Consider the following 119,661-nt stretch of genomic DNA (forward strand, 5'->3'; position numbering starts at 1 on the left):
CAAAAAGCGGCTCAAAACCCAACTCACTCACTCACCTACTCACTATTGCCGGATTATACGAATCTTGAATGTGTTTCTTCCTCGTCACCTCATGCACAAATGTATCGCATCATGATGACGATTCTATCGGATTGGTTTATCGAACCAGCAATCGATACCAACAGGTAATAATCATTGTAATACCATTTTCCTAACAGCTGTGGTCACTTCCATGTTTACAAAGCATACACAAGTTATTTGTTCAGAATTTTCTGGAACATTAGGATAGCGATGTGCTTCGTGGGCTAGATTTCACTATTTCTGATCATCTGTTTGAATATCTGACGGATATACAACATAAGTTTCTCCATATGTGTTATATGTAATGGCCGCAATTGTCCTTCGTCTGGAGCTGGGTTCGAGGTGTATTTACATGTGACATTATCCCAATCCCCACTGAGTCCCTGGGACAACAGTCTTAGTTGGTCGTGCCAGATTACAATCAGGAGGAGACATTTAGCCATCAACAACATATTAGGTAGGTCCTAATGGAGATGGTCCTACTGACCTTTAGTGTTGGAAACAGCAGGTGGCAGAGCAGACGAAAATAGTAGTCTCAGGAACAGGATCAATGCGGAGAACCCACATACACACATACAAAACACACTCATTATTGGAAATAATCAATCAGTGCGTTAATGTATTAACTGACACACTGACTGATTTTCCACCCGGTCTAACAACAATTAATCCACTGAAGTGACATATGATTCGCAGAGCCAATCCTGACTGAAGTAGACTATCTGAAATTGAACGGTTTCGTCCATCCTGTATGCAAGTTAGTCTTCACGTATGATGACTAGTTCCAAAAGATTTCGTTGGCAGAGCATGCAAGTCTTTTAACAAGTTCACTTATTCATTAATCCACCTCAGTAGTCAAGTTTATCTGGTTTGTTTATTAGCTGATCGATCCATCTAGTCCGTCTACGGTTTGTGTAATCACCTGATCAATCTACAGAAAACTGGGTGCTGCGTAAAACTATACTCACTCACTACGTGTTGGCTGACACCCCACGGCTATCAACAAGGTAGCTGTCTACATTTAAGCTGGTTGATTCACAAGTGTCCTTATTGACCTTGGCTACCCACAAGTAATTTTATGGTCCCCGAATTCACCTAGTCTCTCTACAAGATGGCTGTGTCTCTTAGTCTATCTACACGACGGCTGACTGATCTGATCTATCTTCATGTTAACACCTAATCAATCTACAGTTGAAAGTTACATCTATTACTTTTAAATTAAATGTGTATAAAACACCGCTGCTACAGGTCTGAACACATGCAAATGAAAAAAACAAAAGGCATGTGCGTGATTGTGGCATAAGAACCAATGTTGGATAGAGCAAGCATGAAGTAAGCTAAAACCCATGAATGTGTCAAGGCGCACGCAAGCGTAACAAAGCAGGGCGATCGGCATGGATAATATGGGGGTTTGCAACGTCAACTTGCAAAGACTTTCAACTCTTCAACTCCATCCAGGCCACCGTCAGCAAGTTAATAAACCGCTACTAACAAACAGACCAGACACATGGCCAAGACCACACAAGATCGGGAAGACCAGCAACACCCACAAAAGATCCACATCTGGAACTCGTGACGGTGACGTCTACAGTGGCGACAGCGCTAGCATAGCATCAGCAGACCAACATTCCTTCGACGATGGAACTCTTATGTCGGGTATATGATCCTACGGTCACTTCTTTGGAATGGCCTCGACCCATCTACACGAACTGTAGGTCGGTAACATCTGGGACGTAACTGAGAAAGAGTCCTCTTTACAGATGTCGGTTCAGTCTGTTGGAGTTGGAGTTTTTCAACGTAGAAGGGAATGACTGCGGTAATATGTGGCCAGGCAACAACAAATTTGAATGCTCAGTCATACAGGCAGCCAAGAAAAGTCACTTTACTGCACGAAAACGCAAGTTAGGCCTCACACCGCCAGAATTGTATGGGGACACCTACACAAAGTCAAAGTCAACGTAACCATCGCGTTGTCCACACAAGAAAATCTCTGGGATCATCTGGATGGTGACCTTAGATAGCATGTACCACCTTCAGCGAACCGACAGGAACCTGAACAGACACTCTTGGACCTACTGAACAGGATTCATGTTGAGGTTATCCGCCGACTGATGACGTCAACGGGGAGACGTCTGTTGGTGTGTACTGGTGCCACCGTTGCTATTGATGACGTGTCCTCTGACTCCTGTCTTATCTTCTGACATTTTATGCACTTACTGAATGAACTCTGATCTGTGTAATTTTCAATTTTGACGCCTTGACACTTTTTAACGACTTTCCACAATACAAGACCAGCATTACAATGGATTGATTTTCAGTCAAATCACTGGATTTTATTGATATTTTTTATTCATGAAATAATTCACTAAAGCTATGTACAAGCTGGTTCATTGACCTGGTCTATCTAAATGCTGTTGCACAAGCTGGTTCACTGACCTGGTCTATCTAATCTATCTACAAGTTGGCTGATTCATCTCGTCTATCTACAAGTTGGCTGATTCACTTTGTCTATTTATAAACTGATTTGTCAGGCCTGTCTACAAGTTGGCTGGTTCACATAGTCGGTCTATATGCTGACTAATCCCCTTATCTTATCAACCAGTTGGTTCATTCACCTGGTCTCTCTAGGAGTTGACCGAGTCTCATAGTGTAACTAGACGCAGCCTCGCAAACATAGTCTACCTACATGTTCACTGATACGTCTATTCTGGCAACAGTTTGGCTCACATTTACCTATTCTGCCTATAGGTTGGTCGATCATTTATATCATACAACTCTGTTGATTCACATAGTCTGTCTACAAGTTAACTGATACATTTAATCTGTCAACAATTTGCTTCTTTCACCTCTATAGGTTGTCTCATTGTCTCCCTATATGTTGGCTGGTACACTTAGAGTACTAGTATCTAGAAATTGGCTGATTAATCATATTCACATAGTCTGTCTACAGAATGGTTTATGTAGGTAGTCTGGCATAGGAAAGCTCTAATCTGTGGACTATCACAGTTTCTCACAGACCGCCTTCAGAGATTACAAAAATGTGTAGCGCGACTCATCACCGCACATGGAAACGCGACCATATCACGCCGTTCAGTTCACCTCTGGCAAGTGCACGGCCTTGATTAACACTGCCCCAACATATCTCAAGGCGTTTGTCATTCCTGTGAGCCACTCGATCGTTTTGTGACAATCGACATCTCTTAGACTATCTACTAACTGATTGTTTCGCCCTATCAGTTGAACAATGAGGTGCCACGTGTATTTACAAACTGACTTATACACCCAGTCCATTTACAAATTGATTCACCCGTTCAGTTTGGAAACTGACCGAACTGAAACTGAATCAGTCGACCTGCAGGATGACCTGGCCGCTGTGCCAGTCTTCATACAGAACGGGTAATTGTCATGTCTATCTAAGCGTTCGCAACATTGTATCATGGTACACATAATGATAACGAAAATGTGTCGGAAAAGACATGCCAATGTATTTTTATCATCTGCACACATGTGAAACATTGATATCATTTTGATAAACGTGCAACATGTCACTATTGACGGCTAGATATTACAAGATAACTGTATGTCCTGCAAGACAAGGTAACAAGTACTGTGTCACTGTGTCATGTCGCTAATGCTGTCTGTGTTCTTCCAGACAGTCACAAGTACTGTGTCGTGTTATTGATATCCCCCGGGTAGTTACTACATGAACGTTATATATTTGTTTCCAGACTGTCACAAGCACGGAGTTATGTTACTGACATCCCTTGAGTAGTTACTACAACATCGTTGTATATTTTCCCAGACGGTCATAAGTACTGCATCATGTCACTGATACCCCCTGGGTAGGTACTGCAAGAACGTTGTATATTTCCCAGACGGTAACAAGTACTGTGTACGTATGTCATTGATTCTTCTTGAGTAGTTACTAAGAACGTTCTATATTTTTTCCAGACTACCATGCGTACGATGTTATGTCATTGATATCCCTTGGATAGGTACTACAAGAACGCTGCACGTTCTTCTAGACGGTCACAAGTACTGCATCATGTCATTGATATCCCCTGGGTAGTTACCATAAGAACGCTGCATGTTCTTCCAAATGGTCACACGCACTGTCTCATGTCATTGATTCTCCTTGGATAGATACTACAAGGACGCTGCATATTTTCTCAACGGTCACATGTACTGTGTCCGATTACGTGAACTTTGACTTTCTCGACAACACTGAAGTGAATGAGGGATTCTCCCAATATTGTAGGTTATAAATGAACAGAATTAAATAGAAACACCGATGTAAGACTAGTTGGAAAAATTGTAGTAGGGATGGTTATTTTAAAATGAAACGGTTGCCTTGTTCATGGGTATACCTTGAATATTTAACACGAAAATTATGGCTTGGACATTTCGAGTTGTATTAAGTGTGATTCAGTTTACACAATCCACAAGTTTGCCTCAAGGAATGCTTGTACGATGATCACATAAAATCATGGAATTGAGCGTGCGTTTATGAATTACTATCAAATAGTGATGATGTCCGGTGTTCGCGAAAGGATGAGCGTATCCTGCCCCACGGGTGGTCTGTAATACACGCAAAGACAAGTCAATTGTTTCAGTGAAAAGACACAGAAACATATGGAAACAAAGTTAGATTTGGCCTGATGTTTTGTGTGTTTATGAATTACTACTAAACAGTAATAATGCCAGGTGCTCATGAAAGGATAAGCGTGTCCTGCCCACGGTTGGTCTCTAATATATGCAAAGACAAGTCAGTTGTTTCAGTGAAAAGTCACAGAAACACAGGGAAACAAAGTTAGATCGGGCGTGATGCATCAAATGTGGAAGAGTCCTCTGAATGTTTTCCATAAAACAGTGTGAAAGATTTATTAAAACCTTTCAACCACAATCAAACAGCGTTAGAGCAGAAATCGCACGAATCGTTGATCAAAGGTACCTTTAATGTAACATGAGTAGGGGTAAGCGTCGATTAGAACGTGGGACATTGCGGTTCATTTTACGTACGCTCTCTGTTGTTGCTCTATCGTCATTTATCCCTTATAGATGGCCACGGGGCCAACAGCACATGTGTAACGTATGAGTGAACATACATACTACGCCACAAACAAAATTCATTAGAGTGTTACGTATCACTCTGCTGGATACAGGCCGTTCTTCTGAGAAGTGTTGCTACGTCAATGATGTTAGCAACGTTTAAGTGGGATTTCCGGCGCGTTAGGGATGCACTGGTGTCAGTGAGCTTTACACGTGTTACATATCAGCTTTACTGGTTTCTCGGAAATCAACAAAAGCGGACGTTTTCCAGTAATCAACAGGATTACTATAGCTGAGTGATATAGATGTAACCTGTAAATAAAATTTAAGATAGCATTAAAGCTTATTGTTTCTATTGTGCCCGAAATGAGCTTAATGTCATGATTAGTAACTGGTGGTTATTTTAAAGCAGAATGACGATTATATGACGTAGGTGTCAAATTATATGACGTTTATACAGTTCCAAGTGATGATAAACTATTTAAACGAGTGTGATAAACTTGACCACACGTCAGCAGCTGACGTCTGTTGGATGATTCTGAATACATAGCTTGTGCATGTGTTTGAGAAACACAGATGAGAGACAATAAATTTCATGGGAACTTTAATGTGTGAAATTTCTTAATTTTACTTATTCATAAATTATGCGTTTCACTCGATGGTGACCAACCACTAGCTTGATGCAAGTGTCATTTACATGCGTGTAAATTGTAATGACGTTTTCCCGGTTCTGTTTATTGAGGAAGTGTATATGAATTTAACCGAGTGTCGTGAACAAAATCACACTTATCTCCATTAAACAGACAGTCGACGTGACAAACGAACACGTCCGCCACAACTTTCCACGAACTCAGTGTCTCTTGTGTGACATGACGTGCATCATTGGGGAGAAAATAAAGATGGGAACGACAGGATGACAAAAAGTAGCAACCAAATAGGGAAAGGAAGAGAGATGGGGAAGTAATATAGAGAAAGTTAATAGAAGAGAGAGAGTGAAAAAGAGCGATATGTACATGATTACACAATGTCATTTAGAAAGTGGTCAAATGCAACATATGTCATATTTGGGAATTCGCTTTCTTAGTAAAGTACAAATTTTAGTACTTTTTTGGGGTTGAGTCCCATCCGGGATTCGAACCCGCACCCTCAGTGACTTTGTGTGCTGGCTATTAGGTGACTGACACTGAGGGTGCGGGTTCGAATCCCGGATGGGACTCAACCCCATAAAAGTACTAAAATTTATACTTTACTAAGAAAGCGAATTCCCAAATATGACATATGTTGCAGAGATATGTACAGTTGTTGTTGTTTGTTTAACTGAGTACTTATTATAGCTTTATGGTGGCTACATGTAGACTCGTTAATGATGAGTGATTGAGTTGGGTTTTCACACCCCTGTCAGCAATACTCCAGCAATATCATGGCGGCGGACACCAGAAATGGGCTTCACACATTGTATCAATGTAGGGAATCGAACCCAACTCAACGCTTTAACAACTAGGCTACCCCTTTTCCCGACCTCCAATCCCCTCAAACGCGTCAATAAGAATGGAAAAATATGATTCCCTCATGTTGTTGGCTGGCTGGCATTGTCGGGACCCGAAGATCCAGTGATCAACAGCATGACCATCGATATACGAAATTGGGATAGGATGATGTGTGTCAACAAAGTTTGCGAGCCTGACCTCCCGATCCCGTTAGTCGCCTCTTACGACAAGCATAGTCGCTTTTTATGGCAAGCATGGGTTGCTGAAGGCCTATTCTACCCCGGGACCTTCACGGGTCCTCTTACAACATACAAGGGTTGCTGAAGATCCTTTCTAGCCTGGATCTTCATGGGTGGGAGAGATATAGGGAAGTGTGAGAGGAGGAATAGGACTGGTGGAAGGGGAGAGGGTATCACCATAGTAGGTGCTTCCAGATGTGTACATTACGGATCATTTATTCCTTGTGTGATGTCCATTCGGATAAGTAGTCCCTTCGAGTTCACACATATCACACGTAACACTCATGTCACGTGACACCATCTTGAACTCACACATACGTAAATACAAGCAGCAAAACCACAATCGTATAATTTCAGATATATCATAAAAATATGTTTTAACGAGGTCAACCATCACTACCATATATAGGTGAAAGGTGGTCGCGGTCAGCTGACCGCATCCTGCCCTATGCACAACGCCACCACAGAAGCACAAATAACATCAAAAAATATCTCGCTTAAAAATATATCTCCTATTACTTTAATCCATTTCTGTAAAACAAACAGCAACGAAAGCTTCTGAAATGCTTCTAATCATAATGGCCCTAAATGTACAAATCACGCGTCCATGTAATATGTTACTAGCAAAGAGAACACCATCCTCAAGGGTTTCCATGAAATCTAATTCCTCAGGAGATATTCCGTCTACCTCACAATTACTCTCAGTATTGTAGGAGTCCAATATAGATCCAGTTCTCCTTGACACTGTCTAAAACAGGAAGGCTTGCAGGAATACACAGGAAACAGATGTATACAATGTTTATATAATAACACGTATTAAAGGCCAAATATCGATATAATTTGCTTCGTGTTTAATACAATCAGAGATAAATATATTGATTTGTACAATTCTAATTGAATGGAAGTATAACCTCAAACCTTTTTGCATGTCTATATCAAATCTCTGCTAAACACAGTGCAGTATTCCATCTATACCATGTGTATATGTTTATAAATTAATTACTCTAAAAAACGATTATAAAAATGGTAAGCGCATCTGCTTTCTTTTGCAGGTAACCTCGCTCAGCCACTTTGACGCGTGTGGTGCCTGTCCTGTGTGTATCCATAACACGTTGCCGATATTGCAGCAATAAGCACTTTGGACCACCTCTTCCCGACCCAGATAGTGCTTGAGGGAGTCAATCTCAATGTGATATCATTAGTAGGGATAAGTGTCGATTCGAATGTGGGACACTGCGGGTCATTTTACGTACGCTCTATGGTGTTGCTCTATTAGTTACAATTACACGATGCTACATAGAAAGTGGTTAAATGCAACATATGTCATATTTGGGATTTCACTTTCTTAGTCAAGTACAAATTCTAGTACTTTTTTTGGTTGAGTGGAAGTAGAAGTCGCGGTGGCTGAGCGGGTTAGGCGAGCTGGCTTTGTGTGATGGTGCCTGACTCTGAGGGGGCGGGTTCGAATCCCGGATGGGACTCAACCAAAAAAGTACTAGAATTTGTACTTTACTTAGAAAGTGAAATCCCAAATATGACATACGTTGTTCTGTTAGTTACAGTTCGTTCTTGTGAGGTCCCGTGGTTGACATTTATGCTTTGTCATCGATTTATGCAAGGTGTGAAGAGGGATTTCCGTCACGTTAGGGATGTAATGGTGTTAGCGGGCTTTACACATGATACGTAGCGCCAACTTGACTGGTTCTCGTCGAAATCAACGCAAAATTACATTTGCTTATAATCCACAGCTGGGTCGATGCATGGTGAGATGTAACCTGTAAAATCAATGTCAGATAACGATAAAGCCATTTTTCTATTGTGTCCGAAATGCCTTGAATATCATGATTGCTATTGGGGGGTTAATTACACCAGAATGATTCATATATGTGAAAGTGTCAACAGCTATGACGTTCATACAGTTATGTTTGACGTTGAAGAATGCAGCCGAGTGTGATACACATGACTACACCTTAGTGGTTGACGTAAGGAAATCGGAAAACGTGTTGTATGACCTGATATAGGTATATAGATTTTTGTGATCAGAGCCCATCCTGTAGGACACGAGTGAATGAGTGAGTCTAGTTGAAAGCCGCTTTTAGCAATATACCAGCAATATCACGGCGGGGGGCACCAAACGCACGCACGCACGCACACGCAATCACAGACACACATCCATGCAGCCATGTAAACATACACACACACACACATACACACACACACATACATACATACATACATACATACATACATACATACATACATACATACATACATACATACATACATACATACATACATACATACATACATACATGCATACATACATACATACATGCATACACCCATGCATCCATCCATGTAAACATACATACACACACAACACAGAGAGAGAGACAGAGAGAGACAGAGAGAGAGAGAAAGTGCGTTTGTATATGTGTTTCTCTATGTGTGTAAATGTGTGTAACTCGCGCATGTGCGTGCATTTCTGTGAGAATCTCTAATAATATTTGTTAATAGATGTTAATATGAGAGCGTGGAGGAGTGGGGGGAGGATAGATGTAGGGGAATGGGGGACTGTGTCTCTGAGTGCTTGAGGGTGTACATGTATTTGAAATTGTGCTGGTGTGTGTTTCGTTTTGTGTGAACGAGTGAGTACGGAGTTTTTAGAAAACAATTGCTTTAACCCATCGGTGTAACGAACTGACGCAGTCACCACAAGGATGTGCATGTTCATCAAAAGCACACACAGGGAAGTATTTGGATTAAAGAGTTTGTAAATTAATAAATAATTCTCTCATTCTCTTCTGTATTCATCTTTGAAATATGGTAGTTTACATATAGTACATAATCTGTCATTTCTAGTGTTTCCATTAAACCTGCCGTCTAGTTTTCGTTGGAAGAATACATCACAGAGAGACGAATGTGATAGACAGAAAGGGAATGTCCGAACACTGATCACGTTGAGCCCGACGTCAAAATGTAAATACGAAATGAAAACTAATAGATTACAAGGTATATATATAGCAAAACTTGTTAATCATAAACATGACGAGTTTTTATTTTTTTCACGGATTATTGGAAGAATAAATGTCGCAACGTGACATATGTGATAGACTGAAGGGGATTGTCCGAACACAGATCACGTTGAACCCGACTACAAACACTGTCGTCCTGTTGCTACAGATCAGCTGTGTGAAAAACATAAAGGGAAGACTTCTCAGTTATCATTTGCACAGGACGCTTGGGATCGGCACGGTACAAGCCTCCACAACTATTTTACGACAATATGTAATGTTGTCAACTTGGACAAAAAAGTTATTTCATCATATTCAGATCGTTACAAACATATCCCTATCTCCACGTGTATTCCTTGCTTGTGAACTTTGACCATAGGTCAGCCACAAAAATGTTACAACTGTAATCCTACATTTTAATATCGTTGCCATGGTAATACCGTCCTGGGACATCCCGTGTTTTCTTAGAGTAACGACTATCAGCTGGCATCACGTGATTGCTAATCTGGGTTGTCACGTGGTAGCGGGGGAAAAGTGGGATTACATTGTTTTAAAATCTTGGACATCAACTGACTGGGAGAGCGGGACTAATTTGAGGGAAGGATGGATGCTAAAATGAGTATGGTCATTTTTCTCGTGCTCCTTGTGCAGACATGTAAGTATTAAACCCACATTGTGAGGGATCAATACCATCACCTTAATTGACGCTACGTTTTACGCTAGTCTACTGTTGGATCCATTCGAAGGGTGTGATCGATCATTGAACTCGTAATTTCTGTACTGATGAATATTGCGTGAAATGTTTTGTAATGGAAGGTGTATTTCGGTGGGTGTCTATTGTGGGGTTATGAAAGACGTTCTAGTTCCAGAAAAACATAATTGGTGTTTCTAATGGCTGAATCTTTCAACAATGATTTCATAGACAACGAATTCTATTTGGTGGATCTGAGACCATATATCGGTATATGGTCTCTGGTTGGATGGAACGGGTGGTTGGATAGTCTAGTGTTAGATCTAAATACCGGAAGAAGTACCCTTCAGTATTGAAACCCTCCTTTAAAAGGCTGGAATTCTGAAAGCAACGTGATGGTCATACTTGATGTATTCCACTCCCCACATGGGCACATTACGTGGAGCTCATTTCTGGTTACCCCCCTCCGTGAAATTGCTGGAATGTTGCTAAAAGCACAGTGGTCTTCATGTTTGTCGTTTTCCACTACTCACGTGAGCACACTGTGTGAAGCACATTTCTGGTATCAGTGCTGCAGGAATATTGCTAAAAGCGGTGTAAAACCACACTCACTTACTCACCTTTCCTTGACCATGTTCTAGACTGCTTCAATGTGAGATGTCCGAACGGGTTTATCGCCAATGGCAACACCTGTTACAAGTTCGTCAATTGGCAAGCTTCGTGGCCAGAAGCAAAGGTAACGTAAAACAAATACACAAGATACCAGTGTTACGTTGAACATCTATCCGTGAAGATCCGGGTTAGAATTTGTCTTCAGGTACCCATGATTGTCGAAAGATGTCATGATGTCATTTACTGGATTGTCTAGTCCAGACTCCATTATGTACTGACCGACGCCGTAGAGCCGTAATATTGTTGAGTGTGTCATTAAGTGTCTGGAGTACATTATGAACGGTTGCTGAAGGAATGTCAGCATTTGATACAACAAAACTGAGTGTTAATCAAAGATATCTAAATTAGCTAATGTTTATTGAAAACAAGCGGTATAGTTTGCTGCCATTATTTGTCCATTATCGTTTTAGACCTTTCTGTGTAATGTATAGAATGCATGATTTGTCGCAGTAATCTGACAACATTTAAACCTTTCGACGATGTAGCCACCGTAGAGTGGACAATATAGTGTAAGTCATATTGCAATCAACACTGGAGAACGACGCCTTAACCCCGTGATGTTATCCTAAGATCAAGTGCTATGTGTGTCTCTCTGCGTCTATGTGTGTCTTCGCCTGTGTGCGTGTCTTTGCATGTATGTGTCTGTATGCGTGTGTCTGTATGCGTGCCTGTGCATGTATGCATGTGTGTTTGTGTCTGTGCATGTGAGTCTGAATGCGCGTGCATTTGCGTCTGTGTATCTGTGTTTGTGCATGCGTGTCTGTATGCATGTGTCTGTGCATTTTTGTCTGTGTCTGTATGCATGTGTCTGTGTATATATGCATGTGCCTGTGCATGTGTGTCTGTCTGGAAGCGCGTGTCTGTGCATGTGTGTCTCTATGTCTGTGTGCGTGTCTGTGCATGTGTGTATATCAGTGTCTGTGAGTACCTGTGTCCGTGTGTATGTCACACACTCACAGCTATTACTGCTACACACAGACATTGCATTGAACTGTTCGTGATGAACTCACACATTGGACACACAACGTCATGAAAAACAATACAATAGGAGTTTGTGGTCTTGGTTTAAGCGTTTAATACATGCAGCAAAGCAACCTCTTTGTAGAGTTTTTTAGTCGACAAGAAACTTCAAGAGGACATTGTGTTTTAAATACCTATAATAACGAATTATCACGTTGTGTATCCCACTCCGAATAAACCATTGTTGTGGGTTTTATGATTACGCAATAGAATAACAATCACTGAAGTGATAAACAATCTCTCCCGAAGCAAATTAGTAATTCCTTAAATATTATGATGAAAATGTTTCAAGTAGCTTCTGAATTGTGTCGTTATATTTCCCAGCCTCCGAATATCCTCCTACAGTTTTTCTGCTTTATTATTGGCGCGTTGCAGTTGTAAAATGTTTGCCGTTTGCCTTGTGAATGTTGGCGACTGGATTAGTCTGAGCCTAAAGCAAAACTACATATAACACTCTTGTCAACACAGCTGATGCCCTGTCCTCTTTCTTTAGGAGATGAATATTGACTGTTTTGTTTTTAAAGAAATCTCTTAAATTTGCTGAAAGAACGGAGATGGCTTGCATAAGAAAATTATTGGATTTGAATCATACCTTGTTTGATGCCATCGGAGAACCATCCGCATGATGGCATCAGTACTAATGTTTTTAGTTTGATCTTGCTCTTTCGGAATCGGAAAAACAAATTCCTATCTTTGATCATTTGAATTTACATTATGATCGTTATCTACACAGAGGATGCTACTGCTAGACAACCTTCCGTGTAGAACCATTTGTATTAAACGACTTAACAATTTGGTATCAAACGAGAGAAAGCGAGTTTGATATTAAATCTTTCACGAGTTTTATAAACACGTTATTTTAAGGAAGCGAGTTTAGTATTCTGTTCATTACTCTCCAACATTGCAGATTTATTAAACAACGATATCTTCAATGGGTGAATAATGAATGTTTGAAATATGCATTATTGCCATTATAAGTATGGCAATATTTTACCGAGAAACAAAATATATACATGAACTCAATATTATTTGCTGAAATTGCTATGAAAACATGACATCTGAGCCTGACACTGTAGGGAAGCTTTTCGTTTGAGGTACAAGCGAGCAGTGCCTCTGACGACTGCTGACATCCTGACAAGCAAAAGTCAGCTTGAAAATGAGTGGCAAAGTAATGCCTCACACTCTGGAACTGGAACAGGTAACAGGCAGACAGCAGATACCCCCAGTCCGAAACCTATTAAATTAATCAAGTTTTGTACCCTTTCAAACTACTCATATCAGCATATGTACTTGACAACTGTGTCTTATAATATGTTGTCACCTTGTTGTCACCCTGCTTGTTGCTACAGGTGATGTGTGACGTCATGGATGCGCACCTGCTGGAAATAGACTCGCCCTGGGAAGAACAGTTCATTCTAGAGAGCCTCGACTATCTTGAAAGTGCGTTGGATTTTAGATTTTGTTCTGTTTGTATCGGGTGTCCGTTGTTTCACATTGTTATACAGAATTACCAACAACTATATGATTATGTATATTAGACTTTATCAGGGAATTAAACAAAACATAACTCTATGAAATCTAATGTTTCAAGGCTCAGCATAGCACAAAGGAATTTGTAGAATTTGTGCAGCAATAGTCTAGCAATAACACGCCAAGGGACGAAAGAAATGGGCTTCACACATTGTACCCATGTGGGGAATCGAACCTGGGTCTTCGGCATGACCATTAGGTAACCCCACGTCCCTTTAATTTAAAGACGAAACTGTATTTCATCTTTGTTGAATAATGTGGAATACGCCCTTATGCTACCGATTGCTCTGGTTGCAACCGAGTCGGGAATTCAGATATATCATCCGGATAGTCTCGGGGGAAAAACAATAACAAATGCAACAACCAGTCCCAGGGAATTGCTCTAGATCCGAGATCTTTCAGTGATCGCGGGGCATTTAAGAAAGAAAAGTGTCATGAATTTCTTCCGCTTATCGACAATGACAGAACTAGTTGATTGTCTGCCACAGTGCCACAATAGTATGCGCAGAATCCTTCACCTTATGCGAAAAATGGTTAGTTTCGCCTCCTGCTCGTTACCGGTCAGTAATGTTCTCAACACCATTCAAAAGTTCAAAATAAGTGTCAGTTTCTCTTTTATCGAACTACAGAATAACTAGATGGACACTTTTCATACTCCCCAGTCATTCACTTGTAGCATATTGTTTCACAGTGAGTGAGTGAGTGAGTGAGCATAATTTTACGCCGCAATCAGCAATTTTCCAGCTATATGGTGGCTGTCTGTAAATAATCGAGTCTGGACCACACAGTCCAGTGACCAAAAGCATAAACATCGATCTGCGTAATTGGGAACCGATGACATGAGTCAACCAAGTCAGCGAGTCTGACCACCCTATCCCGTTAGTCACCTCTTACGACAAGCACAGTCGCCTTGTATGGCAAGCATGGGTTGCTGAAGGCCTACTGTACCCTGAAACTTCACGGGTTTTGTTTCACAGAACAATATTTGAAGCACAGTTGAAGCCCATAAGAGCAATGTATTCAGATTTCATCATAAACAAATTTGTTTCTGTCTGGTCACGTGAGATGTAAACCAGTCGTAGTAGGGTTGAAATGCTGAAACATATCTGATCATCGAATCTTTTTGGCGGAAAAAAAGTTTTGTCAGCGAAATGTTATGTAATGTCTTGTGGTTTCAGATGAAATTTCCGGAGGCTCCTTGTGGATCGGAGCCACAGACATCGTCAATGAGAATCAATGGGTTTGGATGACGAGCGGTAGGCGGGTTAGCTACCAGAACTGGAAGAGGGAAGAACCGGAAGCCATGATGAAAGTTCATGGTCATTGCCTCGCTGTCACTCCCAAACCGATGTTCACTTGGGAAGAGATACCCTGCAGACGGGAACTGGACTTTATTTGTGAAATGAAGTAGGTTTAATTTATTATTCAATCACGAATCAATAAAATAGCAGATCCTGATTGGTTTTCCAGAAAAATCTAAAATCCGTCAATTTAGTAAACACGTCTCTGATTTTCAAACCACTAGGTTACGTAGGTACATTTCCTAGATGAATTATTGTTTTGTGTGATAAAACAAAACGTGAATCTCACTGAACCGAACCCTTCAAGATCGATTTTAGAAAATATATTCACCAACTCACACTTGTCGTAAAAGACGACCAAGGGATCGTCGGGAGTGGCATACCAGTGGCATAGATCAGGTGAACGCAATCACCGGATAGACTGGTCTGACTCGATTATTTGAGGACTCACGTCACATTTCTAAATTACTGCTGAGTGTGGTGTCACAAAACAAACAAACTTGTAATTGTACTTTAGTTAGCAGTTTAATTCATGTAGTTCGCTCCATTAGTCCACATTCTGGTAAAGGTGTAAACATATTCAGCTAATGTCTTGGAGAATATCTTAAAGCAAACTAAATAAGAAAGATATTGTCTCAGAATTGAATTGAATCCATGCATGATGCCCAATGCTTTTTGTCTTTCAGTATGGACTAAGATACGACACGTCGTCTTGGCTCAACCATATCAGTTAATATACGGGTCGTGCCACATCTGCTGCGGTTTTATTAGAAGGATTTGATCATTTTTGTTTTCATGTCCAGTAGTTTTCCCACAACCAAATTTCTGTACTTGAAAGTTTGAAAGTTCCAAGAATGAAACAAATGTGATTAAACACAAATCAACCATTTCATTTTCGGGTACTTCTTGTCCCTGATGATAGAGAGTGTGTTTGGTTTGTCGTCGCTTGAGACAGAGTATTGTACTTCTAGATTTTTGGACAGGTAAGCTTAAACTCTTTCCCTTTCTCTCTGTACTTCATGCCCTAGATGAGCGATGGGGTAGCCTCGTGGTTAGAGCGTTGACTCGTCACTCTGAAGATCCGGGCTCGATTCCCCACATGGGTACAACGTGAGAAGCCTATTTCTGGTGTCCCCGCTGGAATATTGCTAAAGACGGCTTTACACCAAACTCACTCTTTCATGTCTTACAGGATGGGTTCTGATCACACAAAAAACTATATCAGGGCATACTACACGTTTTCCGATTTCCTTACGTCAGCCACTAAGGTGTAGTCATGTTTATCACATTCGGTTGCATTCTTCAACGTCAAACAGAACTGAACGTCATAGCTCTTGATACTTTCGTCACATATGTGAATCATTCTGCTTTAAATAACCCCTAAATTGGTAAAATAGACACTGAACGTATCTCGGGTATATAAGAAACAACAAGCTGTGTTGTTATCTGAAATTAAATGTACAGGTTACATCTCACGAACTATCCTAGTTCCAACTTCTGGATTATAGGAAAATGTCCGTTTTCGTTCATATAGACGAGAACCAGTTGAACTTGGTATGGTAAATATCCCAGAATTCTTCACAGGCCCTCGTGTCATTGCAAGGATTGAAGATTTTTTTTTTTTTTTTTAAATTTGAGATGACCTCCGACTTGAAACGCTACACAATATAATATATCTTTATATATTTTTAGTTTGTATATATATTTACTCCTTGCAATGACTCGGGGGCCTGTGAGTTTCTTCTGTGGATTGCTAGAAATTGTACGTTCTCGCTGATTTCTATGAGAACCAGTCAAGGTGGTATGATCCCGTATCCCAGTTTTCTACTGTGGATTATTGGAAAATGTACATCCTCGTTGATTTCCACAAGAACCAATCAAGCTGCAGCTATATATATCACGTGTAAAGCCAAATGAGACCAGTACATCCCTACCCCGACGGAATCCCCCTCAGAACGTTGTTTATAGCGATGACATGATATAACCTTCCTCTGCGGGACCTCGAAAGAACATGTGGCAAACTGAGCTTCATTTAGCACAGAGGCTACACAACATGACCCATCGTGCCCAACGTTCGAATCGACACCTACCCCAGCTCATGTTACATAGAGAGGGATTACCCTAACCCTTGACTTTATTGCGAAAAGGGTTGGGCGGAAAAGAATGCTTTGGTTCAGGACGATGGGTAACTGTGAGAAAGGATAAAACTCGAGTAGCATGAAAAGAAAGAAATTACTTCTCATATAATTTCCCTCTAGAAATGTACGTTCCAGTAATGTTACTGCCAAACGATTTCAGCAGCCGCTGAATCAGTTGCAAGAGGGGAGTCATAGAATTAGTTCACATGCTATTCACACGAGATGGATTTGGGTTTGACAAGCGAAAACTGACAATCCTAGGCCATTCCACCTCCTCTCAAAACACATCTTCGGCGTGACGAGCGAACGCTTAACCACAAGGCTAACCCACCGCCCTGATTTTCCGGAAAGGTCGAAATGAATATATAGTAATGGTATATACTGTCCGTGGTGAAATAGCATTAGTACCCGAGAATACCTTGATACTAGTGTTAACACACTGGTCGGTGGTCATTTGTCATTAAAGACCACGGTGACCAATATCCAAACTATTTGACGCTGCAGATAACTGAGTTTGAGCAAAGGAGCCACTGATTGTATGAGCACACAACGTCTGGGCACGATTATACATGTAAACCTCTTACCATTGCCTACAGTAGGTACCTAGGTTGGTACCTAAGTTGGTACCTAAGTTGGTACCTAAGTTGGTACCTGGTGGGATCTTTGACATCAAATTACTAGACCTGGTGAGTTTCCTGTCATTCTAAACGAACGTTCCTCTTCGCGGCAATTTGCAGCACCTTGGCTACCTACTTCAGACAACAACAGGAGAGGGTAGATCTGTTTGAAGGTATTACTATTTCATATAACTACGCACACTTTTCCATACCTGAACGATCTGCAAGTCGAATAGTCCACAGCCTTGTTTTTCCGTTATCTCACCCACACTTTCAGTCTTCTAAAGAAACTGAGGGCAGTGTTTTTTTTCTCACAGAACGTATTTCCGTTACAGCTATTCCAGTGTTCTGTGATGAATGTCACTAAAATTCTTGAGACCTGCATCAAAAACGCGTCAAATGCAGGGGTTTAAAAATCCCATCGCCCGACGCACGGGACAAGTCAGTTTTCATTTCGGGCAAGCAAATAATAGTATCCAACTTGTCCATGGACTACTAGATAATTTCCACTTATGGTTTCAAACTGCAAATAATCTTGGATTTCATTTCATATATGCTCATAATGTAGCTATTAGATTTCGCAATAATAATTTAGTACAGCGAGTAGATAGTGAAATTATCACGCTTCGACAAATAGCCAAACATCAAGCATTGTGACATAAAATCAGGGCAAGAGGAAAATTAGTCAGGACAAGTTACTTTGATGACATATTTTCAACATATTTTTGAACCCTGACATGGTCAACGGTTTATTTGGTTACTTTTTCAAATGTCAGTTCCAGATCGAACCTTTGAAAGGAATACGTTCTTTATTAACTTCAAAAAGAACAAATCTCATTCATCTTGTGTTCTTGAGACAAGTGGCTTCAGACTGAATGCTAAGCTATTCCCAAAATTTCAGATACGTGCTTCTGATCTGAAGTTCAACTAACAGACTTTTTTCATTTTTCTTTGCTTGTCTCTGGGAGTATACAACATTGTTATGTTCAACGATCAAAACAAGTATACGTGTCCTCTTAATATAGAAACCTTAATGGAAACAATTATGTGAATTCTGACTGAGAACTTCCAACCCAGTGAGGATAAAAGGCTTGGGATGCTGGGGTCAAACGGCAGCAAATTCACCACTCGGTCCTGAAGCCTATGTGTAATTGCATACTGCAGTCTCAGAGAAGTCAGTGAAAACGATGTATTTAGACCTTTTTGTTTGATTTTAACTTTCATATTTTTACCAACTCAGTTTTTAATCACCTTTGTCATGAGATCGTGACAGGAGTTATAAAGTGAGTGAGTGAGTTTGGTTTTACAACGCTTTTAAAAATATTACCTGGCGGGTGACACCAGAAATATGCTTCACACATTGTACCTATGTGGGGAATCGAAAATCGGGTTTTCGGAGTGACTAGCGAACGCTTTAACCACCAGGCTACCCCACAGCCCTAGGAGTAATAGATGCGCGAGTCTCACGCCAATGGCGTGAGATTTGGCAGGTATGCATATTTAAAGTTTCGCGATATTCCAGGTTTGCCTGAACAGTTACGACAGCTTGAATTTCAGTGAAGCTCTATGGCTGCCGGAATGATATGAGAGGAGTACACAAATGAAGCCATAGTCCGCCAAGGACTCAGTCACGCGAGGCTTCTGTTGTGATATGAGCATTAACCAGTTCATTAAACGACTTCTTCAGAAATAAGATATTATTTTGGGACGAGGTCGTCCATACTTCCGATTCGCTGAGGACATGGAACGGTATGGACGTGCATGTGTTGACAAGCATGTACACTTACATTTCACTGATATATGTGATCATATCTAGAATTATCTGATTCACGAGAAGCAAGTTGGCAACAGAAACAACACGGTTGTCACTACTGTCAGTAATGGGATTGAGTTATTCGACTTTAGGACAGCACGTGGGTTGGATTGGACAGGGGTGTAAGGTGTCAATAAACCTGGGCCTATATTTTCGCAGCTCTCTTAGCGCTAAGATAGTTGTAAGGGCCATGTATTAGCATTAAGTTACGACTTTCTCAGAGCTAAGAGAGCTTTGAAAATCTACAGACCTTTGCCATGTATATTCGGACACTTGACTATTTCCATAGACTTACATGTTAATTTAGTGTAGCATACATAATTTTCATTAATGTGATTTTCACAAGATCCAAGTCAGATTTTGCTCGTTTGTGAGGAATTATCTTACCCACAATCATATAATTCTAATTTAATTTTCTGTCATTTATTTATCGAATGGCACCAAGTTGATCAACATATGCACAGTTCCGATTACGATTGTGCATTGTGGAAGCAAACGTTAGTTGATAGATGTGATGTCATTAGTTAAATAGTGGTCGGTAAACTGAACTGAAATTATGTGTACAAAGCAGAGATGATTTCACATTTGTTTGTCATATTTTACAAAGATCCATCTTGAACTCGCTTCATTAAAATTAGTTATTCTACACAGAAATAACATGTAAGTCAATGGAAATTACGTCGGAATATAGCTGGTACGGCCTGTAGTCCTTGATACATATGCGATCATATGGATCTTGACTTAGTTTCACGCTGCACAAAACAATATTCTAGCTATATGGCGTCAGTGAGTAAACTATCGAGTCTGGACCACACAATCCAGTGATCGCCAGCATAAGTATCAATCTACGCATTTGGGAACCGATGACATGTGTCAACCAAATCAGCGAGTCTGACCAGGCGATCCCGTTATAGTAACCACTTGGTGAAGATGAATGTCAGTAATCCTGGTACAAGTCTACACCACATGTGATGGTAGTTGTGCAAGCGTAGCATTCTTAAAGACATCTTTAATACGCTACAATCGCAAAACAATTGGGCAAAAAATATGTCAAAATGCTCTCATTATGTAAATGTCTCACGAGTTAGTTAAAGCAGACTGGTCATCTTTAGAAAAAAATCAACACTTGATCAGTTAATAGACACACGACTGTTTTGATTAAATTAGGGGAGTGAATGGAAATTGATGGGCAAATAAGTTTGCTGACAAAGTGTTTTACACACTGCTGTAAATCTTACTGGGTCCTCAGTTGCCTATTCGGATTGTTGCAATAGGATGTGGAAAATCCATAAAAGATTCAACATTTTGCAGGGCGAATAAAAATCCTACTTTGATTTCCATTCCCCAGTAATGATCTGTAAACTTCAAACTATTTGACACTGTAAGTGATCAGGTTTGAGCAAAGGAGCCACTGGTTTATCAGCAAAACCATGTCTAGCTAAAAACAACCACAATAAGTTGTTGTTTCCTAAAAGTTTATTGAAATATAAAAATATAGTCAGTTATAATGGTTTTCATGAAATGACATGAAAGAATATTGTAAAATCATAAGTTTTGCATCCTGTGAATATCAACCATCATTGTGAGCACTGTTGACTTGAACTTGGTGTCATGATCACATAGCCATGCTTCAGTCTGCAAGTATGTTCACAATGTAGCAGCTACAGTTTACAATACAGTCAGTCACTGAGTGAGTTTAGTTCCACGCTGCTTTTATCAGTGTATGAACTATGCCAAAACCCCTGCCAGACATCTGGGTAGGTAATTTCAAAATATTCAAATACACATCCAGCCCCACTAGACACATAAGCATACAGCGGAATCTCTCTGTTACGGACATGCTTGGGACCCAGTCATTTGTCTGGGTTACAAAGCTGACATCTTTCGTCTGTTAACATGTTCACTGCCATGATGAGTTACCTCCCTTTGTTAATGACACCTAACAACTTGAATTGTTCTTTTTGTTTGTTATCTATATTCAGTATATTATTTATACTTTCACTGAAAATAAAGACATTTACGAACTTATATTTTACAGTGTTGTCCAGATTATGGAGGGTAGTGCAGATTTAACAGATTACATTGTATTTATTACATGTAGCAGTGATACCACTGTGATGGTTGAAGTTCCCATGGTTACTGTAATCGGAATGCCCTGATTTGTGACACTTTTGTGTAACTGATAACAGTGCATTTTTCTAAATACTAGTGATGCCATGATACATCAATACATTGATGCATCGACACTTTTTCTATGACGATACAATTATCGACACATTAAAAACTCTATCAATATTTACTTTCTAACATATTGGTTGATATATGTTTATGTATTTACATTTTGCAATTGTATCATGTTTTTTGGTGTTAAGAGTATTACCAATGAATATCTTTCATGCACAAAGATGGGAAATTAGAACTTTATAATCTTGGAGAACAAAACTGTAGATCGTTTCATGGACAATTACAAAACATGACATATTAATGTTCAAAATCTAACTAAATTTATGCAATAATGCCATGAAAATATATGTATCGTGATACTTATCAAATCATGTAAGTTATGTGTCCTGACGTCCATACGCCAGGGGTTGAAAAATCCCATCGCCCAAGGTCTGGGACAAGTCAGTTTTCATTTTGGGCAATCAAATAATAGCATGGAAAATTAGTCAGAACAAGTTACTTTCTTGAAGTCACTTGCTCTGTGCCTTTTAAAAACTAATTGAACCCAGTAATAAAAAGTGTTAAAATGAAAACAAGAAATGCTGTATAGTCCCTGATTCAAGTATGTATTAAAATGAGAGAAGACTATGTGCACTTTCTCCACACCTTGTTATACAATGCCCATTACAATACATTGGGAAGGGTAAACTGATTTTCATATTTTATGATCTTTTTGAAAAGACATATTCCATCACCATGATGACTACAGCCAGTATATATAAGACAGAACAAAAAGATATGGGCCATGGTGTTACCACTTTGTGAAGTACAAGCAGATCTTTGTAGCAGCTAAGGGACACAGCTGTCTACACAGTTTCTGTCCCTTTACTCCCTTGAGGCCACCCTTGGCCTAAAAGCAAATTTGTTGTCATAACTACACACTGGCAAATAAAAACACTATGAAACCTTGTCATTGAAAAGAAGAATTCAAACTAACAACCAGCAGATCCAGGTAGAGGCTAAGAGAGACAATTTTCCTTGTTCCATCCTTTCAGTCAATGAGGACATCCCAAAAAATACAGGATTGGTGTTGAGGTTTACAAGACATTCACAACGTGAAAAATGATTGTGTTGCATAAGTTTTTACCATCAGTATACCTAAGATAAAAACACCACACACCACACACCACACACCACACACCACACACCATACACAATCAACACATATGATAAAAAAATGTCAAAAGTCATTGCTCCTTGATTGTAAACTGAACAAGTACATATAAAATATCACTTCATCCAAAGACATACACACCCAATCTAAGTAAACTTATCCTCAGTACTTTTCACTACACTCCACTACTGAGTCTAACAAAACCTTATGGGAGGTCCCGTCAGGTAACCTTTGAGAACACAGCTTACCAAATCGTGAAAGTGCACATTCACACATACCTTTTGAACTTTTTATCCCGAAAAGGTTCGTACCCGAACGATTCCAAATGCTATTTAACTTATGCTCATTTCCGGGTGATGCACAAGGCATATGTCCAACAATGACAACAGTGAGTAAACAGTCGCTGAAAATAGTGTTTTTGGCAATATTCAAGGATGTTATCTTTCTGAAATATTAGCTAATGGTAACCATGTCAACAGAAACCCAAAATCGTATATACTGTAGGTCAAATAACTGTGTTATATGCGGATTTTTGTTTGTGGAGAGATCAGTGTCAGTGACCGGAATATTTTGAAAGTACCTCCGATCCCTAAATAGTAGCTGTTGTCTGGTTGGTTAAATCTATTTAACCGTCTCGTGTTTGATTGGACAGTCATTGGTCGCTCAAAAGTTACCTGACGTGACCTTCTACTAGGTTTTGTTAGACTCAGTGGTGGAGTGTAACGAAATACACTGAGACTAAGTTTACATAGACTGATACACACCATGACATTTTAAAAGAAGGGTATTTTCTGAGTACCGGATTCTTCATAGAATGACCATCACCTCATCATTCTACAATCATGACTGATCAAGAATTTGTCGAACAGACAAAGTCCATTAGGGCGAATTTTACTCATTAGTCATTTGCTTGGCATGGAAAATAACCGTTGAGGAACCAATATCAATTAAGGGCCACAGCCCAAACTGGGTTTGGTAAAAATGGGTATAATCCCAACTGACCGACTCTACAGACTGACAACACTGACTTCTCAAGATTTGTCCCTGACAACACTGGCTCCACAAGAAAATCTTAGGACAATGACTTCTGTTGACAGAGCTATTTCACAAATACTCTCAGAGCTCATGTTATCATAATAACCTTAATCTAAAACATATATAGTAGTAGCTTTATGACTACACTTGGATGGAACCCTGGGCAGTCCCACATATGATTTTTACTCGAAGATTATCGTAAGTCCCATACTATACCATATGACTGTATAGTTAGTAGCGCTAATACGACCTGGTGCAACAGGGGCCTGTCTGATTTTTTACCTTACCATCAAAGTTATCCTACCATCTATACTTATCTTTGCAAGCATAATTTAACACACAACAGTGTATGAAATAATGCCTGCCCGGCTGCCCGCTGCCTGCGAGTTACATGGCGGGATTGCAGTTTTATTTTACAGTCAGCCCTGTGCGCCAATACATTTTCCAAGGGTATATATTTGATCATGTCATTTACTACGGAAAGTATTCTGAAAGTAATTTACAATTGTGGTAGCTAGATGATGTCTGTATAGTTCATGATCAGTCAAACCATTACTTCCACAGATCAACCTACCCCTTTACCTAACACTAAATGTGACTGGTCTAGAGAATGCTTTCAGCCAATGAATGTCATTCTTTTCTGCGGTTCTGATTCAGATGGCAGCGACACTAAATCAATCAACAGTGGCCACCAAGTTAAGGTTTTATTAAATTCGCATTTGCCCATGTTTAAGATTACCTGACTACAAGTAATTCATTAATTACTTTATTTTAACACCAATTTTATTTCTTGTTTTACAGATTTTTGTCCTCATAAAACCTAAAGCAGGAGGGAATAAAAGGATTTTAAAAACAAGTCAAAGTTACATTCCTTTTAAATTCTAAAAGCATTTAACTTCTGGCAATTCATGAATTCATGGGATAAAATACAATCTAAAAACATATTTTTGCTCAATAAAAACATTAGGATATCATTTTTCTTGTTCTAGAAAAAACAGAACTGGCAGTATTTCTAAGTATATTTAGTATACTTAGTATTTTTATCTTTGCGTGCAGCAAAGACTCAGGCAACATGGCCATAGCAGTACTTTCTTCCCAATAGCAGCAGGTAAATATGTCCAATAAATTACCTAGCAAACCAAAACCAATCACAATCTCATCTTGCCCTGAAATATTTTGAGTTGTATCCCATGTTAGGAAGAAATAGAGAGGTTGATGTCGGTTGGGATGGTTACGTCCAGGGCTGGTTTGAGCCGGGGATAGACAGCCAGTGTTCGCTTGAAGTTGGATACATTCTCAACAGCAATAGGCTAGAACAAGAGAAGAATTGGCAAAGTCAAGAAATGAATGCCGTTGCATACCATTCATTAACTAACAACTATACGTTAGAACAATTTCAAACATTTCGTCTGTCAATGTTGTTTTTACTAAGATAATAAACATTTTATTATGTACTGAATGTTTGCAAAAGTTAAAACTTTCAAAACTTTGTTTTTTTACATTTTTAACAATTAGTATAACATACATTAAGAAAACAGCATCAGGTCCACCTGTACCCATCCTTCTGTTATATTTTGCAGCATCTTCACATAGTGACCAAGAATATTCGACAAAATGAAAACACAGGAATCTAGGGACGCAACATAGATGAGCATAACGCAAGGTGATGCGATACAGGACATAGATTGTAATAATGCATCACTTGTGTTTACCTGTGGGCTCGGAGTGCTGCCCTCTAGCTCCATATCCTGGACACTGTCTGTAGAGTCCTGTTCTGCTGTGGATATCACGTGTACAGACAACTTCCTCCTGAGTGGGGCACCATGGGCTATATGTTCCTGTAACACCAGTGCACAACTCAGGGTGAGGGCAGAACTGTGCAGGATGATCATAATAAAAATAATAACAATAATTAGCCATTTATTTAGCACTGAATTCCACGCATGGTCTAAGCACATACAAAATGCAGCGTTCTAAATACACGCCAACCCAGCACCTGTTGTTACTGTATCAGGCGAGCAGTTTCAAATATGTGCAGACTCTTGTGGCCTTCAGTAAATTATCTGTCGATTATTTTCCAACCGGAATTTTTCCCCATTTCTCCTTCATTAACGCTCAAGAATCATCCACGATCCATCATGTTACGATAACTTAGTTTCACTTCCTGGTATGTCAATGCTATGGCATGGGAATGTCAACACCAGTCTAACAAATATTAACTCCTCTGCGTGCCATAGGCTTTACTTGATTTTGTAGAAACAGCATGAAACTGTGTAGTCTGTTTTGTTTTTATTGGTTTGACTTTAATGAAATGGGCCTGCAGATCTCATTCAGGTCCTGTAGATTTTGAAGCCTGCATGTAGCAGCAGGCCCTGATGGACAGTTGGTAAACATGACATTATTACCAAGAACATCAGCCCATCAGGCTGCAACCATTCTCATGCTGCAGTGAGTGAGTGAGTGAGTGAGTGAGTGAGTGAGTGAGTGAGTGAGTGAGTGAGTGAGTGAGTGAGTGAGTGAGTGAGTGAGTGAGTGAGTGAGTGAGTGAGTGAGTGAGTGAGTGAGTGAGTGAGTGAGTGAGTGAGTGAGTGAGTGAGTGAGTGAGTGAGTGAGTGAGTGAGTGAGTGAGTGAGTGAGTGAGTGAGTGAGTGAGTGAGTGAGTGAGTGAGTGAGTGAGTGAGTGAGTGAGTGAGTGAGTGAGTGAGTGAGTGAGTGAGTGAGTGAGTGAGTGAGTGAGTGAGTGAGTGAGTGAGTGAGTGAGTTTACTTTTAATTTGCTTTTACATCACTTTTACTGTAGCAGCATTCCAGCAATACCACTGAGACCCCAGAAATGGGTTTAACACATTTGAACCAGGGTCTTCGTCATGTGATGTGAATGATTTTTTTGGCTCCTGGGCCAAATGACCAACTCACCTTGAAGAATGTATAAAGGTCACTCCTCGTTAAGGTTTTCAGATAATTCACCTCAATATTATCTGAAACAAAACAAAATGAATCATGACTGAAACAAGGTGACAGATGTTTGATTTCATCAGAACTAGGTTAAAGGATCAGTAAAGTCAAGACAAAAACACCTTTGTCTCAGTAGCCTGCAAATTATCAAACTTGCACCACACAAACCTGTGGTCAAGAGCATGAACAACAATACACATCATCAGGGCACACTGATAAGAGTCATCTCTCATAACAAGTGTGGCTGGTTGATAGGTTGGTTTTGTTTTTCAACACCATACTCAGCAACATTCCAGCTATATGGTATCTAGCTATATGACAGTATGTAAATAATCGAGTCTGGACGAAACAATCCAGTGATTAACAGCATGAACACAGTCTACGCAATTGGGATACGATGAAATGTGTCAACCAAGTCAGCGAGTCAGACCACCCAACAGAATCAACCTGTTGAAAGAGACAGATGGTACTTGCAATCACCCTGACCTAGAATCACTATGGACAAAACAAAATAGTAATTAAGCTTGAGTGTGCAGTATGCGTTGCGATATGTACTGCAATATGTTGCAAGAAGCTGTTTTTAACATATAACTACTTATAATAGCTTATGCTTTATTTAGCAAAACCACAACAAAATCACAAGAAAAGTCCTTAGATTCTAGTCAGCAACTTGACCTGGTCAGAATATATCAGATATCACTTGTGATTAAAAAGTTAATATTTATAAACAAATATATCATCATCATCATCATCATCATCACACCACACCAACGTTTTCTGAGTGCATGTCAATATACAAGTTTTTGATCAGCCTACATGTATATACATATCGCCTTCATGTCTGAACCGGCAAATGTTGTTAAAGTGGTTATATTGCATAGCCCTAATAAAAAAATAATAATAATAATATACTCTTCAAAAAAAGTAGGGGATCCTTAATTGAAGTCTGGTAGAAAGAAAACCCAGTAAGGAACGTTACAATGATATTCATCTTGTGTATGCAGCATCATTTCATGTTAGCAACACATGCACACAATGCATGGGAAGCACATGCACAACGTGGGAGCCTCCTACACGTGCATGGGGTGTCATTAAGAATGTTGACGTTTTTCAGGCAGGTCGATAAATCACTGTAGACCATTTTTCCCGATAATTTTCTTGCATCTGTGCATGGTCAGGGTTTTCAAGGTCAAATCACACACTACTGACTGAAAATTGTAAACCTGAAATTTTCATGTCATACTCCAGACACCCATCAAGGGGGATAACTGAATGAACAGCTTTGCTTTGAATGAAATTCATGTGGTGATGCATTCTCAAAACATCCATTACTATTGTATCAACATTAATTCAATCCCATATATCTCCCCATTTCGACAATCGCACATTGAAAGTACAGTTCCCCTACTTTTTTTTAAGAGTATAATAGTCCATTTGTGCACAATGTTCCATGCACAAGCACCCAAACAATCTGTGTATTACTATTAACCCAGATAACCCAAGCTTGAAGTTACAGTGACATGACTTTATTCCACAGGGTACCTATTTTCTGCTAGGTAAACAAAGGCAATTTTGGACAAAATCACTTGCCCATAAGGTGAGACCACATGTATGACATACGCTTCATTGTGGGGCAGGCCTGAACTCTCAGGAGTCAAGTTGACAAACACATACAAGGACTCTATACACCCAGCAGTGCTTAACTTCAGCTGATTTGTGACCTGAGCCTTATGCACAGTTTCCTTAGAGAATTATGTTACCTTATACGTTCACACAACAGTGAGTGAGTGACTTTAGTTTTATGTCGCACTCAGCAATATTCCAACTATGTGGCAGCGGTCTGTAAATAATAGAGTCTGGACCAGACAATCCAGTGATCAACAACATGAGCATCGGTCTGAGCAACTGGGAACTGATGACATGTGTCAACCAAGTCAGCAAGTCTGACCACCCGATTGCATTACTTGCCTTTCATGGCAAACATGGGTTGCTGAAGGCCAATCTACCCCAGGACCATCACAACAGTACTAGAGGACATAATGATAATAAGAACTTTGTAATGCACTGAATTCCAAATCAAGGATGGGCAAGCTCAAAGTGCTAACATACAATCTGACCATGAGGCAATTTCGAACAAACCCAGCCTTCCTCAAGTGAGACCACCTGTATCACATGTGCTTCACTGTGTGATATATGCCACATCACTTCAGGTAATTAACACATACAATCATGTCAAACACAATAGCTGACTCATTTTGGCTGCTTAGCAACAGATTCATCTTCAGAATGTATTAGGTTAAATAAAAAAAGTGAAATGTTTCTCAGGCATCAGCGCTTCACTTATATTTTTGTGTGTAACAATTTTTTACTGCCATTTTACAAAATATTTGACTTTTGCGTCCCGATCATCCATTGGTCTACTTTAAGAGTGAGTGTCTGTAAGAACGACTGTGACTGAATCTACAACTCATTAACAACACATGCTAAACTTTCCAAACTGTATTTCTGAGAGAAAAAAAATAAAAACGTGTTCCTCCCTTGTCACTTTTTTTCTATCAAAAACGAAAAAATCAAAGTCTTACTGCCCTCGTCACTTTTGAAAAAAATGTGCCCCAGAAACATTTAATTATTTTTATAATAAGAAAAGAGGCCTTTCAAGAGGAAAAGAAAACAAGTGAAAACATATTTGATCATGTGTATGTTCTTGAAAAAAATATTGTTTTTTTTATTTTCATAGTTTCTCATAAACTGCCTGCAACATAAACTTCATCCACCATTTTCTTACTCACAAACGCCATTACTTGTTGCACATGCCATTTACAGCGTGTCACATTCTGTGGGGAATCCAACTTGATAACCATGGTAACATGGTAACCATTGCCTTATTCAGTTTCTCTGACATGGGTACAATGTGTGAAGTCCATTTCTGGTGTCCCCACAGTGGTGTAGTGGGAATATTACTAAAAACGACATAAAAGCTCCTGCACCCCTCCCTCCTTCCCTCCCTCCCTCACTCACTCAGTAGGTCTCTTCACATAGCATTGGATTACATTTACAGGATAGGTACACCCGAACATCAACCACTGCACTAACTCGGCTGTCATTTCCATTCTTGTGCTGTCAGGTAATGAGTGAGTTTAGTTTTACGCCACACTCAGCAATATTCCAGCTGTATGGCATTGGTCTGTAACTAATGGAGACCAGACAATCCAGTGATCATCAGCATGAGCACTGACCTATGCAGTTGGGATCTGATGACATGTGTCAACCATGTCAGCGAGACTGTAACTACTTCAGGGTGTTACTGTTTCATGTAAACTAAACATTCATTTGGGAAATGATTTGAAATGTGACAATTTAAGGAGAGAGAAACCCACTGCAATAGTACTACAATAGTACTGCAATAGTACTGCAATAGTTGTTGGGACTATCGCTATTGCAATAGTTGTTTCCTCCTAAACAGACAGCCCTAATACTTATTTAGACTATGAGGAAATCAGTAATATTTACGGCATGCTTTCTTCAATAAATGTAATATGATGTATATAATCAAAATAGATAATTACATCAACAAATACATATGTTGGAACAAACATTAGTATACATGCAATGTAAATGATCTGATGCTGGATACATTATATTGCTACCATCTGTGGCCATTTACACTTAATGGGGCATAACTCTCTCTTAGAGACATTTCCAATGTGTGATCTTTTGAAGATTTCTCTATTGTTAGATGTTGGAACAGGGAGCATTTGGGTTAGAAGTGGTCTTAGGCAACCCATGGTTGTCATAAGAGACTTTTAAATCTCTTAAAGATCTAACAAATCCTAATGCAACAATCTAATTATGGAACAGAGGAACATATATGATTTACAGCGGTGTGTCAGCAGATTTTCTGCATCAAGCATCAATTTCCATTCACTCACCTAATTTAATCAAAACAGTCGTGTGTCTATTAACTGATCAAGTATTGATTTTTTTCTAAAGATGACCAGTCTGCTTTAAGTGACTCGTCAGACATTTACATAATGAGAGCATTTTGACATATTTTTTGCCCAAATGATTTGCAATTATAGCATACTGGTATTTGTTAAGATGTCTTTAAGAATGCTACACCATCATCACATATGGTGTAGACTTGTACCAGGTTTATTGACATTCACTTTTAGTAATAGCAACTAACAGGATCAAGTGGTCAGACTTGCTGACTGGATTGACACACATCATCGTATGCTCATTGCATTGCTCACTGGATTGTCTGATCTAAACTCAATTGTTTACTGACCACTGCCATATAGCTGGTACATTGCTGTGTGGTGTTAAACAACAACAAATCAAGTAACGTAATGTTGATTTTTTAAATAAAAAGCAGGACCCAACTTTTATAATAGTTCTTTGTGAAACATTAATGACATTTCACAGACAGGCTGACTCCATGAATCCATAATTCAGTGTTTCAGTTTATAATTTCATACAGTTTAATCACAAGTTACATGACATCATCAAGAATTATCAGGGAAGAAAGACTTGTAATATGTGTGGAGATTTGAACATGTCTCCTTCACATATGGTACTTTGACATTTGTCTTCACACATAGCATTTTGACATTTGTCTTCACACATAGTATTTTGACATTTGTCTTCACACATAGTATTTTGACATTTGTCTTCACACATAGTATTTTGACATTTGTCTTCACACATAGTATTTTGACATTTGTCTTCACACACAGTATTTTGACATTTGTCTTCACACATAGTATTTTGACATTTGTCTTCACACATAGTATTTTGACATTTGTCTTCACACATAGTATTTTGACATTTGTCTTCACACATAGTATTTTGACATTTGTCTTCACACATAGTATTTTGACATTTGTCTTCACACATAGTATCTTGACATTTGCCTTTCATATAGTATTGAACATCTGTCTTCACACATGGTACTTAAACATTTGTCTTCACAGTTAGTATTTTGACATTTGTCTTCACACAGAGTATCTTGACATTTGCCGTTCATACAGTATTTAACATCTGTCTTCATACATGGTATTTTGACATTTGTCTTCACATATAGTATTTTTCACATTTGTCTTCACATAGTAGTTTGACAATTGTCTTCACACATAGCAGTTTGACATTTGTAAGATAAGGTCACAATTCATGTCTTACCTCTGTCAAAGCTGTATACTTGATCTTCAATTTCAATGACGTAGTCAGAGTTTTGGGATCTCATTGTTTTCGGTTTCTCCAACCTCCGAGTTGAAAGAGCTGTTACATGATTCTTGAAGTCCTCCTCACTCATGTCTTGAATGTAATTCTGAAACAATCTGTGTGCGTGCAATTCAAAGCATATCGTATATTGAAGAGATGAAAAAAGGGTCATTGCAACAGATCTTACACCCTTTCATGATTGAAGAATCTTCAAACCATATCTTATATTGATGAGATGAACAAAGGATCTTTATAGCATATCCATGGAATGAATAAAGGATCTTCAAAGCATGTCGTATATTGATGAGATGAATAAAGGATCTCCAGAGAATATCTTATATTGATGAAATGACCAAAGGATCTTCAGAGCACATCTTACATCCATGGAATGTAGGAAGGCTTCAATCCTACTTTCAACGAACTGGGTAGACTTGTCAGACTGCACCAGGACCCTTAGTCCCTGAGCTCCATAGCAACGCCGGACCCGGGTCCATACTATGTACCCTGCAAGTGAGTGAGTGAATGATCAACAGTACTCATGAAATAACTGAAATCTGACGTGAAAACAGATTGGAATGTTGTTTCTTTATACACCAAGGGGATATTAAAGTGTCTTAACTCTGTTGTCAGTGAGTTGGGTTCAATGCAGTGTTAAGCAATATTCCACCAATATCATGGCAGGAGACACTAGAAATGGGCTTCACACATTGTATCCATTTTGGGAATTGAACTCAGACCTTCAGTGAGACAAGCAACCACTTTAACTACTATGCTACCCCCTGCTGTTATGAAGGAATATGACATGCTGTTGAGACATTCTGTCACAATGATAAAATATGCTCAGTAACTGATTCACGAACAGCTTTACCAAATTACATATCAAATAAAGGTCACTTTGTAGGTCATCAGAGGAGAATAAAGATGTTAAGAGACAGTTATGTGCATAGTCTGCTGTGATCAGTCATTGTGCATAAGCTCTACCTAACTGTTCCTTGGTACGGAGCGTGTCAAATGCTGGTTCCCCGATGACTTGTTTCAGTAGTTCCAGCAGGATGTTAGACCGTGTGCCCTGCATCCCGACCTGGTAGTATACACACACACAGCAGCTCTTGTGGACAGAGTTGGTCATCTGGTACAGGTGATAGGAATCTGAAGTAAACGAGACATATAGAGCTGCAATGATTTGGTTTGATTCATCGAATATCAAATCTGACACCTTAGTTTCGATTTTCTATAACCATTACCACTATTTCATTTTGACATTTGAACACCTATTTAAATTATTTCCACGTATCCAGAATGTAATCGTGACTCTAACTTGAGCAGTTTCTAATACTGAAATAAGGTGAAACGTGACTGGTTGACGTCAGGCTAATTATCCAATGAGAATTATTGTTATTAGTCATCACTAAGTTGACAATGGATTTCATGCTAAAATAGCCAACTCTGAGAGTATAATGAAATCTTATGCTTTTACTCGTATATTGAATCCGATTGAAACTGATCGAGGGTCCAATATCGAAAATCCAATCAAATCAAGGTCTGGGTGAATCGTTGCAGCCCTTGATTGAAACTACAGGAATGACTGGGATGGTGTTGTCCATGGCTTCATGCAACATTTCTCTGTTGTGAATCAAGTCTAGTGTCCAAGTTAAAAATTCACAGAGCAAAAGTGGCCAAGGGTCACAGCCACCAAAATACAAAGAGTCACATCGTAACCGACAGGGCAAAGGAGTAAACGGGTCAGTGGGTCAAAGAGCCATATAGTCACCAACTTTCAAACAATGAGTCAAAGTCACAAAGGGTCACAGGTCAAGTGTCAAGAGGTCAAATTAAAGATAAGTTGCAGTCATAGAGCCAAAGAGTCATGAATTACAGAGTGACATTTAGAATCAAAGTGTTACATAGTCCTAATCACAAAGCTCCAATCAAAGACTCAGACAACCAAAGAATCACAGAAATACAAAGAGTTGCAGTCACAGACAAAGAGTATTAAAGCTTGTTCAGCTTTATCTGATCAAGTGAATACTAATGCATTGCGTGACAAATGGTTGGGTCTATCATTGTGATGGTATGCACCCTTGTCAGTTGATTGTATACATGTTCGAATAGCTGAGATAAGGCTGCTGTTTAACATTCTCTGCACCCCTATTTAATAAAGGTAATGTTATATGCCGTTTGTGCCATTTGACCTCCCCGGTCATGCATATGTAGTGTAGCTCAGGTCGAGATAAATAAGTTGTAGTTCTAAAGAGTCAGACTCCCAGAGTTGAAGAGTTACTGAGTCACATAGTTACAGCTCCAGAATCACAGAGTTAAAGCGTCTGCTCCACACACACTGACCTGAAGGTAGCTGCATCTCCCTGAAGTATACATGTTGACTCGGAAGCAGCGGCTGTGTGCTTGCCTTCTCCTTCAGCAGTCTCTCCACCACTGCCACTGTCTCCAGGGCGCCCTGTATGTACAAGTCTTTAACCATATTCTATGTCAGAAGTGACTTCACTTTTGGAAGTTGGAACATTAATATGTGATGACTTATGTGTCTCATTAAGAAAAGCTAAATGCCAACTTAAGTTCTGGCCAGATGCACTAATCCAGCTTTGTGAAAAAACAAACACTTTCTTATCAATCAATTCATTTTGGTTTTCCTGAACTATTTACCCACCTGTTTAGTGACATTTCCATAGACTAGACCTTCTATGTAGAGGCGGGATAACAACTGACGGATGTAGGCCTCCAACGTCACTGTGGACACGTCTGAAAGAGATCCATGTTGGAAATGAACTTTAGCAACCAATGCTTGTCGTAAGAGTTGACTAAGGCTATTGGGAGGTCAGACTCACTGGCTTGGCTGACATACGTCATCGTATCCCAGTTGCATATATCAAAGCTCATGCTGTAATCACTGGATTTTCTGGTTCAGACTCAATTATTTACAACAAACAAACACACCTCACATGACACCAGCATCACAACTGTCATCAACACTCACTATTCATTCACTCACCTTGTAAGAACAGGAGCGACTCCTCCTTTGTCCAGAACACACTTGCCGTTAGCTGTGACACTGTGTAGGTGGCATGCTGGTTGGGCTGGTCTGCCATGAAATTTCGGTATGACCTCTCCAGCTGAAAACAGTTTAGTTCTGTAGGGTTTGGGTATGTAAATTCAGCTGACAGTGGTCTATTGTGTTAGCGAGGGAACCTATAAATATCTTCCTACCAGTCTTACCAGAAAGGTAGCTGACAGATTTGGGGTTGCGGATTAGCCTAGTGATTAAAGCCTTCTCTCATTAAGTCACAAGGACCAAGTCATTTCAGTTGTCCCTACCATGATATGACTCAAATATTGCAAAAAGTGGTGTTAAACCATATTCAGTCACTAATTCTTACAAATTTGCACACCCATTAAGAACTGGAATAGAACTGAGCTTCAGTCACCCATTCTTGTCGCAAAAGTTGGCCGATAGATCGGGTAGTCCAGCTCACTGACTGGGTTGGCACACGTCATCAGTTCCCAGTTGAATAGATTGATGCTCATGCTGTTGATCACTGGATTTTCTGGTCAGACTTGATTATTTACAGATTGCCGCCATACAGCTGGAATTTTGCTGGGTGCAGCATAAAGCTAAACTCACTCACTCACTAATAATTTGCAAGATGGTCTTGCTACAGTGAGCTACATACTGTAACAAAACTTCTGGGTATGTATACACACTGTATCCAGGACTCAACAATACACTGGGCCAGTGTGTAGTGATGATGTATATATATATTTTTTGCAGAAAAATGGAATATACAAATCTGTGAATTAGTAATGATGCCAGTAAAATAAATGGTAAGAAATTGTCAAGATTTCCCACTCAACATTACAGGATATTACAGGAATATCATAAACATACACAGAAGACTCAGAGTGTCTGTTCCTTTTCAAGTTTTCAATGTATACCCGTAATTTCTCTTCCATCAATCAGTGCATATCAGAAGTCACTTCTAAAGGGCGTGAGTGAGTTGAATTTTATGCTACCTCCAGCAATATTCCAGCAATATCACAGCAGGGGACACCAGAAATGAGCATCACACATTGTAACCACGTGGGGAATCGAACCCACATCTTCAGCATAATGAGCAAAAGCATTAACAACTAGGCTATACTACCGACCTTATTCTACAGGGAAGTACTACAAGTATCTGCATCAAGGACAAGTCAGACTTTTGACCTACTTTTTCCTTCTGGATGTTGAACCTGACAGGGTCGATTTTAAAGTTGGTCATCTTCTCTACGATCTTCTGCAGGAGGATGTCCTGCTTGTCACTGTAGCCACTGATGGATATCTGGAGGAGAGAGAGGGAGGCCCTGGTTTATACTCCAGTTAGCGTAGTCATAACCAAACCGATATGATGAAAGATTATCTCCCCTGACTGAAGTCGATACAGGTATATATACAGCAGGTACTCATGACGAACAGAGATGCAGGGTCTAAGTCTTTATATTACTTAGTACCATTTGAGGAAAATCCTGGAAAAAGTCAACTGTCACAGAAGCCCTTTCCTGAGGACATCCCCTAAATAAGGTGTCACAATGTTATAATAAACAACAGAAGACATCACACTGATATTGTCTCATTGATAAAGTAACATCGGTTGATATTTGACTTATCAGATGTGAAAATTGCTGTAGTACACATTCAAATATGATGTAATTTTAATCTGAAGCATTGGAAGCCTGAGAAGGTATATAAACAGTGTATGAAATATGGAACGTCCGACCGCCCTTGACGGGCTAGAATTCTGACAGATGGTCTAAATTCCAGCTAGCCAGCCTGATGATCTGGTTTCAAATATACCATGCATCAGAGTAAGTTCACCATAACTTGCTTCAATCTATTTTGGGCTGATAACATTTTGAAGTTATCAGTCCTGATGTGTGCTAGGGTTTTTGGTTTATTTCATACACAGATATAAACTACAGTTACCATGGTGACAGTACTTACATGAAAGCCATTCCTGGAGCTACTGAAGGAGTAAGAGAGTCCAGCCAGCTCGGCGGAGTAGGTGTACTCAGTCAGGGCATCATTCATTAGGGACACGAAAAGAGACAGCATACACACACATCCAGGATCTGAGTAGGCCACTGGACTGGGACAAAAACATGACAGCTGAAGGCAATGTCATAGAGGTCTTCACTGACAGTCACCAAAAAGTTTCCTGGCTTAAAGTATAATGTGTCACAAACATGGAAATGTCTTGCACATAATTAATTACTTCCATTAGAGAGTGTAGTGATTTCTGTCTAATGCTGTTTTGAACAGAAATTCTGTAATATAATACTAGAGGAATAACTAATTGGCACTGATCTAAACAATGAAAATATCATGACATGAATGAACCAAGTCACATTCCTGTTTCTCCCCTCATACAACAATCGTGTGTTCCAGAAGACCAATTCCAACCTTGACCTACCTATAAAACTGCAGAGAAATGTAGGACTTTGGAAGCAGGAACTTGTCATCTTGTTTAAACCACAGTCTTGTCAGGCTGTCATTCTGAAAGTGGCAAAATATATCCCTTGAAATTACCAGGCTGAACACAGACTTTATAGAAAACATTTAACTTGAACATGTGTTTACCCCTTTTCGGGTCTTCAACATCAATGCACAATGACATTAATCATTTTATTAGAATCAGAATATTTTCTACAGTTGCTACAAAAGAAGCTTCATGTTTTTCAAGTACTATTGCCAATTTATTGTTTGTTCACTGCGCTTCTGGATATATTTTTGTTAAAACAATTTAAACAATTTAAAAGTATAAATTTTTATTCAAGAACAGATTTCAAAAACTTCTCGAACTAATCTGGAGCACAAAACTCAAAGCCTTTCATCATCATATCTGATTATAAATGGGTCTTTCAACAACGTTTTCATGCAGTAAATATGTAATGCAGAGGAATCACACAACTGCACAAATTATTCATCTTAACTGTCACTTCAAAATTAAGCTTTTCATTTTCAATCACATATTCAAATTCCAGTTTAGGCCAATCCAATTTTATTTCTTGTTTTACAGATCCGCCTGCTGGATTAAGCAGAATAAGCAGAATAAGAAAAATATTAAAAATTAATTTTCCCTGCTCAAAAAATAAAATCTCAATGTTTTGTATTAGCCAAATATCTAGACTCATAAGAAAATACATTTAGGGTTGGGGTTTTTTTTACCAATATTAACTTCATAAATTGTCAAAAGTAAAATACTTTGAGTATTTAGAAGGAATGTAACTTTGATTGGAAATGATATTTTTATTATTGTCCCCTACCTGCCTTTAGGTTTTTAGAGGACAAAGATCCGTAAAACAAGAAACAGATATGGCCTTACAAGGAAAATGCATGCCACTCACCTTTATAATAACAGGAAACTGAGTCACCTGCAGCAAGAACAATAATCATAACAATCATACTAATCATTACTAGACTAACAAAGCTCAGAGGTAATGGTAAAGACGGCATTAATTGTGGGTGTTATTATATGCCACACACAGCAATATTCCAGCTAAATGACAGTGCGATGTAAGCCTGGACTTGACAACCCAGTGATTGATAGAGCAACAAACAATGCAAATGTGGTATGGGACTCACTATTGGGCAAATCTCCAGCCTGACCACAGTCCATTTGACAGTCCAGCTTTCCATAGAACCTAATCAGACCTGGAATCCTTCCCCACCCCCCATCCCACCCACGTCTTTATTCAGACACTGTCCATGTCACTCCGAGTGTATTTCCTCTTTGTTTATACAGAAACCCTGAGTTTTCAGTGACCTGAAATTTCTTTATACCCTATTTTTCAAAATTCAAAACTCTGCTGCTCACAGTTATTGTAATCATACAACATTTATAGTCAATATTAAAGATGTTCAATATGTATTAAGTGAATCATAAATATAGTTTCTTCAAGTCAGAAAATTAAGTCAAACATACCTCCTGCCTTGGAACCAAATCAAGATTTTCTGGAATAAACTCATTAACGTCTGGTAAATGCAGGTTGTCATGGAGACCAGGATCATTCCAGTGCTGAAATAAAACATTTGTCAGCAACTATATATTATTGCTGAAATAATGTAGCTCTTCTGAGGATAAGAATTGATTGATTGACTGATTGATTCAGTCTGCACCAAACAATCCAGTCATCAACAGCATGCACATATATCTAGACAAATAGGATATGTTGCCATGTGTCAACCAAGGAAGCGAACATGACCATCTGATGATGCTTGTCGCCTTTTATGACAGGCATATGTTGCTGAAAATCAATTCTAACCCTGATCTTCAAGTGGCCAAATCATGAAGACTTACAACATTAGTGAAATCTACACAAAAGCATACAGTGCTAACCAAATCAGAGTGTGAAATTGAAGTACTCAAGTCTAAGACTAATAAAATACTGGATGGCCTTGTGACAAGCATTGTGGGTTACATATTTAATATTACGTAGATTGCAACACTGAATCACAAAATTTTTGCAGGCTAGTAAAACTAAAAATAGACTCATAATAAAAAGAAATCTGGAATTATTAACAATTTTCAGCACAAATAAATACCATAGACAGTTTCCAATGTTTACCTTCAGCTGGGTTTGAGAGTAGGGCTCCACCTTGTACTGAGTTCCATACCACTTCTCAGACAGATTCATGACCCCCTCATACTTCTTGGCCACTACCATCACACTGAAGTCATATCAAGAGAGTAAAATAGGTTAAACACTGTAGGACACTGTACAGTCACAGTCCACATACTGGGAAATTCCCTACAGAAAAGAACCTTTATGGAGGACCATTTTGGTTTCCATTTGACCAGAAGTCTTTCTGCAAAAGTGACAGACCGAGTGAGCATGGTATTACATTATTTTAGTAATATTAGAGGATTATCATGGCAAAAGACAACAGAAGTGTGTTTCATACACTGTACCTGTATGAAGAACTAAACCAAACTTTCAAGAGACATTTCAAGATGGACAGCAGATTAGCAGAAGCGTTTGACTTTACTAATAATGAGAAAGACTCACATAGATATCATATATCTTTACAACTTTGATGACCTTAAAAAGCAGTCAGTGGAACAGGGACGGCTTATCTATGGGTTACACTTGCTCAAACGTTTTTCAGGGAGTAAGAAATAGACATTGTATCACTTCATGTGAACAAACAATAAAGATGTCAAACAATAAACATGACTTTCAGCAAAACAAAATTTTCTTTCAAGTACACTTCATTTTGAGAGGTGAGTAAATGCAATATGATAGTGATTGCGGTAAATTGTGGAAGGAATTTCACTCACTAAATATAAACATTCTTTTTTAACATTATGCGTAAAATTACCAAGATATTAGGATATCTTAAAGAAAACAAACACAGGTTCCCATGTTAGGGGTCAGTAACACCTTTATTTAATACTATTCTCATCAAACATACTTACATTTAACATCCAAGAAGGTAACTGCCACTTGTCTCATGGTCTTGAGTTGGACCCATTGTGGGTCAAGTTATGTACAAAACATACCATTTTGATACCATTTAAGTTTCAAGTTTGGGGGTCAGCTTATTAATTGGTTTATCTTCGGTAATATGTTAATACTATGACACAGCTGGTGTGAAGGAGTATTCCGTCTATAAGATGATGTGTCAGCTGGCTGTGTGAGGGAAGTCCCTCCCAGTGATGGATGCCCTACTTTGGTGGAACCCCTACCTCATGTTCTCTGGAGTCAGTTTGTTCAGGAGCATCTGAATGAGATCAGGCCGGAACTCTGACAGGAGGTAAGGTCCAGACAAGGCCTCTTCGATTGTATATATCTGTGGAGGTTGATAGTCAAGCTTCATCACATCCGACCAGTAATACCGTCAGAACGTTCATTAAATTCATACTCACAGATTTGTATACACCATATTTCTCCATCCATATATCCACACACACAGACCCCTCCATGTATGCACTCATCCAACCATCATCCAGCCATCCACTCATCAAACATCAACCATCCATCCATTCATCAACCATCATCCATCCCCTCATCACCGTCATCCATCCATCCACTTATCACCATCATCCATCCATCCATCCCCTTGTCACCATCATCCATCCATCCACTTATCACCATCATCCATCCATCCACTTATCACCATCATCCATCCATCCACTTATCACCATTATCCATCCATCCACTTATAAACCATCATCCATCCATCCATCCCCTCATCACCATCATCCATCCACTCATCCATTCACTCATCAACCATCATCCATCCAACCTGTCATTTATCAATCCACTCATCCATCCATCCATCCACTCATCCATCCATCCACACAATAACACACATCCATCCTTCCAACCATTCCACCATCCATAGATTCATATTAAACTGCTCTCATTAAGGAACATTAAACATTTATAAATAACTGTTCACCCCATGAAACAAACAATCTTTTCGTTTCACAGCTATATTTTACAAACAAGTCTTGACTTATTCTCTTACTTCAAGGAGAATTTTAAAAGTTCTACACCACATAATTTTTGCATACACTCAACAGTGATGAAGGAAAGTGGTGTAATAAAAGTAATTAACTTTCTGTCAGTCAAGAAAATGATGGAAAACAACTTGTGATTTTGAAAATATACCCCTAAGAAGCAACATTTTTATTCATGGTCTATGAGTTACAGCTTAAACTCACATGGTTGTCTCGAGCCAGAGATGTCACATAGCTGTTTGGCGTCTCCTTGTCCTTGAACTGGAACCTTAGGGTCTTCAGTTTCTGTATTCATGTCAACACAGGAAAAACAAATATATGTGAAGAGAAAGTTTGTAAGAAACTAATTTATGCATTTATCAGTTACTGAATGACAGAGTACCTTTGACATACACAACTCCTAACCCTTGGTAGAGACCCCGATACTGTCATAATATCCTTCTTGGATAAAAGATGGTTTGTTTCTCGTATGAACATTCATACTGTCTGGGTGAAACACCACTTCATGGCAATGTCTGTATATTTACTTTCATCCAAAGGGACATTAAATCTTTGTAAAGAAACCTGGAAAACAATAAAGGGACACTTAAATGTTTCTAGAGCTCACCATCTTTCCGTCCAAGCAGTTAACATGCTAGACAGCCTTCAAATATAGAAAATTGTTTCCATGTTTGGAATCAAACCAAGACCTTTTCTGTAACAAGCCAACACACAACCCAGTGAGCTACAAAAATTCTGATTGCACAAGGGTTTACACAAAGCATATCAACTTGAACTGGGTATAAGATGAAAGCTGGATTATGATCCAACACTATCAGCAAGTTCACAATGTTCATGCAGCTACGTGTGTTCCTTCAACTTGTTCCCAGATCTCTGGGCCTATTGTTGGTACTACCAATATACCCAACTGACCTTGCACTCATCGTGTATCCACTGGTGTACTCCCTCTTTCTGCAGTAGGTGGATGTACTGATACACCAGGGTCACTAAGTCCTCTGTGTGCTCTGTGGAGAAAACAGGATACATCTCTCAGAATCACCTTCAGTCAATCCCTTAGTCTCAACCCAACCCCATCATTTATCACTAGCTTCATCCCTCAATCCCCTTATTGTCTTTAATCATTCTTCATTCCATCCTTTACTCCTCCATCAATTCCTACATCCTTCATTAATCCTTTACTCAACACATCCTATCCATCCTCGCTTCTCTCCTTCCTTCCATCTCTTCAACCTTCATCCCTCAGTTCTTCATTCCTTTCTCCATCACCTTAACTCATCTCTCACTTCCTTCCTCCTTTCCTTCCTCTTTTAGTTCAGTGAACATTTCCTTCCAAAATGCACACACAGGATATACATAGTAAGCATACCTAGGCCATCTTCTGTGAGATCAACTTTGACATAGAAGAATGCAAATCCTCTGGCGCCATTCTTCCTGCCAGCTGTCAAAGAATTACTCCAACCTAGAAACAATGTCAAACCAATGGCAGCTTCAGTAACTTATGTAATTTACAGTGAATAGCATATTTCAATAGTTGCAACTCTGTGATGAGCAAAAACAAGCTCACTATGTCTCCACTATATTCCAGCTATATGGCAGCGGTCTGTAAATAATTAAGTCTGGACCAGATAATCCAGTTATCAATAACATAAGCACTGATCTGCACAATTAAGAACTGATGACATGTGTCAACGAAGTCAGCAGGCCTGATCAGTTGCCTCCTACGACAAGAATAGCCACCTATTATGGCAAGCATTCATTCAGTATGAGATTGTTGCGTTTAGTAACATGACTGTCATGGATGGTCACATGATTTTCAATTTGTGCTGTGTCACATGACTGTCATGATATGGCACAAACATGATAGTCAGTGGAAACCCCAGACAGATTGTCCAAGTTAAAACCATGGCCACTAAATTATTTTTAAGGATCATCCTTACCTTTCAACTTGAGCTGTGACAGGAGACTGCCTGGCCCCTCATGTCCTAGCAGGTGACTCAGGTAGCTGGCTGGCTGGAACAAATTCATTACAAGAGTTTTATAGCAGTGTTGTTTAGTACTCAGCAAAACAGGTATTGAGTCAAACTTGAAAGAGAATGATTGAAAGAATGAGTGAGTGAGTGAGTGAGTGAGTGAGTGAGTGAGTGAGTGAGTGAGTGAGTGAGTGAGTGAGTGAGTGAGTGAGTGAGTGAGTGAGTGAGTGAGTGAGTGAGTGAGTGAGTGAGTGAGTGAGTGAGTGAGCAAGCAAGCGAGCGAGTGGCAGGTTGGGTGGGTGAGTGAGGTTTTGCAACCCTTCTAGCAATATTAAGGTAAATATCATGGTGAGAGACACCAAAAATGGGTTTCACACATAGTACCCATGTGAAGAATCGAACTAGGGTTTTAAGAGTGATGAGCAGACACTTTAGCCATATGGCCACCATACCACACCCATTAGCACCTAACAAGTGAGTGGTTGATAACTGAGCCCTCACTATTAAGATTCAAAGATGTGCAAAAGGTAACTGAACAAAACTGTTATATACTGGTCAGAAAAACACCAGTGTAACTGAAAAGTATTAAGCACACTTGCATGAAACAATAGTTTCAGAGGCAGCTGTCATGGGAGCAGAGAAACAAGTCATTCTCCCATGACATCGTCAAGTTCAAAACAAAACATCCAAATGCACTAGTATGACATTATATATTTGCTATTCACCTGAAGAAGAGACTAGAATCTGTCTCGAAATGTTGTGACCTTGTATAATAAAGAAGTTGAACCATAAAGCACTTTTAGTTTGATTCCTCCAACTTCTAAATGCCTTTGAAAGAACTGATATACCCTCTTTTCTTGTTTTAGTCTGTTTTAATGAGCTTTGGAGACAATACGGTATCTGGGGTACAACACGGAATTTGACTACATCATCCTTATTGCACCCTGTATTACTATCCCAGATTCATATGGGTACATAATAACAGTTCATATTGAACCTCAAAGACGAAAAGCTTTGGATTTACCTTTGAGTGGTAGTACTTGGAGACATCTGGTATCGGCCATGTGACGGTCAGTGAGCGGACATCCTTCACAGGCACCACACAGATCTTCTTCTGTGGACAGCAGAGGATGACATTAACACTAATATCTCAGTGTAGAAGTTTACTGTACCACACAAAGCTGTCTTTTTCCTGTGTCTGTTTGCCAAACCACAAATGCAAGAAAAGTTTAAGAAAAATATAGAAGAAACTATAGATGACTGTACATATCACATCAAGATCAGTCAGTAATGGACAGCCTTTTTTATGACATGCATCAACTATGACAGCCTTGTTTGCTTGCTTACATCATGACATCATGAGCATCGATATGTGGAACTGGTCGCAAATAGGTAGCAAAAGCTTACAAGCTTAGAACCAGGAATTTGCCATTAATGTGACATCCTGTTAGTTTTCTGACACAAAATTGCTCTGTGTGATCACAGGGCCTGCTGCCTACAGACTTTAAAATCTACAGGCCCTGAATGAAATCTGCAGGCCTCAAACTAATAAAAAGAAAATAGACTACACTGGTCACAGTTTCAGACTATTTCTACAAAATCAATCAGCGAACCCTAAAAGACATTTTTAGTTGCTAAAGACTGATGTTGACATCCCTGTGCACAAAGTACTGAAATACCACGAAGAGAAACAAAGTTATCGTAACATGACGGATCAGGGATGATTCCCGATTAGTGATAATCGAAAAAACAAGGTCAAGAATCCAGTTGTTCAAAAAGTATGATAATCTACTGAAGGCTACAAGGGCCAGCAGATATTTGAAACTGCTGGCCCAACGCAAAAACAACTGGTGCTGGGCCTCCAGACTGGCTATTATTTCGAACACTGGATACATGTGTCCCAGTAATTATGGGATTTGGATGTTCTTCTTCTTCTCACTACAGTACAGCCTAAAACTATCTACATACAGACGCAGGAGACATTATACCTGAAGTTGGTCTGCCTGATACGGGTGTTCCAGCCACTCTGGGATTTGGACGTTCTTGTTCTTCTCACTACAGTACAGCCTAAAACTATCTACATACACACGCAGGAGACATTATACCTGAAGTTGGTTTGCCTGATACGGGTGTTCCAGCCACTCTGGGATTTGGACGTTCTTGTTCTTCTCACTACAGTACAGCCTAAAACTATCTACATACACACGCAGGAGACATTATACCTGAAGTTGGTCTGCCTGATACGGGTGTTCCAGCCACTCTGGGATTTGGACGTTCTTGTTCTTCTCACTACAGTACAGCCTAAAACTATCTACATACACACGCAGGAGACATTATACCTGAAGTTGGTTTGCCTGATACGGGTGTTCCAGCCACTCTGGGATTTGGACGTTCTTGTTCTTCTCACTACAGTACAGCCTAAAACTATCTACATACACACGCAGGAGACATTATACCTGAAGTTGGTTTGCCTGATACGGGTGTTCCAGCCACTCTGGGATTTGGACGTTCTTGTTCTTCTCACTACAGTACAGCCTAAAACTATCTACATACACACGCAGGAGACATTATACCTGAAGTTGGTCTGCCTGATACGGATGTTCCAGCCACTCTGGGATTTGGATGTTCTTGTTCTTCTCACTACAGTACAGCCTAAAACTATCTACATACAGACGCAGGAGACATTATACCTGAAGTTGGTCTGCCTGATACGGATGTTCCAGCCACTCAGGGATTTGGACGTTCTTGTTCTTCTCACTACAGTACAGCCTAAAACTATCTACATACAGACGCAGGAGACATTATACCTGAAGTTGGTCTGCCTGATACGGGTGTTCCAGCCACTCTGGGATTTGGACGTTCTTGTTCTTCTCACTACAGTACAGCCTAAAACTATCTACATACACACGCAGGAGACATTATACCTGAAGTTGGTCTGCCTGATACGGATGTTCCAGCCACTCAGGGATTTGGACGTTCTTGTTCTTCTCACTACAGTACAGCCTAAAACTATCTACATACACACGCAGGAGACATTATACCTGAAGTTGGTCTGCCTGATACGGGTGTTCCAGCCACTCTGGGATTTGGACGTTCTTGTTCTTCTCACTACAGTACAGCCTAAAACTATCTACATACAGACGCAGGAGACATTATACCTGAAGTTGGTCTGCCTGATACGGATGTTCCAGCCACTCAGGGATTTGGACGTTCTTGTTCTTCTCACTACAGTACAGCCTAAAACTATCTACATACAGACGCAGGAGACATTATACCTGAAGTTGATCTGCCTGATACGGGTGTTCCAGCCACTCTGGGATTTGGACGTTCTTGTTCTCGACACCAGAAAACAGTGTGACAGTCATCTCACTCAGTTCATCCAAGGACTCTGCCAGAACAACACAGAATGCTCAATGACTATGACAACACAATAAATTTCTTCAAATAAACAATCTAATATGTATTTCAAAAGCAAACAATCCCTTCCTCACAACAATCCAACCCTACTTCACAACCAAACAACCCTATCCCACACCACAACCCTACATCACAACCAGACAACCATACTTCCAACATAACCCTACCCTACAACCACCCTACCCTACTCCGCAACCACCCTTTCCAACCAGAGAACCACCCTTCCCAACCAGACAACCACCCTAGCCATGCATTGCTAGCCACCAGCAAGCAGAACAGTGGCTGTTTCACACACAACCAGCGACCCTACAACCATCCATCCCTACTCCACAATCCAACTCTACCCCACAACCACATCAGCCTATCCAACAACCAGACAACACTAATCCACAACACAACCCTACCTCACGACCAGACAACCCGAATCCATAACACAACCCTACCTCACAACAAACCCCTCCTGAACTATACTAATCTCATCAGACAGTTGTATTGGTTACATAGGTACGTCAACCCAGTCTTCCATAATATTAAAACTTCTACACTAAGGTATCAGCACCAGTGTATATGGCAATCTACCTACTCCCTCCACCCTGCTAAAACAGAAGCAGTCACCTTGTCCCACCACACACAGCTGCATTATGTTGGAGGAGTAGAACCTGCTGTGGAACTTGAGCAGCTCTGCCCGGACATCCACACCATTCTGCTTCGGGATCACATCCAGGGTGTCTTTATTCCCTGAGCAGAAAACAAATATTTTCTTGCCCAAAATCTAAAAAATGTCTGATCAGAAGCAAGCAAAAGCAAATTTGAATAAAGGTGCATTATTTCCTTCCAGAAAGATAATTCGTGCTTTCTTAACAAATCAGGATGAAAATTTTAAGGCTCACTTTGATTGCGTGACACCTTGCTTGCTGTCAAAATGCATGATCATGAAATACCTTTCAAAGAAAAAGAATCATAATGATGCTCATCAAAACGCCCATCTCCCGACCTGTGCCAAACCTTCCATAGGGGTGTTGTGAGTCAGACAGCATCCTGCCTAACTGGTACAGTCTCCGAGCATCATTCTTAACGTTCTTGTCATTCTCGGAATTCACAGCATTCACTTCCCTCTCTGTCGCCGACTCCGTGAAAAGTGGACACAGGAAGAACTGAGCAAATCTGAATGAATTAAATTGTGTGCTGTTTGTTCATTGTTTATGCCACACTCCAGAGACCTATTCCAACCTGGAATCCCAAAAGGACCTAAATAATATTTGACAATCAATTTAAAGTATACATTCTATGGAACACACTTGGGTACAATGTGGTAAGCTTTTTGTCTCCCATTCTAGAATATTACCATAATATTGCTAAAAACAAGAAAAAAACCCTTCACTTTCCATTCTTCATATCTCATAAATCTTAAATGATTATTTGTTATTAATGTCAGGATGTGTTACTTTCCGTCTGTTGTCAAATTTCAATAAAGCCAAGCAAATGGGATGCTCTATCATTATCAGCTATTAAGGCCTAAGTATAAGTATGACTGAAACATACATAAGTTAAAAGGACAGTCAGGCAGCCTCAAGCATTCTCTTGTCAAACCGAATTTCACAAATACAATGTATGAAGTCATCTGCTTGTGTTCCCTTTCAAAATTTTGATAGGATATTGCTATAGCAGCATAAAACCATACTCACTCACTCACTCACTCACTCAACCACTCACTCACTCAAACACTCACTCAACCACTCAACCACCACCAACTCACTCACTCACTCCAAGTAAGGCAATGTAGCATGTCACCTGTCCAGTGCTCCAGATAGATGTTCTGGTCCAACACTGAAGTAATAAGTGGTGTGTTCTGTAGAGGTACTGGCATTGCTCCCTCCCCCATGTTCATTTAGGAACTTAAGCAAAAGCACACATTTATAAATAGTATAGAATAAGTGTATATGGATGACTTCTTTAATACTAGAACATGACGTTTCGATACAAGTTCTTGTATTGTTTTAAGTGTAAATTATACTGGGAGGGAACATGCGATATATATACAACGGAAAACTAATTAACAAGTGATGATAACGACAAAGGGGGTAACAATGGATAAAAGGATAAACATAGAAGCTAGTGGTACACAGAGCCTAGCATGAATACAAGTAAACAATGTGATGATAACTAAGTAAGCCAGTGAGGTACACAGAGTGGATGTTGTACAGGAGGCTACAGTGGTTTGATGAGCTAATCGTAAGCCATGGGGATGGGGTAACCTTGGTCTCTGTTAATCAGGGGTTGGTTGGTATCGTTTGATGTTGATGGCTTCAGTTATTTTGTTTTGGTAAAGTCTGATTGGTTCTTTTAGAGGATGGTGTAGTCAGTCCAGTTGATTTGGTGATAGGGATGGGTCGCTATATGATCTGAAATGGCTGTTATCTGGTCCGATTTGATCGTTGAAGTCTGATGTTCCTTGATTCTATTGCCTGTTCTCTCCCTGTATCATTTACACTTGAAAACGATACAAGAAACAAAACGTCGAAACGTCGTGTTCCAGTATTAAAGAAGTCATCCATATACACTTATACTATTTAACTTTGAACTTCTAAAATATGCCACTCAAACAAGTCATTTATAAATAGTGCTACTCAAAATTTAATTAAAGCCATATGCAAATGAAATACTGTTTGAATGATTTTGAATGATAATATATATCTCTGTGTTACAGAGTTTCACATGCTTAAGAACATCCATTGTTTTTTCAGTTATCTCATGTCTAAATTTAGTGTTCCCTTACAGTGGAAGCTGTCAAAACTGGCATCTGTCCAATCTGGCAAGTTGTCAAGAACAGAGTAAAATCTCAGTCCCGTCTGCAGCTTGTACACTTATCATCAGCTCTACAATCTGGCACATTGTCTAAACTGGACCATTTCTTCAGTCCCTATGAGTGCCATTTTAGACAGCTACTACGGGATTTATACTTAGGAGGTTGTTTTGTAGCATTGGGGCTTTTCAAATCTGTGTAATACACCAATGAATGACATGACATGGCAACAGTCACTGCTCATATCAAATGTTGCAATACTTACTTTCCCATACTCATTTTCATTTGGGAACTGGAAAACAACAAAAACATACTTTGACTATGAAAGACAAAATACTGTTAATGCATGTTATTGAAATTACAATATTTTCTCTTGGAAGGAAAGAGTTATTCAGTAAGTATAGAAACAAACAACTCAACAATTATCACCGTAGACCAGCCATTTTGTACTAAAGTCATTTTCATCAAGAAGGAAGATCAAATGTAATCTTATCATAATTGCCCACATGTGTTTTTGTTCTTTGTGCAAATATTTGGTATCATCATCATCATCATCATCATCATCATCATCATCATCGATTAAACATCAAATTCAATCTCCTGTTACATCTGAAGTTGTTTTGTGAAATATTTATCCTTTATGTCAATAGGAATGTAGCAGCATGCAAATCTGTAAAGTGTGAGTCACCTTTTCAGTGCCCAGAAACAACATGTGTTCACAGAAGTGAGCCAAACCGGGCAGCTCTTCAGGGTCACTCATATTGCCTAGTAACAACCAACAACATTAGCAGTGATTAGTCACAGGCAAAACCTTACATTTCAAATGCTGCCCAGATTTTGAACTTAATGCTATCAGATTTCTATATATTTACATGATGTTCTGAAAGAAAATACATGGGAAAATAAAATAACGTCTTTGTAATGTATATACAGACAACAAATATGGATAGAAAATCTTGGAAGAGAGTCAGCTAAACACAATATTGGCATTTGGGTTATTAACTGAAATATATTTCAGTTTTATTTCAGTCTTACATAGTATCGTTTTGCGGATTTATCAGTTAGATTTTAAAAACGATTACACAAAATGTCCTCTACCACAGGATCTCCGTGATCAGTAGCACTTGCATGTTCACTCGCTTCTCATTGACTCTAATATTATTTTCATAATATCTTTTCATAAATCGATAGTACATGTAAAGACGCATGGTCAGTGTTTTTTCGTCATTTATGTTAGAGGAACTTAAATTTATATGTCCTTGTATGTACTTGTCGGGGCCGGTTTAGGTCAAATATCCGAGGCCGGTTCGGGGGTAATTCTATTTATATATTTCAGTGTATCCTGTCAGCTCAGAAGGATATCAGGTGTTACAGCATACACGGATCCGTATGTTGTCACTGTTTATACTTGCCAACATGGACATCAAGGGCAGCAGCTGATCGGTCAGTGTTTGGGTCACTGACTAAGAATACAGTCATCCCATTCGTAAGTTCCAAACATCGATAATTGCGATCATCTGCTGGTGACCTGGTGATGTCAGAATTCTCATAAACCCTCTTCACAAACTCCCGGTAGCCTGTCATTGTTCCTCTACGCTGCACAATACTGAAATTGATGAAAGGATTTCTTATTAAGTCTAGCTAGACATTGTTTTTGTTCTTCTTTTCAGGTATGTCGTGCTCATATTAATTGTGCATTCCAGGGGAAAATAACAGTTACCGTAAGTTAACTCAGGCACATTAACAAGAGTTTCGGTCACCACTCCAGTCACTTTTAGAATGCATTCACACGGAATGTCAGCTGTCAGTTCGTTGCCGTTTCATAACCCATGGGCGCTGACATTTTCAAAGGGGCATAACTCTAAATCGTCATTTCGTAAGAAAGCCGCTAAACATAAGGTTACCTGTTTCCCTTCGAGGTTATCTTGACTCAGTCCTCCATTGTGGTCCTTTGAAGAAAGGAAATGTCATGTCGTCAATAACTGATGTCGAGTACAGGGAATACGCAGTTATATGATAAATAACAAATTTCATTCATGGCGACTCACAGACACATCTGCCACTTTAGCAAAAGAGTCTTATTCATCACAACAGAGACCATAAATATTACATGGTCTCTCATCAGAAGTACAAGGCAGACTTAAATTTAAGTTTATAAACTAACGAACGAACGAAAAAGGTTAACGTCACTCTTTGCAATACTCAAGCGCTTTCACAACAGAGGACACCAGAAATAGGCTTCACACATTGTGCCAATGGGAAAAATGCATCCAGGTCTTTAAAATTAGCATGAGGAGCTAAGATACTAGGGGATGTCAATAAGTTTTGAGCCTTGCATAGAAAAACACAAAATATTGGTATGAACCACATTTATTTTTCAACATAGTCCCCTTGTGAGTCAAGACACTTGTTCCATCTTTTCTGCCAGGCGCTGATGCCATCTCTGTAGAAGGCGCGATTGTGGTCCTCAAACCAAGCCTCAGTAGCAGCAATAAGCTCATTATCATCCTGAAATCTACGACCACGCAAGTGTTTCTTGAGATTTGGGAACAGATGGTAATCACTTGGTGCCAGGTCTGGAGAGTAGACGGGATGCGGCAAGATTTCGTTCCCCGCATTCCTGGACAGCAGCGGCTGCAACGTGAGAGGTGTGTACTGGAGCATTGTCTTGATGTAGAAGAATACCACGTCTGATCTTGCCCCGGCGCCTCTCCTTGATTGACTGTCGCACTTGCCTCAACAAGTTAGCGTAATATTCCCTATTCATTGTTCTTCCTTTTGGTAAGTAATCTATGTGGGTGGCGCCTTTGCTATCCCAGAAGACTGTCGCCATTACCTTCTGCACTGATCTGGAGGCTTTGAACTTCTTGGTCCTGGGAGAAGTGATATGTTTCCAATCCATGGATTCTTGTTTGCTCTCAGGATCATAGTGGTGGATCCAGGTTTCGTCACAGGTTACTAGTGAAAATCTTCTGGATTCTTGTTGTATTTGGTTAGCTTGGAGTTGCTCATGGTGACCCTTGTTTGCTTCATTTCATCTGTAAGCATTCTTGGCACCCATCTTGCGCACACCTTAGACATGATGAGATGTTCATGAAGAATTGTCTCGATGGATCCGTGTGAAATGCCTGTGGTTTCCTCTTACTCGTGGAGTGCGATTCGACGATTTTCCAGCACAAGTCTATGCACTCTGTCAATGTTTTCCTGACTAGTGCTTGTTGTTGGGCGACCTGGACGGGGGTCATCTTCAAGACTCTCTCTACCATGCTTAAATTCATTGACCCATCGTTTGATGGTAGCAGATGAAGGGGAAGACTTCCCATAAACTGCTGAAAGCCTTTCTTCAATGTCCTTCGCCGAGTTTCCTTCAAGAACTAAAAACTTATTTACTGCTCTATCTCAATTTATTCATTTTCACTGCCGTGAGGGGGTCTCTTTCTGTCAATGTGAGCTGTTCAATAACTTCTGAGAGTAGGATACCAAAACTTATATATCACATCAGCTACACCCCAAGGTTCAATGTCGTACCATAGGCTGTGACACCTGAGTATGAAAAATGCTGAAGGGTCAAAACGTATTGACATCCCCTCGTACATAGCGTTCACTAACATAAGTGATCGCTATGTATCTCAGCTAATTAACCACTAGGTAATCCTGCGGCTCTCTTTAGCTCGTAATAAGGAACGAAACTGCTGGCTGACTCTTCCCGTGTTTTGACAAAACTAACGAATGATGTGAAATTTACAATGACAGCAATAATCACCTTACTGTTTAGATGTTTGTATTATGTTCCCGGATGTGTGTGATTTTACGCCGCTATTAGCAACATTCCAGCAATATTACGGCGGAGGGCACAAAAACGGTCTTCCCAACTACCCCGTCCCGGATGAGTCGCTCGATATTCGTTCATTTTAATCCGTTACAAAAATGTAAACGTATTGTTAATTAATATACATTTTAGAATATTAGGGAAACAATTTACAACAGTATTTACGCAACCTGAAGTTGGGATGTGAACATTCATTCTCCAGAACAGAGCGATTAAGAATGTTAAACTCATATTCCCTTTGTAGCCTTCCAGATATGATCGAATAGGTTACTCTAGATAGGGACGCTACTTGATGCGAGTGTACTTAAAGAGCTTTTACAAAGGGGGTAGTTGACCCGCATGAGAAATACGTATCATGGTCGTCGTCGCCGCCTTCATCATCATCATCATCATCATCATCATCATCTAGTAGCTGAATCTCTCCTGCGGTGTCGCTGGAAGACCTCAGTTTGTGTCTTCTTTTCCCTTTCTGATTTAATGTCAACATACATCAAGCATAAAACATTACGATCATGTTCTGTTCCATGAGTGATAGTCTTGCTGCAAGACGGGATTTTGTCATAGTAACGGATACCAGGGGCATAACTACCACAAAAAAAAGCCTGGATATGGCTAATGAAATAAATAAATCATCAATAATGTGATTGTTGAGAACATATCATGGAAAATGGTCAGCAAATGAGGATCCACGTTTTGGGAAAGAAACGCTTCTTAAACATTCTGCAACTCGCGCTCAGTAGTGAACGTTTCGTTGTAAATATACCACAATTTGCTGTAACATGAAAGCAAATGTCTGGAGTTAACGTGAAGAGCTGAAGAGCCACATTCATCCCATCTGTCTCGAATGTTGGGATAGGTCATTAGGACAAGAAGGTTTTGACGTGGACGCCAAGTGTGTTCTCCTTTCTACTGATCATGGATACAATTATTCATATGATGTTATAGCAAAGAATAATGATCAGCTAGTTTCATCAAGTGGCATCGGAATGTCGCATTCACTGCAAGAAAGGAGTTGTATATCCATCAAAGGTGTTCCTCTTCAATGATAAAACTAGCTAATAACCTTGAACTGGTTTACTCACCTGCACGTGAAATAAACGAGACCACTGACGAGTACCAACTATTTAACTATTTCTTATTCTGACACTGATTGCAATTCACAATAACTATTAGCAAGACTGTATAACGTGAGAGTTGACTGCAACTTCCAAACAGCCTCCTACCCAGGGCCAGATTTTCGAAGCTCTCTTAGCGCTAAGATACTCCCAAGTTAATGTTGACGTATGGCACTTACGAAAATCCAGACCCTGGATATCACGTCTTCTGGCATAGGTCTTTACTTTAAATTTTTCACAACATCACAGACACAATCAATCCTGGATTTTTCTGGGAATTTCAAAGAGAACCATTTGACTTGTCCGAACGCTGTCTGACTTGTGTTTGTAACAAAGCCTCGTGAAGGTTTCGAAACGTTTTATGGAAGACAAGCGGAATACATTTGTAAATGTAATTTACGATAGGATTCAGTGTTTGTTCCAGTGGAAAAATGATTTGACTTTGCATGTGTTTATGATGGGCTGCAACTTTTGGTGAGATTGAAAAACACTGGATTATTACATAGTCGCGAATCCTTCATCTGGCTCTGCTAACAACATATATTTTCGTTTAGTCATGAGGCATTCAATTTAGGTGCAACTGACACCAGTTTAGTGGTGACCCTCTTCACATCAAACGGCACCGAGCACATAGACATTTGCCAGATCATGAGTTTGTGGTTTCCTATAGTTAGTTACGTTCTGCGTTTTTTTGTGTGTGCTATTTTCTTCACATTTAGATATAGTTTATGATGCTTGTATTAAAATATATTTGGTGATATAATTTGACAATCTTACATCATTTACATCGCTGTCCTCAGAAACACATGGAACGTCCAGTTATAGTATTCGTCAATTACTTTCTATTTGTTAGCATTCGTAACTACTCGTGTCATTCCGGCAAGGATCTTCTTGCAGGTCACGGAAAGAGACGAGTAGTTACGAATGTATTGGTTAGTTGTTTAATGCCGCTCTCGTCTCCCATCAGTATTGCAGATATACTGGGGCGGTCTGTAAATACTCAAGACTAGATCGGTTTGGATTTACACCATACAATTTATTTTATATAAAAAATCAAGCTACTGTTCCCTTGTATCACTGCAGGAAACGGGAATATGGTGTCTATTGAGGGTTTTGAATTTGCGAATGTCATGTCAAAGAGATGCCGAATATTTCATGACAAAATTATTACTAACATCTTTGTTGCAGAGAATAAAATACGAATGATAAAATATACTCAGGTTTCTACAAATGCATGAAAAATATCATGTTATTGCGTCAAAGTTGATAAAGCAAACGTAACCTGTAAAAATATGGACGTTTTCTTCTTAAATCTCATGGGTAATTGACTTTGGTTTGACACAGCTTCTAGTAATGTATTCCAGCAATATCACTGCTGGTGACACCAGAAATGGGACCACACATTGTACCCATATGGAGAATAGAACCCTTTAGTGTGATGAGTGGACACTTCAACCACTAGGCTACCCCACACACTAGGCTAGTTCTGATGAGATTCACACATGATGTACATAACACCAGAAACACAAAGAATACACACTAGATACACACAGGAGGCACACTTGATACATGGCATACACACCACATACACAACAAAACCAAGAGAAGAAGAAAATATTATTTGTTACCTCATTTATTTGTGAATTTGTACAATAGACTCATTAGTTGCAATGTCAAATATAATCATATCACATTTGGGTGATCTCTACATACATCATACTCTCGTTACACAGTGAATTTGCAACTACAATGATATCACATTTGGATGATCTCTACATACAGCATACTTTGATTTCCTCGCTATCCAAGCTTTGTCTATATCAATGCACATATATCAGGAAAACAAGCGTTGGTAAATCAACAAAACAAATTCACAAAAAATATACATTCTCAGACAAAAACAGACTAATGTGGCCGAACATATGTACACATTAATCCATAAAATATCATTAGTCATATTATGCATAAACATAAAAACAATGAAAAAAGATGACTTTCCTTTTCAGCTACATGGCTTAACAATACATTCCATTGTAGTGTGTCAAGAAGAATATATATCACAGAATTGGCAGATTTATAAAATGTCCATAACACGGGGATGAGGACTTTTAAGGATACACAACTTCTTCCTTGCAGAATGAATGTCCATAAAAGTCCTCATCCTCATGATACCAGCTTCTAAAATGCCACTTAAAGCAAAATGTCAATAGCCATATTGTAAAGTTCAGTTCACCTTAAGCCTTCTGCAAATACTAATGAATTTATAGAGCAAATATTGTTCCATTGAGTGTAAAGATGTTTCAAAGGTATTAGTACAACAATATTGCAGAAGCTGTGCAACTATTGCAATAAGAGTGCAAATATTTTCAAGAGTTAGTGCGAACTCATGGCAAGTTAGGTGACACAAAGGCAATAATCTGCAGTTACTGTTCATGTAAAATAAATAAATAACTTATAAATGCTAACCCTTTAATAGAATGAATGAAAGATTAGTGCTTTATGCTGCATTGGCAATATTACAGCTATTTGCAGCCAGCTTTGTAAATTAATGGACTGTGTTCTGGGTTCTAACAAAGGCAAAAAGACCTTGAATGATAACTTTGGCTACTGATTTCTAGGGCTGGCTATCGACAGCAATCATAGAGATCAATAATTGTTCACCAAATATCGACTGATTATCGATACATATCTGCGAGGTACCTTTGAGCAAAAATGAAAAACATTAACATATTTCATATCACTTGGGAGGGGTATTTGCATGCATTATTAATAAAACATAAATTAGAAGATAAATTACAAGATAAATTAGAAGCAGACCACGAATAAAGTCCCTTGATTTGCATATGGTCATAGAAAATTAAACTTTTCACTCTCTCACAAAAGTTCATGTATTATATTATCAATAACACAGTTTTCATATCGATAATCATATAGAAATAATTGATCAATTTTCCCAATTCCTGATCATTTTTGCCAGCCCTACTGATTACTATATTAAATTTCTAATACATCATGCACAAAATTAAAATAAAATAATCTATTTGTAGGGTTTCAAATCATTTTCATATAGTTACATGTATTTTTAAACAGACTAATTCATAATATCAGTGTTGGAAAATAGATGAAATGGCAACAATAAAATGAGTATCACCATAGTTATTTTTTTTAAGTACACAAGCAAAAACAAAAGCATAACAAATAAGGCAATGACAAATTGGCTTTCAAGTAAAAACAAGAAACATTTAATATCAATATCACAAAAAAAGGCCAACAAATGTAAAACATTAAAATAAAATGCTCATCAACTAAAATTGACCAAAACAAGGGTGTCATTGTACAAAGCGATCTAAGAATTAAGGCAGTCTTAGGACTAAGGTTGTTTTGTACAGCAGCCCCTGGCCACTAAGAACATTCTCGCTAAAGGTGTTTACGGTCATAAATACAACCGTGGTCATGGTGGGTGTGGGTGAGGCAGTGTTGATGGGGAGGGTATATCAGAGAGCAATCATAGGTATGACTATAATTGCATTAAAATTAGTTGATAAGGCCAGACCAATTTTATTTCTTGTTTATTCTTTTAATAAATAGGCGTATTTTTTTTTTAAATAACCATAAAAAATTAAAATAATTTTCCAGCTCAAAAAATAAAATCTTAATGTTAATGTGATATAAGTGAAATACTCTCGATATCAGTGTGAAACCATAACTCACTCAACCTATAGCTATTTTACTTGGTATGAAAAAACAATAAGAGACAACAGTGAAAACACATGTGGGATTTTACTTTGACTGGTGATTTAAAAAAACATTCCCTCTTGCCCTTAGATTTTCTGAGGACAATAATATATAAAACAAGAAATAAAATTGGTCTGGCCTAACTGTCCACTAAACAGGGTTTCCAGATTAGCAGGGTCTTCAGTTAAGGGATTTCTTAGTAAAGAGTGACACTGTCATAGTCAATTACAACACATCAATTTTGCACTTTGCTATCACAGATGCGTCATGGATAGATTCATACAAGTTATGCATGGACGAACATGGACATATATTAACACTGACAAAATATAACCACTTGGAGGGAAAGGTATCTCTGATGTGTATAGACTGATAAAAATACTTATCAACACAGTAAAAAATAGAGGAATGCTGCATTTTCAGTTGGAGGGAATCATTTATGAGGCATGCACAGATTAGTAACAACTATTCATCAAAATTAAAATAGATTGCGCTTTTTCTATCTAAACTATCCACCATTAGCATTTTATGGGCAAAAGTGTCCAATAACAATGATGCAAAAAGGGAGCTGTCTCATCAGTAGTTTAAACACAAATATATATACAGACATACATACTGATCCACGTAATGGAATAAACATTATCAATAAACACATGACTGATACCAACCGGTGTGTAGCTATATAGGTGTTACCCCCATTATACAAACATTGTGAAAACATTATATATACAGGCCATCGTAAATATCACTGAGAGTTGATCACCAGGCCAATCAGTCTGCTTCAAGGGTTTCCACATTGACACTGATTAAGTAAGGGTGGTGTAGCAGTTAATGTATTTGTCACCTTGACAGACTGGGTTTGACTCCCCATATGGTACAAAGTGTGAAGGCCATGCGTATGTGATATTGGTGGAGTCATGTTAAGATCAGTGTAAATCCCTACAAATTATATTCACACTATTTTCTAAAACATGGTTCAAATTTTGATAGATAGTATTTGTTTCTTTCCATTCACAAAGTGAAAACAGATCTTTTTAGACCTCTGCTCCTGTTTACATGTTTGCAATAAATAATAATGCTGTTTGTAGAATATTTTTTTAACTCCGAAAATATACAAAATTGATAGAAGCAAGCAACTCCATTAAAACTGAAAAGGAGCCTAGGTGAGATGGTAGATTCAGAAGAAAATCTAGGCTTGCTTCATTCAGAAATCTTGCATTACAGCATTGGTTAAACAAACAGGGAATATAATATGGGACTGAGAGACTAGATAAAACTGATGACCTCTGTTAGCAATATTCCACCAAGGGGACCCTTTTTACGTGTAGGTTGTCAAACCCAAGTCTTCCGTTTTTCTGGCAAATGCCTGAACCACATGGCTACCCTAACTCTGACATTTGTACAGAGGTCATGATGGTGACTAAGCATGTTTGTGTTGTGTGATGTTTTAATCCAAAATTTGACTGTCTCGAAAGACAAAAGTAATTTTCTCAAATAAGTTCAGTGAGAGTGTAACCTTTAGGTAAACTGACTCCTTTCTATAAACTACTTTGTTCGGTCCTCAAAATCCTGCCTATCTATTTGGCAGTTTAGTAACTGATGTGTGAACTAGGTGGCCTCACGATACAGTGAGTGAGTTAGTTTTATGCCACTTTCTGCAATATTACAGAAACATCACAGCAGGGGACACCATAAAAGGACTTCAAACATTGTATGCATGGGGAATTGAACCCGGACCTTCAGCATGTCAAGAAAATTCCTTAACCACCAGGCTACTCATCCCTTACACGATAAAGACAAGTTTACAACATCAGTGTACATAAACAAAGAAGGCCTTATGCTGGTATGCTGTCATAGTTAAAGGCAAGACTTGTCAATACAGAAATAATACACTCAATTGTCGGCATTCTTTGTGAATCACAAAATATTCATAAAATTTCGAAACATTAAAATATCAGCAGTTTGGAGAAGTCATACTTTCATTCTATTTTCTCATTATATACAAGCCGCAACTGACTGAACTGACACAAGCCCTTGTAGATAAACATACACATATACATACATTGTATACCAGTTTGAACATCGGCCATATCAACAATGTCACTACAATCTCAAAATCCATGGTATTCAAACCAAATTATATATGTATCAAAAATAATTATCATTAGTTTGGATAACAAAACAAACTTTTAAAATTCAAAGCCAGATTCTATTTTTCACATTTGCAAGAATGATGTTTAAATTCTCAGTGTAACATGTATGGTTTATATCTTGTGCTTGTACTGATACAACTTGTATGATTGTCAAGTTATTGGAGCACACTAAACACATATTCATAATAATACATACAACTGCAGTTGTTACACTGATGTAGTAACATAATTTTACAACACTTAGGATCACTGTCAGATACGGTACATAACACTAAAATATCTTCAGAGTTATTGCTAACATCAAAATGTGTTACTGATAATATCAACATCAAATAACATTTGATAACATATGTATGACAAGAACATGTGATCATATCTTCATATTTTTATATACATTGTATACAAAGTGCAACAGCACTGCAGCTCATATGGAGAAAGTCCACAGTTACAACAAAAATACGTTAAAAATCATAAGTGAAAGTGACTTCCACTGATTTTGTTAGTAAATACTGGACGGATGTAAATCCGGATGAGAATATTCAAAAATATGAACCATCTTTCTTGTAAACATGGGGTCATATAAATATGGCTTGTAACAATATCTGTGGCAGGAATGTCAACAATGGATGGATTCATCTGCATCTCCCGTGCAGACTAATATCGTACAGTAAACTATGTTTATAACTAACAAACTAATGGATATAATGAACAGGGTTTGTTTTAGTTGCGGATACTTGCTGTATATTTTAGTCAAAATGTATATAATCAATAACGGTCATGACAACCTAAAAACAGTGGTCCACATGCGTTCATTACGACCATTGCTTATAACGTACAAGCTGACATCATTTCCAGAATGATGCAAGATACGCACTATGCTTAATATCATAACGGTAATCAAAATCAACAGTTCATGCTCATTTAATAAACCTTATATTATATTATTAACATAATTACATATTAGGTCTGGGAAAAGTCAAAATATTCTACCCTGGTACCCAGTCTCATATTGCCCTACCTTGGTACCCTACTTCACAATACCCTATTCATGTATCTGATTTTATAAAATGCTACAAAGATACCCGACCCACCCAACATTAAAATACCCTGGCCGGGTATCCAATCTTTTATTACCCTATCCAGTTGCCTGACATCATATTACCTTACCCGTGTACCTGACATTGTATTACCTTTCCCAGGTACATGATATTATACTATTCTACCTGATCCCATATTGCCCTACCTGTATACCTCTGTAGATCCAAAGAATTGGCTACGAAATGGAGCCCCGGCAAAAGCTATATGATACATGTCCAAAAACGACTGATCATGCAATTGCCCAGGCTGACTGAAGCTCCATGTCTACTCAAAAAAGAGCAAAGATGGATGGCATGACTAATGAGCCTGAGATCTGAACATTAGCACTTGAAACCATGCAGTTATATTGTTATTGTCATTAAGAATTAAGCAACCTAATGTTGGGTAGTTCCAGCGGTACAGCTTCACGGAGAATACTTGACCTGTGTTCCAAAGCTGCCTGACCTAGCTCTGCAGATATCTGTGCATACAGACAAACAGGTCAAAGTGTCAACAGTTCAATATGACAAAGACGTACATTATTTCAGAAGTATATTGTCCTAATTAAGCAATAATTTGCATTAAGATAAAATTCAGTCTATCGTCTAATCGGCAAATTATTGGTTTTCAGGCAGAAAATGAATTATGTGTGTTTCCGTTTCAGTCCATCAGAATATAGGGGAGGTAATTCTATTTTGTTGGGCTGTTCTCAGTTCTTGCCTTAGAAATATCAATACATTTCAGTCAGGTAGCAAAATCTGCTTCCAAAGAACAATCAAGTCTCCAATATGACAATGAAGACAAAACCTGTTTTGTCTATCATAAAACAAAATTAATATAGTAGAACAGAATACAGGAATGTTACTGTGAAATAAGAAAAAACATGGTACAGGGCTGATGTTGCTAGATATATGGCAGTCAGGAAACCAGAAACACACATATTTGTCAGTTTTGGCTTAAAAGATAAATTTCTTTTGGAAACAGCTTTGAAGAATGCTACTATTATATAGTAATGGTGTCAGTGGATTGGGAATTTGCTTGGGGTTTGTCAACTTAATCTCCTTTTTCTAAAATGTAGTTTCAGCATGAACTATTGAGCGAATGGATTACGCATCACTGAAAATAGTTGCATGAACATGAAATGATCAGGTTTCAAACACCATGGTTCACATTTATGCATACTGAATTGTTTGCTGTGACTTCTAACCTTCTCTCACACTACTGAAAAATCTTATTCGTCTTGTGCTGTTCATCAAATTTTTCAATCACAGCTTCACATCTACCGATATTTATTCCTCACATAGCTGTGGTCCTGTGATGCACTTGATCTCTCCAGTTCCATCAACCTTTCCTCCAGATCTGAAATACGTTTTCTTTCCTGTCTTCTTGCACGTCTGTTCACCAATAATCGAGAACTGTGAGGTGACTTCGAAACATTCTCATCATCAGAAAAATCTGGTGACTGCAGTTCTCTTGGAATCTCCTTATTCTGAATGTTCAAAGGATTCAGATTTCTTGACGTTTGCTTCTCATAGTAATCCTCCTCTGATTCACTCCACGGTAGTGCCTCTGACCTGGATTTCAAGAAGCTTTGTCTTGGGGACAAAGGGATCAATCCTCGGGGCATCTGAGGAAGTGGATGACCCCTGGTCGGGGAGCTGTCATTGTTCATATCTTTGTACAAATACTCTGGCTTAGGCTCATAATCCGCAAGGTTGATGTTCAGCTCCTTGTCCTCATCTTCTTCAAACCTATCTCTCTTTCTCCTCTTCTTCTCCTTCTTGGATTCCCTCTTTGGATCCTTCTTTGCCTTCTTCTTCTTTTGTTTCTTCTTCACTTCATCCATCACAACGTCCTAGAAAAAGAAGAAGAAATATCAACACAATGCATCTTTTCTTACAATATCTATTGATCTGTGCCAGAACTAGTAGCATGTAAAAGTGGAAGCATATCCAGAAAACCTTTTGATGATGTCCTGAAAGTTGAGGTCACATATTGGGTGGGACTCGACCCCTCAAAGTACAAGAATCAGTACTTCACTGACAAAGCATAATCCAAATTATTAGATTATTAATTAGTTATAAATTATTAGTGTACTCCAAATTATTATACTGATATTTACATCTTCAATCCTTTATGTTACCTCATGCAATACTTTATACAGAATGTGCTGGGCACATGTTTCTGTTTACCTCTAAGCCACAGAGTGTGAGAATGGTGGGATAAGATGTAAACAAGCTCTATAAGAGTGAGTTAGTGAGTTTCAGTTTTATGCCACTTTTACTCCACCACCCCACTCAGCCAGACAGTAGCTGCGAGTTACTTTACTTAGTGACCAATCAACACACAGCAATTTCTGCTCAATCCACTCCAGTCAGGTATGTAAGCTTCTGCCTTAACACAACATGCTGGCTTCTAGTGTGAGTGATTGTGGGTGGGGTAGCCAAATGGTTAAAGCGTTCACTCCTCATGCTGTAGATCTGGGTTCCATTACAAACATGGGTACAATGTGTGAAGCCCATTTCTCGAGTACCCCACCATGATATTGTGGGAATATTGTTGGAATCTTGCTAAAAGCGCATAAAACCCAACTCCCTCACTCATTCTGCTATGAGTGAGTATGCTCTACCGTCTTGAACAATATTTGATTTCATTACAGAAAGATCTGCTTGACCTGGGAGCAAAGGTCATAGCATATTTACATTTCCCACTGAAATGCACGAGTACGAGAATGGTGCTGACAAACCAGTGATGATAATGATGGAGAATCTAGGTTCAAAGTAACCATCATCGGATCCTGTCACACCCAAGAGATATAACTATTTAAACGAACGGAGCCACTTGTTCCAAACATCCCCACCCACTCTTACCTCTCATACACCAGTGAAGATAATGAAGGCAAATCTAGAAGGTGAATCTTGGTTCGAACTCATTATCACAGGATCCTGTCACATCTATGTGACACAACACTGCAAAACCTCCCATTCCCAAGGCATGGAGCCCAAATGTGACCAGGTGTAAAAACCTTGATGCTAACTTTGTGTGCAGACTCTTTCAGTGTTGTCACAACCCCTAGTGTACAGTACACAACCCTCTGCACTTAAAAGAACCCACGAATCCATTGGTATATGACCAGATGGCGGCCACATGAATATGTGCATACACCTAGTTGCGGGTACAGCAACATGCAGTAAAACTTGGACAAAGTACTGTGACGATGTGTCCCAGTCCACCCAGCTGTGAATGGGTACCTCATAAAGATGGGAAAGCCACATTAACTCGGTGCACCTAGTGGCAGCAAGAGTTGCATGATCTCCACGGAGATGAGATTGACAACTGATAAGACGACTTGCCATTGAGATTGACATCCAGTGATCAAGGGGAAAAACAACAAAGCACCTTTGAGCAGCTGAGTTCGATACCGGCACTGCATAAATGCTATAATACTATTAATAATTACACCATTCTCCAAACCCTAAACACACACATAACCCAAGTAAAGTAATATTCGTGTTATGTTTAGTTGTTTTGAAGCAGTCTCATAAACATGGACACCAACAACAAGCTGGGACACAGACAAGCACTTAAGAGTGAGCAAACACACCTCCCACTGTGCCACTCTCTGCAGAAACATAAGTTTGAGTGGGTCATATGTGTAAACTTAACGCTACTGTCGAATTTTTTAGCAGCACATGCAAAGTGACATGTGAACACCCGAGTTAAATTTGTTTATGATGTTAATCACTGAATTGTCTGATCCAGCTCTGGTTATTTGCATATTGCCTTCTTATAGCAGGGTGAGGATTTAGTAAACAAAAAAAAACAAACAAACAAGCACCGTGACCCCTCCAGTGGTAGCTGGTTAGAATGTCTCCCAGTCTCGCTCCAATTATGTTCAAAGTTGAAAAAAATTGTTTGTCTTGTGTACTAATTTAATTACAAGTTCATTACACCTTTCAAAAACAAAAAACATGATATAATATTCATATAAAACATTACAAAATTACCTAATACTTAACATGACAGCAGATACCATGACTTTTTCTTGATGATATTACAGTTTTAAGCTATTATGAATTCTGGTGACATTCTGCATGACAAAGGAATGGATTAGATAAAAGTTTAAAATGGATAAGGTTATAAAAGATGATAATGTTAGTGGCTAAGTACAAGGAGGGAGAATGAGAACAAACTAACAACAGTTAATTCATAATTCTGTGTCTACATGCATCATACAAGTCTTCATCTACATTGAGTGAGTGAGTGAATTTAGTTTTACACCACATCCAGCAATGTTCCAGCTGTATGGCAGTGGTCTGTAAATAATCGAGTCTGGACCAGACAATAGAGTGATCAACAGAAGGAACATCGATCTGCACAACTGGGAACCGATGACACGTGTCAACCAAGTCGGCGAGCCGGACCACCCCATCCCATTAGTCGCCTCTTACGACAAGTAAAGTCACCTTTTACAACAAGCATAGTCGCCTTTTACGACAAGCATGCGTTGCTGAAGGCCTATTCTAACCCGGGACCTTCATAGGTCTCATCTACTATACTTTCATGGTGTGTCATGAATGTTTCATTTCCATTTTGAAGCTGGATATTTGTTACTGGAGGTCTTCTGAGATTAAAAGGGGTGGAGGGTGCCGTTGTCATGAAAAACAATTACACAGGAAATGTTTTGCAACTAAGTTAGGCAGAACAGTGGAAGGAGATTAGGAATTGGGGCAGTGATTTTACACTATAAAAATGGTTTGGTGCTTTGGTTGGACATTACCAAATCTTGCAACTTGTTACCAAAACTGGGATGGGTGCAAAGTAATAAATGACCAGGTCCCTGATCAGGTGTAATTCTAAAATATATTGTATATATTTATAACATGCTCAACTTGTACATTATTTATACTGTTATCTGTGATAGTGACATGTTGCACAAAAGGTTATCAGACAAACAAAAATGTGACGATCACCTTGTTCCTTGACATTTCACCCTGAAATTGATATGACAATGATTGGAGCATATAGAATGTAATATCATTATCGGAATCATGAGGATTTGAAAAGTAATAGCATCATAAAGCTACACAAATGTTTGATGTGTCTGTCTGTGTCCAACCGTTTGTCCATCTGTCTGAAAAGGATAAGGAGGGGGGAGTTTTTTTAATTCTTAGATTACAATCTTGAACCGATCTGACGAACAAACAAATGTAAGTTCATGTGGCAAAGAGTATGTCAGTTGAAAACTATATCCTTGCTCACTATGATTAAACACCAAACAGCTTACACCAAGGACATACATTTCACTCCATGTAGGGGCTTGTGTGAAAAGTTTCAAGATTCTTTTAATGGAAGCTTGCAGTGTTCAAGTATGGGAGTCGGAGTCAGAACAGTCACTGTGACTACCTGGGAGTCATAACTGTCACACTACCTGGGAGTCATAATTGTCACACCAAGAGTCATAATTGTCACACTAAGTAAGAGTCATAATCGTGACACTACCTGTCACAATTGGTTGCTACTGGTTACCATATCCCAGTCGCATAAATCGATGCTCTTACTGTTGAGCACTGGCATGTCTGGTCAAGATTCCATTATTTACGCATCGCCACCATACAGCTTGAATATTGCTGAGTGCAGCATTAAACAAAACCAACCATTTAATCTACAACACTCACCTCTAACTTATTCTTGTTGTAAAGGTCTTCGGGTGCCTCTGCGTAAAGGTTATCGATGTTGAACCCATCCTTTAACCTCTGTTCATCATCCCGCAGCTTTAGGATTCTTTTGATGGATGGCCATCTTGATACTTTCTTCTCTTTCTCTTGTTCCTTCACAGGCGGAGGCAAGGTCTGTGTTTGCCCAAGTGTTGTAGCTTCTACGCCAAAAGCATGTTGTTCTGCTATGAGTTCATCCTCAATCAACTTGGTCAATTCATCAACTCTGAAATGGGAATTATTTATAAACTGTAAACACAGATTATTCTGATTTATGGGTCACTCTGGCATTTCCTTGCTTTAGTGTTCATATCCCTCTTGTACAATGTGCTATGACTTCATATCCCTCTTTTACAATGTGCTATGACTTCATATCCCTCTTGTACAATGTGCTATGACTTCATATCCCTCTTGTACAATGTGCTATGACTTCATATTCCTCATGTACAATGTGCTATGACTTCATATCCCTCTTGTACAATGTGCTATGACTTCATATCTCTCTTGTACAATGCGCTATGACCATCTTGAGAAGTGAAGGAAGCATGTATCATTGTAGACAAGAAGATCTTTGTTGGTTTTTATAGAAAACACTTCAGTTTTCAAAACTCAGGATTTCATGGAGTGACACCGCTTTTAGTTTTACGCTGCTTTTAGGAGTATTCCAGCACTATCATGGCAAAGGACACCAGAAATGGGCTTCACACATTGCACCTATGTCGAGTATCAAACCTGGGTCTTTGTGAGACAAGAGAACACTTTAACCACTAGGCTACCACACCTTCCAATGATTTAGAAAGTGGGAAGTCACATATTGTTTAACACTATAATAATTAACCAGCTACAAAACATGTTCAGGATAACAGACAGTTCAGGGACCCTCCTATCCCGTTTTAGTTTTAAAGAGAGTGAGTGAGTTGTGTTTTAGTCCAATTTAGCAATATTCCTGCATTATCATGGCAGGGACACCAGGGACGGGCTTCACACATTGTACCATTGTACAGAATCAAACCCAGGTCTTCATCTTGATATGTTCATGCTTGACCACAAAGCTACTCCACCGCTCATCTTTTATGACAAGCAGGAGGTGGCTGGGGGCCAAGCTGACCTTGGTGATGTCACTGAAGACACGACTCACCTCTTCTGTAGGTTCTGCACCTTGGTTTCTAGGGTGTTGGACTCGCTGGCCTTCTCATGGCGGAGGTAGTTGGCCATCATCTCTTTCTCAAACAGCTGCAGGTATGTCAGATGCCTCTGAAGGTATTGCTGTGCTGAATAGTGTTAGATAAAGTTGTAGATAAATAATCATTCTACCTATCAGGAAATCAAGAAATCTGTATATTAATCATTGTGGACTGTGTCAATGAGTGAGTGAGTGTGTTTCATTTTTATACTGCTTTTAGCAATATTACAGCAATATCACGACATGGGTCACTAGAAATAGGTCTCACACATTGTACCCAGTATGTGAAACAGTTTTCACATTTTGCTAGCCAATAAGGCCACTGATGTCTGAAAGTTACTAGCTTACAAAATAATTTACCGGCAGAAATTTGAATGTAAGCAAAAGATTACAAAAATGGATGAGAATAAGATACAGTCAGTATGACATGGATTTAATCATTAAGTTGCTAATATGATGAACATTCCACAATCTTGCATAATTTAAAAGTGTAGTTTAATTTAACAAGTCAGAGAGATTGACATAATTACAAAATGACCCCATGAAAATTCATGAGCCAGTCGCATCAGTGACTGTGCTGAATTACTGACCCAAATGATTTTTAATAGGCATGAGCTAGCAGGCTAGTGGCTTTTTCACACACTGATTGTAACCCTGTGATGAATCAAACGTGGGTCTTCAGTGATACAGGTGAATGTGTGAACAACCCTGCTACCCCACTGCCTGCCATGTATCAACTGAAAAACTGTTCGTTCCATAAAACAGTTGCCATATTCATTAAAGTTCAACAAGGCATACTAAATCTTTAACTCCAGTAAAGCGTCACCTTGTCCATTGGAGAGTTGTTGTATAAATAAAGTCACTGTCAACTAAGGCAGCATTTGAGTGGCTAATATATCATGAATAAAAAGTTAAGCGCCATCCAGCATATTTTGCAAAAATATAGACTGGCACTTAGGAAATCTTTCAGAAAAAACGAGCTATCAAAATTTGCCTTAGTACTTTTAGTTTAAATACAAAACCATAATGTAAATCATCTTTTACTTTCAACAGGATGCATGCGCTTTTGGTAAATGTGCATTTTGTTTTCCTCAAAAACATTACCTTCTTTTGAAAAGTGAAAATCAGGAATGACTGTTACATGGTCAGATGATTGTCACTTTTAACAAGTGAAACATAAATTTGATAGTGTTGTGTAAGCACAACAGGAATAGTTATTTTGATTTAAAAAGCAGTGTCATCATACCTCTAACAATATTTCCTTTAATTGTAAATACAAATGATTATGACATCCCTAAAACAGTTGAACCTTTTCTAAATATGGACTGGTCTTCCCAAATAGTTCAGTGTCTCACATCTCAGTTTTGAAATAGGCTGGCACTTAACTCTTTGTTCTCCGTATAAAAAAGGAACATGTTTATTCATGTGTGACAATGTCAAGTAAACGTAAACACATCGTACACACCTGTTGTTTTTGTTATATAATGGCCCAAATTATTGAAGTCTACCCTTGATGGAATAATAAGTGAGCTAAAATGTTACATCGCATCAGCAATATTTCCGCCATATTGTGACAAGGAATAATAAGTGACTAAACAAAAGTACTGAAGAGCAAAAGAAACGAAATTATCAGAGAAATGAAATCTTGCAAAATGAAGTATTCATGTTTATGTGAGAGTTGCATTTCTTTTGCTGTTCAGTATATCACAGAGCATCAATTGAAAATCACATCACAGACAACTCTGAATAAGTCAGTGTTGGTGAAGCAAAGACATTTCTATCACATACTTTCCGTTTTCTTCTTGCAACATGTTTTCCTGAATATCCACTTGAAGAGGTAGTATGCGTGCTTGACGATGTTGAACGGAGGTATTATGCTGGACTTGATGTCGTACTCCATCACAAGGTAGTACATCTGAAACTTCCAGATCTCGATCGAGTTCTGCTCCACTGTGTCGAACACGTGACTGAAACACATGAGAGTTACACGTTAGAGTGAGTGACAATACAGTGACCAACAGCATGAGCATCGATCTACTCAATTGGGATATGTGTCAAAGAGAGCTGGAACTCTTCCACTGTGTCAAACACATGACTGAAACACATGAGAGTTACACGTTAGAGTGAGTGAGTGAGTTGAGTTTTACGCCACAATCAGCAATGATGGCAATGCCTAAATTATTGAGTTTGGACTAGACAATACAGTGACCAACAGCATGAGCATCGATCTATTCAATTGGGATATGTGTCAAAGAGAGCTGGAACTCTTCCACTGTGTCAAACACATGAGTGAAACACATGAGTGACTGCACATCGGAAAGAACCATCATGGAATTTACACGTTAGCAAACTGAGAGCTGGAGATTGTGATGTGGAAATTGTGCCTAGCAGTTGACAACCATCACAAATGAATCCCATCACTGACTTACTTATAGAGTATGGTTCTACGCCCTCCTACACAATACGTTCAAATCAGTCCCTGCCATCAATAGGGAATTCTGTACACTCACTGATTGACGAACTTCTCACTCAAGCGTTAAAAACTGGCTTTGTCAAGCCCGTCTGAAAGCAGGCTAGGGGTGTTAGACTTACAGCTCACCATAGGTGCCAAAGTTTGGCATGGGCTAGGCAGCATCAAGGACAGGCTTTGCGCCACCATGTTCTCAGATGAGTCACGGTTTTGCCTTAGATTCACAGATGGCAAAAAACACTGTTGTCGTTTCATCAGTTCCCTTATTTTTTGGTATCCCACCACCCTGCTATAAATTATTTGAAGATGGCTAACCCACCACCCTGCTATAAGTTACCTGAAGATGGCTAACCTACCACCCTGCTATAAGTTACCTGAAGATGGTTAACCCACCACAACGCTATAAGTTACCTGAAGATGGCCAACCTACCACCCTGCTATAAGTTACCTGATGATGGCTAACCCACCACCCTGCTATAAGTTACCTGATGATGGCTAACCCACCACCCTGCTATAAGTTACCTGATGATGGCTAACCCACCACCCTGCTATAAGTTACCTGAAGATGGCAATGAGCAGGTTGAGTAGTAGAATGTTGCCAACAGACAGATATATTGCCAGTAGAATGGGCACCATCCAGTTGGATGTCCGACATGTGTTGTTGAAGGGTGTCACTGTCGTCATGTTCTGCAGAGCAGCCATACAAGTCTGATCAGCTGTAAATGTAATAACACATACCACATATATCAAATCTTCCTCACTGACAATGGATAGAAACATGCTTAAGCCAAAGGTTTATGGTTGTAGTATATATTTCATGTGTGTGTTTGAGTGTGTGTGTGTATGTGTGTATGTGTGTGAGAGAGAGAGAGAAAGAGAGAGAGTTGATTTTTACAGGAAAGTATGTACAATGTAACTGACACCTCCCGTTGTATGTACAAAGTAAGCCTTCGTGCCATGTACATAAGAATGTACAAAATCAATGACCCCCACCCACCCCCATTTCACTCCCCCTACCTCTACAACACACACATACACCTCCTCCTTCCCATTAATCTTAAACATAACTCTATCCCCCACCCCCCATCATAGCACTTGTGTACAAAATTGCTGAACCTCCACCCCCTACCCTACCCCAGTTCACCAAACATAATGGATCACTCCAACCCCATCATCTCCCTAACAATAAATTATGAACAGTCCATAAAGTACAGATTAAAGAACTATTGTTGGGTTGTTGGTGAATGTTGTTTAACAGTCAGACTGCAATAGCCTGCAGTGCTGAATTTGAGCCAACATTAACCGGAACATGGACCTGAACTAGCAGCCTGGAATTACATGGTGGGTGAGTAAGTTTAGTTTTATACCACTCTTAGCAAATATTCCAGCAAATCACAGCACGGGACACCACAATAGGCTTAACACAATGAACCCATGTGGGGAATCGAACCCAGTTCTTCGCCATGATGAGCAAAACACTTTAACCACTAGGATACCCTCTGTCCCCAAACCACCTGATGATTCTGTGTTAGTATCAGTTCCTAGAAACATATGTTGTACAAGGTGACAGGATTTTGAAACTGTGTGAACTGGTTCTTCGAGAGACAGCTATGTGAATTGCTGCTCATGATATCAATCACGGGTTTGCTTGGATCAGACTTGAAAAATTTGCAGCCTTCTGTTTTTTTTGGTTTTTTTGTTTTTTTGTTTATTGTCACTCACACAATACATACATAGAATCTATTCCTGCTCCTGTAAATAACAAAGTCAAAGATAGACAAACCAGTGGTTGATATCATGAGTAACAATACAGACTGTGCATGCTGAAGGCATGAGTAAGTATCCTCCCAGTTTATGACCGTCTCTTGTTAGGTGCTTGCTGAGTCTGCATCAAATGAATTCTGCAGTATGAAGACTAAGGTACTTCATTTAGACTGAGTCAGAATCAACCCATCACTTCACAGTCAACTCACTTTCAATTTCTTCCAAGAAGATCTCTCCATACAGCTGCCAGTAAGGGTAGAAGACAATGTCCTTCAGGATGACAGTGTCACCTTTACGTTGTGGATAAAGCAGGCCCTGGCTGGCCACGCCATATGCCAACAAGAACACCACCAGGATCATGACAAACAGCACCAGTTCCTCAAGCTGTAACACCACAAACACACAACACATTTACAGGCCCCAGAATGACACAATCAGACTACGGAATGATACAATGTGAAGGCTAGAATGAGTCTCAGATTAAAACAATGAAGTTCCAAATGACAAAACATAGTCAGACAGTGCCAAGTCTTGTTAAAGAATGGTACTTCCCAGTCACAGAAAGTGGCCACAGTCTTTTCACAAAATGATATAGTCTATTCACTGAATGACACAGTCTATTCACCAAATGACACAGTCTATTCACAAAACGACACAGTCCAATCACAAAATGATACAGTTTATTCACAAAATGACACAGACTATTCACCAAATGACAGAGTCTTTTCACAGAATCACACAGTCTATTCACCAAATGACATTGTCTATTCACAAAATGACACAGTCTTTTCAGGTAATGACACAGTCTATTCGCCAAATGACACACTCCTTACACAGAAACACACAGTCTTTTCACCAAACGACACAGTCTTTTTACAGAATCACACAGTCTATTCAGGGAACGACACAGTCTCTTCACCAAATGACACAGCCTCTTCACCAAATGACACACTCTCTTCACCAAATGACACACCCTCTTCACCAAATGACACAATCTCTTCACCAAATGACACACTCTCTTCACCAAATGACACAGCCTCTTCACCAAATGACACAATCTCTTCACCAAATGACACAGCCTCTTCACCAAATGACACAATCTCTTCACCAAATGACACAGCCTCTTCACCAAATGACACAATCTCTTCACAAAATGACACACTCTCTTCACCAAATGACACAGTCTTTTTACAGAATCACACAGTCTATTCAGGAAACGACACAATCTCTTCACCAAATGACACAATCTCTTCACCAAATGACACAATCTCTTCACCAAATGACACACTCTCTTCACCAAATGACACAGCCCCTTCACCAAATGACACAATCTCTTCACCAAATGACACAGCCTCTTCACCAAATGACACACTCTCTTCACCAAATGACACACCCTCTTCACCAAATGACACAATCTCTTCACAAAATGACACAGTCTCTTCACCAAATGACACAGCCCCTTCACCAAATGACACAATCTCTTCACCAAATGACACAGCCTCTTCACCAAATGACACAATCTCTTCACCAAATGACACAGCCTCTTCACCAAATGACACAGCCTCTTCACCAAATGACACAATCTCTTCACCAAATGACACAGCCTCTTCACCAAATGACACAATCTCTTCACCAAATGACACAGCCTCTTCACCAAATGACACAATCTCTTCACAAAATGACACACTCTCTTCACCAAATGACACAGTCTTTTTACAGAATCACACAGTCTTTTCAGGAAACGACACAGTCTCTTCACCAAATGACACAATCTCTTCACCAAATGACACAAGCTCTTCATAAAATGACACACTCTCTTCACCAAATGACACAGCCCCTTCACCAAATGACACAATCTCTTCACCAAATGACACAGCCTCTTCACCAAATGACACACTCTCTTCACCAAATGACACACCCTCTTCACCAAATGACACAATCTCTTCACAAAATGACACACTCTCTTCACCAAATGACACAGCCCCTTCACCAAATGACACAATCTCTTCACCAAATGACACAGCCTCTTCACCAAATGACACAATCTCTTCACCAAATGACACAGCCTCTTCACCAAATGACACAGCCTCTTCACCAAATGACACAATCTCTTCACAAAATGACACAATCTCTTCACCAAATGACACAGCCTCTTCACCAAATGACACAATCTAGCTCCAGAATGACACAACACAGTCATAGTTACACACAGTAAAATAAACTAACTGTGGAATGACACAATGTTGTTACACCTAGTAAAATCTGGAGCACAGTCTAGTAACAAAATGACAGCTGTTGACAAAACAGAGGCAAAACAATGTATAGTATGGACTTACAACTTCTTTAATATTTACAACACAAAATTTCTGGTTATTTCCTGCCCCCTCATCAGGTGAATGGATAAAGGGGCAAGAAGCAGCCCAGAACATTGTGTTGTAAATATTAAAGAAGTCGTAAATCCATTACATGCGTCGCTATGTTACCTTCCAACTTCTAAATGCTCATCAAGCATTTTACTGAGGCCACGATGAAGGTACTTATTGCTTTATTTGCCAACTATTAACTTTTACATTAAATTTATGAATGGATTCCAATGTGACTTGACATTTCAAAGTACTCCCCAGTAATACAGACTCAAAGGTTACCCTTTGAATAGTGAGTGACTTAATTTTAAACTGCTTTCAGCAATATTTCATGAAACATTATGACAATATTTCAGGTGACAGAAGAAGGTTTGAAAATAACTACATATTCACCATTCTCATGATCATGAACAACTTAGGTCCAAGTTGGCTGTGGGCTGTGTACACCTTCAGAATGCGCAGGTAGAAGATAATCACATTGAAACAGTAGATCATCTTGGCACTGAAGAACAAATCATGGTGCCAGCGTATGCCAAACCCAACGAATACCAAGAGGAGGTTGCAGAGATCCAACTTGTCCAGGAGACTGAACCAGTCTCTCAACTTGCCCTTGAACGTTGGGATCGGGAACATCAGGAACTGCAATGTCAAGGTCACTTGTTAAGTCATAAATGTAAGTAATACTGACTTATAGCAACTGCAGTTTATCGACAGGAACAAGTTTATCATTTTGAGCTGCTGCAGAGATATCGTGAATATCAGAAAGCACAAGGAAAAGGTCACTAACATAAAGGATAAACTGATGATACTGGCAAACAAGGATAAGTTGGACCGGCGCCATGAACGCATTTGCAACTGTCAATAAGCAAAGCCATTTGGTTTGTGAAAGGAAAAGCAGATGTAGGCAAGTGTAGGCTTTCTTCACCCACTGCACGACATTTGATTGCAGGAATCCTGGGGACCCTTTGCTCACAATGAGAAGCACAAGAAGCGGCACTCATACATGCTAATGCGAGTCAATTGTCAGGCCGGTGCTCAACTTTTCCTTGCTTGCCAGTAACAGCAACTAGTTTTGAAACTGACTCTTTCACACTGATAAGGTTGTATGCTGGGATCACGGACACAAGCATTTGAAATGACAATTAAAACTAATCAGTCCTTTGTATTCTAAATGTACAATACATATACTAAAGCCACTGCTGGTTACTACTCACAGCATGTGTTTCCCCAGTGAGGAAAGACAGCGTCCAGAGAATGCAGATCCACTCCACATAGCTGGGGGAAGCTTTGAAGTCCACCAAAACCAGAAAAGAGAACAGGCCCAGGAACGCCAGGTAGGACATCTGTTGATTGATTACAAGCATACATTTAGATATTGCCAGGAACACTTGGTCAGTGACTACAAGCATACATTCAGATATTGCAAGGTAGGACATCTGATCAGTGATTAAAAGCATGCATTCAGATTTTGCCAGGTACACCAGGTAGGACAACTTGTCAGTGATTACAAGCATACATTTAGATATTGCCAGGAACGCCAGGAAGGACATCTGTTGATTGATTACAAGCATACATTTAGACACTGCCAGGAACACCAGCTAGGACAACTGGTCAGTGATTACGAGCATACATTTAGATATTGCCAGGAACACCAGGAAGGACATCTGTTGATTGATTACAAGCATAAATTTAGACATTGCCAGGAACACCAGCTAGGACAACTGGTCAGTGATTACAAGCATACATTTAGACATTGCCAGGAACGCCAGGAAGGACATCTGTTGATTGATTACAAGCATGCATTTAGACATTGCCAGGAACACCAGCTAGGACAACTGGTCAGTGATTACAAGCATACATTTAGATATTGCCAGGAATGACAAGTAGGACATCTTATCAGTGATTGCATGCATACATTCAGATATTGCAGGGTAGGACATCTGGTCAGTGATTAAAAGCATGCATTTAGACATTGTCAGCAATGCCAGGTAGGACACCTAATCAGTGATTTCAAGCATACATTTAGATATTGCCAGGAATGCCAGGAAGGACACATGTTGATTGATTACACGCATACATTTAGACATTGCCAGGAACACCAGGGAGGACATCAGTTCAATGATGACAAACATACATTCAGACATTGTCAGGAACACTAGGTAGGACACCTGATCAGTGATTACAAGCATGCATTCAGATATTGCCAGGAATGTTTGATAACACATCTGCATAATGATTCACAAGCAAGCATATGTATGGAGAAGCGTTTCATGGGGTAATTTATATTCACATTTCTATCTCTTACCATGAAGACATGCGTGCATCAACAAAACTGAAACAAAATTCCTATCACTAAGAATGTGTATCACATAAGTCAATACTCAAAACAAAGGAATTTGTACATAACAACATAAAACATACAATGACATTTCTACCAGAGGACACCAAACCAACGATATACAAACTGGCATTTATAAACACGTATGTTTCAATAGTCTTACCGTATAACACCCAAACTTAGTCATTGGTGCTGTGTAGAAGGTGAGAAGCTTCTGGAAAATGGTGAGTCGACTCTCTCCCATCTTGGCCACCTCCACGAAGTAGATACAGGGAGGGAACACAATACCATAAAAAACCTAAAAAATGATTAAAAAACATAATCAACTTGAGATTCATTTAGAATATCAAAACCTGAAATCTGAATAATTGTTAGGGATATTATGACACAAAAAAATTATGAATTCAAAAATGTCACCCTTCCATCACAGTTGCAGAGAGCAACTTGTCAAACATTGTTGAAAAGAGTAGAATAGCTTAAGTGTTTACAACTGGTTATGTTTTGAACAGTCTATACATTATGCCACAATGTTTCAGCTTGGTATGAGATGATGTGTCTGGTCTCATACAAGGTCACAACTTGGCTTAGGCTAAGAAATGCTGATCATGGGACTGTTTTTGGCAGCTTGACTCCTTCGAGTTTCTAGGACGTCTATCCTGTCCACAATGAAGGACACACAAATGGTTTCACCCTCAATCAAGTAAGTTGTTCAAAACTGAGTCTGTTCACCCAGCAGAAAATGGGTACCCTTGGGATAAATCAGTTGACTATCAACATTCTAGCACAGCTTGGGTTATCTGGGGTAATAATGTCCATTTGTTGTACGTAGTTAGAGCATACCCATGTGGCAGGAAGCTCAACTCTATATAAGTGGTCTTGTTGTCATCAGTATATGTGAGCAGAACCGAAAGTGAACAAATCCCTGGTCATTCACCCATACACACAAACGTAGAAAAATAACATGGAATGAAACAAGGTTCAAACCACCTAAACACTTTGTTTACATATCTAAGGGAGATAACTCAGCAGAGCCATGGCACTTTGAGATGGTTAGGTCAATAATGACAAAAGGTTACGAAACAAGATGGACTGTAGCTTCACATCACTCTGACTGTATAGATCAAGGTAAAAGGCAGGGCAGACTTACGTATTTCCAGTTGGATAAGATGCCATGTTTCCATGTCGTGTTGATGGAGTCTTGGCAGGCCACGGAGGACAGGAAAGCCTGGAACATATACAGAGATACTTGAGGAAAGATATACCATCAGCAATTGTTTGCTCTGGGGCAGAGGTGGAAGCAAAATGGTTAAATTTGCTCATAACGCCAAGGACTGAGTTCAATTCCCTACATGGGTTTAATGTGTGAAGCCCATTTCTGGTGTCTCCTGCTGTGTTACTGGTGGAGTAGTGCTAAAAATGGTGTTAAACTAAACTCACCCACTCACATTTGTTTCATCTCTAGGACAAACATATTCTGCACCATGGTACAATGCCACAGACTCAACTAAACAAACTGCCATTTTCATTCACTAGACTCATTCACAAACAGCAGGGTGGTGGGGTTACCTTGTGGTTTAGGCATTTACTCATCACGTCGAAGACCTGGATACAATGCATGAAGCCCATTTCAGGTTACCCCTATCATGAGGCATTAAACCATACTCACTCACTCACAAACAAACAGTGTAGGGTCTATCAAAGAGTATCGTTAGTGACATTGTTTCATCGACAACAAACAAGAGCAGAGGTATCGTGGCTAAATATCATGACAGTGTAAACATAAGATTGAGAAATAATGATAAACACATTCATGACTTGTTAGCATCCATTTCTGTTCACCTTTCACATATTTCAAGGGAAATCATATCATTTACATAGAGCAAAATGTCACAAACTATATGCTTATTGCCAAGCACGTTTTTCTTCTGAAATCCTGCCTTCTGAAAGCCCCTCACAGTGTAACAAAGTCCAAACTTGCCAAATCCCAATACAGTTAGAAAGTCATTACTTTCCAAACCCCAGTAACACAGTACTACACTTGTGAGGGTCCACTCATTAGGACACGGTCTCACCTGATCATTGGCAGAGGCAGCCATCTGCAGACAGGACATCTTGCTCCAGATGAGAGACTTCCTCTCTACCAGCATCATGGCCTTGTTGGGGTCCACCAGATGGCACTCATCCAGCACCCGCATCGCCAGTCTCTCGAACTTGCTGCAGGAAGGAGGAATACCATACAGAATACCATCAAAGCTCCCTGTACAGTGGCTATCATCACACCCAGAATGCAGCTTGGAGTGGCTATACAAGTTGTGAGAATGTACCCAATCCTTTTTGGTGAGAATGCTTGTCATAAGAAGCAACTAATTTTTAACGGGATCGGGTGGTCAGGCTGGCCGACTTGGTTGACACACATCATCGGTTCCTAATTGCGCAGACTGATGCTCATGCTGTTGATCACTGGATTGTATGGACTCAATTATTTACAGATTGCCACCATATAGCTGGAAGTTTGGTGTAAAACTAAACCTCACTCACTCACCAAATCCTTTTCATTTTGTGAATAAAGTATGTTTAAACTAATGCCATTTACTGGGATTATCATCACACTCAGTCACCCAAGATGTAACATGACGACACTGAATATTGAGCCGTTTTCAAAGATGCTTTGATCGAAACTGTCGTATTACAGTTCGTCAGGTCGATGGGGGAAAATAGAGACACAGGTCTTAGACATTACTGAATTTAGTGAAAACATGAGGATATGAATGGTCCTGATAGAACAGGAAACACAATTTAAAAAAGATTTAAACCCTAGTCATGTTTCTTGCATCCCCAAGGGACACAACTCTGCAGCACCCAAGACAAGGACACTTATGCCGCCTTTTCAAATAAAGTACCAAGTTTTACAGCACAGATGACAAATATGACCAAAAAAACATAACTGGGTATGAAGGCAAGCAATTCAATTCTGCAGCTTCATGGTCCATGATAACATCTTTAAGTGACAATTAGAAGTCGGTATGATTGGAAGAGGAACAATGTTTTATAAACTGACAACTTTGTTATTGCAATGGGTGCAATGTTTCCTTGTAGACACTAACATCATTATTAAGCAAGCACTGAAACGATCCATCTATTGCAATAGAGAAGTTGTCTATTCACAAAACTGTTCCTCTGGGTTCAAAAGTCAAAACAATGCATTGCCTACAATGTATACAACTGAGGTATGTATAATAAACTAACACAATAAAACTGTCACCTACGTTTTCATCTTTGAAAAGTCTTCACGGATCTTGGTTTGGTACTTGGGGATCTTCTTGAACATTCCTTGGCAGATCCTGGTGATGGCGATGGCACTGGATATGGGCTCTTCACCCATCTCCCAGAAGAACAAGGCAAGATCCACCCTGGAAGGAACACAAGAGTTTTATGGAGTTTGCCCTTGGCTTAAAAAATGGGAGTCATTATGACCACATGGTGTCATTTGAGGGAGTCCTAGGTATGTGTTTTTTGAGTCAACTTAAGTTTGGAACTTTCATCAAGATATCAACTTTGAATGTTTAATGGCATCAAAAAACAAGGCAAGACAGGTCAGGTACTTGAACAGCACTGTACAGGTAACTTTTAGTTTTAGAAGTTTAGATTAGGCCACATATTGTGAAATTGATTGTACTCAAACACTGCAAATATTACCTGATTCTTTAAGGGCAACAGCATCATTTGGCCAATCAGGATCCAGCAACTTCAACATTGTTCGTACCTTAATTATCAACCCTGTCTTACTTGTGAATGTAACCAGAGAACTAGCTACCTACCTATTCATGAGAATAGCCCATATAAGCAACTGTTTGAATGGCCGCTTGAACTGGTCTTTCTCCTCGGTATCATCTGTGTCCGTGGACTCAATCATCATCTTGGGTTTTCTGAGACTAGATGACTGACTGATGACTGGCACCTTCTGATCTTCAGCTTCCTGGAACTTCTCGTCATCATACTTGTCAAGAAGCTTTGTCAGGAATGCACCAATGTCACTCAAGCTAAAATCTTGCTTCTTTGAAAACCGTGTCAAAAGAGGTCGGAGGTAGCCATGCTTGGGAATCTGAAGGTGCATAGGTATTCACCCTGTTATAAAGATTCTACAGTCTATATCCAAGTATTCACCCTGTCATAAAGATCATCCAGTCTATATCCAATTATTCACCCTGTTATAAGGATTCTCTAGTCTATATCAAAGTATTCACTTTGTTAATGGAAATGAGGCTCTGTGCAGTATTCATCTACATTTCAGGGGGTAAACTATTTCGTTTACAGGTTTGTACAAACCTGAAATCGTGAAAGCTGTTGAGAAAAAAGAAAGCTATATGTTCTCACAATCTACTATCATTTAGTTTTGTCTCCTGCTTTGCCTACTTTTCGAGTTACAACCCTTGTTTTCATAGACGATTCTGTCAAAATCCCTTGGTGTCGCTAGGTTGTAATCCATGTTAGGTGGTATAAACCTACACGTTATTTTTCATCATTCACTTGATGCTCAGTTAATGAATTTATAACAGGTATAATTAGTGGTAACGCCACTTAGATTACCCGACAAAGGCCCCCATTTGGCATTTCTTTTGTCTGGATCGATCAAAGGATTAACTGATCACACGCTGATTGATTAATTAGTTTTATAGGGATTTAAATGGGGGATTTGTCGAAAGGTAGTGTTTATGTATGTACATTTACTAATCTATACTGAGTAATCTATACTGTCTGTGTCTATGTAAAACACCCTTCTTTCAAAGGATTAACCACCAATACATTGATTGATTGCTCATTATTGACTAACTAAATAACTTTTTCAAAAGAATGACGCACATTATGCAATTAGTTGCCAGGTGTGCTATCTTGGGTAACCAATGAAACTATCCAGCAATGTGAAAAACCTGAAACGATACATCACGTTTTCGTATATTAGACTGTTAAAAGACACATCACTTGGGAAATCTGCAGATGAATTATATATCACTCGTTTTTGTGGATATTGATGGATACATTCCTCGAACAAGGTAATAGCCTGACATTGCTACTATAACTTTAATTTTAATATTTGCATTTTGGTTTTTATTAAGTTGTCGTAGCTTTCATCAGAATCATTGTTTTCGTCGTGAAGTGTAATGATGCAGACGAAATACAATAGGGTGTGCATGCGAATTATGATTCATATAGGAAAACTATGAAATGTCTACATATTACATTCCTGTTATACATTCGCTGATCGCTTCTTTTTATTAAGTTGCAAAATGCATACAAGTATGATTATAAAGTAATTAGGATTATGAGACCAAGTATAAAGATGTATACTGACAAGTGTCTACATACTAGTGAGTGAACGTTACAAACCAAGTAAATTTAGCAAGTGTAGAAATGTATCTCGCAGTATTTTCACTTCAATCCCGACCTCGCTTAGGTTATGTTACAGGTTGTGTCATGCAAACTTCTTTTGGTAATGATTCAAATACATACTTATGTAGTTTCGATTTTCTAACTTGATGAGAACAAACCATAATCTCATTAATTCAAATGGATTTGACTTCACGATTTTCAAAAATGGCTGTGCCCTGTCTTGGGATGAATGCTATTTAAGTTTGTTTTCACCGACTTACAAAATCAAAATTTCTTTCTACTGGTAGTAAAACATGTATTTTATTGATGGACAATAGGATTTTGAATGACACTGCAATTTCACTCTTGGAAGTGAGGTGGAGGTCAATATAACATTGCTTGCAACATAAATGTCACTTCGACCCCCACCTTGCTTCCTTGGAAGAAGTCCTTATGTTAAAAGTTGTGTCACGCAAAATCCTATTGGCCATGATTCAAATGCATATTTAACTACAAGTAAAAAATAGTTTTGATGTTCTATCTTGATGAGAACAAATCATAATCTCAATAATTCTAACGGACTTTAGCCTGTGACTTCATGATTTTCAAAAATCACCTTGTTACAAAGACTCTCCAGTCTATATTCTGTACTCACCTTGTTGTAGAGGCTCTCCAGTCTCTGTACAGTGAGGTACTCTCGCATGATGATGCCCTGATTGAGGATAAGCTTCACAAAGTCCACCTTATCCTCTTCGAGGGCCATGGTCATTGCTTCCATTAAATGTTCTTCAGTAGAATGAAAGAAAATACAATTACCACAATTCAAGAAATATTTCACTTTCCAAATTTGATAAAGACAATTACAACAAACAGAGAATGGCATGAGAATGTCTTGAAATTTAGTACATAGGAACCAGTTTGTCATCATGTTTCCATTTTGTTTGATTCATTTACAGTTATAAACAAAGTCTTGGTTGTAAAGAGTACAGTTAACCAGCTTCAATTGTGATACCAATTGTCTTCATGAGTTGGTCATGAGTACACATACCTTGTGTCCAGTTGACATCCTCCCGGAAGATCTCCTCCTGAGCTATGTCTGCCCTGTTCCAAGTCAAGGCCAGTTTCAGCTGGTTCAACCGGTCAATCTTGCTGTCCCCTGCCTTAAGTCCACCACCAGCTGCAGACAAGAGTGAGTGAGTGAAAGAAAGTGTGTGAGTGAGTGCATAGCCTACACAGCATTCAAGGTCAATACAATATCACTTCGATGTTTGATGTTCTGTCACCTTCTGTTCCAAGTCACAATAATTTTGTACTTTAGATATGTTCATGTTTACTTGCCATGCTGATTGGTTGGTTGGTTGGTTGATTGATTGATTGATTGATTGATTTGATATTGGAAAACTACTCTGGACTGCCAATGAATGTACTCAAAAATGATACCTTTCAGAAGGACGGACAAAATGGCAAGATCAAGATCTTCGTGTTTGTTGATATGGAAGATTATGATCTGAAATGACACAATAATGATGACCACCTCACTACATGAATTAAAAACATAAACACGTCAAGATGCTCTAATTACAAGTATTACATGATTCTTACTTCATGAACATTTGACATAACAATTGCCTGAAATACCCATAAATATTTACGCTATAAATTCTGTTCTAAAGAGAATTACTAGTATATATTAAGAGCGACCATTTACAAAATTTATTAAGAAATTCAGTTTGCTGCTCCACTAATTTTTAAAATAAGACAAATCTTTAAGATTTCAGAATTAAATGAGACGAAAATAACTGTATTGCAAAGAAATTTCCACTGTCACGTTATAAATGGCTGTTTCAAGGAAAGTGGCACGCCAATCAGCTTGAAGTATTTCTGTCAAACATTTACTTCAGTGAGGATCAAACAACCAGCATCACATACAAAACAAGATTACAATACAAAGATCAGTTAGTCTAGACAACACTATCCCTTTTCACCTCCGACATATGCTTTCAATTTGCTTTTTCAGCCTGATTCTCAGACACACCAGGGATGAAACAGTACACCACAGTATTATTAGAACCACAGTCCCAAATTTGATATTTTCGATTTAATCAACGTCATTTAATTAACATTTCAAACCCTTTGTCAAATTGTCTAGAGCTATAATCATTTTGTCAAAATGAATGCATTCCATTGCCAGACAGCCACTACATTCCCCTGAAGTAAATTCTCATAAACCGACCCGTGAAGATCTGGGTTAGAAATGATCTTCAGTAATCCATGCTTGTCATAAGAGGCAACTAATGAGATTGGGTGGTCAGACTCGCTGACTCTTTTGACACATCATCAGTTCCCCATTGCACAGATCGATGCTCATGCTGTTGATCACTTGATTGTTTGGTCCAGACTCAGTTATGTACAGACTGCCGCCATATGGCTGGAATATTGCTGAGTGCAGTGTAAAAGCTAAACTAACTCAAATACTGACCCAAAACAGTCCAAACAGAAAGACTTGTACTGTACCAATATGAGAGCGTACCATATCACTCTGCACACAATGTAACAGCAATAAAATTTCTGAATTTTGAGACATGATTCTGACCATGGATCTTCTGATCAGAGGTCTTGTCCACATGATCAAAGTGAGTTACCCTGACATCATAAGTACCTCATCTAGGGGGGTACTTTAGATGTGCGATATATTATGGGCATCAGAACACAAGAATATTTGAATTGGACTGAGATCCCACAACCTACCCTCTCCTCGTACTGACAACATTCCATGACAATATCCTTGTACTTGTCGCTCTCAGTCTCAGCCTTTTTGCCCCATGACTTCCCATAAGCTTGGAACAGCCTGTTCTTGAGGACCTGCGCATGTTTATCTCTCATGTTACGCTCGCCACTGCTGAAGAGAAAACAGTTGGAACATGAGCAATGAACAGATGAACAAACGTTTTGTCATATTGTTGAAAAAAATCATACCCATGAAGATCTGGCATAGAATTGACCTTCAGCAATCATACATGTATTAACAGGACCCTAATGGGATCAGTTGGTCAGACTTGAGGCTTGCTGCCTCAATATACAGACAAATGCATGGTGACTGACATGGCTGTCTGAATGTACAGGTTAATGCAAAGAAATTCACATGGTTAAGTTAATGTACAGGTAAGTTAATGTACAGGTAAATGCACAGTGATTCACTTGGCTGTCTAAATGTACAGGTAAATGCACAGTGATTCACTTGGCTGTCTAAATGTACAGGTAAATGCACAGTGATTCACTTGGCTGTCTAAATGTACAGGTAAATGCACAGTGAGTCACATGGTTAAGTTAATGTACAGGTAAATGAACAGTGATTCACTAAATGGCTTCTAAATGTACAGGTAAATGCACAGTGATTCACTTGGCTTCTAAATGTACAGGTAAATGCACAGTGATTCACATGGGTCCCTCAAAAGTGAAATAGGGTTTAATGTCGGACTTAAGAACAGTTTGCTCATACAACGATGTGCATGTGTGTATGTGGCATGTACTAGCCCACACTTAAGACAGTTTTCTAGTACAATCTCACTGAAATACCATGCCACAGTATGAAAACCCCACCCAGACACAGTGTACTGACGCCAAGGTCACCAGTCCTTGTTGTAGCCCTGTTGAGTACCAGGCAGGGACCAACAAGTATGTACACTGGTTTCATGCAGTCAAGGATCAAACTTATAACCGTCTGCTCTCCAGGCAGATGCTCAAACCTAGTGATTCAGCTGACTTGGAGTCTTATCCATTGTGTCTTACCTGGGTGCCTTAACTGTATGGGAAAATCCATAGCGACTTGGTTGAGGGCTCTAAATACAGTGGTGAGCACACAGCAATTCACACTGGCGTGTTGAGGGCACAGAGCATGCATTGCATCTTACCTGGGTGATTTCACTGTGTGGGTAAAAGCATAGGCGAGAATATCCGCTGCCCTTCCAGTTCCAGCACACACCACCACAGGTATGCCCTGCTTCAAGGACGTTCTGGCATCCATGAGGGCATCTTGGCCACCCTCCACCACCACCAGCACCACAGGGATGCCTCTAGCTGGAAACAGATGCAAAACCTTACAGGCACAGAACTATGCAGAGGAATATTGAATCCATGACTCCCTAAGCCTTACCAGAGTGAGTGAGTAAGTTTAGTTTTATGCCACTTATAGCAATATTCTAGCAATATCATGGCAGGGGACACCAGAAATGAGCTTCACACAATGTACTCATGTGGGCAATTGAACCAAGTTCTTCAGCAAGCAGACACTTTAGTCACTGGGCTACCCCAACACCCCTTAAAGTTCAATGGAGAGAACAACGCATCTTTTAATATCACAGAGACATAATGTCTTGACGAGCAGAAGCACATATTGGTTCACAGTTAATACATGCAATAATTTTCAAAGGGATGTGAAAACCCTATTTAACCTCACCTTGTAAGTTATAGCTTTTAAAACATTTTTTCACCTGCAAAAATGCATAAACGAGACTATCCACTGCTATGTTCAGGAACAGAACTATCCAATCTTCAAAGCTTATTACTCGGCCGTGGAAGATACTGCAGTGTAATATTTTCACTTCAATATTACACTAGTGTAATACCGCTTGACGTATGACGTCAAAATGGTTCAAAGTTGTGATGTCACAATGCTTCTGTCAATTTATGTTAGCGAGCAATAAACAGAATACTAAACACGCTTCAGTGAAATACCATTTTCATTAAACTCATTAAAGATTTAGTATCAAACTCACTTTAGCTCGTTTGATACCACTTTCGCTCGTTTGATACCAAATCATTAACTCATTTAATAAAAATGGTAATACACGGAAGGTCATTTAGTATCCTCTATTTATTTCAGATTAGAGAAATAAGTGACTCACACGACATGATGTTCTCCTCGAACTTTGCCCTAAAGTCTGCTACTCCTCCATATCTGTTCCTCATCCCATCATCCACAAATATGAAGTGGGTGTGGTCAGCATTGAGGTGGACGGGCTGGCCATGGAGGATGGTGTTGCTGGTGCGGTAGTGGGCATTGAACTTACCCTGGCATAACATAAAGACAGTTCCCAAACACTGTGTGCGTATATCAGCCATAAAGGCAGCATAGACGACAAGTCAAAAAAAGAAGTCAAAGTTGACAAAAGACTGGAACACCATACTGACCAAATGATCTTAAAAGTCAGTTCTTGATATTTAGTGACCAATTCTGTTCCATCATCCACAAAATCTGTTTATATTATTTTGTTTCAAGTTGTGAAATATATCATTACCCTTCCATCAGAGCTTTCAAGGAAGTTCCTGCCTTTCACATAGCCCCATGGGGCAATACCTATACAGCGCAGTACATGCGTCATCCTGTCATTGTCCCATTGGAAGGTTTGCCCCTCATGGACAGCCTGGCCCACCGCCTTCATCACACCCATATTGAATCCTGATGTGATTAGCCAAGCAGACGTCGTCTTGGCAGCCTATAATATTAACAACAACAACTAACTTAAGCTGACTTGCAAAGATATCATACCACGTGGAATTGAAAGTTTCCAAATTTCCCTTAGAAATCGAAGTGAAGGATTTTTTAACAGGTATAATAAATATGTCATATATTATGGCCATGTGAAATGAAGACCTTATCAACAAAGCAGGCAAAGTTCAAGAGTTTATGCCCTGTGATCTGAGATTGCATGTAAATGTAGTGAGTATGGACTCACGTAGCCTCCAGCAATATCATATTGGGGGGAAACCAGAAATGGGCTTCACAGATGGTACCCATGCAGAGAATCAAACCCAGGTTGTAGGCATGATGAGTGAACCACTTGAACCACTAGACTACCCTAATGCCAAGTCTGGCTGAAGGGCTCAAGGAATATCATACAGTGATATTCTTCATTTGTTTCTGGATCAGCAATAAATGTAAAGGCTATAGCCGATTCTTAATATTTATACATGTGACCTTTGACCAATTCCAAAACGAGGTTACACCCACAACGATGGCTGCTGACCATTGTTGTGTACCTCAGTGTACATCCGATGCACGAAACAACGGTTCACTGTCATTTCACACATTTCCAGACCCTGAATATCTTCAAAAGTGGTGGAAAATGGCTATTCGACGAGATGAAAGACTCTTCTTTACGGTAGGCTATATTCAATTACACTGTGTCTTTCAATAGTTAAGTTATTGGAATATTCCTAAGAGTACTGTGCACCCTGGTTATAATGCCACCCTGGAAATAATGCCATGATTTTGCCAGAACAGATTTCCTGTCTATATAATATTTTGATTATAAAGCCAAACTGGATATAATGCCACTTGCCAATGATTTGAGGAATTATAGTCATATTCTCATGGTCAAAATTCAAATTAGACTATCAACATGTTGTATACATACCTCAGTATGTTAATTTATTAATTGACATGACTCAGACTCCTGAATGCTTTAAGTCTTGTAATGCAAGACAGGATAACACATGTGACAATACACTTTCTGCCACCTACAACAAGAAGTTATATGCTGTCCCTACAAGCAGGGATTATCCAGTTATTTAAGGTCCATTATAGGAGGCATCAGCTCAATCACCTTGTTGATTGCATGGGTCCTCTAGCTGCCCTACCTGGTAATAATGACACCCCGGATATAATGCCATATATTCTCCTGGACAAATGGTGGCATTATGACCAGGGTATACTGAAATTATACTTGATAAAAACACAGCACCTTGACAACATGCAAAGCTTGTCTACCTTGATAAGACCACTGTTAAAGGTGTCCCTCATTCTACCATCCAGTTTGAAGTTTTTGGCGCCACCTATGACGGAGATCACAAGTTTGGGAGGAACAGGTTCCAGGATCCTCCAGTACTTCAGCATCATCTCCATGACATCTTTCTCAGAATCTGTGGAAGCCACTCGGATGTACTGTAACAGAAAACGGTTTACCATTTAAAAAATGTTAATGCTATTAATTTATTTTTAAGTAGAAAATATCAACCAAATGTGTTTCTGTATCATAGTATATCATATACAGTGCACTCTGGATATAATGCCATGTATTTGAAAGACCGGATTCCCCACCCTTTCAATACCCTTGTTATAATGCCATGTTTTTGAAAGAACGGATGTCCTACCCTTATAATAGCCTGGTTATAATGCCATGTTTTTGAAAGAACAGATTTCCCACCCTTACAATACCCTTGTTATAATGCCACCATGGATAAAATGCCATGTTTTAGCCAGAATGGATTTCCTACCCTTACAATGCCCTGGTTATAATGCCACCATGGACAAAATGCCATGTTTTAGCCAGAATGGATTTCCTACCCTTACGATACCCTTGTTATTATGCTACCAAGGATAAAATGCCATGTTTTAGCCAGAATGGATTTCCTACCCTTACGATACCCTTGTTATAATGCCACCTTGGATATAATGCCATGTTTTAGCCAGAATGGATTTCCTACCCTTACGATACCCTTGTTATAATGCCACCCTGGATATAATGCCATGTTTTAGCCAGAATGGATTTCCTACCCTTATGATACCCCTGTTATAATGCCACCTTGGATATAATGCCATGTTTTAGCCAGAATGGATTTCCTACCCTTACAATACCCTTGTTATAATGCCACCCTGGATAAAATGCCATGTTTTAGCCAGAATGGATTTCCTACCCTTAAAATGCCCTGGTTATAATGCCACCATGGATATAAAGCCAGAACTTCTCCTGAACAAACCATGGCAATTTAGCCTGGGTATACTGTATAGGATATTTACAATGAGGACCCCCACCTGATAATAATCTCTGTATCATATGATATCATTTTGAAAAGACAGATGTCTATTTTGCCCACTGAAACAACTTCAGAACTTATGTATGAGTACAAGGCGACCTGAATTCACCCAACTACCATACAATGCAAGATGAAGTCATGTTTGTGTATAGTAACATCTGTGCAGTGACGTACATCGATGGCCTAAATCAACTGAGACCATTTGTCATTCAGCATATAGATGTTACCTCCATTCAAAGAGCTCACGAAAAGAAGTGCCTGCTTGGATTCATTTGCATACTTAATGTATTATGATAACAAGTTTATCAAACAGGTTTATTGTATTGATAACACTTTCCATAACACCACTGATAAAGATATTCCGTTGAACTAGAAATTTACTTGACCAAATCTTGTAACCTATTCACACCTCTTGTTACATTATCAAACAACAATGTTCAATCTGGAAATTAATTGTGCTAACTGGAAATAAATGTTTACTTATCCTGACTCATACTTATATTTGTATTCTATATGCATAAATTATCACAGTTTACCTTAGCTGGCTTCATGCCACCAATCTGCTCTATGTCGAATGAAATCTTGCCAAAAGCATTGGTTGTAAATGTCTGAATGGCTTGGTCCTCAGACCATGACACTTTTGGCATGACTTCCGGTGGCTTGGCTCGTTCATTCTTCACCATATCTGTATACTCTGAAAACAAACGAACATTTTATGTCTCTAAACATCAACTTCAAGTATGTTTGATGTTACATTTATATTAATAATGAGGCTAGCATAACACTCACATTGAGCCTTGAATAACACCCACAGTGTGCCTAGAATATTCATAAGAATGATCAAGGCATCCACAACACTAAGAATGAAGCTCGCATAACACTAAGAATGAGGATAGCATAACACTAAGAATGGGGATATCATAACACTAAGAATGAGGCTAGAATAACACTAAGAATACGGCTAACACAACACTAAGAATAAGACTAACATAACACTAAGAATGAGCCTAGTATAACACTAAGAATGAGGCCAATCTAATACTAACAATGACACTAACATAACACTAACAGTGAGGCTAACATAACACTAAGAATGAGGCTAGAATAACACTAAGAATGAGGCTAGAATAACACTAAGAATACGGCTAACATAACACTAAGATTGAGCCTAACATAACACTAAGAATGAGGCTAGCATAATGCTAACAATGAGGCTAACATAACACTAAGGCTGGGTGTAAAATAACACTAAGAATGAGGCCACCATGAGACTAACATTGAAGCTTGATTAACACTAAGACAAAACCTACCATAACACTATACGAATGATTCAGGATGCCATAACACTAAATTAGGCTTCCATATGACTAAATGGGCTTCACACATAGTACCCTTGTAGGAAATAAAACCCAGGACTTCACTGTTTATCAAGCAAATGTTTTTACCACTAAGCTACCCCACCACTCCCTATAACACTAACAACGAGCCTCAGATAATATTAGCAATATAACATAGCAACAACAATAGAAATATACATCACAATGGTGGCAACTTACCTGCAGGTACAAGAAAGGAATGGGCAAACTCCAAGTCATTAGTCACCATGCTCTTGGGTCTGGTTGTTTTCCTCAAGCCAGCATGATTGTACAGGATTTCCCCACAGTGGCATCTGCACAGTGTAAGTTGGACAATATCTCTACTGACATATTCATTGAAGGGTTACTGCACAGAATGTCAACCAAAAACAGAGGCAGCATGAAGATATGGGAAAAGCAATTAACAATTAACACTGTCAGTACAAAAAGTAAACTGAATAATTCATGGTCTAACTTTGAGCTTTGAATGACTAAAAATATACAACAGACTTAAGCACCATGTTCCTGAGGTCTGCAAATATGGAAAACCTCCCGTCTTCAGCTCAATCAAGAAGGGAGGAGAGGGAAAATGGGCTTTAACACCGTGTTCCAGATTATTGCCTATCTATAGCAACAAGTATGAAAGTGTGTTTCTCAGTTTGTGTGGCTGCTTGGTAAGATTAATGCGGTTCTACAGTGATACCACTGAGATACTATGCTTTCATTAAACATGGTTCCCCTACTCACAATATACTGACACTTAGCAACCAACTCTTGTTTAATTTCCGTAATACTGAGAGTGAGTATGGATTTAGGCAACTTATAGCAATATTCCAAAATTGTACTCATGTGGGGAATTGAACACAGGTGTTCGACATGACAAGCGGACACTTTAACCACGAATTGTTACCCCACTACCCCTTAATGCTGTGTGTCAGGCAAGGTAACAACAAGTTCCATCTTTTGAAGTCATTTGTGTGACAAGGCCAGGGATCAAACTACAGACTTTCTTGCCTTTTAGGCAGACACTCTATCAACAGGAACACATTTGGACTGTCAACTGGTCATATTTGTGGTAATGGCTGCTGGCATGTTAATAATGGGGTGTATTTCTGCAAGATGCCCTTGGTATCAACCAGTTTATTGACCTGCAAAGATACAGGTTAGAATTGATTTCAGTAACACATGCTTTTCGTAAGAGGATCGGTTGGGCAGACTTGCTGACTTGTCATGGTATCCCAGTGGTGTAGATCAAAGCTCATGCTGCTGGTCACTGGATTGTGTAGTCCAGACTCTAATATATACAGACCACTGCCGTAAAGCAGGGACAATGAGCATTGTTGAACAATAAACCAACAAAACAGTTTATCACTGACTCAAACATCAGCTAAACAATCTTTCTGGTTCTATGCCATCAAATTTTGCATTGTTTGATGAATGCATTGTAATGCATTGACACCTAAAGAAATTATAGAAGTAGATTATTCAAAATCATCCTATTGAGTTTTTCCTTGTTTTGTATTGTCAAGTGAGAACAGACAAAGTACTGACAGCATTTGAAAAATATGCCTGCCCTACCACCCGGGATGGGCTGTTTTCAACATGGACTGCCAGATTCTCAAATTCACCTGCTCAATGGTTAAAATTTAGACATGCATATGACAGTATCATGTGGGCAGGTAAGTTTTGGTTAGAGTTGGCAAGATGTACATCTAATCCAGCCCTGTGGTCTGGCTGCAGGTTTTCATACCCTGGGAATTTAGAAAATTCATGGATGTCACTTGACAGTTTTGAACCGATAATCCCTGCAGGAAATATATATTGTCAATCTAACCACCCCACAATTAGCCAACTATTATGACTGCCAACAGCTGGGACAGCCAAGCACATTGTGTCCAGTCTAGTAAAGTTGTATTTGGCAGTCTCACAATTCGGAACCAGGACTGGTTCTTGAATATATGCTTGTCACCGGAAATCTGGTACTGGAAGTAACCTGTGCCCTGTCTTGCATATCGCAGGTTGTCATTCACAAAGGGAGCTAGGAACCAGTTTAGTTGAGGAAGTAATTCCTCATAAGCCTTACAGGCCCTACTGGGATTAAATTCTGATAGCTTTTAGTCAGCATGAGGGCTATGTAGCGTACTGTGTGTGCCTCTTAGATTACACGCTTAAAGCTGGCTGTCAGTATTATTGTCAGGGAAATCATTCTTATCAGATGCACTGAGTTCCCAAGCAAAGACAGAATGTTTAAAGGTTTGCATTGGTCAAGACTGAACATAGACATTCTCCCATATATATACATGCAACATAGGATATATAACTATATAACTATATAACACACAGCAACTTTAGCAACTAAGTCCAAGGCAAGAGCCAAGTGGGATTCTGTTTGGTCTTGTCTGCTGAGATGATCAAAACTAATATGTTAACAGCACTAATATACAGCTGAAAAGATGGTGACAGCCGAGTAAAAACAATTTTGCCAGACTGTGCTAAACACATGACAGCTAATTAACAATTAATTCATTACTGCTTCAAGCACAGCATTCTTCTTCTTATGGCATAAGAGAATCATTCCTAAGTTACAGATCTCAATGATTCAATAATTATCATCAACAGTACTGTTGGTATATATGAAACAAGATATGTTGAGTTAAGTGTGTCTTACACAAATCAACAACACATATCTCAAGTCCGTTTGGATGTGATTAGGCCATCTTCACATGCACAGTCTACTTTCCATCTTATCTTCCACTTACTTCAGATCTTTGACAATTTTCACTTTCTGGTCTGGTTTTGGCACAAACTTCTTGCACTCTTTCATGTGAAAATGCCTCCTGATGAAATCTGTCTGTTCTTCCAACACCTGTAAAATTAAATATCACTCTGTCATCATAGTTACCACAACAGGACACCTCCGCAAATTTTCAAAGATGAATCAAAGTCAAGTCAGGAAAAATCTGTTTCATAAATTTTCTCTATGGGACTAACAATAAAATATTTTTGGGGGCACTGGGTTTGGAATAATATTTTCAGAATGTACCAAAAGATATCATTTACCCTCAAATTATACCAAACACTGTCCACCTGACATCGGGGTTAATATTGTTTAGATCCTATCCCCAAAAGAACTGTATGTCTGGAGAAACGAGTGAAAGGAAAAATATCATTTCTTGAAATCAGTACATACTTAAGAATGAAGATTTTATGGATATCAACTTCTTTATATGAGAACACAACATTTCGGAGTTAATGCTTACTCCTTCATCACCTGATGAAGGAGTAACGTCCGAAACGTTGTGTTCTCATATAAAGAAGTTGATATCCATAAAATCTTCATTCTTATGCACTTCACTTCTAAATGCCCTTCAAAGACCAGTACATACTTGCTCATAACCATCATGAAGAGTTGAAGTTCGTTTCGGAAGCCTTGGAAGTCCAATCCGTTTGCGAATGTCTGAGTACCTTGCATCTTCAAGAGTCACATATGGTGCCAGCGGTTCTGGTGGTATATCAGACATACGGGACTGGAGCCCCCCTCCATAACTGTGGTGCTGTGCGGTCATGTCCTCAGAGGGGTAGACTCGACGTCCTGAAGATGCCATCTTGATTTGGTATGATATCTGCCCTTAGACCATCATTCTGTTTTTTGTTTCAGTGGAATGATAGGGTATCTGTTGCACAGGAAACAAGTATCACATCAAATAAAGATTTGGCTAAATCAAATCATCTTTGAACATCCTACTTTCAATATAAAATTATAAGTACTTAACATTCATTCACTACTATTGCTTTGTTCTGAGCCCAAGCAAAGTGAGTGACCTACTGCTTTTAGCAATATTCCAGCAATATCACAGTGGGCTTCACACATTGTATCCATGTGGGGAATCAAACCCAAAGAGGATAACCCTTTCAGAAAGCTAACATGGTAAGAATATCATGAGTGGGATGATTCCATTGCCTGCTGCAGGTGAATGGCCAACTAAGGAATTCAAGTTGCAAAGAGGAATCAATAAAGATGATTCTGCTATGTCATAAAAGAATGGGTCTATAGTGTTGAGACAATATAATTGAAGATTTTATTTTTGTATCTAAACCTTGTGCAAAGTTTGCATATAATACTGAAATGTGATATTACACTTTCACAAAAACATAAAACAAAAAAAACAACGAAAATCAAACAACTGAAACAAAACAGATTTTCTTTTTCAAATCAACTGTGGATAGTGGAAAGTTAAAAATTCAAAAATGAAACTGAGGCATCATTTAAGTATTTTTGTGTGTGTGTGTCCGTTATATTCATTATGAATAAATATGTGCAACTGTTCCACGTATTATCTTGATCACTGCCCATTAGAAATATATATATTAAAGATTTGCCACTTAATTGGCTCTACATGTATTTTGCTTGCGTTACCATAACGTTCGATGAAAATCATACATACTTTCACAATTTCACTTCTAATACATGTTCGAACTAAATCTTCTTCGACAGTCATGGAAAGGTAAAATTAATAACGTGACGAATTAGAATACAGTTTATTATATATACTGAAGGAGTGAGTGTGAATCTTAGAGCTGTTTCTAAGTCTGTTAGCGGCAGTTGGTTATTCGGCCTAAATATGGCCAGAAAACCAGAAGACAGTTTAAGGGTTTTCTCTTTAACGAAACTGAAACACATATATGTTTGGTGTAAACGTAAGACCATCTATATTGCATATTCTGTCACCTTCAAATTGTATGATGGTCTGCCTGACCAGGGAGCTCCATGGGGGTCGAAGCGGAAGTTTACAATGCTGCCATGGCAAAGGCATGCGCATTCCCAATAAGCACCGAAAGGGAGAATGTCACGTCCCTAAATTCATCAATTAATACCTAATCATTGCGTTACAATTACATCCCCAAGATAATTGTTTCGGTAAATAATTAAGTCATACAACTTACATATCAGAAGTTTTTTCTTGAACTTCAATATAAACGATGTCCGAAGGCGAAGAATATATATTCGTTCGTACCTCTAAAAAGCGCACCTGTTTGGAGACACTTCCGGTACATCCGGTTTCGGTTCAGATGTTGGCGGGATATCGAGCACATTGTTACGGTTAAATTGATTGTGTTTCCAGGGATAACATCGTGCATTTGTAATGATAAATTCCTAAATAGTTGCAGAAAATGTTAGAATTGAAAAGGAAATGTTCATTTACAGATGACATACGCCGAGAAGTACAACCGGTGAGATCATGCGTTGAATATTTTATTGTTCTAGTTATCAGCTGGTCACAAAGACTGAAAAGTACAAACCGTAACACTTTGCAACATTAGCTGAAATAGAAACTCTTTGGTTAGATGGTTATAATAATGTTCTGTGTCTATAAGTCAGTCGCACTCTCAGTTGATGTTCACATTTGTTGCCAGCTGGTAAACAAATTTAATCATGCTAACCCCCTGCGGTCAGTCTAAGTAAACTTATCCTCAGTACTTTTCGTTACACTCCACTACTCAGTGGTGGAGTGTAACGAAATACACTGAGACTAAGTGTACTTAGACTGCCCCTGCGGTAAGAATTCCGTCCGTACCTCCACCCCACTGACAAGCATACCTCACCATAAATATACATTTCGTGAATTAGAACAAGTATAAAAAAAGCAATCAATGAACTTATTTCAGTGTTGCAATATAACACTGAGGAAGGTGGAAATGTTCTATGTGAAAAGTGGGCGGAACTCTTGCCCTTCAGACATATCGTGATATATTATTTGAAGCGGTTTGTATGAAGAGATCGCCTTTATCAATATCATAACTTTTCCTAGTTAGCTTTATCCAAGATCTGGTGAAATGAATGTGATAAACAGAATAGCAAGTTCTTAAAATTAAAGATTATATTATATATTTTATCTGTTAACAAGAGCATAAACTTCATTTTATTGACTCCACCAACTGGACTTGTGATCTGCAGCATATCTTATGATCTAGGGACTTGTGAAGACCTTATTATTCCATAGGAATCCAAAAATCATTACAAATTCTAAAACTAGAATCTTAAGGTTAAAAATAAATTTATGTTCATGTAGATGACTAAAAACTATTTGATCAATCTTTACTTTGTCCAAACTCAGGTACTCACCATCACGCCCAATTCATATTGTATTTTTTAGGAGAAGAAACTTTGTTACGGAATCTCAAATGAAATATCCACAATCTCAACAAACATCTCTGTTCGTGAGAATCAGATTACAGCCTTAGACTTGTCCACAAGACCATGTGAAAATGTCTGTGACACAAGGCTGCACATTTATGAAAATTCAGCAGACATTCAGGTATGCATTCAGGTCTTAGACCATTTCTTCTGCTTCCTGTTAGAATTTGCTGTTTATCTTGGTTTAATTTTTGTTGAAATTAACAAATACTGGAATGCTCTCTTGTAATCAAATTGAAAAGTCAGTGTGCCAAATTTCAATCGAAAAAGTTGAGATGGCATACTTTGTTGTCCTAGTGGGAGATATAGTTTAAACAAAACTAGCATTATGAACAAGACTTTACCGGTAACCATTCATGTGGCATGATGTAACTTGTATCTTGAACATTAGTCAGCACTAAACGTAATATCCTGTTGTATCTATTGTCAGTGCCCATGCTGCTTTGTTTGAAATTTGTGAGTGAGCATAATCATGACAATGACAACCTTTAGGAAAATAGTTGATAAACTTGGTAAAAATCATATAGCATGTGCCCTGTTCAGGCGCTGACCCACTTTGAGAAATTGGTTAGGCAGTTAATCCAGTTTGGGGAAAAGATGGATGGATACGTAACTTCAGAACCTGACCCTCCGCAGCGTAACACCCAATGTTACATGCACTTTCATTATGCTTCTTCTCGTTTTTGGCATCAGGGTAGCCTAGTGGTTAAAACACTTGCTTATCACCCCGAAGACCCAGGTTCAATTCCCTACATGGATACAGTGTGTGAAGCCTGTTTCCGGAGTTCCCCCGATGTTTCTTGAAGGTTGCTACAAACCAAACTCACACACACTCATCTTTTTGAAAGTATAGTGTGACCATATGTGCTTCTGCACCAGTTGAAGAATATTTGTATTTTCAGGTGAAGCAAACCGGCAATGGCTGGACAACAATGGATGTTGATGTAATGTCATCAAATGTTCCAACAGAGTCCAATGTTTTGCCTCGATGTGCTAAATGTGCAGCTGGACAAGGGGTAGGTGCAAATCAAGGTTTCTTTAGAAAATTCCACATCTTGAAACAAGCAGTCACGATAACTAATTTGTCACCTAATGGTCAAGATTGCCATCCCCTACCTTAGAATTTGAAATCTGCATAATTCCTTCCTGCAGGAATGAGTTGTCATGGTTACTGACAAAGAGCTGGACAACCATTATTGTTTTCATGTAATAATAAATTGTTGCATAAGATTTACATGCTCATATACAGTTAAAATGTTAGCTTGTGCAGAAACATCATAGTAATTCACTTTCCAGTCACACAGTATGGGTCATTTATATGACTCGCACGTTTCCACTTATATGACTTGACTAGGAACAGTGTGATTTTAATATTCAGTGCTTGTACTCAGCCTGTGCTAGTTCTGTTAAAATAATGATAAAACACAGCCCACATCTTTCAACACTGCTCAAGATAATAGCTTTCTCTGATTTCACTTACTCCAGTCCAGTAATTTTGTTTCACATTATTTCCAGGGCCACATTTCACATTTGTTGAGCTGAGGCCATGGCTTGATTCACCAAGGGGGACAACTCCTTATGTAATGCTGCTGTGAGATGCAGGATTTGTGGAGCTACTGTTGTCATGGGGACATTTGATGTAATGGACTTGATAATTCCTTGTTTTGAAACTCAAATTCACATGTTCACTTGACAAAATGGACAAACCAGCTATGAGAACACCTTCACAAGATATTCTAGTCTCTTCAAAGATTCTGAAGTCTTACGTGTATAAGCCAACTTGAGTTCATAATAGTAATACAATGGAAGCTGCCAAAACCAGCATTTGTCCAATCCGGCAAGTTGTCAACACCAGTATAAAACCCCCAGTCCAGTTCGTGGCTTGTACATTTATCATCAGCTCTATAATCTGGCACGTCTAAACTGGATAATTTCGTCAGTCCAGATGAGTGTCTGTGTAGATAGCTTCCACTGTACTTGCTCATGGAAATAACAGACAGCAAATGAACTATTTGATTGGCTCATTAGAGGTTGGTAAGTAACAGTGACCGCCATGACAGTTGCAAATGTCTTCCCTATTTGTTATCTATGACAAATACAGAAGTTGTAATCTACAAGAGGCAAACATCCTGATGACACAGTCTCTAACAACATCTAAAGGAAGGAGTTTCAAACAGTCGTCACAGGACACGTGTTTGCTGATACAGACTACAGGTAGCTGGTGTTTATGTTCCTGTTTGTGAGGAAGTGGTGTTTGTAGCATCCTCAGTATCACTTTAGTATTCTTACACTGATCCTTGGCTCTAGTGTGTGCACAATCTGAAACTGCCAGCTCTTGACTGATTGAAGCAAGGAAAAACACTAAGTAACTCAAGTGGAGCTCTGTGTAACCAACATATGTTTACTTTTCTGATGACTTTTCATATCAGTGTATCTCCTTTTAAGGCAAATTACACTAATTGAGCATTTTGTTGATACAGACTATCGCTCATCTGGTCTTACTGTTATGAAAACACTAACCCCTGTCAACCAGATACCACTCTGGCAATGTGATAGACCTGTTTTGATTAGGGCTGCAACGATTACACTTACTGGCAAATATATGTATCACGAATGATGGCCAAGAAATACGAATAATTATTCACGAATGCAATATTGTAGTTACATGTTTGATGCACAATATGGAACACTGATAATTTGTCGTAGTAATAACTAGTGATCTGACATGACGCCACAGTACCATTTGCAGCCATGCAAACTAACAGGACATGCACTACTGTAATGCTGGAACATATTCCATTCTTGCATATCTTATTTTGATTAGGGCTCAAGTAAAACATGCTCAGCTAAAAAAATTATAAATATTCATGCATATGCAGTTCAGGTGACCAATTGAATTGGTAATGAATTGATGAAGGGCTTCATTTCGACATTACAGCCTTAGTTTTGGCAGAATCTGGTTAAGGGAGAGGACACTATTTGCAGTCTGCTGTTAAGGAACTCTCTTACTTCTGAATTTAGAAACACTAAATCTAAATATACTTTCAATTTTGTTCCTCTCTTTTGCTCCAAATTTCACTAGACATATATGAGCATAGCCTTTGTTTTATGTGCAAGTAATGAGGCAGTTAAGAAACCAATTATTAAAAGTCCACTTTTACCAAAATGTGAGAATTGAGGATTTGTGTGCACTGAATTAATGATGGTGTAGCCATACATAGGGGAAGCAGGCAGTTCATCTCCACCACTAATGTATATTTCCACAACAGTGTTTCTGTGATCTCGCAGTTACATCTGCAGCTGTTTTATAGAAAGTCACTGTGTCAGTTGGCTGGGGTGTTGTCAGACTGTTGTTTTACAAAATATTGGTACAGTTTATGTACTTAAGCAATCATAGTTGTATGTATAAAAGTCACAGTGTTTTTTTACACACACAAGAATCTGTTAATGGTGCTATTAAAGCTATTTTACCTTTTAGCATTCCTTGTATGAATAGTTTAGTGAGGGTATTTCTCCTCTGCAAAAAGAAAGTTACTCTTTTTTTAAGTAGCTTGTTACAAGTTTATCATTTCAACATCCAAATGTTTGCCATATTTACCACCTGAAAGTAATCATTTTCAAGAACTGGGAGCACTTGCATGTTTAAGGTTGTTGATATTAATACAGAAACACCTTTAAAACACATGTTCAGATGTTTGTAACATTTGAAGAAATGACCCAAAACTTGTGTTCCATGTTTTTGGACATGGGTTAATCAAACAAAACACATATTCAATTATTTTAATTTTATATATTTTAATGGTATTTAAAAGTGATGCTCATGAATATTGGATGAGTAAGAATATTAAATTTGTGCTCCTTGAAATAAATCCTCACCTTCACATATTACATTGTAAAATTTGACAGTCAAACAAAACTGTCATTTTGTCACATCAGTCCATGTCATGCACGTTTTTTTATTTACTGCTCAAGTAATTTTCTTGTCTTTTTAGCTAAAGCTGCTCATGTATTTTCATTGTTTCATGATAAATGTGTAACATTATGCATGCATTATTTCAGTTTCTTTACACATGTTCAAAAGGTCCATGGCTGAGGAATGCTTTGACCACTAAACTGTATTGTGTGCTACTGATAATTAGCATTTGAAAGATTTATTTCAACATTCTGAATATTATGCCTGGAAAATGTATGAAGCTTTCAGTGGTTAAGTGGATGAGGAGAGAAAAGCAACATCAGTGTGGAAATTAAAAGAATAAAAGCTATGGGATCCTATACAAAATCATTTTTCCACTCTTAAGGGCACAGTTATTTTGTAACTTATGTAAGTATTGTACCATCTTTAAGCCAGATGTGTGAGTAATGGGAGATACTGAACACTTCTGTACTAAATAAGAAACAAAGCTTTTTGAGAGGTTTTGTTGTGGTGTTTGAGGATTTTTCTTGAAAAATTTCTGGCTTTTGAAACATGTGAACAGTTTCTTCTAACCAGTTATTAAAGGATATGATATTTGTTTTGTGTTTTAGGAAGTAAATATGAGTGTTTTCTTGGTCATTTTTAAATATATTGCATCCATTTTAGCACTTTCTCATTTGCTTCTGTATACGTTCGAGCCAAGTACAGACAGAAAGTAAATCAACTGAGGCATGTTTTGTTATACACTTGTAGAGTTTTGTGTACCTCCAAGACAAATCATGTTAGACATTTCAGTCAGTTATTGATTGGTAAATCTTTTTACCTTTATGAAGTTTAGTACCAGGCTAAATGGTAAGGCTATTATTAAAATTACACATATATTATGATACATGTGTATTGAGTTTATTGTGAGCTGATATTACGTGTGTATGTACCATAGCCATTGTTTCTTTTCAAGTGGGTAGAGGTATTAAATGTTGTCAAGAACTTCCAGCTTGCTTCTTGAAGGCTCGTTCAATATTTATGTCATGTTTTTATTTGTTTTTGTTAATAAAATCGATAAAATCAAATACTTTTGTTTTGTCCTGTCGTATTAATGAATGTGCTAGAAATCTGACATGCTTATGCAAAACTGTCAGAGAATACTACTTATGAACATTCAATATTCTAGTCAAGATCTATGGTAAGTAGAGCGTGATATAATTGGCAAGTGAGCTGGTTTCACTGCCACTTCCATGACACCATATCATGCCAACTTGATAGAAGGTAGACTAGAATTTAGTCTTTAATGTATTATTTAACTTTATTTAATTAATTTCATTTGAATCAATGTTTCCAGAGAATCTTTCACCTCTGCTGTTTTCATACTATGTTTTATCAAGAGGACATTATACATGCTTGAGTTTCCTGATTTGCCTTGATTTTGAGAAATTCAAAACAACAGTCATGTAGATCCAAGTGAACTTGTGAACACCACTCAGCCCTGCTGTTTTCATCTAGTTATGACTGACACAGTATTCTGCAATCTTGAAAAAGCCTGGAATTTGGGCACTTAGTCTTAAAGGGCCTGGAAAATCTGTTTTTGCCTTTAACAGCCTGGAAAAAATGTAAAAGCCTTGAATTCAAGTTGAAGGTTGATGAAGTCAAGATGGTGTCTGCTAAGTAACATCCAAAGTGTGGGTTTGTAATATAGATTGCTTACAACTGTTTTTGGATGTTTGTTACAAAAGTATGAAGACACTTTCCATATATTTTGTTTTCATTGGTGTTCAAGGTGTTTGAATGGCTGCAGATTTAGTAAGGTCTACTGGTCTTGAACCTTGATGTCTGTCTAGATATGGTTTTGTATTATGCTGTTTTGAATTTCTGATTAAAAATAAAAACTCAGAAGTGGCCTATTTATTGGTTTACCTTTATAATTGCTCACCTTAGTTTTGCCCAGACTAGCCTTGAAAAAGACTAAATATTGGTCTTGAAATTCTGTACGAGCACTGACAGGATTCACTGCATAATAGTGCAATGAATATTATATCATCATAGAAGACAATGTATCAGGTATTTACGTCACGATATGGCTAAATAGTCGCCAGTGTAATCTGCCGGACATGTCCGCCTAGTTTGTACCGCTAGAAAGATGCTTGGACTCATGGTCAGCTGAGTGAGTGAGAGAGGTGGTGTTAGCAGTACCACGGCGGGGACACACCCATTTGGGGAATCGATCTTCTGCATGACATTCCTCTTCCCCGCGGCCCGGGGTAGGGAAGTTAAGGGTGGGAGTTGGTCTGTAACTTGAGATCGCGAAGTTGGCGAAGGGCCTTGATATATTTTTTCGGTATAAATCTTTTACTGTCTATATGTTTCGATTTTTTATCTAGAATCCTGTCAATGGGTCTAAAGTCTACATTGTATCTATAGCTATCTATTATGCGGTCAATGTGGCTTAGTGGACCAAAGATTGTACTTGGTGTGATATCTGGGACAAAGACTCCAGTTGCCAAGATCTCCGCAATTGCTGATAGTGCTAAAAGCGGTATAAGGTTATTCGCACTCAACGTCACTCATTCACAGACTTCACTCCCTCACTTACTCACACACCTACCACCCACGGACACCGCGTAGATAGTCTCATGCTGTTGATCACTGGATTGTTTTGTCCAGACTTGATTATTTTCAGACCGATGCCATATAGCTGGAATATTGCTGAGTGAGGCATAAAACTGCGCTCAGTCGGTTGACACCAACCCAAAATCAAGGTTTACTGTCGGGATATTGTGAAACACTGCGATAATATTCTAGCTATCTAACGAATGTTTGAAAAAAATCGACTCTTCACTGGACAAACCAGTGGTGGATATTATGAGCGTTTGGTAACATGAATCAACAAATCCACTTTGCCTGATCCGATCTAACGTACGTCTTTCTTTGTAATGAGGGTAGCACATGTACATATTTGGTTACATATTTGATTATTTCCATAACCAAACCTCAAACCAGCTTCCAAAACATTACATGTAATCCAGTTTGGCAAACTTCCCGTACCAATAACTGCAGCGTGTGCACATGAAGAGATTTCAGTGTGTTTGTAATACGCCCGAGTTGAAAATAACACTTAAATCTGTCTCCATATTGACTTTCATTTGTTGCTATGGCAATGCGCGGCTACATGTGGATCTTGCACTGAAGACTGAAACTAGCCCTGCTGACTTGAAGTTGAGCTGCAAATATTCCTAATATTGATTGCTTTTCCATACAATACACATACAAAGGCCTTGCTGGAATAAGTCGTAAAGAGGCGACTGACTGTATCAGATGGTCGGGCTTGTTGACTTGGTGGGGCGGTGGGATATCTTTGTGGTTAAGGTGTTCGCTCGTCACGCCGAAGACTCGGGTTCGATTCCCGGTTTGGCGTAACATGCTGTGATATTGCTTGAATTTTGCTAAGAGCGGCGAAAAAAATCTCACTCACTGCTGACTTGGATGTACGCCAAGGTATATCCCAGTTACGTATACAGATGCTCATGATGTTAACCACAGGATTGTCCCAAATCACACTACTTATAGACCACCCACTACTGCTGAGTGGTTAAACTCAGGAAGAATATATCAGTGTTATAACCTGTGTATGCTTTATGTCATATGCAATCTTTCTATAGTGAAACCTGGTTAATCCGAAATGGGGTGTTAGGGACATAACTGTTCTTCATTAACGTTTGCTAGTAAATAATCGAGTGTGACGATCCAGTGATTAACATCAAGAGCATTGATCTACGCTACTAGGATGCGACTGCACGTGTCAGTCAAGTCAGCGAGGCCGACCACCCGGTCCCGTTAGCCACCTCGCACGACGCGCATGGGTAAAAGAGACCAATTCTAAACTAGATCTTTACGGGTCAAGTTGGAAATGCGAATAAAGGAATAGGACTGTGGTGTATGGTAGTATTCAAGTCATATTATGTAGCTTTTGTTATTTTGGTTATTGTCTGTGTGTCAGACGGAAACCATGTTGTAATGTTAGAAACGATTGCGTGAACAATGCCCAAGGCAAGATTACTCTCCTATAGCAGTGTGATGTCATGTTAATCTCACGGCAAGCGCCAACCGGGGCGACATAGATCGATACACGGGCTGTTAGACACAGACAGGCACAAGAACAGACCTGACTTGCAGACTGCCCCGATATAAAGCCAAGATATGAATGCCGTTTTGAGAGCATTTCTTTCTCTCTCAACATTACAACCCTTTTAACGCGAATTTCCCGTGCAGTGAATGCTTATACTAAAATTTAAAATGCCCAAGACAACTTTTCTTCCATGCGTATTATTCTGATCCAGTTCGATCAAAAAGGCAAGGTTTCATTCTTTACAGTTTCTCTCAGCAAGGTGCAAGAGCTGCTGCACTATAAATATTTTATCGACACATGTGAATTTATTCCCAAGGACCATAGAATCGCCGTCTCCGTTTAGCAAGCACTCACGTACTGCTGCGTGTCATCAAATCAGTAAATTCTTCTGAATAATTATTTCGGGATTTCATTAAGTTGACACACCAATATCATGTTCAAATCACTCCCTCACTCTGAAATCACACTATTCATTGAACGAGCGTGGGTTTCACCAAGCTGACCCGGGTTCGATTCCCCACATGAGTATAATGTGTGACGTCCATTTCTGGAGTTCCGAGATATTTCTGAATACTAGTACACTCACTCACTCACTCATCCGGGACTAGCGTCACTTCAAAGCTCGTTCACTCACTCTGAAAACCACCCACTCACTGACTCTGAAATCACTCTGAAACCCACTCCCACTCACTCACTCACCCACCCAAGTCTAGCGTCACTTCAGAGCTCGCTCACTCGCTCACTCTGAAATCAAGCGCTTGACCAAGTGTGGGTTTGATCAAACAATTTCATCAACAATGCAAGTGACACGGGTTTGCTTCCCCACATGAATACAATGGGTGAAGCTCATTTCTGGTGTCTCGTGTTATTGCTGGAATACTAAAACCCAAGCATCCACTCACTCACTCACTCACTCACTCACTCTAGACTAGCGTGACGTCAGGCTTTCTTCCCACGTTCACCGATACAATGACCAACATGGCGTCACATCCAACACAGAGAGACGTTGTAACGTACATCATCCATTTTCTCACCGTGCCTAATCAGCCACCTTTCCGCGTTGTTACAAATATTAGTACCAAACTGAAAATAATAGCACTCGACCCCTGAAACAGTAAACTGTCGATCAACTCGAAAAATTTGAATAATACGTTCCTCAAAGAACGAAATGCATGCGGCCGACAATCAATACATCTTCCAAGAAGTAACCAGGGTGTTCAGTGTTGACATCACATTGACCAATGTACTGATCAGTGACTTACATTCCTTAAAGGAATACAGTCTAATCACAGGTAGATTCTTGTTGGTACTCTCGAGATACTCAGACAAGTGGGTTATCAACCCACGAGATTTTATCTCAGTGCAGACACGACACTATCCGTCATCATCATTTATATGCTTGAGGTCGAAATCACATCACAATCTGACAAGTCACAAGCACGGCAGTTATTTCCTCAGGCAATTTATTTAACGTTTTCGTTGCGCCATCATTAAATGAACATGGCTACTGTGGCGGCCATATTGAAAAATACTTTCGAAGCAAAGCATTTGGAGCAAAGTGGGATTGCAGCCCAGACACGAACAAACATGTGCAATTTCAGCTTTGTTTGATGAGTGTTTTTCAGGTACAAGTAATTGTTTTTACAGGGCCAAATGTGCATTTTAAGGGAATCAGATTGCCAATAGAGACGCCAAGGTCAAAACAAGGAAACTCTCTGTTGAGTCCAACGTCCATGTACAGACCCGCAACAAAGACATGCCAAAGACAAGTATTAGATGAGCCAGCGCAGTGAACGCGTTTGTGACAAGCAGGCGTGGCAAGTAATCTGGACGAATACACTTGGTTGCTACAGGTAGATTGGCGAATATGCACGTGCAACACACATGCTGACCGTGGCGTGAAATCAATTCCGCTACTGATTACCACGTGTTTCAAAGGTTGATTTCGTTCTGCAAGACACCATCACCACACGATTCGCACCAGGAAACTTAACTTTTCAATACTAGTATTTAGAAGATAACCTGTTTCAAACGGATTGTTTGGAGGGCGTCCCCATGTATGCAAATTGGAGTCATTTGTCAGGTGGTGGGTCATCTAATACTTGTCAAGCAGTAGATTTCCACAGGTTCTGAATCTCCTTGCCTGTACTCGGGCTCCTTTTCAATTTACGTGTCATCTGCTCTTGTCAAGACTACCACAAAATTATTTTCTGCCAGTCTGTCAGATTCCCAATTTATACGGAATACGTAAATGAGAGCGACCACACATTGAAGGAAAATTTGTACAATGCGAACGGTGTTCATGTAAAGTTTATCAAACATTGCATTACTTTCTTTTGATTAGGACCCGTGAAGATTAGAATATTGGCTTTCAGTAACCCATGCTTGTCGTAAAAGGCGACTAACGGGATCTGATGGTCAGGCTCGCTGGTTTGTCATCGTTACCAATTTGAGTAGATCGATGCTCAGGCTGTTGATCACTGGATTGTCTGGTCCAAACTCGATTATTTCCAGACTGCCGAGATATACCTGGAACATTGTTGAGTGCGGCGTAAAACTAAACTCACCCTTAAAACAGTAAACTACCGATCAATTCACCGGAAGCATGTATCGCAAGATAGTATATTTGTTCCTTTCGTCAACAAAGCGTGTCGTTAGCTTTGTTTAGTAGTGTGTACACATTGCTATAGCAACTTCAGACACTGCGTTGTGAAGCCAGACACGATCTGTTTCGTGTATATTGTGTCAATATTTACTCGTGTACTTATCTGATGAACTGTATCCATCGCTTAAGCTTGCCATGTACTCACGAGTACATTTGAACTTATGCCCTTACATATATCAAATTATGAACTCTTCATTCTAGGCCACGGTAGAACCGAGGGACTGATACTATCACTGATTGTGACCTCATCATTGAACCCTTGTGTCAGACGTAGACTGTCGCGTAGTCTCCAAATAATATATATTATGTAAGACCCAAGTAATTCGATGTAAACTGAAATGGAGCCCCAATAACATCATTCACTTCCCACAGAGGTTACTTGTCATATCATCCTACGAACCTCTGTTCTAATACGGCCATCATTCGCGGTTCTGATAAAATCCCCTAGCGGCGAAATATAGCAGCAGATTTATTTGCCTTTTTTCTGTCCAATCAGAAGACGTGTTACATCGACCTAGATTCAACTTGACAAATGCAAGCAGTGTGGAGAAATAAATATGACATGACTGAGTTCTGTCTAGAAGAAACATTTGAGTATCGCGCCAGGGAGAGGTTCTAGTTTTCACGATGCATCCGGAAATTACCCATTCGTAACTACTCGCCTCTTTCCGTAACCTGCAAAAAGGCTTGCCGGAATGACCCGAGTAGTTACGAATGGGAAATTACCGAGATCTCGCCAACGATCACCTCTGAAACAAAGTCGCTGATTGCACTACTAAATCTGATTGCCGCCAGTCACGAGTCTTGAACACTCACACCATGAAAGGGCCGTATTAGAACAGAGGTTACGTAGGAAGATATGACAAGTAACCACTGTGGGAGGAGAATGCAATAACATGAGGAAAACGTAAATTTGCTGGGCTTTTGCATTGTACATGTACGAAGGAAAAGGGTGTGGTTGGAGGACTGTGAGACACTCTGTGACAGACATGGCATAGTACAATATCACTTAGCTGTGGGACAGGTTGTTTCAACACGTTTTCTTTTGGCATACTTGCAACAGGAACGTGAAATATATTGTTTGATTTTGTTCGTTGTTCAACGCCACAATCAGCAATATTCGAGCTGTATGGCGGCAGTCAGTGATCAGCAGCATGGGCATCTATGCAACTGGGAACCGATGACATGAGTCAATCAAGTCAGCAAGCCCGGCCTCTATGTGCCGCTATTAGTCGCTTCTTACGGAAAACATGGGTCACTGAAGATCAATTCAAGATAATTGCTCTTACGGGAGTTTAGTCAGAAATTATCATGTTTGATTGTGGGCGTGAGTTTGATTTACTCAGCCTTAGGAACACACTAACAATATCACAGTCGGAAACACCGGAAATTGGCTTCATATGTTGTTCCCTTGTGGAATATCGAACCTAGATCTTCCTCGAGACGAGAAAACGCTTTAACCACGTGGTCTTTGATGTATCAGTGACAGAAAACGCGTCCGATGCAATTTTTGACTTGTGTTCTCGAATTATTACGGGTGAGCACGATTGGACTTATGTTTATGACGGTTGCCAGATGTGGCTCAGGATACACTCGCCTTTCTGCAAACATTCGGTACGATCACGAGTTCACACTGATTCATAAACACATTCTTTGGCATCATATCACACTGTGACAGTCACTGGGTTGATTGGTCCAGACCTGATTATTTATAAATAACATCGCCGTACACCTGTAATACTGGTGAAACATATTCATCCTCATAATATAGTCACAACTGTACATTCGACTCAGCTTGTAGCAGAGATTTCTTGTGGATGTGGAAAGGGTTTTGTCACATCTAGTCGATGGCACGTCAAGCTATGGCTATACATGGTATAAGTGTGTAAAGACTTTATGGACTGTAATTCGCGATTTAAATGGTTGGGAAGGTGGTACGTCATGTATGAAGGATGTAAGTATGTGAACTGCGGTTAGCGAGTTTGGATGGTAAACATCGCTTAGAAGCAGTTTTAGAAAGACATATTGGCGCAGACCCTACCTTAGTACTATATGAAAGGATCCTAACTGGCGACTAATGGGATCCGGTGGCACACTGACCTGGTTGACACGTCAATGGTTCCCAATGGCGCAGATCGATGATCATGCTGTTGATCACGGGATTGTCTGGTACAGACGCGATTCTTTACAGACTGCCGCCACATAGCTGGAATATTTCTGTGTGCGACGTAAAACTAAACCCACTCAATCACTGTTTCTAAGCATCTGTATTGAGGGAGATAGTATCGCATGTGTTCAGATGGTCAGTCGGGAATGTACATGGTAGTTCCTACTGAAATCACGTGAATATGTGTAGGTGAAGTGATGCAATTTGTGATCACATGTGCCGGGATGATACCCAGCGTCAATTTAACAGCCAGGAGAAATATAAAACAATCGGTCTGAGGCACAAAATCTTTAATTTTGGTAAGCATCAGTCATTAAAAAAATATACTTCTTTAGAAAATCTTAACACAACCAACACAACCAACTTAAAATGAACACCAATACAACAATGACCACATGATACAACATATAATATCATCCGTTTAATATCATTCTCATTCCTTTTACCATTCCTTGTTAACTTCTTTCATTGGATGTCAGTCCTCTTAGGAATACATGCATTGCTTACTGGTGATTCTATCCCAGTTCCAAATCTACTGGAAAGAGGGAGTGAGGAGGTGATTTGGGGATAACACTGTTCTGATAATTATTTCAATCATCACCAGTAGTCGGCTTGGTGCAGGGGAGAGGTGTAACTACTTTGATGAATCAGTATATTAGGGGTGGTGTATTTAAATACAAGATGGTAACTTGGGCACATCTGGATTCGAACTCTGAAACCGGCAATGGTACGTTTGGTTTGTTTTAATTCTTACAAAGATCATTTCTAAATATTTGTTTGGAAAATGCATTGTTTATATGTCTTATTTTCTAATTTACAAACTGTATGGACTGGAATGTATCCCTGGGTAAATACCTAACAAAAGAATATCAGGCACGGTAAATAATAATGCACTGCAGTAACATAGTGATACATAATACTACAATACGACATAATTAAACATTCACAAAACAAAATACAAGTGCTTGCATTGCTGTTGCATTATCACAGTTCTTATTCAAAATTCAACACCGTTTTGACACTGGGTTTCTAACATGCAGCATGCACACCACGTTTATGAGTGTACAAACATACTGAATTAATAAACATACACAACTAAATGTCTGCACTTGCCAGAAACGACCAATAACGACCTATGATGACCAATTAAGGCAGAGCACCGCGTTTGTAATTAACGCACACGTGATCGCGATGAAAGAGACATTTTATACAAGTATGATCAAAATATTCTAAATTCATAAAATTTCAAAATACCTTTAAAATACGATATACATGGTCAGGAGACTAGTTCTCGTTGACAGACATTCACCAAAAGTGGGCACATTTAGGTTAGTCATTCCTTGTTATCATTTCTTTCCGATAATATCACGATATTCACATTTCACAGTAATACTTATGCCATATGTATTGCAATTATTGGCAATAGCTGTAACTTCTCGATGGGAAAATTCCGTTTCCATTGTTTTGATTCACTATTCGGAGTATAACACAAATCGATTTTCACACAATGAAACTAAATAAAAATCAATATAAATGGTACCGCAAATGTTAATTGAGCAACATTACAAAAAATAACGTGGGAAAATTACGATATTTGCTCAGTGGTGAGTAAATATTTCTAATAACGTTTTTTGTCTTGTGTGTGCATAACAGGGCTAGATCGAATACTTATTTACTGGTCGTCGATCATAATCGAACATGAATTAAATTAATAATCCAAGGACATCTACATTCTGAAAAATTTGTTCCAAATATGGATTCGTGTGATTCCTTCAGAAATTCAGTGTGCTATTCGAACGTGGAATCCATATCAGACGACTTAAACGTAAGAGAAGAAAAACGTTCACAAAAGGATAATACTAGCTTGAAGTAGCTTCCTACTCTTGATAAATATAACAACAAATAATCCAACACTTAATTAACTTGTCTTAACGCCAATTAAGGAACAAAAATCAAATGAGAAAAATAGGGTGTCCATAAATGACATCAATCACCAGATCAGCATATATCACTTAGTTCAAGGATCCCAAAAGATGGCATTGACGACTAATTTTGACACTTTCAAATTTGTTGCACATTAGTTACTGAAGCCCAACAAAGTGAGTGATGGGTGGGGCGTTCACCATCAGTTCATCATACTTGTCTATGAAGAGACTCAGTCGGCTGGAGTAGGTTTCTTCGTTGTAAGGGAGTCCACTTTCCTTAAGGAATTTGGAAACCAGGGGTTTGATCTTGAGGCACATGTTGTCTGACAGTCTTGGGAAAAGGTGATGTTCTACATGACAACTGATGATACCGTGCCCAAAACAATAATCAAGAATCGGGTTCCTGTTCAGATTCAGCACCCCTGTAGCCATCTGGTAAATCCTCTTGGGCCTGTCTTTGTTTGAATACATAGGTAAGCCAATATGCTGGAAAATGTTGACATGGATGTATGGGATTGCGAGGGTAGCACGGCTGACAAACGTGCATACTATTGCGCCAAGCAGAGAAAATCCAGAAAATGTCATTAGGAGGTAAAAGTGGAGGGCAAGGCCTAACGAAACGACAATGACAGCTCGAAGCAGCTTCACCCACTGACCAAAAAGGCTTGAAAATCCAACAAACGGTGTTGCTAGGGGAAGCAGAATAGGCGCCACAAACATGTAAATGTACGTGGGGAGCATGGGCATCTTCCATGTGCTTGAGTCACCGAGTCCGATAATGTTTGTGTGAGGATGGTGATACTTGATGTGTATATCGATCGCAGCCTCAGATGAAAACGAACCAACAAATTCTACAAAAAACACAGTCCAGAATTTGTTCCAAGCAGGCGACTGGCAAACTGATCCATGCGCTGAGAGGTGGCCTCCCTTCGTGGCAAGAACGGAGTGACAGCACCCCATTAACAACATTCCAACCACAAGTGTCAATATCGAGTCAGATTTCAGCAACCATAAACTGAACGCTATCCCTGCAATACCTGTCAAATGGATCATCCAGTCGATCCCATATAACTCCATCCATGACGTTCTTTTCAGTAAAGCATTTACCTTATCGCTGAGATCCCCAAACTCTGGCAGTTGTTTCAGCTTTACATAGTCGTATACTTCTCCGTGCTCATTTACCTCACGTTTGGAGATTTTGCCCATCTTTCTGTCGTCTGCTTCCATGGCGCTTGTCTGGACTAAGTGATCGACGATAGAAGATATCGGTTCACGAAAAACACAGCGACTTAGAACATACAAACGATGAAAGGTGCGTGTGAACGTTGTTCCAGTTCAAAGGACAGCACACACTCAATATCGGGTTTCCTGTAACGACTGCCAAGCACGAGTAGCACAGATTTATAATACTGCACTCGGCGTCTCGTCGGACCGAGATGAAATTGTATGCGTGACCTTTGACCCCTGGGGACCAGTCGTTGTAGGGACATGATTTTTACGAAATCTGTAGATAAATACACTTAGCCAATGCTGTTGTCATTTGTATCTATGTTGATTTTTTGCTTGCAAGAACAAATTGAGGTAATATGTTATGGTAGTACACAGCTACCCTTGATTCAATATCTTAGCAGTAATGATTCACTAACCGGTCCATGATATTGATTTGGCAGGTGCTGGTAGTGACAGCACCGTGGACACCTGTCAGTATTATGTCACCGAAACACATTTGATTGCTGGAAAATCAGAAGATATGAGATTAACAAACCTTCAGATAACCGATTCCACTGCGCGATGTGCGTTAGATATGAGAAAATACTGAATTCTTTGCACATATTTAATAGCATATAAATAATTTTTTTTTCAAATGATAGTGTCATCGTGTTATCTTTTAGATCTATTCTATATATGCACACTAAAACATGAAATACAGTTAGCGACTGCAGCGACCAGTTGATATCAGGGTTCGAATCCTATCTTCACACTCTGAAGCCCAAAAAAGTTGTACATGTAATAAGTTCAAGTAAACCGTTGTCAACGCTACTACAGACCTTGACTATCCATCCTATACACCGATGACTGAATCTGAATATATATAACTGCATAATGTCTTCGAATGCTAGTGCCATTAACATCACGTGCAGACACAGCACACAAAAAAAAAGACTGTGGTGGCTGCAGTTTGAGAAAGGAAGCCCATGTATTGATTTCCTTGCTGTAGGCAATTTGAGCGGCGCACTGGCTAATTTTAACTACTGAATGTGTTTGGCAATGCAGTTCACCTGCAGTGCTTGGAGAAGTTTCTGATATTGATTGCGGTCTTGGTTGTACTGATAATGAAAACATCAGTGTCATGGGAACCTTTTCACTAGACGGTGAAATAATGATAAGAATAAACACAGCAATGATACAATGGTAGTGATGATGATGATGATGATGATGACGACGACGACGATGATGATATTATTTTACTCTTTTAGGAAATGAGACAGTCTTAAGAATGATGACAACACTGATATTGCAGACGATGATGCTTTGTTTGTTGTTTAACGCCACACTCAGCAGTATCCAAGCGATATATATATGGCGGCGTTCCCGTTTGGGTCCCTTACGACAAGCATTAGTTGCTGAAGACCAGTTCTAACCTGATCTCCACGGGTCCAGACGATGATGATATCTTTGATAGTTATCAATGTTGTTGTTGCGATGATACTATTGTTTTACTGAATACGACCAATTAATACAGATATATATTTTTATAAGAAGAGGCAAAATTACAAATAGATTGTGACAAACTCCCTGAGATAATTATGTTGATGATTTAATAGATTGAATAGGTAATCAGCATAAGTTCCAAAAGACTTTTTTTTGTGAACAATGTATTTCAAATTTACATCTTTTGAAATTATTCAATTCAATCGGCACTTATGTATGTTGCATATTTTTCACATATGAACATCATTTAAACTAACAACGTACGTGATTAAATTATATAAATAAGTGACCATTTGACATGAAGTAATCAAAAGCTTGAAAAAAAAAGATAGACTGAAATATTCCCACATATGAAATATGTGATCAGTGTTAAAGAATATAGTTGAATAGAGAAATCTTATTATTGTTTCAAAACCCCATCAAGCGATTTATTATTACATTTCTTACAACTTCTGGAAGCGCATGTACAATCACCACTACAGCCCGCAAGGTCGTCAAACCCCCACCCCCTCCAAAAATCACCCCCCAAAACCGACATATTTTCGCACATAACAAACATCGAACGGTTACGAGTGGTGACAAATGTTCCTGGAGGTTACGAAAAGAGACGAGTGGTGACGAATGAGATCTTGTGTGAGAAAATACGACAAACCAATCAGAACGCGCGAAATGGTTGCGGTACTTTGATAAAAATAATCTTGACTTCTTAAATTGTTTAAAGCATTATGCCATTGTTTAGAAAATCATGAAAACTATCTAACGTCATATTTAAAGTACCAAGAACGTAGCCTAAACACTCTGTTGTTTGGGCACAAAAGGTCTAGACTACCAGTTGTCCGACTGTCATATTTTGTGAAAGTCGCGGTGGCTGACCGGGTCATGTGTCTAGCCTTGTGTGCTGGCGATTAGGTGCCTGATTCTGAGGGTGCGGGTTCGAATCCCCAACGGGACTCAGTTAACAAAAGTACTAACATTTGTACTTTGCTAAGAAATATAACATATGTTACATGTTGTAATTATGTAACTAGTTTTAGAAATATGTGACAGTACATAGTGAACACCGGATCAGAACATGTTTTCAACCAGATATCTTCATCATTATTATTGTTGAAAGCAGGTTCATATTTTCGACCGTTACCGTAGTCTTTATTACTGCACATGTTTGATGTAGTTTTTATGTTCATAGGTCAATATGAAATCGGTATTCCCGGAATAACATGACTGGGTCATAAATGCGGTGAACGGTGATAGGCTCATCAAGAATTTTATCTCCCCACCCATGGATGGCAGCTGAAGTAAACTGTGTTACATTGGCTTAATTCATTTGTCTTTTCAGTAATCAGCAATATATGTGTGCAAGTTTTGGTTTAACTTGTAATTTTAAATTTTCAGTGCATCACACTTGTACCTTATTAGCCGTTAATTATGATATATTCATAAACAAAACTGTAATTTTCATTTCATTTCATTTTGTTTCAATAATAAAGAAAATTAATATCAGACCTTACTCGGCTCATGTTAAATCGGGAAAATGTCTCTTTGCAAACGCTTGTCATTGAGGTGTTTTCGGTAAGTTTTGCACTTTGTTTCGGGTTCGGTGATTGGGAGTAGGTTATGTATGATGTCTTGTTTGCCCTTTGTCGTCTCCACCTGCCCTCTTTGCTGTAAGCAAGCGACTGAACCACGCTGGCAGTTTGGGCACGGAGTCCTGTACAAATCATATACTTGCTTTCTTAAACAAGTTTCAAAGGGCTATATGACGGAATCCGAGGCGACGGGCGACCAAGACATCCGGTTACAGGTTTATTTTTAAAATCCAGTATATGCTTTTTGCATTAATGTAGCACTATGTTTGTAAACAATATATTGTTAGGTTCTTAACCACCATTAAAGTAAACTTGGTAACTCTTTCCATAAACGTATATGAAGTAAATTAATAATCTGAACCTAAATATTAAATGACATAAACCTAAGTATGTAACATTTACCCTTACACGCTGTTCTTAAACAAATCTACATACGCGAGTAGTGTGATTCCATGACTCATTTCTTTCAGACGCAGGAACCCTGGCACATTTTGGATTTGGTGTTGATCCCTCCACACCCGCTTCTACACGGACTTCAGTACACTGCTTTCCGTGAGACCTTTTAAAGAAAGCATAAAAGTTACAGTTGCTCACCATGTCGTCATGTGTAACATACAACTTTCGTTTGCGGTTACAGCGTTTCTTCAAAATGCAGCATGCACATCTACTCTTGGCATTCATTATCTATGTCGTAATTATCAATGTTTTCTGGAATGAGCATAAACACATATTTTGGCATTCACTTTGTGTGTAGTGAGTGTAAGTGATGTCAAACATTAAACTTCTTATTATCTTTACCATTAGGACCGTAGACACCATCCTCCTGGTGGCAGAATTGGACCGTGAAGTGCCCCAGAGGCAGGGCGACTGCTAGTAAGACATTCCATGGTAAGAAGTGGACCAATGACTCTGCTGGGGATAGGACGATTGCCATGAAGCCGACATAGGACCAGACAGGCAGGTTTTTCCAACTCATTTTTGAAGGATACATGGTTCTTGCAGCAACAGGTCAGCTAGTTAGGTTTGATGATACATTCTGTACCCCCTTTTCTAGATCTTTCTAACCATTCCCCAGTAGGCCCAATGCTGACTTCACTTGACTGGTAAATTTAGGCGGATAGGTAGATAGGGACCCCTCATGCACGCTCTGCATGATGCTGTCATAGAGATGGCATAACTTACTGCCTACTCACCATTTATTCCTTCAGTAGGTAGTTCCCAGATAGAGAAAGTCCCATATGGTCACTTTTGGAGGCAGTGTACTGGCCGACTGCGACCACCTACTGGTAAGGTATTGCAATATTTCAGTTTCATATTCTGGTTAAATCTTGTTTCTCACGAGTTACACTTTCATATTAAAATCAGTGTAGTGAGAATCTGTCAAATATTCTTTACCTTCTCTTGTAACCCCCCTACATAAGTGAGAAGTTTAATTCATGATGGTTATCCATGACTTTTCAGACACATGCACGTCAGCATGTGCGCGCTCTGCGACCCTCCCTCCTCCGTGACTATCTCGGCAAATGGATGCTGGGACCTCCTTGCAAAGCAGGACTGAGGCATGGAGCGTCCTGGGGGTAGGTCCCCTTTAAGGGGAACAAAGTCACGATCCAGGATGAAGATGTATGCACTCTCCAACTATGCGAGCGGGAGAGTAATGAATCTGTAGCTGTAAACATCTCAAGACATGTACATATATGCATATTCTCTGTTATGTACGAATATCTGGAAAGGATGTCAGGATTAGCAGGCTATCAACTGTTAATATATTTTGAAACCGATTTATTTTATTGAATATTCAAATAAAATTTACAAAAAAGGCTACATTAAATCCCAAAGCAGAAACTTAAGAATGACTTTGGAATATTTTCTCAAACTGAACATTCGTGTAACCTTGCTGCCATTCCCCAAGTGGAATTTTAAATGAATTCGCTGAAAAATATATGAATGACCAAGAACTTGTCAGTCTAAAATATTCCCTGACATGTGAGATATATGCCCAGTGTTAAAGATTAAAGTTGATTAGTTGCATACAGATATAATGGTGTTGTTTTGAAACTCGTAAAGTTGCATAATTCGTGTTCCAAAAACTGCTGGAGGCGCACGTACAATCACAACAACAAGCCCGGCCGCAAGAGCGTCAGAAATATACTCAGGACCAGTGAGAATCGTTATGTCAACAAACACACGTGTGTTGATTTATGACCAACTCGT

The 119,661-nt window shown here is 39.1% G+C and overlaps 5 protein-coding genes across 6 annotated transcripts; 2 read left to right on the top strand and 3 right to left on the bottom strand.

Moving 5' to 3' along the window:
* The first annotated feature begins 10,410 nt into the window (after positions 1-10,410).
* Positions 10,411-15,955, top strand: LOC137266414 (perlucin-like). The gene is made up of 5 exons (XM_067801908.1): positions 10,411-10,504; positions 11,182-11,276; positions 13,582-13,672; positions 14,941-15,169; positions 15,750-15,955. Exons 1-5 carry the CDS (start codon positions 10,453-10,455, stop codon positions 15,757-15,759), a joined length of 477 nt encoding a protein of 158 aa, XP_067658009.1. The 5' UTR covers positions 10,411-10,452; the 3' UTR covers positions 15,760-15,955.
* A 9,175-nt stretch (positions 15,956-25,130) lies between these two features.
* Positions 25,131-51,718, bottom strand: LOC137265296 (insulin-degrading enzyme-like). Its single transcript, XM_067800655.1, has 29 exons — positions 51,603-51,718; positions 51,295-51,488; positions 50,571-50,647; positions 50,148-50,174; positions 48,871-48,974; positions 48,074-48,243; positions 47,695-47,817; positions 46,938-47,050; positions 44,687-44,776; positions 43,630-43,702; positions 43,059-43,151; positions 42,605-42,696; positions 41,897-41,977; positions 40,916-41,019; positions 39,795-39,897; positions 39,152-39,244; positions 38,574-38,600; positions 37,640-37,722; positions 37,171-37,315; positions 36,401-36,511; positions 35,185-35,305; positions 34,843-34,934; positions 34,521-34,632; positions 33,159-33,326; positions 32,557-32,681; positions 32,136-32,283; positions 26,919-26,980; positions 25,716-25,841; positions 25,131-25,313 (listed from the first exon to the last, which is right to left on the bottom strand). Exons 2-29 carry the CDS (start codon positions 51,464-51,466, stop codon positions 25,197-25,199), a joined length of 2,952 nt encoding a protein of 983 aa, XP_067656756.1. The 5' UTR covers positions 51,467-51,488; positions 51,603-51,718; the 3' UTR covers positions 25,131-25,196.
* Positions 51,719-63,069: 11,351 nt separating this feature from the next.
* On the bottom strand, positions 63,070-96,969 carry LOC137265662 (transient receptor potential cation channel subfamily M member-like 2). Of its 2 annotated transcripts, XM_067801094.1 has the most exons (27): positions 96,893-96,969; positions 95,550-95,837; positions 94,923-95,029; positions 92,365-92,477; positions 91,345-91,502; positions 89,763-89,936; positions 88,291-88,488; positions 87,898-88,063; positions 86,905-87,070; positions 85,742-85,892; positions 84,434-84,500; positions 84,042-84,170; positions 83,649-83,779; positions 81,445-81,728; positions 80,893-81,036; positions 79,699-79,840; positions 78,774-78,851; positions 77,790-77,924; positions 76,503-76,631; positions 75,682-75,927; positions 73,135-73,309; positions 71,721-71,877; positions 70,480-70,658; positions 68,647-68,779; positions 67,470-67,734; positions 66,765-66,785; positions 63,070-63,646 (listed from the first exon to the last, which is right to left on the bottom strand). In XM_067801094.1, the coding sequence occupies exons 2-27, from the start codon at positions 95,766-95,768 to the stop codon at positions 63,071-63,073; spliced, it is 4,443 nt and encodes a 1,480-aa protein (XP_067657195.1). In that variant the 5' UTR covers positions 95,769-95,837; positions 96,893-96,969; the 3' UTR covers position 63,070. The 2 variants fall into 2 exon arrangements, with proteins under 2 accessions (XP_067657195.1, XP_067657196.1); XM_067801095.1 differs by lacking the exon at positions 66,765-66,785.
* Positions 96,970-97,195: 226 nt separating this feature from the next.
* On the top strand, positions 97,196-103,342 carry LOC137266353 (uncharacterized). The gene is made up of 4 exons (XM_067801840.1): positions 97,196-97,395; positions 98,319-98,480; positions 99,262-99,375; positions 99,875-103,342. Exons 1-4 carry the CDS (start codon positions 97,336-97,338, stop codon positions 99,899-99,901), a joined length of 363 nt encoding a protein of 120 aa, XP_067657941.1. The 5' UTR covers positions 97,196-97,335; the 3' UTR covers positions 99,902-103,342.
* Positions 103,343-111,503: 8,161 nt separating this feature from the next.
* LOC137265522 (fatty acid desaturase 6-like) lies at positions 111,504-114,556 on the bottom strand. The gene has a single exon (XM_067800937.1). The coding sequence runs from the start codon at positions 114,374-114,376 to the stop codon at positions 113,306-113,308; it is 1,071 nt and encodes a 356-aa protein (XP_067657038.1). The 5' UTR covers positions 114,377-114,556; the 3' UTR covers positions 111,504-113,305.
* Between the last annotated feature and the right edge of the window lie 5,105 nt (positions 114,557-119,661).

The sequence above is a fragment of the Haliotis asinina genome, chromosome 15, assembly GCF_037392515.1.
Source record: "Haliotis asinina isolate JCU_RB_2024 chromosome 15, JCU_Hal_asi_v2, whole genome shotgun sequence".
NCBI classification, from domain to species: domain Eukaryota; kingdom Metazoa; phylum Mollusca; class Gastropoda; order Lepetellida; family Haliotidae; genus Haliotis; species Haliotis asinina.

Excerpts from the sequence above, each read along its gene's own strand:
- LOC137266414 (XM_067801908.1), top strand. The coding sequence starts at position 10,453 with ATGGATGCTAAAATGAGTATGGTCATTTTTCTCGTGCTCCTTGTGCAG. Across the intron at positions 11,277-13,581 it reads CTTCGTGGCCAGAAGCAAAG|GTGATGTGTGACGTCATGGA; the intron begins GTAACGTAAAAC and ends TTGTTGCTACAG. Across the intron at positions 13,673-14,940 it reads GAGCCTCGACTATCTTGAAA|ATGAAATTTCCGGAGGCTCC; the intron begins GTGCGTTGGATT and ends TTGTGGTTTCAG.
- LOC137265296 (XM_067800655.1), bottom strand. The coding sequence starts at position 51,466 with ATGACAGGCTACCGGGAGTTTGTGAAGAGGGTTTATGAGAATTCTGAC. Across the intron at positions 41,020-41,896 it reads CTCTGGCTCGAGACAACCAT|ATATATACAATCGAAGAGGC; the intron begins GTGAGTTTAAGC and ends CAACCTCCACAG. Across the intron at positions 37,723-38,573 it reads AGTTTCCTGTTATTATAAAG|AATGACAGCCTGACAAGACT; the intron begins GTGAGTGGCATG and ends TGCCACTTTCAG.
- LOC137265662 (XM_067801094.1), bottom strand. The coding sequence starts at position 95,768 with ATGGCATCTTCAGGACGTCGAGTCTACCCCTCTGAGGACATGACCGCA. Across the intron at positions 75,928-76,502 it reads TCACTGGGGAAACACATGCT|TTCCTGATGTTCCCGATCCC; the intron begins GTGAGTAGTAAC and ends TTGACATTGCAG. Across the intron at positions 68,780-70,479 it reads TTGCAAGAAGAAAACGGAAA|CACAGCAATACCTTCAGAGG; the intron begins GTATGTGATAGA and ends AACACTATTCAG.
- LOC137266353 (XM_067801840.1), top strand. The coding sequence starts at position 97,336 with ATGTTAGAATTGAAAAGGAAATGTTCATTTACAGATGACATACGCCGA. Across the intron at positions 97,396-98,318 it reads TACGCCGAGAAGTACAACCG|GAGAAGAAACTTTGTTACGG; the intron begins GTGAGATCATGC and ends TGTATTTTTTAG. Across the intron at positions 98,481-99,261 it reads AAAATTCAGCAGACATTCAG|GTGAAGCAAACCGGCAATGG; the intron begins GTATGCATTCAG and ends TTGTATTTTCAG.
- LOC137265522 (XM_067800937.1), bottom strand. The coding sequence starts at position 114,376 with ATGGAAGCAGACGACAGAAAGATGGGCAAAATCTCCAAACGTGAGGTA.